Genomic DNA, 144,179 nt, shown 5'->3' on the forward strand with positions numbered 1-144,179 from the left:
TGGGACCCGTTGGACCAATTTTTCCTAAAGTGGATATAAACCCTCACATATCCCAGGGAAGCCTGACAAACCCAGAGAACGGCCAAATGTGGCCCAAAAATAGCCGAGAGCGGCCGAAAATACCTGAAAGCCTCAGAGAGAGGCAGAAAAGGTTAGGGAGGGTGGGGGATCAGCGCATAACACGCACCCCCTGATTTTAGGGGGGACAAAGTGCGTGTTATATGCTGATAAATACGGTATCTTGCGAACCTGGCCTGTTAGTGGGCCCTGAGGACAGGAGTTGATGAACACTGACCCATCTCCCTGTGGAATACGGCTTACCAAAATCATCGCCACGAGACTCTCTAAGGTGGTGACCAAACGAGTACATCCGGACCAATCCGGCTTTATACCAAACAGGTCCACGGCAAATAACCTCCGACGCCTCTACCTTAAAGAGGAAGTAAACCCTGATGGGTTCACTTCCTCTTTGTCTCCCTGCAAAGGTAAAGCATAATGGACTACTATGCATCGCATAGTAGTCCATTATGTGTCACTTACCTGACACAGGAGCCAGCGGAGTCACTGCTGTCCCCTTGTCTACGGAGCCTCCATCTTCTCGGTGGGTCTCGCTGCTCCGGCGCTGTCATTTGACGAAGCCGCGATGACGTCACTCCCGCGCATGCGCATGGGAGCCGCCACTCGCGGCATATCGCCGTTGACAGCGTTGCGTTGTGTTTTGCCAAATATCTCCAAAACCGTGTAGGTTTAGGAGATATTTCTTGGACCTACAGGTAAGCCTAAATCTAGGCTTACCTGTAGGTCAAAGTAGTTGGTAAGGGTTTACAACAACTTTAACATGCAAACCCCCACTGATAACCAGGGACCGAGAGCTATCCTATCGCTACACGCCGCCAATAGCGTTTGATAGTGTTGAGTGGGCGTACCTATGGCGAGTGCTAGAAAAGTTTAACCCAGGAGACGATATCATTTCCTGGATCAAATTACTGTACAAGGCTCCTAAAGCATACATTAGAATAAACAGCTTATCTCCTTCCTTTGACCCACACAGGGGCACTAGGCAAGGTTGCCCCTTATCGCCATTGCTCTTTGGCTCTCTTGGCCATAGAACCCTGGCTGCTGCCATAAGAACCCCTGGCTGCTGTCCTTGGGTCCCTCCTATTCTCGCTCTATACCTCTTCCCTGGGCCAGTTGATAACCTCCCATGGTTTCCAATACCACCTCCAAGCCGATGACACCCAGATCTATCTCTCCACTCCTCAACTCACCTCCTCGATCTCCTTTACAGATCTCCAACTTACTGAATGACATATCGGTATGGATGTCACACCACTTCCGCAAACTCAATCTTTCTAAAACTGAGCTTGTTATATTTCCTTCTTCACGATCCCCCCCTGTGACTTCACCATTAATATCAACAGCACAACCATTGGTCCCTCCACACATGTCAGGGTCCTGGGTGTAATCCTTGACTCTGACCTCTCCTTCAGCCCCCACATCCAATCACTGGCTAAATCCTGCCGCCTTAAACTCCGCAATATCTCCAGAATTCGACCTTTCCTGACTGACACCACAAAGCAACTTATTCACTCCTTGATTATTTCCAACCTTGACTACTGCAACTCTCTCCTTAATGGCCTACCCTTAAGCAGGGCCATCCCCCCTTCAGTCTTATGAATGCTGCTGCTAGACTAATACACCTCACTAATCGTTCCGTGACTGCTGCCCCTCTCTGCCAATCCATTCACTGGCTTCCCCTACCCCACCGTGTAAAATTCTAAATGCGAACCATAACATACAAAGCCATCCACAACATCGCCCCCATCTACATCACCAACCTCACCTGCAGATATCGCCCAAATCATCCCCTCCGCTCCTCCCAGGACCTCCTGCTCTCTAGCTCCCTTGTTTACCACCTCTCATGCTCACCTTCAAGACTTCTCCAGAGCCTCTCCCATCCTCTGGAACTCCCTGCCCCAGTCTGTCCGATCAGCCCCCTACCCTGTCCACCTTTTAACCCTAATATTAACCCCAATCCTAAACCCGAATTCCAATATTAAACGTTAAAGCGGAATATGAGTGTCCTCAATCCCAGGAGTCAATGGACATCTCGCTTTGTCAACAAAAAAAACAAAACACTGGGACTCCGTTTTAACCCTAATCCTTGTCAGGTCACCTTGAGGCGAGGTGACAGATGCACACCGTAGGGATCAGGAGTGCACCGCAAGGTTGTGGACCCTACGGCTGACTGCTGCGGACGGAGACAGATCCCACCGAGGTTAGAGCGTAAGATTCCCTGGGGCGCGGTGTCTAAGAGCCAGCAGGTGTTCACTAGAGCCTCTAGTGGTGAGGATGGACTTGGCTGCAACTGGCTCCAGGTCACGACCCCCCAGGGTCCCCCAGCTCGCACCCACAGTAGGCAACAGGAGGATAGGGATAGTGAGGGATAAAGCCAAGGTCGGGGCCACAAGCAGACAGGAATAGTCAGGGACATGCCAATAGGTCAGGATCACGGGCAAACAGGGATAGTCAAGGACACGCCAAAGTCGGTAACGGAACAACAGAAGATCGCACGGCAGGTAACAGGAAGCTAAACACACAAAGGAATACACAAAGGTTGATCAGCAGGGTTGGCCTGCAGTGCAGAGGTTAATATAGAGTTCTCTGATAGGAGCTAGGGTGGAGCCATGCCAGAGGATGGATTACAAAAGCAGTCAGGTGAGGGTCGGCTGGTCTCTAGAGATGAACACATGGAAACAGGTAAGCAGACAAACTCTATTGCATAACCATGACAATCCTAGACCCTAAAAAATAAATAACTAAGAAGGAAATAAATAAAAAATAAATAAATTGATCCCTAACCCCTTCCAAAAAAAAAAAATTTAATAAATAAAAGCGGATGAAAACGCTGAAAAACATAGTAACAGATAATAAAATAAGATCACTTGCCTAGTCTTCCCACAATAAACTGAAAAAAGTTGCAAAGAAAACAAAAAAAGAGAAAGAAAGAAAAAATAGATTTGAAAGAAATACTTGATTTTAGTCAGTGATTTGCCTTTTCTGTGGAGAATTTTGGGGCTTAGTCTGTCGCGGTCGGGCATATGGACTCTATATCTCAGGACAATTACGATTCATCAACTTGCAATGATTCAGGAAAAGATTTTGTTTGTTCTCTAATCCATATCATGATATCACTGCATGTCAGCTCATGTTTTTCCTTTTTTTTTTTTTTTTTTTTTGAGCAGTACGGGGATTCGGACAGTGGCGACGACTCCGACAAGCGTTCCTGCGAGGAGAGCTGGCGCCTCATCTCCTCCCTCCGGGAGAAAGTCCCCCCGGGCAAAGTGCAGAGCATCGTACGCCGCTGTGGGCTCCCAAGCAGCGGCAAGAGACGGGAACCCATCAGGGTGTACCAGATCCCTCAACGCCGGCGTCTGGGCAAAGACCCGCGATTCCTGACCCTGGCGGACCTGAAGATGCAGGCGGTGAAAGAGATCTGCTATGAGGTGGCACTGAACGACTTCAAGCACAGCAAACAGGAGATCGAGGCCATGGCCATCATCAAGATGAAGGAGCTGTACAGGACGTACGGCCAAAGGGACGTCGGCGACAAGGAGGGCTGGAAAGCCGTGGCCAGGGATGTCTGGGATACCGTCGGGGTGGGAGAGGAGGATTCTGGGAGCAAAGGCGGGGTCCAGGACCTGAAGGCTCACATCGACAAACTGACAGATATCTTGCAGGAGGTGAAAATGCAGAATAATATGAAGGATGAAGAAATCCGGGCTCTGCGGGACCGCATGGTGAAGATGGAGAGGGTCATACCAGTGACACAGGTAGGTGATTAGAGAATTTCCGTGTATGTTGGCATTGTTTTATTTTATCTTTGTACTTCTGTTTCACTTTGGTTCAAGGTACAAATGTATACAATATCTATCTAAAATATTGAAATATTATCCATTGCTATTTTTTTTTTTATTTACTTTATTTTTGTGGGTTTTTTTGTTAATTCTTATCTAATTACTTTTATTATTTTTTATTTCATTATTTTTAGTTATACTTTTTTATTTATTTTTTTATTATTTTTACATTTTATTTTATATTTATACTTTTATTATTTTTTTTACATTTATTTTATTTTAGACCCCCGATCCCTCCATAAAGAGTACCTGTCACCACCTATTACTGTCACAAGGGATGTTTACATTTCTTGTAACAGCAATAAAAGTGATCAAAATGAAAAAAAAAAAAAAAAAAACAATTTATTAATTTTAAAATAAAATAAGAAAAAAAACATTTTTTTTTAAAGTGTTGCCGCGAGCTCACGCAGCAAAGAAAAACGCATACGGAAGTCGCGCCCACATATGTTAACAGTGTTCAAATCACACATGTGAGGTGTCGCCGCAATCGTCAGAGCGAGAGCAATAATTCTAGCACTAGACCTCTTCTGTAACTCTAACCTGGTAACCGTAAAAAAAAAAAAAAATGAAAGCGTCGCCTATGGAAATTTGTAGGTACCGTAGTTTGTCGCCATTTCACAAGTGCGTGCAATTATAAAGCGTGACGTGTTAGGTATCTATTTACTCAGCGTAACATCATCTTTCACATTAAACAAAAAAAAATATGTGGCTAAGGGCCGGTTCACACAGGGGGCGATGCGAGGCGAGGCGAGGCGACACGACTTGCCTCGCTGCGACCTGCCGCGACCTCAGCGGCGACTTGCAAATGACTTCTGTATAGAAGTCAATGCAAGTCTCCCCGAGGTCGCCCAAAAGTAGTACAGGAACCTTTTTTCTGAGTCGGAGCGACTCGAGTCGCTCCTCTTAGAACGGTTCCATTGTACAGAACGGGGGCGACTTGTCAGGTCGCGGCACGGCAAGTCGTGTCGACTCGTGTCGCCCCCCTGTGTGAACCGGCCCTAACTTTACTGTTTCGTTTTTTTTTTTTTTTTTTTTTTTTAATTCATGAAAGTGTCCCTTTTCCCAAAAAAGTTGCATTTAAGACACCGCTGCATAAATACCGTGTGACATAAAATATTGCGGCAGATGGGTGGCACAGTAGTGTAGTGGTTAGCACTCTCGCCTAGCAGTAAAAAGGGTTGCTGGTTCGTATCCCAACCACGACACTACCTGCCTGGAGTTTGCATGTTCTCCCTGTGCCTGCGTGGGTTTCCTCCGGGTACTCCGGTTTCCTCCCACAATCCAAAGACATGCAGGTAGGTAAATTGGCCCTAGTATATGAATGGGGACCTTGGATTGTGGGATTCTTGAGGGTAGGGACCGATGTGAACGTGCAATGTACAGGGATAGGGACAATTGTAGACACTCACTCAGGTTAAACTGGATGGACTGGTGTCCTTATTCAACCTTACTAACTATGTAACCAGTGGTGCCTATCAGTGTAACCAATCGGTGCCCATCAGTGCCACCTCATCAGCATACTTCAATTAAGGAGAAAAATTACCTGTTTGCAAAAGACTGGTGTCTTTATTCAACCTTACTAACTATGCAACTATTACAACAATCGCCATTTCATTCTCTAGATTCTCTGCTAAAAAAAATATATATAATGTTTGGGGGTTCTAGCAAAAAATACAGATTTTAACTTGTAAACACCAAATTTCAAAAACAGGCTAAGTCATGAAAGGGTTAATAATAAAAATGTAAATATAACTGTAAATAAAAATATAATAAAAGTAATATATAGATGAAAATAACAGTATAAATAAAATGGGAAATATTTTATTTCTATTTTTATACGGTTATTATATTTTGTTTTATACTGTAATTTTTTCATTTAGAATTCTTATGATTATTAATATTATTATTTTAGTTACAGTACACTGTCAGTCAAGTCAAAAGACATTGTTACTTTGTTCATTTGGGTAAAGTTTTATACTGAGCCAACCCCAGAGGATGGGGATTGGATGTCCATCACGCTTGTATAAGTGTAATGGTTGTCCATAAACTGTTGCCTATATACAGTGCATCTGGAAAGTATTCACAGCGCTTCACTTTTTCCTTACTACTACTACTACTACTACTACTACTACTACTAGTAGTAGTAGTAGTAGTAGTAGTAGTAGTAGTAGTAGTAGTAGTAGTAGTAATTTATTATATTATCCAGATGTCTCTAAAATATAAATGGTACATAACGAAAGCTCAGTAGGACTTCTCCATAACGTTTGTCCTCTGTACATGGTGTATGTATGAACTCATCCTCTACTCTTCTGTCTTCAGGATGATCCGGGAGAAGAGTACTTAGAAGACCAGCCTTTCTGGTGCTCCAGCGAATCTACCGAGAGTCTTCAGAATTCCCCCAGCAACTCTCCCAAGGCTGTCCACGTTACAAACCTTATGGAAGATGATCCAACCTTCAAGCGGGGGAGGATGAGGTGGCTGAAGCAGGAGCAAAGCCGCTTCCAAAACCTGCAGCAGCAGCAGATCACGCGGGCCCTCCGCCGCCCACCCGGCACAGGAAAATTTATCCCACCCCTGGACTGCAAACTTCGCTTCCCCTTTAAGAGCAACCCTCAGCACCGCTTCTCCTGGGCACCAGGCACGACCTACGTGGTGGAAGATCTAAACAGCCCCTGGTCAGGAGAGAAACGAGGCGGGGAAGGCGACGAAGAGAGGCGTAGCGAGCGCCCGCAGAGGCGCCAAGAAGACGGCGACCATCCGAGACAGAGACGAAACTCCCTGGACGGAGGGTCGAACAGGGGAAGGAGGCCCAACTATCCCAACAATCGCCAGGGCGGCGACGACGGTCAGCAGTTCACGAGAAGACCGCAGAGCAGGGAGGGCGATGGAGGGGGGCAGCAAAAACGCCACCACCCCCCATCGCCGCAGGAGCGCCCTTACAAGTACCACCCCTACACCGCCCCACCCAGGATGCGACGCCAGAACTCCGCCCCCAATTTGTGTGACATGGAAAGCCCCGTCTGAGTTAAAAAAAGGGTTCATGAGATGGTCGCGGTGAACCGGCTTCGCGGAGTTGAGCGGAGGACGCGGTAGAAAAGAACAAGTTATGTCGGGAACGGACGAGAAGGTTGAGAAGAGAAAGACGAACGGAAGTTATTTTTTAATTTTTGAATTTTGCGCACATCGGATTAGGAAGGTCAGAGGATGAAGGCTCGAAGTTTTATTCTGAACTTTTTGAAGTGTTGGTTTTAAGTTTTAATTGTTTTTTATTCTTTATGTGGATTTTTTTTTTTTTGTGACTGAGAGGGCGGATGTCTTTGGCCTGCAGCAGCTGCTAAGTAAGGAACACAACACTACGAGGGGGACTGTTGGCACTATAAGATCGCCATGGCTCATTGGGTGGGGGATACAGTGCCGGGCAGTGACCCCACTGGTCCCTGAAGCCATACTTGTTACCCCCGCCAGGCCAGGGTCTCCCCCCCCGCCCCTCCGCCGCAATATACTGTAACAAGAGACTGTTAGAACTCATTCTGCACTGAGTGAAGATTAATGATTCTCCATGTGTGTGTGTATATCCATCTATCATTGTGTGTGTGTGTGTATATATGTGTATTTATAAATACAAAGAGCTTCAGGCAAGTATCTACGCTTGTAGTTTGCATTGCCCATGGGATGCCTGGCTGTGTTTTCTGGCAGGGGTTTATCCATCGCCCCCCCCCCCCCCCAGGCTGCTGAAATTTAAGGTGTGTCTAACACAATTGGGCAACTTTTTTTTTTTTTTTTATTTCACTTCAAAGGATATGTGCACTCCTCCTTTAAGCCATTTTCTGCATATGTTCCAATGCACACTTTAGGCCTGTCACAGGAGTTCCCAAAAACATAACATTCTCCACAGAGTGTAAGATCGTAAAACTATATTCCACACTTCATAAAATTGCAATGCTATTTTAAAATCCCCTTGCGTTGTATGCGTTTTGCCGGAACACATACAAAAAAAAACTCCGCCCTGCGTGTTTCGTCATATACGTTGACGTCATCCAGGGGAACAGGCGGCGAGCTGACTCACCGCTTTATACACTGCAAGTTGGCCAAGCCTCGATCAGAGCCTTGGCCAGCCTTATCAGACAATTAAGTAGAACAAAACTAAAACAAAACCTTGCTTTGATTTTCAAACACTGAGGTCAGTATTAAATGCAAAGCCTGAGTAGTTCTAAAAAATCTCTGTTGCGCAGTTACCTTTCCAAAAGGGTATATAATCCCAAACAGGATGCATTCTTCACTCCGGTGAGAGCTACAACATCCCTCTATCCTAATGTACTTATAATTTAATTAAAATAAAATTATTGAAGGGGGTCACCATCCTCTTTGAGACCCCTAATGTCACCTCTGCCCGCTACAATGGCTAATAAAGCACAGATCATACTTAACTGGCCATTGGTTGCTTAACTTCTTCTCTGTAGCACATAGGGAAGTGATAGGCAACATTATTCAGTCGCTGCTCGCTGTGGTCGGGAGGACCTGGGCACCTCGGACTCCTGGACTGTCTTGCCCATTAACCTCTTCCCGCCCGTGCAATAGCCAAAAGATGGCTACAGTGTGGGCTTCCAATTCAGGGAGGGCGTCCATGGATGTCCTCCCAGAACCTCGCCTCCTGTGTGCCCCCTGGAGTGCGCATCCAGCATGCTCTGGGAGCGCTTGGGAAGCACAGATCATGGTAAAGGGCCAATCGCAGCGGCCCTTTACCATTTGACCAGCTGTGCCCAATCACAACTGATCACATGTAAACAGACTTGCCAGTTATAGGCAGTCCTTTCCTCGCAAGCTGTGTCTCTGTGAGGAAAGGATAGCCGTTAACTGGCAAGCCTGTCGGCACATTTTTTACACGGATTATCAGTGCAGCCTCGTCAGTGCAGCCTTGTAAGCGCACATTAGTGCAGCCTCGTCAGTGCAGCCTTGTAAGCGCACATTAGTGCAGCCTCTTCCACTTACGTTAGTGCACATTAGTGCAGCCTCATCAGCATAGCCTTGTAAGCGCATTAGTGCAGCCTCGTCGGCGCACATTTGTGCAGCCTCATCAGTGTAGTCTCATCAGTGGAAATCAATGCAGCCTCATCAGTGCAGCCTTGTAAGCACACATTAGTGCAGTCTCATCAGTGCAGCCTCGTCCGCTTTCATTAGTGTAGTCTCATCAGCGCACATTAGTGCAGCCTCGTCTTTGCAACCTTGTAAGCGTACATTAGTGCAGCCTCGTGAGCGCACATCAGTGCAGCCTCATTAGTGCAGCCTCTTCCGCTTACGTTAGTGCAGCCTCATCAGCACAGCCTTGTAAGCGCATTAGTGCAGCCTCGTCGACGCACACTTGTACAGCCTCATCAGTGTAGTCTCATCAGCGCACATTAGTGTAGTCTCATCAGTGGAAATCAATGCAGCCTCTTCAGTGCAGCCTTGTAAGCGCACATTAGTTCAGTCTCATCAGTGCAGCCTCGTCCGCATACATTAGTGCAGCCTCGTCAGCGCACATTTGTGCAGCCTCATTAGTGCAGCCTCGTCAGCGCACATTAGCGCAGCCTTGTCAGTGTATTTTAGTGCAGCCTCATTAACGCAGCCTTGTAAGCGCACATTAGTGCAGTCTCATCAGTGCAGCCTCGTCCGCTTACATTAGTGCAGCCTCGTCCGCTTACATTAGTGCAGCCTCGTCCGCTTACATTAGGGCAGCCTCGTCCGCTTACATTAGGGCAGCCTCGTCCGCTTACATTAGGGCAGCCTCGTCCGCTTACATTAGGGCAGCCCGTCCGCTTACATTAGTGCAGCCTCGTCAGCGCACATTTGTGTGGCCTCATTAGTGTAGTCTCGTCAGCGCACATCAGTGCAGCCTCGTCAGCGCACATCAGTGCAGCCTCGTCAGTATATTTTAGTGCAGCCTCATCAGCGCAGTCTTGTAAGCGCACATTAGTGCAGTCTCATCAGTGCAGCCTCTTCCACTTGCGTTGGTGCACATTGGTGCAGCCTCGTCGGCGCACATTTGTGCAACTTCATTAGTGTACTCTCATCCACGCATGTTCGTGTACTCTCATCAGTGCATATTAGGGCAGTCTCATCAGTGCATATTACTGCAGTGTTTGCAACCTTGTAAGTGCACATTAGTGCAGCCTCATCAGCGCAGCCTTGTAAGTGCACATTAGTGCAGCCTCATCAGCGCAGCCTTGTAAGTGCACATTAGTGCAGCCCCATCAGCGCAGCCTTGTAAGTGCACATTAGTGCAGCCTCATCAGCACACATCAGTGAAGAGAATTTTATATATTTTTTTATAATGGATCTGATCTGTGAATGGCTCACTTGGGATCCGCCTGCCCACATTCACACCCATTGACCGCTACAATTCACATTGCTTTGTGTTAATTGTGTTCTTACCAGTAGCACCGCCCAGTGTTAGGTAGTGACATTAGCGATTCCTTGATACCTCCTCTAGGCACTTGGGCATAGCTTTGCTTTCTCTTTGCAAGCAATAATGTCACCAGACTTACAAAAGTAATTTACTGAGGAGCTGCAAAATGAATGTCAGCCGGTGGGTTTAGTGAGTCTAAGGGTGGAGCGTGTGACCCCATCATTTGACTTTGGTATAGTTCTGGCACTTGGCTGGAACTATTATAACGAGTGCAGTGCTAAAAAATTTTTTTTTAAAAATCTCTGTCTCAGAATGCAAGAGCATTCATCTAAAACTCGAATCCGCCAGACCCGCTCATTGGCTCCCCTGCTGGCCAATCGGTGCGCACGAGCGCCCACAGAAAGCCGCGTACGAGCCCGGCATACACCTACGCCGATTTGCGCAGCCAAGCATAACTGCGGCGGCTGGCCAGAAAGCGGTTAAGAAAGTAAAACACTCGTATAAGCAAAGATAAAACGGGCATAATATCAATATGCTTGACATTTCCAACCAACAAAACGGCCGATGCGTCCTGATGCGTGATGTAGTCACGCCGTGACTCCATCCTACGCGTTTCGTCACGAATGACGTGGTCGGAGGGGGTGGGCCTTGACTGGAACTGGTAGTTCGGGTCCAGTGGTCTCTATCACAACCCAGGTCAAGACTTCCGATAATCAACCGAACAGCAGCCAAAAAGAGCTATTATGTGGGGACAGCTTTAACCTGTAAAACTTGTTATGATTTTTTTTTTTTTTTTTTTTTTTATTATTATTATTCTTTAATTAAAACCCCATCATCCCATGGGCAATGACTGAAATTTCAAACCAGGCTGGAGGAAGTGATACAAGTGGGAGACAAGTCAGTCGAGCAGGGGGATGTGATGTACAATTCTCTCTCTGGGGGGGGGGGGGGGGCTGTTCACTATATTTCTGATACTGGGGATGGGGATGGGGTTGGGGTTGGGGTGCTGCTTTAACAGTTTAGAGGGTTCAGGCATGTGTTTTGGGTGGTGGTGATAGGGTCAGAAAATAGTCGCACAATATAAGTTAGAGAGGCCATGTAGGGAAAAGAGCCAAAGATAGGTGTGTTATGGGTATGCCTAGGGATGTAGGAAGGAAAAAAGAAAGTTTCTGAATCGATCGTACTGTACAGATATATGTATATACACACACAGGTATATATAGTCCAGTGGTATATATATATCTATAGATATATACACGGATGTATATGTACATGTGATTCTGGCTTGAGAAAATATTTGTTGCACTGTCACAATGATGATGAAGTTTAAATGACTCGCCAGCTCTTTACTGCCCCCCTGCTGGCGGCTTGTCCTTGGCGCACTCTGATTTTTTTTATTTTTATTTTTGGGCCTACACTGCCATGATATAATGAATTGATATTATCTCCGACACTAATCTTAGCTAGCAGCCATGATATCTATTACTGTAACTATGAAGAGTACAAATTCACCCTGTGGCCCTTAGGGGGCCCCCCTCTCCCACGCCAGCGTCTCCACCATCTGTATTGGTGGGAACAAAAAGTAATGAAACTTTAAATCTTGGCTTTTTGAAGTTTTCTCCAATGAGCAGCGATCCCAGAATCCTTCGCTTTATTACTGATGGCATTATGTGACACAGCAGTAGATTTGCACTGTCTGACGTGAGTTACTTGTGTATAACCTATTTATCTTTTTGTGTTTTCCTCGGGGGTGGGGTTTGGGCTCCTGTTTTTAGTTGCCATTGGTCAGTACAAAATTAGGAGGTTTCTGACCCTCCCCGGACCCGTCGAATATGTTACTGATACACTACACTATGGAAAGGGGATTTCAGAGTTTTGTGTATATGGATCGGAAGGCAGTGTGTGCCCTGCTGTATATTGTGTTCTGAGTGCAATGATCAGCCAAGACTGTCTTCCTGAACTGTATGGAAATAAATCACCCATTGCTGAGCTGTGTGCTGGTCTCTCTTTATTGATAGGAGTCTGTTCTCCTCCTGCAGGGTGACACATATAGAAGGGGATAGGAGTCTGTTCTCCTCCTGCAGGGTGACACATATAGAAGGGGATATGAGTCTGTTATCCTTCTGCAGGGTGACACATATAGAAGGGGATATGAGTATATTCTCCTCCTACAGGGTGACACATATAGAAGTGGATATGAGTCTGTTCTCCTCCTGCAGGGGGACACACATAGAAGCGTATAGGAGTCTGTCCTCCTCCTGCAGGGGGACACATATAGAAGGAGATATGAGGTCTGCCCTCCATCCTGCAGGGTGTCGCATATAGAAGGGGATAGGAGTCTGTTCTCCTACAGGGTGACGCATATAGAAGGAGATGCGAGTCTGTTGTCCTCCTGCAGGGTGACACATATAGAAGGGGATAGGAGTCTGTTCTCCTACAGGGTGACGCATATAGAAGGAGATGCGAGTCTGTTGTCCTCCTGCAGGGTGACACATATAGAAGGAGATGTGAGACTGTTGTCCTCCTGCAGGGTGACACATATAGAAGGAGATGTGAGACTGTTGTCCTCCTGCAGGGGGACACATATAGAAGGAGATATGAGGTCTGCCCTCCATCCTGCAGGGTGACACATATAGAAGGGGATATGAGTCTATTCTCCTCCTGCATGGTGACACATATAGAAGGGGACAGGAGTCTGTTCTCCTCCTGCAGGGTGACACATATAGAAGGGGATAGGAGTCTGTTCTCCTCCTGCAGGGTGACACATATAGAAGGGGATAGGAGTCTGTTCTCCTCCTGCATGGTGACACATATAGAAGGGGACAGGAGTCTGTTCTCCTCCTGCAGGGTGACACATATAGAAGGAGATATGAGGTCTGCCCTCCATCCTGCAGGGTTACACATATAGAAGGGGATATGAGTCTATTCTCCTCCTGCAGGGTGACACATATAGAAGGGGATAGGAGTCTGTTCTCCTCCTGCATGGTGACACATATAGAAGGGGACAGGAGTCTGTTCTCCTCCTGCAGGGTGACACATATAGAAGGAGATATGAGGTCTGCCCTCCATCCTGCAGGGTTACACATATAGAAGGGGATATGAGTCTATTCTCCTCCTGCAGGGTGACACATATAGAAGGGGATAGGAGTCTGTTCTCCTACAGGGTGACGCATATAGAAGGAGATGCGAGTCTGTTGTCCTCCTGCAGGGTGACACATATAGAAGGAGATGTGAGACTGTTGTCCTCCTGCAGGGTGACACATATAGAAGGAGATGTGAGACTGTTGTCCTCCTGCAGGGTGACACATATAGAAGGGGATAGGAGTCTGTTCTCCTCCTGCAGGGGGACACATAGAAGGAGATATGAGGTCTGTCCTCCATCCTGCAGGGTGTCGCATATAGAAGGGGATAGGAGTCTGTTCTCCTCCTGCAGGGGGACACATATAGAAGGGGATATGAGTCTGTTCTCCTCCTGCAGGGTGACACATATAAAAGGGGATATGAGTCTGTTCTCCTCCTGCAGGGTGACACATATAGAAGGGGATAGGAGTCTGTTCTCCTCCTGCAGGGTGACACATATAGAAGGAGATGTGAGTCTGTTGTCCTCCTGCAGGGTGACACACAGAGAGGGGGGAGGGCTAGAAGTTTCTTCACCTGTGGGGTGACACAGACAAGGAGGGGTTAATGCGTCTGTTGTCTTCCTGTGGGGTGACACAGAAGGGGGCTATAAATCTGTCCTTCCTCCTGTAGGGTGAGTAGATATTTGCCAGCACACCAAGGATCATCACATGCCTGATGAAGGGGTCCTGCGTGGCTCCGAAACATTGCACTACACCACTGTGTGATGTGATCTTTCTTGAATCAAAACCGTTTGGACGAAATTGATGATCCCTGGGGGTGCTGGCGAATATCTACTTATTGTACAGGTTCCAGTATCCAGCTGACGGTGGCTACGGGATCCAGTAGCCTAAAGAGTTTATTCCAGGAACATGTGCCATGGGAATATGGACGGTGCCCTCCTGTAGGGTGACACAGACAAGTGGAAAAGGAGAAAGCTGTGAAGGATTAGGAAGACTCTGTAGACTAGTCCTCCCAGAAGGAGTCTCAGGGCCCCGGCCTGTGGGGCACACTTGAAGCCCGGTACAAAGAGAGAAGAGTCCTATAAAGCCGCACAGCACTACCAAACCCTGTGCATGAAAAGTGAAAATGGCCTCAGCTCGGCTTCCATCTAGGCCATCCCCATGATTAAGCCCAGTGGGCAGGGCAAAACATGTTGGGGATGGCGTCCCGAGCTAGGGTTCTTTTCACATTCCATATACAGGTTTTTGGAATGATGTGTGGCTTATAGGACTCTTCTCTTTGTATCAGTATCTAAAAAGCTGGAAAGAGCTCTGTCCTTGCCTGCACTCCCAGAGCTTGATAAAAGAAGAGAACTCGTTGGAGCCTTAAGAAGCACGCGTTGAATATGCCACTTTTCGAATCCTTTTCTCCCAAAAGTCTTGGCAGCACCTAAATCATCTAAAATCCTTTCCGGTGCAACCTTATGCCGCGTACACACGGGCGGACTGTATGGCGTACTTAGTCCGTCGAAACACATTTCAGCGGACAGTCCACTCCTGTGTGGGCTTCAGCTGACTTTTTCAGCGTGCAGTCTGGCGTACTAAGTATTTCGGATTTTTCGAAATTCTGTCCGTCGTACTTTGGTTTCAGCGGACAATCCGCTCGGCAGTAGGCTAGTTCGATGGACTAAGAATGGCGCATGCCCAGAAAGGATTTACACGGCGGAAGGGTGCTTTGCTGTGTATTGGACTTCCTATTTCTAGTCCCGTCGTACGTCCTGTACACGTCATCGCGCAAGCTTTCGACGGACTGTTTGGGTATCCGTGTGTGGTCAAGTCCGTTCAGTGGAAAGTATGACGGACTGTCCGTCGGATTGTACGACGGACTAAGTACGCCATACAGTCCGCCCGTGTGTACGCAGCATTATTTGCAGGAAGTGTTTTATGCCAATTGCACCTGGAGAAGGCATTTTCACCTCCGAAGTGTTTTGCTCAGAAGTACCCCATGGAGGAGCAATTCTACAAAAAATTAGGTTCTGCAACTAATGGTCCCAGCCTTCAAGGATACTACAGATCAGAGATTATAGAAGCCCTCTTCCCTCTGGCAGGGGTGGCTCTGTAGCCCACGGTGGGTGTTTGGGCCAAGTATATGCTCCTTTCCAGGAAATCAGACCTTGGGTATACTGCCATCTGGAAGTTCCTGGAAGATTTTTTTTTGAGAGCCTTGGAAGACTCTATAAGCCTAGGTTGACATCATGTCTGTCCAAACGAGGAAGTTCCTATGGGTCAAGTGTTGGTCGGCAGAACTTCTCTACAAGAAGGGCTGCTCTTTGAGGTTGAACACTTTACCCATTCTTGGACATTTTCATCCAGAAGATGACACGGGGTAAAAGGATGCTCTTAACCCTAAAGAAGAAGGTGAAGCTGACAGGTCAGAAACCTTTGATGGCTTCGGAATCCAAGAAAAGCTCCTTTTCTATACAGCAAGCCTTGGAATTTAAAGCATAACACCACTTTTGTTGAGAAAAAAAAAAAATTATTCCCCTCTGGGTGATCTACAGTATCTCATAAAAGTCAGTACATCCCTTACATTTTTGTAAATATTTTATGATATCTTTTTCATGTGACAACACTGAATAAATGACACTTTGCTACAATGTATAAGGCTCCATGCACACTGAAGCTCATAAACGTCCTTTTTTGGGAGTTTGAGTGCTTTTTTTTTTTTTTTTTTTTAACAGCCCATAAACTCCCCTCTATGCTATCCTATGAGTCCATACATGGATGTTTTTGGACGTTTATCACCAGTGGAGTTTATGGGCTGTTGTCTGAACTAGGGGTACACCGAATGGGTTTTTTGTTGCTGAAACCGATACCGAAAATGAAAAATACACTAGGCCGAAACCGATACCGAAACAACATATTTAAAAAAAAATATTTTTATTAAAGAGATGGTCAGAGACTGGGGAGATGGTCAGAAACAGAGGACATGGTACAGGAGATGGTCAAAGACAGGGGAGATGGTCAGAGACAGAGGACATGGTACAGGAAATGGTCAAAGACAGGGGAGATGGTCAGAGACAGAGGACATGATACAGGAAATGGTCAGAGACAGGGGAGATGGTCAGAGACAGAGGACATGGTACAGGAGATGGTCAGAGACAGGGGAGATGGTCAGAGACAGAGGACATGGTACAGGAGATGGTCAGAGGACATGGTACAGGAAATGGTCAGAGACAGGGGAGATGGTCAGAGACAGAGGACATGGTACAGGAGATGGTCAGAGGACATGGTACAGGAAATGGTCAGAGACAGGGGAGATGGTCAGAGACAGAGGACATGGTACAGGAGATGGTCAGAGGACATGGTACAGGAAATGGTCAGAGACAGGGGAGATGGTCAGAGACAGAGGACATGGTACAGGAGATGGTCAGAGGACATGGTACAGGAAATGGTCAGAGACAGGGGAGATGGTCAGAGACAGAGGACATGGTACAGGAGATGGTCAGAGGACATGGTACAGGAAATGGTCAGAGACAGGGGAGATGGTCAGAGACAGAGGACATGGTACAGGAGATGGTCAGAGGACATGGTACAGGAAATGGTCAGAGACAGGGGAGATGGTCAGAGACAGAGGACATGGTACAGGAAATGGTCAGAGACAGGGGAGATGGTCAGAGACAGAGGACATGGTACAGGAGATGGTCAGAGGACAGAGGATATGGTACAGGAGATGGACAGAGGACATTATACAAGAGATCCATGCAGCCTCACCAGTGCCCGTCAGATGCAGCCAGCCAGCATGTCCCCCATTGCAGCCAGCGTGTCCCCTATTGCAGCCAGCCTGTGAAGGGAAGAGAGTAGAGCCACCTCCGCCGCCTGTTTGATCACAGCGCCGGGAACATCACAGCTTTCATTTCAATAGCTGTGTGTTCCCGGCCGCGCGCCGTCACATACAGCCCCTCCCCCTTGTCTGGGCACTTTGATAGACAGATCATCCATCCAATCCTGGGACGGGTGATCTGTCTATCAAAGTGCCCGGACAAGGGGGGAGGGGCTGTATGTGATGGCGCGTGGCCGGGAGCACACAGCTATTGAAATGAAAGCTGTGATGTTCCCGGCGCTGTGCTCAAACAGGCGGCGGAGGTGGCTCTCCTGCACTATAGGACACCCCCATGATGGGCGGCACCAGGGGCGGGGGATGGAGCCCCGCCCTCCACCCAGGCCCCGCCCCATTTTCGGCTCCATTATCGGACGTTTTTCTCTTTCGGCAAATTGCCCGAAAAGGGCATTTTCGCCGGATATGTTTCGGCGGCCGAAATTTCGGTGCATCCCTAGTCTGAAAGCCCTAAAATTGCGTTCAGGAGCTGTTTTTCTGACCACAAAAAACACTTAAAAACATTAAATGCTGATAAACGTCGATAAACGCTCAAAAATATGGCTCACCAGCGTTTAAGGTTTTTGATCCATTGAAACAAAAAAAAAAAAAACGATAATAAATGCTATTGCAAACATGTTAAAGAAGTTGAAAGACTCACTCCAAAGCTACTGGTGTTTTTATAACATTATTTTAACGTCCAGTGTGCATGGAGCCTAACAGTGTAAATTTGTTGTCCCTTCAAAATAACTCAACACACAGCCATTCATGTCTAAACTGCTGGCAACAAAAGTGAGTACACCCCTAAGTGAAAATGTCCAAATTGGGCCCAAAGTGTCAATATTTTGTGTGGCCACCATTATTTACCATCAATGCCTTAACCCTCTTGGGCATGGAGTTCACCAGAGCTTCACAGGTTGGCACTGGAGTCCTCTTCCCCTCCTCCATGATGACATCACAGAGCTGGTGGATGTTAGAGACCTTGCGCTCCTGCACCTTCCGTTTAGGATGCCCCACAGATGCTCAATAGGGTTTAGGTCCGGAGCTTCTTTAGCAAGGCAGTGGTCATCTTGGAGGTGTGTTTGGGAGGGGATCATGCTCTGTCACAGTACATGTTGGCATTCATGGTTCCCTCAATGAACTGTAGCTCTCCAGTGCTGGCAGCACTCATGCAGCTCCAGACCATGACACTCCCACCACCATGCTTGACTGTAGGCCAGACATACTTGTCTTTGTACTCCTCACCTGGTTGCCGTCACACACGCTTGGCACCATCTGAACCAAATAAGTTTATCTTGGTCTCATCAGACCACAGTTCCAGTAATCCATGTTCTTAGTCTGTTTGTCTTCAGCAAACTGTTTGTAGGCTTTCTTGTGCATCATCTTTAGAAGAGGCTTCCTTCTGGGACGACAGCCATGCAGACTAATTTGATGCAGTGTGTGGCGTATGGTCTGAGCACTGACAGGCTGACCTCCCACCCCTTCAACCTTTGCAGCAATGCTGGCTGCACTCATACATCTATTTCCCAAAGACAACCTCTGGATATGTCTCTGAGCCAGTGCACTCAACTTCTTTGCTCATCCATGACGAGGCCTGTTCTGAGTGGAACCTGTCCTGTTAAACCGCTGTATGTTCTTGGCAACCATGCTGCAGCTCAATTTCAGGGCCTTGAAAATCTAGGCCGAGGGTAGGCAACCTTCGGCCCTCCAGCTGTGGTGAAACTACAAATCCCATAATGGCGCTGCCTCCAGGAGTCATGCCTGTGATCGTCAGGGTCTTGCAATGTCTCATGGGACTTGTAATTTCAAAACAGCTGGAGGGTCTATCTCTGGCCTAAGCCATCTTTATGTTGAGCAATAATTTTATTTTTTTCAGATCCTCCGAGTTCTTTGCCATGAGGTTGAACTTCCAGTGACCAGTATGAGAGAGTGAGAGCGATAACACCAAATTTAACACACCTGCGCCCCATTCACACCTGAGACCTTGTAACACTAATGAGTCACATGACACTGGGGAGGAAAATTGGCTAATTGGGTCCAATTTGGACATTTTCACTTAGGGGTGTACTCACTTTTGTTGCCAGCGGTTTAGACATTAATGGCTGAGACAGCAAATTGACACTGTTCTACAAGCTGTACACTCACTACTTTACATTGTAGCAAAGTGTCATTTCTTCAGTGTTGTCACATGAAAAGATAAAATAAAATATTTATAAAAAAATGTGAGGGGTGTACTTACTTTTGTGAGATACTGTATATAGTGGGTAAAGTAAGTATTGAACATGTCACCATTTTTCTGGGTAAATCAATTTCCAAATGTGCTATTGACATGAAATTTTCACCACATATCGGTAATAACCCATGCAATCCATACATACAAAGAAACCAAAACAAATATGTTCATAAATGAAGTTATATGTAATAAAAATGAAATGACACCAGGAAAAAGTATTGAACATGCTAAATGAATTATTAATAATTCTAATAATAATAATAATTATTATTATTTAATAATTGGTACAAAATCCTTTGGTAATGACAGCTCAGAGACGCCTCCTGTATGGAGAAACGAGTCGCATGCGTTGCTCAGGTGTGATTTTGGCCCATTCTTCCACACAACCGGTCTTCAAATCTTAAAGGGTTCTGTGTTCTGAGTTCTCTGAACTCTGATCTTTCGTTTTTTTTTTGTTCCATAGATTTTCTTTTGGATTCAAATCAGGTTATTAGTTGGGCCATTCTATCAGCTTCATTTTCTTTCTTTGAAACCAGTTGAGAGTTTCCTTGGCTTTGTGTTTGGGATCATTGTCTTGCTGAAATGTCCACCATCGTTTCATCTTCATCATCCTGGTAGATGGCAGCAGATTTTTTATCAAGAATGTCTTGGTACATTTTTCCATTCATCCTTCCTTCAATGATATGAAGTTTGCCGGTATGCTGAAAAACCCACCCACGCCACGATGTTCCCACCTCCAAAACCTCACTGTTGGTATGGGGGGTGTTTTTGGGGTGATGTGCCATGTGACCTCCAAATATGGTGTGTATTATTGCATCCAAAGAGTTCAATTTTGGTCTCATCTTGAGCAGACAATATTCTACTAAAGAAAACGAAAAAAGAAAATCTGGGAACCTGATAAGTAATTGATAGGGGGTGCCAGCCATAAGTACGGGCAGGGTGTGTTGACACAGCAAAATACCATCAAAAACAAAAATGTGCACACCCAAAGGCTACCTCCTTAGTTTACTAAGCATATTCCAGACTATATTCTCCCAGTATTTCACAGGCTTGTCTAAATGTTGTGCAGCAAACTTGTTTCAACATGCTTTTTCTTCAGTAAAGTCTTGCGTGGTGAGCGTGCATACGGGCCATGGCGGTTGAGTGCATTACTTAATGTTTTCTTTGAAACAATTGTACCTGCTAATTCCAGGTCTTTCTGAAGCTCTCCACAAGTGGTTCTTGGGTCTTGGACAACTCTTCTGATAATTATTTACACTTCTCTGTCAGAAATCTTGCCAGGAGCACCTGGTTGTGGCCGGTTTATGGTGAAATTATGTTCTTTCTACTTCCGAATTATGGCCCCAACAGTGCTCACTGGAACATTCAGAAGAATCAGAAGTTTAGAAATCTTTCTGTAACCAATGCCATCAGTATGTTTTGCAACCATAAGGCTGTGAAGGTCTTGAGAGAGCGCTTTGCTTTTACCCATCATAAGATGTGACACCTTGGTAATGAGACACCTTTTTATGGGCCATCAGTTGAGACTGAACCAGCTGATATTGATTTGCACTGACAAGGGACGGGATTGCTTTCTAATTACTGATAGATTTCAGCTGGTGTCTTGACTTTCCATGCCTTTTTTGCACCTCCTTTTCTTCATGTGTTCAATACTTTTTTCTCTGTGTCATTAAATTTTATGAACGTATCTGTTTTGGGGTCTTTGTATGTATGGGTTGTTACTGACATGTGATGAAAGTTTCATGTCAATAGCACCTTTAGAAATATAGTTACCAAGGAAAATTGTGACGTGTTCAGTACTTATTTTACCCACTGTGTGTTTGTGTGTGTGTGTGTGTGTGTGTGTATATATATATATATATATAATGTGTAGCGCCGGTACTCCTAATGAGTACATGCTATGTGTTTAAATTTAGTTTTTGCTCAAAACTGTAGTGAGTTTTGGGGTTAATTGTGCTAAATTTTACTTTGGCATCAGTTTGGCTGGGCTGTACAGAAGTTCTTCCTGGTCATAGATGGGGTTGTACACCTGTGGGAGGCTTTAGAATGCAGTCTGGTTGGACGCATTGCGTACCAATCTTATCTCGGAGCCAATCAGTGGGCGCGTTTGTCTCACTGCGTAATCCGGGAGAGGGTGCTTAAGGTGCCGAAGTCACGTGGTTCTGGCTTCCGGTCAAGAAGTTGTTGCTGACTCCGTGGTCCTGGTCCTCCTGACCAGCCCCCAGGGGCCCTCATGGTCTGGGGTGCGGATCCATCCGTTTGCGAGTCTCGGAACTGGCTAGCCCAAGGCGCAGTAACTGGAAGGAGGATTCTAAGGTGTTCCGGTGCCGTCTCGGGTTTGGAGAGGCCCAGCAACTCTACCCGCGACGAGGGGAGGACTCTTCAGTAAGAGAACCATGCACAAGGCTGGCTGCTCGGTAAGAGCCTGGAAGCTGAGCTGCCATGGACAATGACTGAATCCACAATTCTTAGAGTATCGCCGGACTGGCTGAAAGATTCTGGTACAGTACTTCTATCCTTCCAGTTATAACTAAGTTTCCAACCAAGTCTGTGAGAGATTTTGAAAAGCTAGAATTACCTGTTGGCTGCTAAACCCAAAACTTAAGGATTTATCCAACAGTTAAAGAATCCAGTTGCGAGCGCTGTTCCCTGGATTGTGTACAGATAGAGAGACTTTTATTGAAGTCAGTAGTTCCAAGAACCTAACTTTACCCTGATAACCTCTATTCCCAACTTAGAGACTGAGTTTGTTTAATCGTTTTATGCAAAATAAAAATCCTGACAAGGAATTCAAGTGTCGGTCTCTACAGTTACTGGGTCATCAACCCTGGGAACCCCTAGACAAGGACAACGAGTACGAGCTGGAGGAGGCAATCGGTAAGCCCAGAAAAATTCAGCAGCTCCTTCAGGGGTTAGTGCTATATACAGTGCCTTGCGAAAGTATTCGGCCCCCTTGAACTTTTCAACCTTTTGCCACATTTCAGGCTTCAAACATAAAGATATACAATTTTTATTTTTTGGGAAGAATCACCAACAAGTGGGACACAATTGTGAAGTGGAACGAAATCTATTGGATATTTTAAACTTTTTTAGCAAATAAAAAACTGAAAAATGGTGCGTGCAAAATTATTCGGCCCCTTTACTTTCAGTGCAGCAAACTCACTCCAGAAGTTCAGCGAGGATCTCTGAATGATCCAATGTTGTCCTAAATGACTGATGGTGATAAATAGAATCCACCTGTGTGTAATCAAGTCTCTGTATAAATGCAACTGCTCTGTGATAGTCTCAGGGTTCTGTTGAAAGCGCAGAGAGCATCATGAAGACCAAGGAACACACCAGGCAGGTCCGTAATACTGTTGTGGAGAAGTTTAAAGCCGGATTTGGATACAAAAAGATTTCCCAAACATCCCAAGGAGCACTGTGCAAGAGATCATTTTGAAATGGAAGGAGTATCAGACCACTGCAAATCTACCAAGACCTGGCCGTCCCTCTAAACTTTCAGCTCAGACAAGGAGAAGACTGATCAGAGATGCAGCCAAGAGGCCCATGATCACTCTGGATGAACTGCAGAGAACTACAGCTGAGGTGGGAGAGTCTGTCCATAGGACAACAATCAGTGGTACACTGCACAAATCTGGCCTTTATGGAAGAGTGGCAAGAAGAAAGCCATTTCTCAAAGATATCCATAAAAAGTCTTGTCTAAAGTTTGCCACAAGCCACCTGGGAGACACACCAAACATGTGGAAGAAGGTGCTCTGGTCAGATGAAACCAAAATCGAACTTTTTTGCCCACAATGCAAAACGATATGTTTGGCGTAAAAGCAACACAGCTCATCACCCTCAACACACCATCCCCACTGTCACACATGGTGGTGGCAGCATCATGGTTTGGGCCTGCTTTTCTTCAGCAGGGACAGGGAAGATGGTTAAAATTGAGGGGAAGATGGATGCAGCCAAATACAGGACCATTCTGGATGAAAACCTGTTGGAGTCTGCAAAAGACCTGAAACTGGGAAGGAGATTTATCTTCCAACAAGACAATGATCCCAAACATACAGCAAAATCTACAAAGGAATGGTTCACAAATAAACGTATCCAGGTGTTAGAATGGCCAAGTCAAAGTCCAGACCTGAATCCAATCGAGAATCTGTGGAAAGAGCTGAAAACTGCTGTTCACAAACGCTCTCCATCCAACCTCACTGAGCTTGAGCTGTTTTGCAAGGAAGAATGGGCAAGAATTTCAGTCTCTCGATGTGCAAAACTGATAGAGACATACCCCAAGCGACTTGCAGCTGTAATCGCAGCAAAAGGTGGCTCTACAAAGTATTAACGCAAGGGGGCCGAATAATTTTGCACGCCCCACTTTTCATTTTTTTATTAGTTAAAAAAGTTTCAAAAATCCAATAGATTTCATTCCACTTCACAATTGTGTCCCACTTGTTGGTGATTCTTCACAAAAAATAAAAATTTTATATCTTTATGTTTGAAGCCTGAAATGTGGCAAAAGTTTGAAAAGTTCAAGGGGGCCAAATACTTTCGCAAGGCACTGTGTATGTGTGTGTGTATATATATATATATATATATATATATATATATATTTATTTATATTTATTTATTTATATTAGGGCTGTGAAAATTAAAGATTAATTCCTCGATTAATCGTAAAAATTTTTTGATCAATCAAAATTCTTTTGACCGGTACTCACCTCTCCGCCGCCTTCCCGGGTCTTCAGGGAGTTCCGCCGGAGATCCGGTGATGTCGCCGGACTACTCCCCCCTTCCCCATGTGCCTCTGTCTGCTAACGAAGGGAAGGGGGGAGGAGTCCGATGACGTTGAAGTTTCTGATTGAACGTAACATGTACGGGGGAGGAGCTACGCATGACGCCACCCGCTGCTGCCCTACAGAACTAACACAATTGTCGGCTTTACATGCTGTGTTTTTATCATCTTTATGTGAGTAGTTTGTGTTTCAACACAAAAATTAAATCTTATACTTAAAGCGGGAGTCCGCCGGGACTCCGCGTTTTTTTTTTTTTTTTTTAAAAGCCAGCAGCTACAAATACTGCAGCTGCTGACTTTTAAAATAGTGACACTTACCTGTCCAGCGCGCCCGCGATGTCGGCACCCGAAGCCGATCTCTAGATCGTCTCTCGGGTCCTGCCGCCGCCATCTTGGGTATGGGAATCAGGAAATGGAGCCTTTCGGCATCATTTCCTGGTTCCCTACTGCGCATGCGCGAGTTGCGCTGCGCAATAAGGACGGTGCCCTCTGCCTCTGGGATCTGTGTGTTTCCCAGCAGGCAGCGGGGCACTTGCGGAAAGGGGCGGGCACTTGCAGAAAGGGGCATAATCTACGCCCCTTTCCGCAGAGAGCTATCCCGGAAGTGGGTTCAGATACCTGTACTGTACAGGTATATTTCGTCTTCCTTCCCGTCTCTGTAACAATGGTCCCCAGGACAGAGTGGATGAATCTCCTCAACTATGACACAGACAGCAGTAGGGGCCTATTCAGATCTGTTTGTCTTTAAATTTCTAAACGCAGCACATTCAGTTTGAAGGGGCTGCCAACGCTCAAGAAGAGACCAAAAAATGGGCATGCATTGATGCAGAGCACCCAAACGGCTGGTATTGCCACACTGTGTTTTGGGGTGCACTGCATGTGTGATAGAACTGCATTTCCTTAGAGCTCTACAGAATCAATGGCACCACAACCTGATGAAAAAAAGTAACATGCGTATTCTCGCAACTCATCACATTGCAGGGCTATGTTTTGGCCCTGAAAACTTGAAGAATGTTATAATTGTTTTCTATCTTATTTAAAACTTGGGGGGGGGGGGGAGATGATTTCCTTGTAGATGCACTCTCAGGGCCCATGTCAGTGGTTTTAGCATCCCCATAGAAGTCTATGGAAATGCAAAACCTGCTTGAAGCAGGTTCAGTGCCGGTGCACAACTGTCTTTATTCTGAATTATCTCAGAGGTGTCTCAAACCGAACTGATGTCATAAATACAAGCCCAAAGTCCACCAACACAGACCTTAATAGTGTTTGTATCACTGTTAGAGCGATCCCCCCTCACTTCCTTCTCCTCAAACTGCTGAACTGAAACTACCAAACCCATTGTTCATCTCTGAGATCGCTCCACAACCACCCATGGTTCTTTCATGGATGAGAAGTCTATCTTCACCACATGTGCCATGACAGAGCACTGACCACGTTACCGCTAACCGTTGGAAGGTGGCCCTGGAAGTGCAGAGGAAGAACTTGGAGATGTCTGTGGTTCCAGTGCTCAATAAAAGATCAGGCAACAAGTATCATGACAGACATGCTACTCAGGTACTCAGATGGGCTGACAGGTTCTCAGGTACTCAGATGGGCTGACAGGTTCTCGGGTACTCAGGTACTCAGATGGGCTGACAGGTTCTCAGGTACTCAGATGGGCTGACAGGTTCTCGGGTACTCAGGTACTCAGATGGGCTGACAGGTTCTCAGGTACTCAGATGGGCTGACAGGTTCTCGGGTACTCAGATGGGCTGACAGGTTCTCAGGTACTCGGGTACTCAGATGGGCTGACAGGTTCTCGGGTACTCAGATGGGCTGACAGGTTCTCGGGTACTCAGATGGGCTGACAGGTTCTCGGGTACTCAGATGGGCTGACAGGTTCTCGGGTACTCAGATGGGCTGACAGGTTCTCAGGTACTCAGATGGGCTGACAGGTTCTCGGGTACTCAGATGGGCTGACAGGTTCTCAGGTACTCGGGTACTCAGATGGGCTGACAGGTTCTCAGGTACTCAGATGGGCTGACAGGTTCTCAGGTACTCGGGTACTCAGATGGGCTGACAGGTTCTCGGGTACTCGGGTACTCAGATGGGCTGACGGGTACTCGGGTACTCAGATGGGCTGACAGGTTCTCGGGTACTCAGGTACTCAGATGGGCTGACAGGTTCTCAGGTACTCAGGTACTCAGATGGGCTGACAGGTTCTCGGGTACTCAGATGGGCTGACAGGTTCTCAGGTACTCAGATGGGCTGACAGGTTCTCAGGTACTCAGATGGGCTGACAGGTTCTCGGGTACTCAGATGGGCTGACAGGTTCTCGGGTACTCAGATGGGCTGACAGGTTCTCGGGTACTCAGATGGGCTGACAGGTTCTCGGGTACTCAGATGGGCTGACAGGTTCTCAGGTACTCAGATGGGCTGACAGGTTCTCAGGTACTCAGATGGGCTGACAGGTTCTCGGGTACTCAGATGGGCTGACAGGTTCTCAGGTACTCGGGTACTCAGATGGGCTGACAGGTTCTCAGGTACTCAGATGGGCTGACAGGTTCTCAGGTACTCGGGTACTCAGATGGGCTGACAGGTTCTCGGGTACTCGGGTACTCAGATGGGCTGACGGGTACTCGGGTACTCAGATGGGCTGACAGGTTCTCGGGTACTCAGGTACTCAGATGGGCTGACAGGTTCTCAGGTACTCAGGTACTCAGATGGGCTGACAGGTTCTCGGGTACTCAGATGGGCTGACAGGTTCTCAGGTACTCAGATGGGCTGACAGGTTCTCAGGTACTCAGATGGGCTGACAGGTTCTCGGGTACTCAGATGGGCTGACAGGTTCTCGGGTACTCAGATGGGCTGACAGGTTCTCGGGTACTCAGATGGGCTGACAGGTTCTCAGGTACTCGGGTACTCAGATGGGCTGACAGGTTCTTGGGTACTCAGATGGGCTGACAGGTTCTCAGGTACTCAGATGGGCTGACAGGTTCTCAGGTACTCGGGTACTCAGATGGGCTGACAGGTTCTCGGGTACTCAGATGGGCTGACAGGTTCTCGGGTACTCGGGTACTCAGATGGGCAGAAAGGTACTCGGGTACTCAGATGGGCTGACAGGTTCTCAGGTACTCGGGTACTCAGATGGGCTGACAGGTTCTCGGGTACTCGGGTACTCAGATGGGCTGACAGGTTCTCGGGTACTCGGGTACTCAGATGGGCTGACAGGTTCTCGGGTACTCGGGTACTCAGATGGGCAGAAAGGTACTCAGGTACTCAGATGGGCTGTGATGGGTGATGACAGGTACTTTGGGTGGTGACAGGTCCTCTTTATTGGAGGGGGGGTAATCAGTGTGGTTGGTGTACACTAGGCAGTAATGAGATGTTACCACAATCTCCTCCTCACACACGATCGGTGTGTGAGGAGGAGAACCCGGTAACATCTCGTTACCGCGGTTTATTTACATTTCTGTGACCAGCTGTGATTGGACACAGCCGGTCACGTGGTAAATATTGGCTCTTTACTGCGATCGGGGTTGGGCTGTGTCAGGGTGACAAGCCGCATCCCTGATCACCGCTCTGCACACGCCCTAGGTGCTGTGAATGCACAGTACATGTGACCAGCTGTGATTGGACACGGCCGGTCACGTGTATCGGGGGGGGGGGGGTGGATGGGGATGAAAATCCCACAGATCAGGGATGGGCTGTGTCCGAGGGACACACTTCATCCACAATCACCACGATGCGTGCCCCCGGGGGGCCCGCAGGAGCAGCGAAATACCGAGGCCGTCATATGAGGGAGATCCCATCTGTGGGCGTCATTTGAATATGGCCCGGTATTGAAGTGGTTAATGGAACTGGCTTTGTACACAGGGGTACAGGCGTGCTGGAACAGAAAATGGCTTCCCCAAACTGTTACCACAGGGTTGGAAGAGCATAACTGTCTACAATGTCTTTGCATGATTGAGTATTACCAGGACCCATAACTGGATCATTTGCAGGGGGGCCCCTCACACTTTTGTCCATTTGGTGGGTGTCTACATGACCTGTTGTCCATATAGTGGAGGAGATTTGCTAAAAATGGGAGGGTGCAGAGTGTGGTGCAGCTGTGCACGGTAGCCGATCAGCTTCTAACTTCAACTTGTTCAATGAACCAACTAATCTCCGGAAGATTTACCCGCCTTTCGTGATAAGGCCATTTTTTGCTATTCAGCACTGTGTTACTTTAACTGACAATTGTGCAGTCATGCAACGCTGTACACAATTTAAGTTTGTATAATACTTTTCCCACAAATAGAACTTTCATTTGGTGGCATTTGAACACCACTGGGTTTTTTATTTTTATCATGCTAACTTCATACATTTAGGCCCAATAAGCGTACAGTGGAACCTTGAATTACGAGCATAATCTATTCCAGGAGAATGCTTGTAATCCAAAGCACTCGCATATCAAAATGAGTCTCCCCATAGAAGTTAATGGAAACGAAGGTAATTCGTTCCGCATTGACTTCTATTACATGCAATACCGCATGTGGCCAGAGCTGGGGGCGCCGGAGAGCCTCGGAAATACTCGGGGACGGCTCGGCTGAACTCGGAAAGCCTCAGAAAGGCTCGAAAATACTTGGGAACGGAGTGTTTCTGAGTATTTCCGAATGGCTCCGAACCTGTTCTGAGCATGACCGGCTCCCCCGCACCTCTGGCCAAATGTGGTAATGCACACCCATTCACTTGAATTCTGCTCATTTTGTGAGACAACACTCTCAAGCCAAGTCAGAATAAAAAAAAAAAAAGTTGCTAGTTTCAAAACGCTCGTTAACCGCGTTACTCATAAAACTAAGGGTCCACTGTATATTGAACCTTATATCATACACAAATGATGACATATATACTGGAATTTACATTTTTTTATACTTCTAGCAGGACTGTGATAGTAGGGTGGGCAATGTGACACTAACTGACACTTTGTGGGAACCAGTGACACTAATACAGTGATCAGTGCTAAAAATATGCACTGTCACTGTACTAATAACAAAGAAAGATTCCCCACAGTGTGCTTTTTAGCAGCAAGAATAGACAAATATCTATTGTAAAAAATGTATTACTTTATTTAGTAGAAAAAATTCAATTGTGCAAAGAGTTTAAAATATAAGCTCTGGTCAATACACATAATGCAGAGGTCCTGGATCACTTGAATACAACCGTTTTCAAGTCTCTGGTTATTTGAGGTCCACTACTTGAGGGGTAAATATACCACCATAGATATAAAGCAATGTATATTTTATACATGATAATATAAATAAAGTAGTCTTCTACTCTTGCTGTAAATGTCAAAATGTAAAAATGGTAAAAACCTTTCTTTGATGTATCTTCTAGAATGCTAACATCCCCCCGAAGAAGACCATGAATGTAGGGGTCGAGATGCGTCGGGGTAGTCTCATGCATCCTATGGTGTAACGTAACTTGTAACACATTGTCCATACGATGTATAATGTCACCATCAATGTTGGCTATGTGTATTGACCAGAGCTCATATTTTAAACTCTTTGTACAATTACATTTTTCTACTAAATAAAATAATCAATTTTTTTACAGCAGATTTTTGTCTATTCTTACTGCTAAAAAGCCCCATGGGGAATTTTTCCATGTATTTAGTCTTTTGGTATGTGCAGCTCCCCTGGCTCTCGCATATGTGTTATTCCATGATATGTCACTGTACTAATGACACTGACTGGGAAGGGGTTAAACAGCTAAGGCGATCAAAGGGTTACCTGCATGCCTAACAATGCTTGGTGCATTCACCGTGTTCTGCATTTACCAAGGGAGGCGCCAGTTTCTATTCGGGAAACAAAAACCGGCAGATCCTCACTGACGGGGCAGAGCTTTGTATTGTTTACATTCACAGAGCTATGTCCTGTCATCCTCCTTGCCGATCAGCGGGTGCCAGCGGTCAATCATTAGCCAGCACCCGCTGATTGGCTTGTGCTGTGACTAATCACAACACACCAGCGGTGGATCGGGGGGGCAACGGGGCAATTGCCCCCTCCGAGAATATGGCCATCGGGTGCCAGCGTGGCCGGTTCCGCGTGTGCCAGCGCGGCCGGTTCCGCCAGTGCGGCCGGTTCCGCGGGTGACTGCGCTGAGTGGACAGGTGAGGGTGGGCAGCTGGGCGGCTTAGGAGGGCTGCTGGCCAATCAGGAAGCCAGCGGGCAAGGGAGCAGAGAGATGACATCATCTCTCACTGCCCTGCATCCCTCCAGTAACAATCCGCATTTGATGACAAGTGACGTGGCAAGTGACAATCCGCGTTTGGTGGCAGCCGACATGGCGAAAGACACCCTCAGGGCTCCCATTGATTCTGTATTATGGTGAGTTGAACCATTTAATTTTATATTACAATGTATTAATAGAAATAATGCGCTTCAATCATCCTGACACCATAACAACCACGGTGCCATAATGATTGAAGTGCCAATACCAGCCATTTCCCATATAAATTTCCCCCAAAAAACATATTTTATAGAAGTGCCCCTCCCGAGACTAGACTCTGGATCCGCCCCTGCAACACACCTGTATCTACCCTTTATTGCTGGAGTTCTCTAATACAGCCATCTGCAGGAGTTAGTGGGTGTTGTGTGCCTCCAGCACAGCACAATATAAACCTGTATTTACCCTTTATTGCTGGTGTTCTATAATAAAGGCATCTGCAGGAGTTAGTGGGTGTTGTGTGCCTCCAGCACAATATACACTACCCAGTTGCTGGTTTTCCCATCTCCCTGCAGGCCATTACCATGTCTGGAAGGCCAACAAGGAGAGGCAAACAGGCACGAGCCAATAAAAGAGGGCAAGCAGGCTCTGTGTCTAGAGAAAACAGTGCTGGTCGTGGACACGGTGCATCGTCATCAGGATGTGGCCATGGGACACACTTGTCCTTATTTTCGGCAGCTGGACGTGTTGAGTGGACTTGGTAGAGTGGATGACCAAGCCCTCTTCATCCTCCTCATCCTCTCTCACCCAGGCTCAGGGTACTAGCAAAGCAGCTGCCAACGTGTCCTCTTCCCTCGTCTCAATGTCATCATCAGTCACTCCTTCCCTAGACCCACCACGTCCTCCTGAGGAGTCCCCCAAACTGTTTGAGCACAGTGTTGGGTACATGCTCCAGGAGGATGCCCAGCGTTTTGAAGGCTCTGATGATGATACCCAGCTGGAGGAAGGCAGTAGCGTGAGCGCAGAGACGGGGGATGCTCAAGAAGGACAGCAATCTGGCAGTCATGTTCCACCAGCTGCAGCATACTGCCAGGTTTGCTCCAGCGATGAAGAGGGAGGGGATGATGAGGTCACTGACTCCACGTGGGTGCCTGATAGGAGAGAGGAGGAGGAGGAGGAGGCACATCTCCAATGAGGCAGGATGCCCTCCGGGGCCAGCTTAGGGGCAGCACACCGACTGAATCACACCGCAGAGCTCCGCCTGTGCAGGGCGCTGCCTCTGCGCGTTATTCCAAAAGTTCTTTGGTGTGGGTCTTTTTTGAGACGAGTGCATCAGATCGCACTGCTGCTATTTGCAACATATGTCTCAAGCGTATCTTGCGTGGCCAAAACATCAGCCGCTTGGGCACCACATGCTTAACCAGACATATGTTGACCTGCCATGAAGCTCGTTGGCAAGCTTACCTCAAAGACCCACACCAAAGAACAAAGCGGACCTCTCCTTGCTCCTCATCAGCTGGGATCTCCAACCCCACTAGACCTTCAGTCCTCTCTGAAACCTGCTCTGAGAGGAATGAAGGTGTAAAATTAGGTGTGTCACAGCCAAGTGCTTCCGGGCACTCTGCTAGCAGTACACCCACGTCCGATTATAGCAGGCAAATTTCCCTGCCCCAGCTGCTGGACCATAGAAAGAAGTTCACTCCCAGCCATCCACATGCCCAGCGGTTGAATGCTAGCTTGGCTAAATTGCTAGCACTTCAACTTCTGCCTTTTCAGTTGGTAGACTTGGCCCCCTTCCGTGAGTTTCTGCAATGTGCGGTTCCTCAGTGGCAGGTCCCCAAATGCCACTTTTTCTCATGGAAGGCGATTCCGGCTCTCTACTGGCATGTGGAAGGCAATGTCCTTTCCTCGGTAGACAGGGCAGTCAGCGGTAAGGTGCATATTACCGCTGACTCATGGTCCAGCAGGCATGGACAGGGACGTTACCTGTCTTTCACGGCCCATTGGGTTACTCTTCTGGCAGCTGGGAAGGATGCAGGACAAGGTGCAGTAGTGTTGGAGGTTGTTCCTCCACCACGCCTCCAAAATGCTACTACTGGTTGCTTCACACCTCTCTCCTCCACCCCCTCCTCTTCTTCTTCCTCCATGGCCTCTTCCAGTGCTCTTTCCTCAGAATCAGCGGTGCTCCGTAGGCATTCAAGGGGCTACGCAAGTACACAGGCAAAAAGATGCCATGCCGTGCTGGTGCTGGTTTGTTTGGGGAACAGGAGTCACACTGGGGCAGATATTTTGTCAGCTCTGCAGGGGCAGGCCAAGAGGTGGTTGACGCCACGCCAGCTTAAGCCAGGAATGGTGGTTTGCGACAATGGCACCAACCTCCTCTCCGCCCTCTGACAGGGACAACTGATCCATGTGCCCTGTGTGGCTCACATCCTTAACCTGGTGGTGCAGCGGTTCTTGGGCAGGTACCTGGGCTTACAGGATGTCCTGAAGCAGGCCAGGAAAGTCTGCGTGCATTTCCGCCAATCATTTAATGCCAGTGCTCGGCTGGCTGAGCTCCAAAAGGAGTTGAACCTGCCCAAGAACCGCCTTATATGTGACATGCCCACCAGGTGGAACTTAAAGTTGGCCATGCTGCAGCGGCTGCACACGCAGCAGAGGGCCATCAATGAGTACCTGTGCGACTACGGCACCAGGACAGGGTAAGGGGAGCTCGTTTTTTTTCTCACCACGCCAGTGGGGCATGATCAGGGATGCATGCACTGTCCTGTCACCGTTTGAGGAGGCCACAAGGATGGTGAGCAGTGACAGTGCATGCATCAGTGACACTGTACCTCTTGTCCACCTGTTGAAGCATACGCTGCGTGGAATAATGGACAGGGCACTTGAGGCAGAACAGAGGCAGAAAGAGGAGGACTTCCTTGCCTCTCAAGGCCCCCTTTATCCAGACAGTGTTCCTGCTGTCCCACCCATCACACAGGAAGAGGACAAAGAGGAGGAAGATTGTGATTGTGTCAGCATGGAGGTGGAGCCTGGCACTCAGCATCAGCAGTCTTGTAGGTATGATTTACAGTCCCAAGAAACCCGTGGACTTCTACGTGGCTGGGAGGAGGTGGCTGCGGATCATGTTGTTCTTAGTGACCCAGACCGAATGCCTCAGCTAACCTATGCTGCATGGCCTCCCTGATCCTGCAAAGCCTGCGGAAGGATCCTCGTATTCTTCAGATCAAGGAGAGGGACCATTACTGGCTGGCCACTCTCCTTGATCCACGGTACAAGGGTAAGGTTGCAGACCTTATCTTGCCATCGCAGAGGGAGCAGAGGATGAGACATCTCCGGGAGGCCTTGCAGAAAGGTCTGTGCAACACGTTCCCAGAGACTGGGAGGTTACAAACTCCTGGTCCTGGACAACGTGTTGCTGAGACTTCGGTCAGAAGGAGCAGTGGAGAAGGTGGCCGTCTGACCGATGCGTTCAGACAATCTTTTAGTCCGCAGCCCCAAGGTATGATCGGTTCCAGCAACCATCGCCAGCGTCTGATTTACATGGTGCAGGAATACCTAGGGGCAAGGTCAGACTTGGACACCTTTCCCACCAAAATCCTCTGGCTTACTGGGTCTTGAGGATGGATCACTGGCCAGAGCTTGCACAGTATGCAATTGGGCTATTGGCCTGTCCTGCATCCAGCGTTCTTTCGGAACACACCTTCAGTGCTGCTGGTGGCTTTGTAACCGATCACAGGGTTCGCCTGTCCACCGACTCGGTTGATCAACTGACCTTCATAAAGATGAATCAGTCTTGGATCACCACCAGCTACCAAGCACCTGAAGCTGATGTAACCGAATAATCTTTTTTTGAAATATCACATCCCTTCAAGACTGCCTATGCTGATGCTAAGTGACTGTCCTGTTATGTTGACTGTCTATCCTCTTCCTCCTCCGCTGATATCTTGGAAGAACATTTTTGGTTCTGGGTGTTGCCACCAGCCCAATTTTTCAGCCCCTGTTTAACAGGGGCGTGTAATTACAATTTTTGATGCAATGCTTTGCATCAGGGCTCATTCCTGCACTCCAAATAGAGTATATGGGAGAGATTGCAGTGTTGTGGCACCAGTGCCTAAGGCCCAATTTTTCAGCCCGTTTAACAGGAGCGTGTAATTACAATTTTTGATGCAATGCTTTGCAGCAGGGCTCATTCCTGCACTCCAAATAGAGTAAATGGGAGAGGTTACAATTTTGTCGCACCAGTGCCTAAGGCCCAAATTTCCAGCCCCTGTTTAACAGGGCGTGTAATTACAATTTTTGATGCAATGCTTTGCAGCAGGGCTCATTCCTGCACTCCAACTAGAGTATCTGGGAGAGGTTGCAGTGTCGTGGCACCAGCAAGCAGTGCCTAAGGCCCAATTTTTCAGCCCCTGTTTAACAGGGGCATTTAATTACAATTCTTGATATAATATTTAACAGCAGGGCCTGTTCCTGTGCCCAATAGAGAGTAACTGTGAGGACTTATAGTGTTGTGGCACCAGCACCACCATCACCACAACCACCAAAGGCCCAATTTTTCTACCACTGTTCAACAATGGCATGTAATTACATTTCTTGATATAATCGTTCACAGCAGGGTGCTCCAGTGCCTACCAAGAGTCACTTTGAGGGCTTACAGTGTTGTGGCAACACCAACACCTTAGGCCCCCATTTCTGCAGAGCATATAGGGCAGGCCCCTACTTTCATATATCGAACTTACAAACGTCTCCTACTTGCAAACGGAAGGAGACAACAGGAAGTGAGATGAAAAAAGACGGACGGCAAAAAAAATTATACAGGGGGGATAACCCTTCCCTATATTTTCCTAAAAGCTTAAAAATAGTTTTTTTTAATGGAGCTACACTTTAAAAATGTACCAGTTGAAAATTACAAACAGATTCTACTTAACACAACAAACCTACACAGTCCCTGTCTTGTTTGCACCGCCTGTATACTACTGTTCTGAGTATATAGGGCCTGGGGGCCACACGCATTTCCTTTTTTTAATATGGGTACGGGGTTCCCCTTAATATCCGTACAAGACCCAAAGGGGCTGGTAATGGGCAAGGGGGGCTACCCATGCCATTTTTCTCAATGATTTTCATCCATATTGCAGGAACCAGATATAACATTAAAACTGCAAGCAGTTTTAAATGACTTTTTTTCCGTTAAATGTCATTTTGTGAAGGGACTGTTCTAAACACGGGAAACACGTGGCACTTCACAGGCATACCACAGACACCCCCCAGGCACGATATTTAAAGGAATATTTCACTTTTTTTTCACTTTAATCATCATTAACCACTTGCCGCCTGCCATATAGCAAAATGACAGTGGCAAAGTGGTTGTAATATCCTGACCGGACGTCATATGACGTGATCAGGATATTAAGCCGCTGCGCGCCCCCGGGGCCGCGCATCGCGGCGATCGTTGTTGCGGGGTGTCAGTCTGACACCCTGCAACTATGATCTTGGTAAAGAGTCTCTGACAGAGACTCTTTAACATGTGATCAGCCGTGTCCAATCACGGCTGATCACAGTGTAAATAGGAAGAGCCGGGGATTGGCTATTCCTCACTCGTGTCTGTCAGACGCGAGTAGAGGAGAGCCGATCGGCTGCTCCTCTGAGAGGGGGGTCTGTGCTGATCGATTATCAGCACAGCCCCCTGAGGATGCCCTCACTGGACCACCAGGGACGCCACCAGACCACCAGGGATGCCCAGCAACAGGTGTGCCCCCCTAGACCAACAGGGATGCCAGTCAGTGCCCACAATGGATGCCAAACAATGCCCATAATGGATGCCAATCAGGGCCCACAATGGGCATCACTGATTGGCATGCATTATTGTTTGGCACTGGCATACATCCCTATACAGTACTGTACACTACAATGCCCATCCGTGCTGCCTATCAGTGCCCATCTATGCCGCCTATCAGTGCCCATCCATGCCGCCTATCAGTGCCCATCCATGCCGCCTATCAATGCCCATCCGTGCCGCCTATCCATGCCAATCCGTGCCACCTATTCATGACAATCCGTGCCACCTATCAGTGTCTATCTGTGTTGCATATCAGTGCCATCTATCAGTGCCGCCTATCAGTGCCGCCTATCAGTGCCACTTCATTGATGCCACATCATTGGTGCCCATCAGTGCCGCCTTATCAGTGCCAGTCACTGCGGCCCCGCCAGTGCCCATCAGTGAAGGAGAAAACTTACTTATTTACAAAGTTTTGTAACCGAAACAAAAAAAATTTTTTTTTTTACATTTTCTGCCTTTTGTTATTTGTTTAGCAGAAAATAAAAATTCCAGAGGTGATCAAATACCACCAAAAGAAAGCTCTATTTGTGGGAACAAAATGATAAAAATTTAGCTTGGGTACAGTGTAGCATGACCGCGCAATTGTCATTCAAAGTGCGACAGCGCTGAAAGCTCAAAATTCGTCTGGGCAGGAAGGTGTATAAGTGCCCGCTATTGAAGTGGTTAAAATCAGTGCTCCAGAAAAAACGGCCGTTTTTAAAAACATTTTAGGCATTGACCCATGTCCCCTGGGGCAGGAGCCAGGTCCCCTTTTTAGAACAGTGTCTTGCATATTAGCCATTAAAATTATCACTTTTTATTTTGAACGTTCGAGTCCCATAGACTTCAATGGGGGTTCTAAAGTTTGCACGAGTTTTCGGTCCGTTCGAAAGTTCTGGTGCGAACCGAACCAGCGGGGGGTGTTCGGCTCATCCCTACTACCTGCTATGCAGGAAGACAGATCTGTGTGTTGTCCCTGGCAGCCCACCCCCCCCCCATACAGTTAGAAACACAGCGAGGGACACATTTAACCCCCTTTGATCTCCCCTGGTGTTAACCCCTTCCCTGTCAGTGTCATTAGTACAATGTCAGTGCATATTTTGAGCACTGATCACTGTAATAATGTCACTGGCTCCCAAAAGAGTGTCAAAAATGTCAGCTAGGTGTCCGATCTGTCCTCCTCAATGTCGAAGCCCCATTAAAAATCACTGATTACCTCCATTATTAGTAAAAAAAAAAATTTTTGAAACAAGCCATAAATCTTTTCCTTATTTTGTAGACTGTCCGATCTGTCCTCTGCAATGTCGCAGCCCCGCTAAAAATCACTGATTACCGCCATTAGTAGTAAAAAAAAAAAAAAAAAATGCCACAATTCTTTCCCCTATTTTGTATACGCACACCAATCAATATACGCTTATTGCGTTTTTTTTGTTGTTTTTTTTTTTTACCAAAAATATGTAGCAGAATACAATATTGCCCTAAATTTATGAAGAATTTCAGATTTTTTTAAATTTTATTTTGTATGTTTTATAGCAGAAAGTAAAAAATATTGTTTTGTTTTTTCCCCCAAAAATATCTTCTTTTGTTTATAGCGCAAAAAATAAAAAACGCAGAGGTGATTAAATACCACCAAAAGATAATTCTATTTGTGCGAAGAAAAGGAAATTTTTTCGCACAAAGGACCGCGCAACTGTCAGTTAAAGTAACGCAGTGCCGTATCGCAGAAAAATGGCCTGGTCAAGAAGGGGGGTAAATCCTTTCTGGGGGCTGAACTGGTTAAGCTTTGACAAAAAGAAAAAAAAAAAAACCTGGAAGCTGATTGGTTTCTAAGCAGAGCTGCACCAGAGTTTGCGCTCTCTGGTTTTAGTAAATCAACCCCAACTGTTTCTTCCAATGCTATTTAATCAGCTGTCTCCACTTATCCACGATTAGCTCATTCTCTACCGCTCCTCCCCACCTCACTATCAGCTTTCACCTTGCCCACAAATGCCCCGTGAGATGACACACACCACCAAATATTTGTCCAGGTTAAATATTTTCTGATTGCAAAATAGTCCAGAGGCCAAAAAAACATTTGGATTAAATTAACCCATTCATGCGTGAGCACACATCTGCTACTATGATAAAATAGAAAATAAATGAAAAGCCAGCTGAGAAAGGAGGACACCTTAAACAGACCTGGGAGTGACAAGACTCACGACTACTCCGGGGATTTAGGAAGCCAGGTAAGTTGTTACACATATATAGTAGCCCCCCCCCCCCCCAGGTTTATACGCACCTGTCGCCTTTTTTATTTTTTTATTTGTGGTGGCACGCAAAAATGAAAAAACCCGTAAGTGTACAAAGAAAGTGCACCTAAGTGCGTGTCTCTTGTCCACCCCCTGAAGAAGTAGGACTTTACCCTGAACCTCCAAAGCACAAGGCTCCTGACAGGGACATGGTTTGAATCTGGTCCACCTGGCCAAAAGGCCTGGCGGACCCCTCTCCTTGTGGTCAACCGATGCCAACCAATGAGTACTAGGTGATGGTCTCTTGTCCACCCCCTGAAGAAGTAGGACTTTACCCTGAACCTCCAAAGCACAAGGCTCCTGACAGGGACATGGTTTGAATCTGGTCCACCTGGCCAAAAGGCCTGGCGGACCCCTCTCCTTGTGGTCAACCGATGCCAACCAATGAGTACTAGGTGATGGTCTCTTGTCCACCCCCTGAAGAAGTAGGACTTTACCCTGAACCTCCAAAGCACAAGGCTACTGACAGGGACATGGTTTGAATCTGGTCCATCTGGCCAAAAGGCCTGGCGGACCCCTCTCCTTGTGGTCAACCGATGCCAACCAATGAGTACTAGGTGATGGTCTCTTGTCCACCCCCTGAAGAAGTAGGACTTTACCCTGAACCTCCAAAGCACAAGGCTCCTGACAGGGACATGGTTTGAATCTGGTCCACCTGGCCAAAAGGCCTGGCGGACCCCTCTCCTTGTGGTCAACCGATGCCAACCAATGAGTACTAGGTGATGGTCTCTTGTCCACCCCCTGAAGAAGTAGGACTTTACCCTGAACCTCCAAAGCACAAGGCTCCTGACAGGGACATGGTTTGAATCTGGTTCACCTGGCCAAAAGGCCTGGCGGACCCCTCTCCTTGTGGTCAACCGATGCCAACCAATGAGTACTAGGTGATGGTCTCTTGTCCACCCCCTGAAGAAGTAGGACTTTACCCTGAACCTCCAAAGCACAAGGCTCCTGACAGGGACATGGTTTGAATCTGGTTCACCTGGCCAAAAGGCCTGGCGGACCCCTCTCCTTGTGGTCAACCGATGCCAACCAATGAGTACTAGGTGATGGGCTCTCCCGAAGCAGTGACGCCGTGGTTCAGGGAAGGAAGGAACTTAGGCCTGAGGACCCACACCCTTCATCCAGCGAAAGCTCCTGCGAGATATCACCATAAGGATCAACATCTGCGTTTTGAAAGGTTCCAAGCTGGGCCCACTCGTACTCTGCACTCCCATTCAACCATGTGGAAAGCTGCTTCAGAGTATGAGCTCCAATGGAAAGAATGAGTGTTGACTGTACTGGTCCAAGCAGTGGGCTGGCTCTTGGTGGGACTAATGCAAATATGACAATGTCTTTATTAGGGGTGCAACGGATCAAAAAACTCACGGATCGGATCGTTCCTCGGATCCCGGATCGGATCATTTTTCCGATCAGCAAATAATAATTGAATTTGCAAAAACCTATGAAAATTCCACCAACATATAGTCCCCACTGTAATATCCACAATCTCCCCACTGTAATTTACATCTCCCCCACTGTAATATTGGCTGAGCATGATGGCTGGGTACGGCTGGGTATCGCCGAGTATGGCTGAGTATAACCGGGTATGGCAGGGTATTGCATTGCAGAGTATTGGCAGGGTATTGCATTGCAGAGTATTGGCAGGGTATCCCAACTACGACACTACCTGCCTGCATGTTCTCCTTGTGCCTGCGCTGGTTTCCTCCGGGTACTCTGGTTTCCTCCCACCCTCCAAAGAGATGCTGGTAGATTAATTGGCTTCTGTCCAAAATTGGCCCTAGTATGTGAATGTGAGTTGGGGACATTGGATTGTGGGCTCGAGGGTAGGGATCGATGTGAGTGTGCGATGTATGGGTGGAGCGCTGCGCAAATTGACGGCACTATATGGGTACCTTAACCTCCCTGGCTGTATGATTATTTTAGATTTTAGGTGCTGAAAGCGGTACCATTATCTTGCATGGAAATTTGGCGTTTTATATTGTAGGCCTGTAATTCTTAGAAATAATTCACTTAAATCCGTTCAAACAAGAGTCTAATAGACATCCCGGGTATGATAAAATTTGAAATACGATAAATTATAATATAATATATAAAATAACTAACTAAAAATAATTGTAACAAATAATAATAAAAATTATTCAATAATGTAATCAAATCAAAAACACTGAAATATGCTGAGTTGCAGAATTGTCGCTGTCATTACTTTTCACTTAGGTTTGATGACGGATCTCCCCACAAATCACTATCACTCAATTATGCGAGTGATTCTAATTTATTATCGCTGTTTTCTAGCTGGTCTATAACCACTTTTGATGTAAACGGACACTTTGGTTGCTATGGACACTTTGGTTGCTATGGACAATCTCCATTTTCCTGGCATAAAGAACAGTATTTATAATATAAAACTGCATGCAGGACACTGGACAAACCACTAGGGACAAAACGGGATGTGTAATTATTTGTTACAGTACTGTAATCTGTAAGATTACATTATACTGTATCTATACTGTTTTTTTTACTTTTTGAATTTTGGCGCCGAACTCCGCCCCCGTGCTTTGCAACGCTCGCAGGGAACGGAGCTCTGGTGTGAATTCAGCCAAAAATTTGGTGCTGAAGTCGGACCTGAAACGGTGAACCAGGATGCACCGGGCCCCTGCTGGGAGCCGCATGCGGCGATGGTGTGAACCGAGCCTCAAGGAGAGGAGCCTGCACAACTGTGCAAGACTGAAGGGAAGGGTGGAGGTCAGATTTAGAACTTTGGAAGATTCCCTTCTTCTTGTCCTATACATACAACAGGAAGTGAGTGGAAATGTCCCCCAAAATGGGTAAAAATCCCTAGTCCCTAGTAACAATGATGCCCCAGCCCCCCCCCCCCCCCCCAACCATTAAAGTATTAGTTTTACTAGTACATTAAACTTCCATTGGACTATATTTGGTTGTAAAGATGGGCAACTCAAAAACCAAACCTCTTGCTCACATTAAATTTATGTCAAATAATCATTATTCCTACACCTAACCTTGACAATAATCCCGAACGTCAACTTTTACAAAGAAGCATGTGTTTCCTCCTGTAGAAGACCCTCATTATCTTCATTACACAGAAACAATCGTCTCACCTTTAGAAGACTGCAGGATCTTCATTATATACAACTCAAATTCCCAAAAAAGTCGGGATGCTGTGTACAATCTACATAAAAACTCCAAGTCTTATAAACCCAGATTTTATTCACAATAGATACCATTAAAATGTTTTAACGCTTGCCGACCAGCCTCCGCAGTTTTACTGCGGCAGAATGGCACGGCTGGGCGAAACAATGTTACCTTGCTTTTGGTTCGCTTTTCGCCCACTAGGGGCGCGTGCCCACAGTGTATGCCCGACCCCGATGCGAGTGCTCGGTGGGCGGGATGACCGTGACCTGAGATTTGGGTGTGTAAACACACAAATCCCGGTTCTTTCAGGGGAGAGGAGACAGATTGTGTGTTCATACCAAGTATGAACACCGATCTCTCTCTCCTCCTAGACAATCCCAACCCCCCACAGTTAGAAACACACACACACACAGGGAACACAGTTAACCCCTTGATTGCCCCCTAGGGTTAACCCTTTCACTGCCAGTGACATTTACACAGTAATCAGTGCATTTTTTTGGCGCTGATCGCTGTATAATTGACAATGGTTTCAGAAATGTGTCAAAAGTGTCCGATCTGTCCACCATAATATCGCAGTCCTGATAGATTGCCGCTATTACTAGTAAAAAAAAATAATAATAATAAAAATGCCATAAATCTATCCCCTATTTTGTAGACGCTATAGCTTTTGCGCAAACCAATCAATATATACGCTTATTGCGATTTTTTTACCAAAAATATGTAGAATACATATCGGCCTAAACTAAGAAAAGAAATTATTTATTTTTTTTGATAAAAAATGTGGGATTGTTATTATAGCAAAAAGTAAAAGATATTGTGTTTTTTTTCAAAAATTGTTGCTCTTCTCTTGTTTTGTTTATAGCGCAAAAAATAAAAACCGCAGAGGCGATCAAATACCACCAAAAGAAAGCTCTATTTGTGGGGAAAAAAGGATGTCAATTTTGTTTGGGTACACAGTCGTACGGCCGCGCAATTGTCAGTTAAAACGACACAGTGCCGAATCGCAAAAAGAATGGCCTGGTCATTCAGCAGCCAAATCTTCCGGGGCTGAAGCGGTTAAAGAAATAGATGCTCTGTTTAGCTTCTGTTTGCATTATTGTTCATTGATTGTATTTTATAAGACATTATCTTGTTGCTTTCATGATAAAAAATATTGAAAGTTAATAAAAATAAATAAATAGGTCATTTTAAAATTCATGGCAGCAACATGTCTCAAAAAGTTGGGACAGGGCAACAAAGGCTGGCAATGTAAGCGGTACTAACGAGGAAGAGATGGAAGATTTGGCAACTAATTTGGGTAATTGTATTTTTTTTTCAATGTCTTTGGTATTTATGATATTTATGCGATGATAATGTGAAAAAGATTTTCCTTCTTGTAGGTATTCATGTTTTTTTTATTTTATTTTTTTATCATTATTCCTTGTGTATGGTCCTTTCCTCTACTTGCTTGTGTTTCCTCTCCTGAAGAAGCGGGCAACCGCGAAACATGTTGAGATAGGGAAACCCCCAAGAGTTGTATGGACATACAGATTTCACTATCTCAACATGTTTCGCGGTTGCCCGCTTCTTCAGGAGAGGAAACACAAGCAAGTAGAGGAAAGGACCATACACAAGGAATAATGATAAAAAAATAAAATAAAAAAAACATGAACACCTACAAGAAGGAAAATCTTTTTCACATTATCATCGCATAAATATCATAAATACCAAAGACATTGAAAAAAAATACAATACAATGAAATCTGTATGTCCATACAACTCTTGGGGGTTTCCCTAAGATGAGTGAGGTCAGTAAACATGATTGGGTAAAAAAAATGCATCTTAGAGAGTCAGAGCGTCTCAGAAGTAAAGATGGGTGGAAGTTCACCAATCTGTGAAAAGCTGTGTCTAAAAATTGTCGAATAATTTCAGAATAACGTTCCCTAATGTAAAATTGCAAAGACTAATGATATCATCAACTACAGTCCATAATATTATCAAAGGAATCAGAGAATCTCGAGAAATCTCTGTTAAGGGGCAAGGCTGGGACGCCATATCGGATGCCTGTGCTCGTCAGGCCCTCATTAAAAAATTATTTTTTTTTTGGTTGAACTAGATGGACTTGTGTCTATTTTCAACCTGACTATGTAACTATGTAATTCGTTTCGTCCCAAATTCGTTTTTTAACGAATTTAGACAAATTCATTAATTTGGAAATATCCAAATGAACGAAAACCCGTTTTTCCGAATATTCAAAAATTTGGAAAATTCAAAAAACGAAAATCCGAAGATAAGAAAGAAAATCCAAAAATAAGAATGAAAATCAGAAATAATAACTAACTAATAATAACAAACTATTACTAAACTATTAAATTCTAGGTATTGGAATTTCCTTTCAAATGTGGCTGTTAGTGAACGTAACGAATACGAATTTATCCAAGGTTACGAATTATGGGTAATAACGAATGCCGCATCTAAACGAATGGAACGTAACAAATTGCTTTTTATTATTATTATTATTAATTTGTCCCGTTCCATTTGTTTAGATGCAGAATTCGTCATTTCGGATAATTCGTATTTGTTACGGTCACTAACAGCCAAATTTGAAAGGAAATTTCAATGCCTAGAATTTAATAGTTTAGTAATAGTTGTTATTATTAATTAGTTATTATTTCTGATTTTGATTCTTATTTTTGGATTTTCTTTCTTATCTTCGGATTTTCGTTTTTGAATTTCCGAATTTTGAATTTTCCAAATTTTCGAATTTGAAAGGAAATTACAATACCTATAATTTTAATAGTTAGTTATTATTAGTTAGTTATCATTTCAAATTTTCTTTATTTTCAGATTTCCGAATTCTGTATTTTCTAATTTCCAGATTTTCGTATTTTCTCATTTCCAAATTTATGAAAAAAAAAATGAAACGCATGAATTTGTTCGGCAGTGCACATGCCTATTAAAAACAGGCATGATTCTGTAATTGAAATCACTGAGTGGGCTCAGGAATACTTCCAGAAATCACTGTGTTTCACTGTGCCACACAAAATTGCTAGGTAAAGCTCTATCATGCAAAGAAAAAGCCGTATCTGAACATGATCCAGAAATGCTGCCGTCTTCTCTGGGCCAAAGCTCATTTAAAATGGTCTGTAGCAAAGTTGGGAAACTCTGTGCTCTCTGGACCAAAAACTAGAGGGACCTTCTGACTTTTTATCAAGACTCGGTTCAAAATCCAGCATCTCTGTTGGTATGGGGGTGCATTGGTGCGCATGGAATGGACTGCCTGCACACCTGGAAAGGCACCATCAATGCTGGAAGATATAGTATATTCAGGTTTTAGAGCAGAATATGCTCCCATCCAGGCCTTCCCATTCAGTTAAGGCCTTGCATATTTCAGCAGGACAATGCTAAACCACATACCCTAACTATGACATCAGCATGGCTTATGGCTTCGTAGTTGAAGAGTTTGGGTGCTTAACTAGCCTGTCTGCAGTCCAGACCTTTCACCAACTGAAATTATTTCGTGCAACATGACAAAGAAGACCCAGGACTGTTTAGCAGTTAGAATCCTATACAGGGCAAGAATGGGACAACATTCCTCTCGAAACTCCAGCAACTGGTCTCCTCAGTTCCCAGACGTTTGTTGTTAAGAGGAGATGCTACACCGTGCTTAAACAAGGCCCTGTCCCAACTTTTTTGAGATGTGTTGCTGCCATCAATTTCTGACCTTATTCTTTCTTAACATGGTCCATTTTTTCAATTTAAAAATGTGATGTTTTCTTTTGTCTATTGTGAATAAGATGCGGGTTTATGGGATTTGCAAATCATTGCATTCTGTTTTTATGTAGATTTTTCACCGCGTTCTAACCTTTTTTAGAATTGAGGTTGTAGAAAGCAAGTATCCCCATTTTAGAAGACCTTCCTAATCTCATTACATAGAAAGCAAATGCTCCCCCCCCCCTTTAGAAGGCCACTTGACCCTCATTACATTGAAAATAAGCATTCTCCCTTTAGAACAGTGGCCTCCAAACTGCAGCCCCGCAGGCTAAATGCGGCCCTTTGCTTACCTTTATCTGGCCCACAGGGGAACTATTTCTTCCACTGATACAAGGTACTTTTCCTACCACTGACACCAATGATTGGGCACTATTCCTCCCACTGTCACTAATGATGGAACACTATTGCTCCTACTGACACCCATGATTGGGCACCATTCCTCCCACTGACTAAAATCATGGGACCTTCCACTGACAGGACACTATTCCTTCTACTGACACCCATGATTGGGCACAATTCCTCCCACTGACACCAATAATGGGGCACTATTCCTCCCACTGACACCAATGATGGAACACTATTCTTCCCACTGACACCAATAATGGGGCTAACATTCCTCCCACGGACTCCAATGATGGGACACTATTCCTCCCACTGCCACCAATGATGGGACACTATTCCTCCCACTGATACCAATGATGAAGCACTATTCCTCCCACTGACACCAATAATGGGGCACTATTTCTCTCACTGATACCAATGATGAAGCACTATTCCTCCCACTGACAGCAATAATGGGGCACTATTCCTCCCATTTACACCAATGATGGAGCACTATTCCTCCCACTGACACCAATGATGGGACACTATTCTTCCCACTGACACCAATGATGGGACACAATTCCTCCCACTGACACCAATGATGGGACACTATTCCTCCCACTGATACCAATGATGGGACACAATTCCTCCCACTGACACCAATGATGGGACACAATTCCTCCCACTGACACCAATAATGGGGCACTATTCCTCCCACTGACACCAATGATGGGACACTATTCCTCCAACTGACATCGATGGGTCATTATTCCTTTCACAAACACCAATGATGGAGCACTATGCCTCCCACTGACACCAATGATGGGGCACTATGTCTCCTACTGACACCAATGATTGGGCACTATTCCTCCCACTGATTACAATCATGGGGCATTATACCTTCCACTGACATCAATGATGGGACACTGTTCCTCCCACCGACACCAATTATGGGGCACTATTCCTTCCATTGACACCAATGGAACACAATTCCTTCTACCAATACAAATGATGGGGCACTATTCCTCATATATACAGATCCAGCACATAATACCTAGCAACAATGAAGGTGGAAGATTAGGCATTGCAATGATATAACCATGCGATATACTGCCGTTTACGGCCTGGAATGTTAGCATCGTTTACCATAACCTGCATATATCCTTCACATAAAATCCACCCGGAAAATGTTGACATCACCCACGTTTATGGCGGTAACGGTGACATATATACAGCAAATGTACATATAGACAATTTACATGGATGAATTGACAGAAGATGGGAATGATTTAGCACAGACTATGTTATCCCAAAAGACCCCCAACATACACCAGATCCGGCGTCTCATTATTTGGGTTACATGGCTCTGAGATGTTCATTTATAGCGATGACACCATGGTATATTGAGGTGAGATAATACATTCACACATGTATGTACATGTTGTTATAAAGTCTTGTTGATAATACACATGAACACACATGTAGGAAGCGTGCTCCCTGGAATTTGTGAACAACTTTCTGAGGCTGGTCCCCGTTTCATCTGGATCTCTGGTCCTCCATCTTGTCAGCTCTGTAGGAACACCATGGTGAGGAGACCTGAGGAGGGTATACAAGAAATCAGAGGTGGGAAGGAGCATCTGCAGAAACAGGATCAAGGAGAGGAGTCTCTGGAGCAGGGGTCTCCAAACTTTCTACACAAAGGGCCAGTTTACTGTACTTCAGACTTTAGGGGGGACTGGACTAGGGCCAGTGGGAGTAGAAAATGTCATGGAGTCTAGTGGGAGTAAACAATGCCCAATTGTTGGCGTCAATGGGAGGAATTCTGCCCCATTGTTGGTGTCAATGGGAGGAATTCTGCCCCATTGTTGGTGTCAATGGGAGGAATTCTGAGGAATTCTGCCCCATCGTTGGTGTCAATGGGAGAAATTCTGCCCCATCGTTGGTGTCAATGGGAGGAATTCTGCCCCATTGTCGGTGTCAATGGGAGGAATTCTGCCCCATTGTCGGTGTCAATGGGAGGAATTCTGCCCCATCGTTGGTATCAATAAGAGGAATTCTGCCCCGTCGTTGGTGTCAATGGGAGGAATTCTGCCCCATCGTTGGTATCAATGGGAGGAATTCTGCCCCATCGTTGGTGTCAATGGGAGGAATTCTGCCCCATCGTTGGTGTCAATGGGAGGAATTCTGCCACATCGTTGGTGTCAATGGGAGGAATTCTGCCCCATCGTTGATGTCAATGGGAGGAATTCTGCCCCATTGTTGGTGTCAATGGGAGGAATTCTGCCCTGTCGTTGGTATCAATGGGAGGAATTCTGCCCCATCGTTGGTATCAATGGGAGGAATTCTGCCCCATCGTTGGTGTCAATGGGAGGAATTCTGCACCATTGTTGGTGTCAATGGGAGGAATTCTGCCCTGTCGTTGGTATCAATGGGAGGAATTCTGCCCCATCGTTGGTATCAATGGGAGGAATTCTGCCCCATCGTTGGTGTCAATGGGAGGAATTCTGCACCATTGTTTGTATCAATGGGAGGAATTCTGCCAAATTGTCGGTGTCAATGAGAGAAATTCTGCCCCATCATTAGTGTCAATGAGAGAAATTCTGCCCCATTGTTGGTGTCAATGGAAGAAATAGTGCCCCACTGTTGGTGTCAACGTAAGGAACTCTGCCCCAATGTTGGTATTGATGGAAGGAATTCCATCAATACCTTGTTGGTATCAGTGACAGGAATTATGCCCCATTGTTGGTATCAGTGACAGGAATTATGCCCCATTGTTGGTATCAGTGGCAGGAATTATGCCCCATTGTTGACGTCAGTGGGTAGAATAGTGCCCCAAGGGCTGCACCCGGCCCCGGGTTACAGTTTGGAGAGTGCTATTCTGAAGGAATGGCTCATAAGTAGAAGGTTCTGGAGAAGTCATAAAGAGGAAGCTCATGGGAGATGGGATTGCAGAGACCAGGCTCTGGAGAGAACCATAGAGAGGGAGAGATGGGGCTTTGGGGAAGGGAATCTTAGAGATGGGGCTTTGGGGATGAGATCATAGAGAGGAAGCTCTGGAGAGACAAGAACATAGAGAAGAGGTTATTCTCTGGAGACAAAGGAAACATAGAGAGGATGCTTTGGAGAGATGGGATCATAGAGAGGAGGCTCTTTTAGAGAGATTGGCTTATGTAGAGGGGAATCTACAGAGACAGGATCGTAGACAGAGAAGACTGAGTAGAGACTGAATTATTAGGTTCGTACCTAACACGTAAGCAGCGACAAGTTTCTGGATGACTGACACGTGGAGGTTCTCATGGAGGAAGCTCCGGGGGTCACCATGTAATGGAAGCATCAGGACCACCAGAGATACCAATCCCACCAGAATGTACAGCCCAAACAGGCCAGGGGACAGCGGGCGTGGGACTCCTGTGGAGAGAAATATACAGGGTTATAACCCGAGCTCCCTCTTCTTTAGTCCAACCATACAAATGTATTTCTCCTACCATGGCGCACTGAGAAGACGTGGGAAGGTGGGTGCCACTTGGGCGATTCACTGCTTCCTCTCTCTCTGGACTGGGGTCTGGTCAGATGTAGTGTGGCAGGAATGTCCTTCCTCCCTCCCACTCCTCGTCCTCCACCCTCTTCCCATATCTCCACCCGGAACTTGTCTGCGCTCCCGTAATGCCGAGCCCGGATATCACGGTGCCGGGTGACTCTGAAAGAAGAAGAAGAAAGATGACATCAAAGGATTTGTATATTCTATCTGTGTTCTCTAAACCTATAAAAATGTATGAAAATAGTGTGTGACTGTGGGGGGGGGGACATTAGAGTGTAAGCTCCTCTGGTTCAGAGACTGATATGACTGGTTCAGTGTTCTCTGTACAGCACTGCGGTATATGTCAGAGCTTTATAAATGTATAATAATAATAGTGTGTGACTGTGGAGGGACATTAGAGTGTAAGCTCCTCTGGTACAGAGACTGATATGACTGGCTCAGTGTTCTCTGTACAGCACTGCGGTATATGTCAGCGCTATATAAATGTATAATGCCTTGTACACACGGTCAGAAATTCTGACGGAAAAGGTCCGATTGGATTATATTGTTGGAAAATCCGATCGTGTGTGGGCTCTATCGGACTTTTTCCGTCTGAAAAAATTTGAGAGCAGGATCTCAAATTTTCCGTCAAAAAAAATCCGATCTGACTTTTTCTGATCGTTTGTAGAGAATTCCCGATCGGACAAAGTGCCACGCATGTTCAGATCAAATTACGAGACCAAAGCTATTGGCTACTAGCCTCAGCGTAGTCCCGTCGTAACGAACAAACGTCATCACGTTCCGAACGATCGGATTTTCCGACAACTTTGTCCAACCGTGTGTATGCAACACCAGTTTAAGACAAAATCCGTCTGAAAAAAATCCAACAGATTTTGTTGTCGGAATGTCCGACCGTGTACAAGGCATTATAATAATAGTGTGTGACTGTGGGGGGGACATTAGAGTGTAAGCTCCTCTGGTGCAGAGACTGATGTGACCGGCTCAGTGTTCTCTGTACAGCACTGCGGTATATGTCAGAGCCATATAAATGTATAATAATAGTGTGTGACTGTGGGGGGGAGGGCATTAGAGTGTAAGCTCCTCTGGTGCAGAGACTGATGTGACTGGTTCAGTGTTCTCTGTACAGCACTGCTGTATATGTCAGAGCTATGTAAAACTGGAAACCAATGACTGATCGGAAGTGGAATGTAATTGGGTGATTTGCTCTCACATGTCAATGCAGGAGTTCGGCTTGACCAGTCCTTCAGCATCCACCACTGTGTACCGTAGGGGGGCCGTCGAGAGAACTGCCAGAGACAAGAGAAGAGCATTATGGGAGGATGGAGAACACACACACACACACACACACACACACACACACACACACACACACACACACACACACACACACACACACACACACACACACACACACACACACACACACACACACACACACACTTCCTTAAAGGAGAACTGATTGATTGCTACAAGGCCCATTTTTTTTTTACTCTGTAGTATATCTATGCACCCTGCTGTGATTGCTCCGGTAGGGACCTAGTGTCAGTCTGGTCTGTTTGCAGAACCCGGTCGCAGATTATTATCGCAATCTGTCACAATGTTGCAGATGTTACTGCAGATCAAATGCCCTGATCTGAGAATTTTTCAGTAATAAGAGGCGTGGCCTATCGTGCCATGGATTTGATCCGGGAGCTGTAAAACTGGGAGCCACTGTATTTGGCCAATCAGAATGTGTTTCGGAAGCAGGGCCACGCCTCCTTCATCCACGACTAACTCAAAGGAGTTCACCACCCCCCCCCCCCCCAGAACATTTTATCAAGATTCACTCTTTTCCATTATATATTCCTCTTATGGCTTTTTTTATATTACTGACAAGAGTGATGATTATCTGTAAACTATTGTTGCAACTATTAGGTTTTTAGCGCGGAGTTCCATGCTATCTTTGTGTATGTTTTTTTATCTTTACGCCACATCGAAAACCCTGTAGTTGCATTGTAACACTCGGTCCATCCAATAGGGGTACATGGCTGCTAGTCCTAAAGTACTTAAAGCGTAGTTCCACCAAAAACTGGAAGCTCCGCTTATCTGACCCCCCCCTCCCCCTCTGGTGCCAAATTTGGCACCTTTCGGTGGGGAGGGGGAAGCGGGTGCAGTTCAGCCACCCTCCTCCTTCCCTCGCCGCCGGGCCATTGAGAAAGCACAGCATGCTTTGTGCATGCGCAGTAGGGAAACGGCTGTGAAGCTGCAAGATTTCACTGCCAGTTTCCCTTACAGACAATGGCAGCGGCAGCACCCGAGAGCTGATGGAAACATCGGCTGAGGTGCCGATATCGCTGGACTCCAAGACACGCAAATATTAAAAGTCAGCAGCTACAGTATTGTGTAGCTGCTGACTTTTAAGTTTTTCCTGTGGGAATGCTGCTTTAAAGCCCAACTCTGGGCAAAGAAAACATTTCCCATGCACTGAGGCTGTGGCCGCACTGCACGGGTCAACTGCTCATTTTGTTTAGGGGTGAGTTGAAAACGTATACTCCTTCAAACTTTCAGAAAATGGCGCTCCCCCACAGCCCAGCAGTGGACTGTTCCTAGTCCATGGAGTGTGCTCTGGCCGTGATGACGTCTGGAACAGTCCACTGTTCAAGACTGCTAGAGGGGGGGGGGGGGGGCCAGACTGGTTTTGGAGGATTAGGTAAGTATATCTCTGCTCTCCTCCCCTCTAGAGAGAAAAAAAAAAAACAAGCAGTTAACTCGTACAATGTGGGCCCAGCCCCACTGCATAGCTGAGCTATGGAATTGTTTTTGGCTTACAAAAAAAATTAGCTTGGAGCTCAGCTTGGGACTCCATGCCCCAGGGGCAGAGCCATGACACCCTGCACTCACCGGCTTCCAAACGGAAGTGGCACTGGGTGTTGTTTCCACCTGGAAGACTGAGGACATCTTGTGGCCAAGAAGAGGTACTGGGGGTTTATGTGTGTCATCAGCCATATGACATTACCCAAAAAAAAGTGTTAAAGCGGAGCTCCACCCTAAAGTGGAACTTCCACTCATCGGAACCCTCCCCCCCCCTCCGGTGCCACAATTGCCACCTTTCAGGGGGGCGGGGGGTGCAGATACAGGTATTTGCACCCATTTCCAGGCATAGATAGCCGAAGAATCTGCGGGTATTTACGCCACATCCTGTCCCTTCCCCACTGTCTGCTGGGAAACACATGGGCAAGGCTTCACTTCCTGATTCCCATAGCGAAGATGGCGGCGGCAGCACCCGAGAGCCGAGCGACAGACATCGCGGGCACGCTGGACAGGTGAGTGTTCATATTTTAAAAGACAGCAGCTTCAGTATTTGTAGCTGCTGACTTAAAAAAAAAAAAAAACGGCGGCATTCCGCTTTAAGAAACAACATCTTCCTGGAGAGCACGTATTCTTCCCAGGATTCATCTGTGAATGCTACGTCACCAGTGCCTCACTATACCAGGGAACGTGTAAAAAAGTAATATTTAAAGAAAAACTCCAAGTTTTTTATTTTCTAAATAGGTTCCTTTAAGCTAGTGTATTGTTGGTTCACTTACCTTTTCCTTCGATTCCCCTTCTAAATGTTTTTTTTTCTTTGTCTGAATTTCTCACTTCCTGTTTCTCCTCAGTAAACTTCACACCATCATCTGAGCGGTGTTTAGTCACCCAGAACAGCTTACTGAACAGCTTACTGAGGAGGAACAGGAAGTGAGAAATTCAGACAAAGAAAAAAAACATTTAGAAGGGAAATCTCGCCATAATTTTCTCTAAGGCTACCGCTACATACATGTGTATTTATAAAAAAAAACAGCTTTCCGTTCATCAAAACTACATGTTATCTTATTCTGTGCAAATGCAAAATTTTATATTCTCAGGCTATATTCCCTATGGTGTGAAGGTGTGAATGTGTGAATGGGGGGGAAAGGGCATTAAGGCCACTAGATGGCGCTATCATACAAAATAAGTATGCTCCTCAGCTTCCTCTACTGGCCATAATGCAGTATTTTCCCCATTTAATATTTTTTATTTCTTCAATAAATAACATTCGACCGGCAGAGAATAAAACCAGATAACATTATATTTTGCCCCATTCACACTCAATTACTTTGCACGCAGTTTCGATTGACCTACAGCTATTCTAATTTTTTTTTTTTTAAATATACGCCAGTTGAGTGTTCTTGTAAGTGCCACCGACCAGCTCCCATATTAATTGAGGCTGATATTACTCGACAAAGGCCAGTGACCCAAAAAATTATGTCTGTGATGGATATGGGGGATTGCACAGACCTGACAGTCTCATGTTTCAAGCGGTGGGGGAGGGGTGTACCTGCCACAGAGTTCAGGCGTGTGTCAGGTGCAGAGGCTGCGATAAATAACCAGGGAGACGCGTTACGGAGAAAGAACCTTACGGGCATGGGAGGACACAAAATAAAGAAACCCCGGCACTGCAAGCAGCGGTAATGCGGAGTCTCACCTTTGTAGCGGAGCACCCGGGGGAAGGGGTTGTACAGGGTCAGCACCTGTTTGTGGCTGGCCTGGTCATCGGCATAGAAATCCAGAGAGGGCGGGAAGATGAAGACGGGGAGGGGGGAGCGGCTGCCGGAAGGCAAAGAGGCCTCGGGGGTCGTCCTCCTTTCATCTTCTTCCCCTCGGGCGGGAACCCTGTGCATGGCCGGCTACATACGCTGCACATTGGTCACATCACATCCCCGCAACCAGAGAGAGACGGGATGGGGGGTTTGCAGACAGGACACTGTACAGGAGAGAGAGAGGGGTCAATCGTTTAGTCATTGTACCAGAGGAGCTTACACTCTAATGTCCCCCCACAGTCACACACTATTATTATTATACCTTTTGAATCGGCTGCCTTAATCGTGACGCAGTGGGAACAGCACAAAAAAATGCATGTGAGCCATCGCGCCCCCATAGGCGCGACAGGGGCCTAAAACACACGGTTGCTAATTGGGAAAAAAAAAAAAGTGACCTCTGACCCACGTCAACCCCCGATCTTGCTACTTTAATCTAATTTATTATTATCAGATATATTATTATTTATTATTATTACTATTAATTAATATTTATATATACTATTAATTTATATATATATCTCTATATATCTATCTTATATATATATATATATATCTCTATCTATCTATATATAGTAGAGATGCGACCCCATGTCACAGGTGCATATGAGCAGTGTATGCCTGATTTTGGCAGGAATACTAATCACACACCTGTGGGCTGGGTTCATAAGCATCCCAGGTATAGAAGTCGGGGGGCTCAGACTTGGAGACAGCTCCGCCTGGCAGACAGGAAGTCTGGCCCAGGAGGTCGGGAGAGTCCCAGTAGGAGACGGCTACAGGAGAAAGAGACAGGAGGTCTCGGAGTCTAAGCCCCCGTACACACGTTTGGACATTCAAAATCCGTCGGAAAAAATCTTTTTCTGACGGATTTTGTCCGAAACTGGTGTTGCATACACACGGTCGGACAAAGTTGTCGGAAAATCCGATTGTTCGGAACGTGATGACGTTCGTTAGTTACGACGGGAATACGTTCAGGCTAGTAGCCAATAGCTTTGGTCTAGGAATTTGATCTGAGCATGTGTGGCACTTTGTCCGATCGGAATTCTCTACAAACGATCGGATCATGTTGTCGGAAAATTTTTATATCCAGCTCTCAAACTTTGTTGGTCGGACATTCCGACGGAAAAAGTCCAATGGATCCCACACACGATCGGATTATCCGACAACACGGTTCCGATCGGACATTTTCCGTTGGATTTTCCAACCGTGCGTACAAGGGCTAAGACCGCAGGTGGCAGCCTGTGTGTATGTCTGTAGCAGGCAGATGTGGCCTGTGACCAAAACAGCACGAAGCTGATAGTAAGCCAGGAGGCTATAGTTTGTTTATACAGTGATGGTGGAACCCCCTGCGAGGGAAGATTATTGTTTGTTTGTATATATAATATTAATAATTATTATTATTATAAGACACAATTTATATAGCGCCAACAGTTTATGCAGTGCTTTACAATGTATAGGGGGGACAAAACAATTACAGTACAGTTCAATACAAAGGGTACAGGAGGGCCCGGTTCATAGAGCTTACATTCTAAAGTGAGGGGAAGGTAAAAAAAAAGGTAATAGCTGCAGAGAATGATTTGATTAATAATATCTAATATTATTTATTATTAGATATAATATTATTATTATTAATATATATATATATATATATATATATATATATATATATATATATATATATATATATATATTTATTATGATTTATTATTATTAATATACATTTTATTTATTATTAGATATAATAGAATTATATATATATATAATTATGTATTAGATATATTAATAGTGTTTTTATATATATATTAATAAATATATATCATTTGTTATTATTACATATGTTACTACTATTAACTGCTTCGCGCCCGCCCTATAGCCGAAATACGGCTACAGAGCGGACGCTAACTGCCGGGAGGCCGTTCCTGAACGGCCTCCTGTTTACTTACGCAATGCGCGCTCCCGCAAGCGCGCATCGGGGAAGTTCTGTGCTGGCTGTGTCCATTGGACACAGCCAGTCACAGATCACTGTAAACGGCCAATCACAGCGGCCGTTTACAGCGCGATCGGCGTGTCCAATGTGAGATGATCTCATATGTAAACATGAGATCATCTCTCAGCGCCGCTCTCCCTCCTCACACAGACAGCGTGTGAGAAGGGACAGATGAACGGCTGCAGCGGCCGTAAGTTAAAAAAAAAGAAAAAAAAAGGAAAAAAGTGCCACCCTCTCCCAGTGCCATCCTCCCCAGAGCCACCTGCCCCCAGTGCCACCTGTTATTGCTATCTGTCCCCAGTGCCACCTGTTGTCAGTGCCACCTGTTGTCAGTGCCATCTGTCATCAGTGCCATCTGTCATCAGTGCCACGTGTCATCAGTGCCACATAGTGCCATCTGTCATCAGTGCTACATATTAGTGCCATTTGTCATCAGTGCCACCTGTCAGTGTCACGTGCCATCTGTTGTCAGTGTCACGTGTCATCAATGCCACTTATCGGTGCCATCTGTCATCAGTGTCACACGTCATTGGTGCCACGTATTAGTGCCATCTGTCATCGGTGCCACGTATTAGTGCCATCTGTCATCAGTGCCACGTATAAGTGCCATCTGTCATTAGTGCCACGTATAAGTGCCATCTGTCATCAGTGCCATCTGTCATCAGTGTCACGTGTCATCAGTGATACGTATCAGTGTCATTGTCCTGGTGCTCCAGGGCCTTCAAAAGAGTAATAAATAGTCAACAAGTTAGATGTGTAATTTATGCTCCTAGAACACGTGATGGCGCTCCCTGCATGTTGGGTCTCTCTATGTGGCCAGGCTGTGAAAAAGTCCCACACATGTGGTATTGTAATACTCAGGAGGAGTAGCAGAAGTTTTTGGGGGGTGTCATTTGTGGTATACACATGCCATGTGAGAGAAATAACCTATTACAATGACAATTTTGTGGAAAAAAAAAATCTTAATTTTGCAAAGAATTGTGGGAAAAAATGACAACATCAAAAACCTCACCATGCCTCTTACTAAATACCTTGGAATGTCTACTTTCCAAAAAGGGGTCATTTGGGGGGTATTTGTACTTTCCTGACTTGTTCGGGTCACAAGAAGCGAGATAGGCCACCAGTACATCAGATGTGATCAATTTTGTGCGATTCGCACCACACCTTGTAGACTCTCTAACTTTCACAAAGACCAAATAATATCCACTAATTTGGGTTATTTTTACCAAAGATATGTAGCAGTATAAATTGTGGCCAAAATGTATGAAGAAAAATTAATAATTTGCATAATTTTGTCACAGAAACAAAGAAATATGCGTTTTTTTCAAAATTTTCTGTCTTTTTTCATTTATAGCGCAAAAAATAAAAACCCCAGAGGTGATCAAAGGAAGGGGGTATAAGTGCCCAGTAGGCAAGTGGTTAATATGTGTGTGTATGTATGTATGTGTATATATATATACACACATTAACATATATTATTATTTATATATTATGATTGGAGCAGACCTTTAAGCTCCGCCCACACCCCAGCGTTTGGCCCCGCCCCTCCCATGTGAGAGGGAGGCGACAGGAGGTGGTATTTGTAGGTGGAGGTCCCCTTTAAGTGATGCTGGGTGAGAAGCCTCTGCTGGAAGCTGCCTGCTCTCTGCTGTGATGGGTACAGGTGGAGAGGGGCGCCCTCTGCTGGCGGGGAGTCCGGCTTAGTGAGACTCCCCGGGTTGTGGGCGGAGCTGGGAACACAAACACAATAACAACCCCTCCAGGCCCCGCCCACAGGTGGTAGACCATCAGGAAGGTCTCTCTACACATGCCGCGATATGGGGTGACGTCACCGAGCTGACTCCCAGCATGCCCCAGGGCTATCGCCCCCCTCCCTAGGGGAAGGTGTCGGGGGTCCCCGCACTGTTACCTGCACCCTCCGCCGCCTCTTCCTGCTCTTCCTGAACTGTTTGCTGATTGGACACAGCGCTTGTCCGTCAGCGGCGGCACGGCAGGGGGCGGGGAGGAATACGAACATCTGATTGGAACAGGCCTCTCCTATCAGAGAGCGAAAAGCTACGCCCCTGTCGTGTCATGTGATCGGTCCTGGCTCGGTGGAAGACTTTTTTTCTTTTCTCCCGGAGACCGAAATGTAGAGGGCGAAGTGTGATTGTCTCCAACAAAATGGAGGACAGTGTAGATACATTCTTTTCTCATAGAGATGAGATCAGAGCGGGCTACATGATGTAATAACCCCCCTCATAGCTAGTCAGTGTCTCCCCCTCCCCCATAAGAGAACAGAGGAATGTCATACAATGGTGTGACCACAGCATGTCATTCATGTAACTTTCCCCTATATTTGTAACATGTCAGTAAAATAATGTGCCTGTATCCTCACCCAACACCTCTGCATGTAATGTCAGTAAATCGTGGGACCTTCCTCCATGTTTTCAGACTATCAGTAAATCACGGGATCCTTCTCGGTGTTTTCAGTATGTCAGTAAATCATTTTACCGTCTTCCCTTTTTTTGCATGTCAGTAAATCATAGCACCCGCCTTCATCTTTTCATGATGTCAGTAGGTCTGGGGACCAGCACACATTTTTTAGCGTGTCAGTAAATCTTGTGACCTTCCTCCAGGTTTTTAGCATGTCGCCAAACCTTGTGACCATCCTCAATGTTTTTACTATGTCAGTAAATCATGGGGCCCTCTCCCTATATTTTCAACATGTCAAAACCATGGGATCATTCTCCATGTTTTAAGCATGTCAGTAACTCATGGGACCCTCCTCCATGCCTTACACTTGTCAGTAAATCATGAGATCATCCTTGATCTTTTCAGCATGTCAGTAAAGCATCTGATCGTCCCTCCATATTTTCAGCATGCCAGCAAACATGGGATCCTTCTCATGTTTTCAGTATGTCAGTAAATCATGGGATCCTCCCCCCATATCTTCAGCATGTCATCAAACCATGGGACCCTCCCCTAATATTTTCAGTATGTCAGTAAATCATGTGACACCTCCTCCATGGTTTCAGCATGCCATTAAATCTTGGGATCCTTCTCATGTTTTCAGCATGTCAGTAAATCACCTGATCTGCCTACATGTTTTCACTGGCAGTAAATCATGGTACCCTCCCTCTATATTTTCAGCATGTCAGCAAACATGGGATCCTCCTCCATGTTTTCAGTATGTCAATAAATCATGTGACCCTCCCCCATATTTTCAGCATGTCAGGAAACCATGGAGTTCTTCACCATGTTTTCATTATGTCAATAAATCTTGGAACTCTCCCTCATATTTTCAGAAAGTTAGTAAATCATGGGATCCTCCTCAATGTTTTCAGCATGTCAGCAAATCATGTGACCCTCCTTCATATTTTCAACATGTCAGTAAGTCATGGGATCCTACGCTATGTTTTCAGTATGCCAGAAAATCACGGGACCCTCTCCCCATATTTTCAGCATGTCAAATCCATAGGCTCCTTCTCCATGTTTTAATTTTGTTAATAAATCATGAGAGTGTCAGTAAATCATGGGACCCGTCTCCAAGTTTTCATCATGTCAGTAAACCATGCGATCCTCCTCCATATTTTCTGTATGTCAGTAAATACTGGGACCACCTAAAACAAATTCAGCATGTCAGTAAATCATGGGATCATCATTCATTTTTTAAGCATGTTAGTAAATCATGGGATCATCCTTCATGTTTTTAGCATGTCAGTAAATCTTGTGACCTTCCTTCATGTTTTCAAGAAATCACGGGACCCTCCCCCCATATCTTCAGCATGTCAAAAAACCATGGGATCCTCCCTTAATATTTTCAGCATATCAGTAAATCGTGTGACACCTCCTTCATGTTTTCAGCATACCATTAAATCTTGGGATCCTCCTCCATGTTTTCAGGATGTCAGTAAATCTTGTGACCCTCCTCCATATTATCAGTATCAGCAAACCATGGAATCCTTCATCATGTATTCATTATGTCAATAAATCTGGGAACTCTCCCTCATGATTTCAGCATGTCAGTAAATAATGGGACCCTCCCCCATATTTTCAGCATGTCAAATCCATAGGCTCCTTCTCCATGTTTTCATTTTGTCAATAAACCATGGGACCCTCCCCCCATATTTTCAGCATTTCAGCAAACCATGGGATCCTTCTCCATGTTTTTATCATGTCAATAAATCTTGGAACTTTCCCTCATGTTTTCAACAGTATATCATGGTATCCTCCTCTATGTTTTCAGCATGTCAGTAAATCATGGGACCCGTCTCCATGTTTCCATCATGTCAGTACATCATGCGATCCTCCTCCATATTTTCAGTAAATCTTAGAACCGTCCTTCATGTTTTCAACATGCCAGTAAATCATGGGACCCTCCCCCATATTTCAGTATGTCAGTAAATCATGGGACAATCTCCATATCCATGTTTCAGCATGTCAGTAAATCATGTGACCCTCCTTCATGTTTTCAGCATGTCAGTAACTTTTGGGGATTCTCCTCCATATTTCCAGCTTGTCAGTAAATCATGGGACCCCCATATTTTCAGCATGTCAGCAATTATTCTCCATGCTTTCAGCATGTCAGTAAATCATGTAACCTTTCTCCATGCTTTCGGCATGTCAGTAAATCATGTAAGCCTCCTTCATGTTTTCAGCATGTTAGTAAATCATGGGATCCTCTCATGTTTTTAACATGTCAGTAAATCATGGCATCCGCCCCCATATATTTCATATGTCAGTAAATCATAGGACCATCCCCCCTGTTTTCAGCATGTTAGTAAATCATGTGACCCTCCTTCGTGTTTTCAGCATGTTAGTAAATCATGGGATCCTCCTCTAAATTTTCAGTATGTCAGTAAATCATGGGACCCCTCCCCTTCATATTTTCAAAATGTCGTTAAATCATGGGATCCTCCTCCAAATTTTCAGCTTGTCAGTAAATCATGTCACCCCCTCCATGTTTTCAGTATGTCAGCAAGTCATGTGACCGTTTTCATGTTTTCAGCATGTCAGTAAATCATGTGACCTTCCTCCATGTTTTCAGTATGTCAGTAAATCATGGGACCTTCCTCCATGTTTTCAGTATGTCAGTAAAACAAGTAAGCCCCATATTCTCAGCGTGGCAATATATCATGGGACCCGCCTCTGTGTTTTTTTTTGCATGTCAGTAAATCATGTGACCAAATGTTTCCAGTATGTCAGTAAATCATGGGACCATCATCCATGTTTGCAGAATGTCAGTAAATCATGTGACCCTACACACTGTTTTCAGCATGTCAGTAAATAATGTGACCTGTCTCCATGTTTTCAGCATGTCAGAAAATCATGGGATCTTTCTCTGTATTTTCACCATGGCAGTTTATCATGGGACCTTCCTCCATGTTTTCAGTATGTCAGTTAATTATGAGACCCTCACCCATGTTTTCAGCATGTCAGTAAATCACGGGATCCTCCAGCATGTTTTCAGAATGTCAGTAAATCATGTGAATCCCATATTTTCAACATGGTCATATATCATAGGACCCTCCTCCATGTTTTAAGCATGTCAGTAAATCATCTGCCCCTCCTCCATGTTTATAAACCAGCCCCCCTACAATTTGTCAATAAACAATGAGATCCGAATCTTCATATCCTGTTCTTTTGGGTTTTTAACAGTGAATATGATGTCACTTCCCCTTCCTGACAGGTGAGTGAAGGAAAGATGAGTATGGGCGGCTGGTGGGGCCCCATTAAAGGGGAAACCTTTGAAAAGCTTCACTTTGTAAAGAATATCCACTCAGGTGCACATAAAATAAAATAATACAGCATTTGTGCTTGCACGTGATTGGATGATGGAAGTCATCAGAGCTTCCCCTCATTTACTAAGCTCTGTAAGCAAAGTACAGTCTGTTTTCCTTTAGAAAATTCACTCCATAGAGGTGTATTCAAAAATCCCCATAATGTGTCTAATATGTTTATTTCCCAAGATCCTCAGCTCCATCTACCATAGTGGTAATAATGTGGTATTTCTCAGACTGAGGTGTTTCAGGAAAATACCGCACTATGACCACCAGATGGCGCTGATGATCATAGGAACTACACATATTAGGCACATTGTGGGGATTATTCACAACGGCTGTGCAAATCTGTTTGCCCAGTGAGTCTCGGATTTTATTCTGGTGACTTTATGTCTGAATTATGAAATCCTTCATTCATAAATTCAGCCCTCCACATTAATTTCTACCTAAAGGCAAAACTTTTTTTGTTTATTTTGGGTAGAGTGAAGAGGGATTAGAACCCCCGTTAGGTTTTTCTTGCTGTCTGTGTCCCCTGTTAAGTTGGGTCACCCTCTCTATTTGTCCTATTTACCGTCATCACTCAGAGTGACACCAGAACAGTCATAGAGGGGAAATCTTCCAATGGAGACACTAGCTCTGCTGACAAAAGTGGGATTCCCTCACTGAGGATGGATTTCCTCTCACTTCCTGTTTTGTTTATGGGACAAGATTTACTCTCACTTCCTGTTTCATTTATGGGACAGGATTTCCTCTCACTTCCTGTTTTGTTTATGGGACAGGATTTCCTCTCACTTCCTGTTTTGTTTATGGGACAGGATTTCCTCTCACTTCCTGTTTTGTTTATGGGACAGGATTTCCTCTCACTTCCTGTTTCATTTCTGGGACAGGATTTCCTCTCACTTCCTGTTTTGTTTATGGGACAGGATTTCCTCTCACTTCCTGTTTCGTTTCTGGGACAGGATTTCCTCTTACTTCTTGTTTCATTTATGGGAAAGGATTTCCTCTCACTTCATGTTTTGTTTATGGGACAGGATTTCCTCTCATTTCCTGTTTTGTTTATGGGACAGGATTTCCTCTCACTTCCTGTTTTGTTTATGGGACAGGATTTCCTCTCATTTCCTGTTTCATTTATGGGACAAGATTTCCTCTCACTTCCTGTTTTGTTTATGGGACAGGATTTCCTCTCACTTCCTGTTTCATTTATGGTGTAGTGTCACATTTTGCTGCCTATCACAGGATGGTGCGGAAGTGACGTTGTTGCGTACTGCGCATGCACGATGCGTTCCAAACACTCGCGCCGTGCGTTCCAACATAGTTTCGGCAATACAGTTCAGCGAAACCATCACATAATGTTACGGAAGTGAAGTTACACACAACACAAACACTGGGCCGTTCGTTAGAAAAACTAATACTTCCCTTCTTACCTAGTAGGTTTTGCATTGCTGGGACTTGTAGTGCCTATCCTGAGCTACATGCTTCAATGTTCAGTGTCCTCATCCCTATCCCCATGCTTCAATGTTCAGTGTCCTCATCCCTATCCCCGAGCTTCAATGTTCAGTGTCCATCCTTATCCCCGTGCTTCAATGTTCAGTGTCCTCATCCCTATCCTCGAGCTTCAATGTTCAGTGTCCTCATCCCTATCCCCCTGCTTCAATGTTCAGTGTCCTCATCCTTATCCCTGAGCTTCAATGTTCAGTGTCCTCATCCCTATCCCCATGCTTCAATGTTCAGTGTCCTCATCCTTATCCCCGAGCTTCAATGTTCAGTGTCCATCCTTATCCCCGTGCTTCAATGTTCAGTGTCCTCATCCCTATCCGCAAGCTTCAATGTTCAGTGTCCTCATCCCTATCCCCCTGCTTCAATGTTCAGTGTCCTCATCCTTATCCCCGAGCTTCAATGTTCAGTGTCCTCATCCCTATCCCCATGCTTCAATGTTCAGTGTCCTCATCCTTATCCCCGAGCTTCAATGTTCAGTGTCCATCCTTATCCCCGTGCTTCAATGTTCAGTGTCCTCATCCCTATCCGCGAGCTTCAATGTTCAGTGTCCTCATCCTTATCCCTGTGCTTCAATGTTCAGTGTCCTCATCCTTATCCCCGATCTTCAATGTTCAGTGTCCTCATCCTTATCCCCGTGCTTCAATGTTCAGTGTCCTCATCCTTATCCCCATGCTTCGATGTTCAGTGTCCTCATCGAAGCAGGGGGATAAGGATGAGGACACTGAACATTGAAGCTTGCGGATAGGGATGAGGACACTGAACATTGAAGCTCGGGGATAAGGATGAGGACACTGAACATTGAAGCACAGGGATAAGGATGAGGACACTGAACATTGAAGCTCGGGGATAAGCATGAGGACACTGAACATTGAAGCTCGGGGATAAGGATGAGGACACTGAACATTGAAGCTCGGGGATAGGGATGAGGACACTGAACATTGAAGCTTGCGGATAGGGATGAGGACACTGAACATTGAAGCTCGGGGATAAGCATGAGGACACTGAACATTGAAGCTCGGGGATAAGGATGAGGACACTGAACATTGAAGCTCGGGGATAGGGATGAGGACACTGAACATTGAAGCTTGCGGATAGGGATGAGGACACTGAACATTGAAGCTCGGGGATAAGGATGAGGACACTGAACATTGAAGCTCGGGGATAGGGATGAGGACACTGAACATTGAAGCTTGCGGATAGGGATGAGGACACTGAACACTGAAGCTCGGGGATAAGCATGAGGACACTGAACATTGAAGCACAGGGATAAGGATGAGGACACTGAACATTGAAGCTCGGGGATAAGGATGAGGACACTGAACATTGAAGCTCGGGGATAAGGATGAGGACACTGAACATTGAAGCACAGGGATAAGGATGAGGACACTGAACATTGAAGCTTGCGGATAGGGATGAGGACACTGAACATTGAAGCATGGGGATAGGGATGAGGACACTGAACATTGAAGCACAGGGATAAGGATGAGGACACTGAACATTGAAGCATGGGGATAGGGATGAGGACACTGAACATTGAAGTTCGGGGATAAGGATGAGGACACTGAACATTGAAGCAGGGGGATAGGGATGAGGACACTGAACATTGAAGCTCGCGGATAGGGATGAGGACACTGAACATTGAAGCACGGGGATAAGGATGGACACTGAACATTGAAGCTGGGGGATAAGGATGGACATTGAAGCTCGGGGATAAGGATGAGGACACTGAACATTGAAGCATGTAGCTCAGGATAGGCACTACAAGTCCCAGCAATGCAAAACCTACTAGGTAAGAAGGGAAGTATTAGTGTTGTAACGAACGGCCCAGTGTTTGTGTTGTGTGTAACATCACTTCCGTAACATTATGTGATGGTTTCGCTGAACTGTATTGCCGAAACTATGTTGGAACGCACGGCGCGAGTGTTTGGAACGCATCGCGCATGCGCAGTACGCAACAACGTCACTTCCGCAGCATCCTGTGATAGGCAGCAAACTGTGACACTACACCGGGACAGGATTTCCTCTCACTACCTGTTTCATTTATGGGACAGTATTTCCTCTCACTTACTGTGTCTTTTATGGGACAGGATTTCCTCTCACTCCCTGTTTCATTTATGGGACAAGATTTCCTCTCACTTCCTGTTTCATTTATGGGACAGGATTTCCTCTCACTTCCTGTTTCATTTATGGGACAGGATTTCCTCTCACTTCCTGTTTCCTCTCACTTCCTGTTTCATTTATGGGACAGGATTTCCTCTCACTTTCTGTTTAATTTTTGGGACAGGATTTCCTCTCACTTCCTGTTTCATTTCTGGAACAGGATTTCCTCTCACTTCCTGTTTCCTCTCACTTCCTGTTTCCTCTCACTTCCTGTTTCCTCTCACTTCCTGTTTCATTTATGGGACGGGATTTCCTCTCACTTTCTGTTTCAGTTTTGGGACAGGATTTCCTCTCACTTCCTGTTTTAATTATGGAATAAGATTTCCTCTCACTTCCTGTTTCATTTATGGAACAAGATTTCCTCTCACTTCCTGTTTCATTTATGGGACAGGAAGTGACGGAAAATCTCCCCGGTGGGGTACAAAACCTGACAGGGCTTATAACCCTTCATTATTTGATTAAAAAAATGAAAAATTTTTTGCTTGTAGTTCTACTTTGTGTTGTTATATCACTCCCACAGGTTGGCGTTTGTTGCGTTCTTTAAACATGGCGGCCTGGATAGCGGTTTCGGTACGCACGCTCCACCAATAACCACACAGAAGCCGGGGACACCAATACTCTGTTTATTGACATAACAGGATACAGGTTGGTGGGTTGGGGGAGGGAAGGCCCACACGGGCCGCCATCTTGGGTCGGGTGCCATCTTGTTGGTGGGGTATATTGGCAGTAAATGATATCTATAGATTTGGTTATAATTTCTCAGTGGGAGGAATTAGTTTCATGATATAAAATAAAATGAGAGAATAATCGGACGGAAATGTAGAATGAATGAAGGAAAAGCAGGACAACCACTAAGCAATCAACAAAAGAAACGGTCACTACGACGATAGGAATGCCAATACAGTGACCTGGCAGCCAGAACTGGGGATGTTGCTATAGCAACTAAGGCTCCATGGTGGCGTTCTGTTATTGCTATGGGCATCACATAAAAGCCGTTACTAGAGAGGTCACCATGGCAACCACTGCAATTGCATTGACTCAGCATTCATCATTCAGTGTGTTGCCATAGCAATGCGGCAGCCATCACTAGAAACGTTGGCGTCTTCTAAAGGTGGCTACCATGGTGAGGGGGCAGCAGCTCAGGAGCAAGGCTTCTTGGAGATGTTGGTGAGGATCTGGTGCTGCGGGGCTCTGTACGCAATGACGAAACTGTCACCCACAATTCTGCCGCGTCCTTCGCCGTCCACCAATCCCATGAAAAGATAACTGGCACCTGCCAACGCATAAAACGCACCCGTTATTACCGGACATTGTAATCAGACTGCAGAGCATTGCTCCGTCCCAAGAACATCTCCCCCCTGCAGATCCATATTGACATATTCTGCAGAACATTGCTCCATCCCATCTCCCTCTGACATATCCCTATTGATATATTCTGCAGATCATTGCTCCATCCCATCCTCCTCCTGACATATCCCTATTGATATATTCTGCAGATCATTGCTTCATCCCATCCTCCTCCTGACATATCCCTATTGATATATTCTGCAGAACATTGCTCCATCCCATCTCCCTCTGACATATCCATATTGATATATTCTGCAGAACATTGCTTCATCCCATCCTCCTCCTGACATATCCTTATTGATATATTCTGCAGATCATTGCTCCATCCTATCTCCCTCTGACATATCCATATTGATATATTCTGCAGAATATTGCTTCATCCCATCCTCCTCCTGACAGATCCATATTGATATATTCTGCAGAACATTGCTCCATCCCATCTCCCTCTGACATATCCATATTGATATATTCTGCAGATCATTGCTCCATCCTATCTCCCTCTGACATATCCATATTGATATATTCTGCAGAACATTGCTTCATCCCATCCTCCTCCTGACAGATCCATATTGATATATTCTGCAGAACATTGCTCCATCGCATCTCCCACCTGACATATCCCTATTGATATATTCTGCAGAACATTGCTCCATCCCATCTCCCTCCTGACATATCCATAGTGATATATTCTGCAGAACATTGCTCTGTCCCATCTCCCCCTGACATATATACATACCGATATATTCTGCAGAACATTGCTCCATCCCATCTCCCTCTGACATATCCATATTGATATATTCTGCAGAACATTGCTCCATCCCATCTCCCCCTGACATATATACATACTGATATATTCTGCAGAACATTGCTCCATCCCATCTCCCTCTGACATATCCATATTGATATATTCTGCAGAACATTGCTCCGTCCCATCTCCCTCCTGACATATCCATAGTGATATATTCTGCAGAACATTGATCCGTCCCATCTCCCCCTGACATATATACATACCGATATATTCTGCAGAACATTGCTCTGTCCCATCTCCCTCCTAACATATCCCTATTGATATATTCTGCAGAACATTGCTCCATCCCATCTCCTCCTGACATATCCCTGTTGATATATTCTGCAGAACATTGCTCCATCCCATCTCCCTCCTGACATATCCCTGTTGATATATTCTGCAGAACATTGCTCCGTCCCATTTCCCCCTGACATATATACATGCCGATATATTCTGCAGAACATTGCTCCGTCCCATCTCCCTCTGACATATCCATATTGATATATTCTGCAGAACATTGCTTCATCCCATCTCCCTCCTGACAGATCCATATTGATATATTCTGCAGAACATTGCTCCATCGCATCTCCCACCTGACATATCCCTATTGATATATTCTGCAGAACATTGCTCCATCCCATCTCCCTCCTGACATATCCATAGTGATATATTCTGCAGAACATTGCTCTGTCCCATCTCCCCCTGACATATATACATACCGATATATTTTGCAGAACATTGCTCCATCCCATCTCCCTCCTGACATATCCATAGTGATGAATTCTGCAGAACATTGCTCCATCCCATCTACCTCCTGACCTATCCATATTGATATATTATGCAGAACATTGCTCCGTCCCGTCTCCCCCCGACATATATACATACTGATATATGCTGCAGAAGATTGCACCATCTCATCTCCACCCTGATAGAGCCATATTGATATATTCTGCAGAACATTGCTACATCCCATCTACCTCCTGACATCCATAATAATATATTCTGCAGATCATTGCTCCATTCCATCTCCCCCTGACAAATCCATATATATATATATATATACACAGTGGGGATGGAAACTATTCAGACCCCCTTAAATGTTTCACTCTTTGTTATATTGCAGCCATCTGCTGAAATCATTTAAAGCGGAGGTCCGCCCTAAAGTGGACCTTCCGCTCCTCGGAACCCTCCCCCCCTCCGGCGCCACAATTGGCACCTTTCAGGGGGGAGGGGGGTGCAGGTACCTGTACAGTACAGGTATCTGCACCCACTTCCGGGATAGCTCTCTGCGGAAAGGGGCGTAGATTACGCCCCTTTCCGCAAGTGCCCGCCCCTTTCCGCAAGTGCCCCGCTGCCTGCTGGGAAACACACAGATCCCAGAGGCAGCGGGGACCGTCCTTATTGCGCAGCGCGACTCGCGCATGCGCAGTAGGGAACCGGGAAATGAAGCCGAAAGGCTCCACTTCCTGATTCCCATACCCAAGATGGCGGCGGCAGCACCCGAGAGATGATCTAGAGATCGGCTTTGGGTGCCGACATCGCGGGCGCGCTGGACAGGTAAGTGTCACTATTTTAAAAGTCAGCAGCTGCAGTATTTGTAGCTCCTGGCTTTTAAAAAAAAAAAAAAACGCAGAGTCCCGGCGGACTCCCGCTTTAAGTTCATTATTTTTCCTCATTATTGTACACACAGCACCCCATATTGACAGAAAAACACAGAATTGTTGACATTTTTGCAGATTTATTAAAAAAGAAAAACCTGAAATATCGCATGGTCCTCGGTATTCAGCCCCTTTGCTGCGACACTCATATATATAACTCAGGTGCTGTCCATTTCTTCTGATCATCCTTGAGATGGTTCTACACCTTCATTTGAGTCCAGCTGTGTTTGATTATACTGATTGGACTTGATTAGGAAAGCCACACACCTGTCTATATCAGACCTTACAGCTCACAGTGCATGTCAGAGCAAATGAGAATCATGAGGTCAAAGGAACTGCCTGAAGAGCCCAGAGACAGAATTGTGGCAAGGCACAGATCTGGCCAAGGTTACAAAAAAATTTCTGCTGCACCTAAGGTTCCTAAGAGCCCAGTGACCTCCATAATCCTTAAATGGAAGATGTTTGGGACGACCAGAACCCTTCCTAGAGCTGGCCATCCGACCAAACTGAGCTATCGGGGGAGAAGAGCCTTGGTGAGAGAGGTAAAGAAGAACCCAAAGATCACTGTGGTTGAGCTCCAGAGATGCAGTTGGGAGATTGGAGAAAGTTTTTGAAAGTCAACCATCACTGCAGCCCTTCACCAGTCGGGACTTTATGACAGAGTGGCCCAATGGAAGCTTCTCTTCAATGCAAGACACATGAAAGCCCACATTGAGTTTGCTAAAAAAAAAAACACCTGAAGGACTCCAAGATGGTAAGAAATAAGACTCCCTGGTCTGATGAGACCAAGATAGAACTTTTTAGTCTAAATTCTAAGTGGTATATGTGGAGAAAACCAGGCACTGCTCACCACCTGTCCAATACAGTCCCAACAGTGAAGCATGGTGGTGGCAGCAGCATCATGCTGTGGGGGTGTTTTTCAGCTGCAGGGACAGGACGACTGGTTGCAATCGAGGGAAATATGAATGCGGCCAAGTACAGGGATATCCTGGGTTAAAACCTTCTCCAGAGTGCTCAGGACCTCAGACTGGGCCGAAGGTTTACCTTCCAACAAGACAATGACCCTCAGCACACAGCTAAAATAACGAAGGAGTGGCTTCGCAACAACTCCGTGACTGTTCTTGAATGGCCCAGCCAAAGCCCTGACTTAAACCCAATTGAGCATCTCTGGAGAGACCTAAAAATGGCCGCCCACCAACGTTTACCATCCTACCTGACAGAACTGGAGAGGATCTGCAAGGAGGAATGGCAGAGGATCCCCAAATCCAGATGTGAAAAACTTGTTGCATCTTTCCCAAAAAGACTCATGGCTGTATTAGATCAAAAGGGGGCTTCTACTAAATACTGAGCAAAGGGTCTGAATACTTAGGACCATGTGATATTTCAGTTTTTTTCTTTTCTTAATAAATCTGCAAAAATGTCAACAATTCTGTGTTTTTCTGTCGATATGGGGTGCTGTGTGTATATTAATGAGGAAAAAATGAACTTAAATGATTTTAGCCAATGGCTGCAATATAACAAAAAGTGAAACATTTAAGGGGGTCTGAATACTTCCTGTCCCCACTGTGTGTATGTGTATAATGCAGAACATTGCTCCACCCCATTGCCCCCCTGACAGATCCATATTTATATATTCTGCAGAACATTGCTCCATCCCATTGCCCCCCCCCCCCCCCCCCCGACAGATCCATATTAATATATTATGCAGATATTTCTGGCCTCTCTGAAAATCTGCAGAACATTGCTCTCCATTTTCCCTAAATGATAAGTTCCTCAGTGTCCCCATATATTACCTTTCTTCAGTATGGGGCATCGGGGGCACTCGTTGACTATCTGGACGCTCGTGGTTTTGTCGGCCTCTTGAATGGTCAGACCTTCCGTCTTGTAGGTTTGGATGATATTGATGCTGGCAAGCAGAGTACCCGCCACCTCTCCTTTAGTCAGAGTCTTCACTGTCCCAGTCAGCACTAGGGGTTGGAGGACAGGTAATGGTCACCTTCATGGGTTAAGAATATATGTGCTTTTCTAGTGGCCATAAAGTGGCGTTTTCTCCTGATTGAGGTATTTCAAGAACATACCCCATTATGGCCACTAGATGGAGCTGATGAAAATGATAGATTGTATGGCCTACACATGCTCCCACCTGTACAACCCCCAATATAAATCCAATAGAGCACCTTAAACATAAGGTGGAAAGAAGAGATCAGAAAATCACTAGGTAACTGGAGAACCTGGAATTGTATCTAAAGCCAGATCTTAGCACCCCTGTCAGGTACTTTTGTGTACTTTAGGGGAGATTTCCATTCACTTCCTGTCTAAGAGACCCAACAGAATGTGAGAGGAAATCTTTTCAAACAGGTAATTCTCCTGTTGAATAGCTGTGCCCCCATTGGAAGATTGCTCCTTTCCTCTTGTTCTGGTGACACCAGGACCTATAATCAACTGACCATACCTGAGTGTATCCACAGGATACTATACGTTGGGGGAAGGGGATGCTCTTTTGAGTGTTGAAGGACAGAATACCCTGATGATAATCACTCTATAGTGATAGATGACAGAGATTGAACCTATAGGTTAAAAATTTAATTCTCCCAGTTTCCTCCTACTCTTTTATCACTTTCTTTGCCACTACATTTTCTTTGATAGCCATGACCATCCTGGAGAAGAGTCAACCAGAACCATCAAGATGACCACCCTTGGATTGTCTCCCATAGTTCCCCTATGCACAACTGAGGATGGACATCTTTGTCCTGGAAAAGGATCCTTCCACCCATTCCATTCACCTTCCTGAATGAGATTACACTGATACTGGAGATTTTGTCCATGGACAAGGAACCTTTATAAATAAGATTGTGCTGAGGATGGGCATCTTGGCACTAGACAAGGAACCTTCTACCCACCACCTTCCTGAATGAGATTGTGCTGAAGGTGGACATCTTGGCCCTAGACCAGTGAACTTCTACTTATCCACTTTCTTAAATTAGTTTGTGCTGATGGACATCTTAGCTCTGAACAAGGAACCTTCTACCTATCAACCTTCTTAAATGAGATGAAATGAACTAAGGATGAACATCTTCATGCTGGACAAAGAACCTTCTACCCACTCACTTTCTTAAATGAGATTGTGCTGAGGATTGACATCTTGATCCTGAACAAGGAACCTTCTACCCACCCCACCTTCCTCAATGAGATTGTGCTGAGGATAGACATATTGGCCGCAGACAAAGAACCTTCTATCCATCCACTTTCTTAAATGAGATTCTGCTGAGGATTGACATCTTGATCTTGGACAAGGAACCTTCTACCCACCCCACCTTCCTCAATGAGATTGCGCTGGGGTGGACATTTTGTCCATGGATACAGAACCTTCTACCCAACCATCTTCCTCAATGAGATCAGATTGCGCTGGGGAGGACATTTTGTCCATGGACAAGGCACCTTTTGATTGAGCTGGGGTGGACATCTTTTCCCTGGACAAGGAACTTTCTACCCACCCACCTTACTAAATGCAGTCACATTGAGAATGAACAACTTGCCCTGGCTGGAAAACTTCTACCCATCCCACCTTCCTCAACGAGATTGTGCTGAGGATAGACATACTGGCCACAGACAAGGAATCTTCTGCCCATCCACTTTCTTAAATGAGATTGTGCTGAGGACTGACATCTAGATCCTGGACAAGGAACCTTCTACCCACCCCACCTTCCTCAATGAGATTGCACTGGGGTGGACATTTTGTCCATAGACAAAGAACCTTCTACCCACCCATCTTCCTCATTGAGATTGCACGGGGGTGGACATTTTGTCCATGGACAAAGAACCTTCTACCCACCCATCTTCCTCATTGAGATTGCGCTGGGGTGGACATTTTGTCCATGGACAAAGAACCTTCTACCCACCCATCTTCCTCATTGAGATTGCGCTGGGGTGGACACTTTGTCCATGGACAAAGAACCTTCTACCCACCCATCTTCCTCATTGAGATTGCGCTGGGGTGGAAATTTTGTCCATGGACAAAGAACCTTCTACCCACCCATCTTCCTCATTGAGATTGCGCTGGGGTGGACATTTTGTCCGTGGACAGGGCACCTTCTGATTGCACTGGGGTGAACATCTTTTCCCTGGACAAGGAACCTTCTACCCACCCACCTTACTAAATGCATAGCTCCCAACTGTCCCTGATTTCGAGGGACTGTCCCTGATTTGGAGCAATGTCCCTCTGTCCCTCTTTCCCCCTCATTTGTCCCTCATTTTGGTCTGATCTATATAGTTGTATATAAAATGTACTTTTTATCTTTCAAAAAATGTTTCCCAGTGCTAAACCCTTTATCCAAATTCTAAATTGCTGCATTTGTAAATTTTAAAAGCCAATATAAAGGAATAGTAGTGGTAAAAAAAGCACTTGTGGGTTTAACCAATCTTGTTTTTTTTGTACAGTTCTCCTTTAAGGGGGTGTGGAAGGGGTCATGTCCTATGGCCTATGCCTACATACATTTGATAGTAGATGTCCCTCATTCCCATCTCAAAATGTTGGGAGGTATGTAAATGCAGTCACTTTGAGAATGAACATCTTTCCCTGGAAACGAAACCTTCTAACCACCCACCTTCCTGAATGAGATCGCACTGAGGATAGTCCTCTTGGCCCTGGACAAAATACCTACCACCCACCTTCCTAAATACAATTAATGCTGAGGGTGTATATATCTTGGCACTGGACAAGAAACCTACTACCCACCCACCTTCCTGAACAGGATTTGGGGACCAGTACACATTTTCAGGTGAATGAAAACCAGAAAACCACCCTCCTGACATTCCTTACCGAACTGGTTGGCGCAGTAGTGGGCTCCCAACGTTCCCGTCTTCCGGCACTTCTCTGGACACTTGGCAGGTGAACCTACAATTATCCAAAAGATTAACAAAACGGTATAGTAAGGCGAACAATATCTGGACAGGTCTTAGATTTCAGTGATAGATTAGAGGCTTGTCCCTCGTTCATCCACCCAAATCTTTTATTTTATTATGTAGAAAGTTTAAAACCCGGACAGTCTCTTGGGGACTCTATTGGTGAGATCTCTGGGTCTGCACACCAGCCGTATCCATTATAAGGATTTCCCACCATCCCTATCTGTGTTTCAGAGCCTGTACATTTGTTGTGCCCATTAGAAAGAATTCTCACCATCCCTGTGCTGAGTTCCCAGGTCTGTACACCTGCTGTTCTCATTGTAAGCGTGTAGGTGGTGTCCAGCGTGCGCGGCAGCAATAATACACAAAGATGGGTGCAATGTAATTCTTGTATTGAGGTAATGCAGTAACAGATCACAACAAACCCAGTGGGAAAATTACCCAACCGGGCACACTCATAGTTTCCAACAACGTAAAGGAACGGATTCCAGCTGGACTGACAGCGTCTGTTGAGAGGTGGCAGAATGCAGCCTGGCCGCCTTGTGCCCAATCGGGAAGGTGTCTAGAAGAGCTGCGAACCTATGCTTCCCTCCTCATCAGGAACCTTTCTCTAGAGCTAGTACTGTCCCTCACAGGTAAAGAACCTGTCCGTACTCTAACAAAACTGTGCCAAGCCTGGGAGTCAAAGCCTTAAAAAGGCTCTTCTTGACCCAAGATGGTTGCCAGAGTCATATGGGATGGCGGCATCCAAACGGATCGCTTTCCCAGTGACCAAGGAAACCGTAGAGGAACCACGTTCCTCCTGACTTCTTCTCCATCTGCAGTGCGGCTTTGGATAGCGCCACCTGTAGTGGAGGAAGTAGACTGCGCCTGCCTACAAGCGTGCCTAACATTTGTTTAAATGTTATATATCAGTGATGGCGAACCTTGGCACCCCAGATGTTTTGGAACTACATTTCCCATGATGCTCTAGCACTCTGCAGTGTAGTGGAGCATCATGGGAAATGTAGTTCCAAAACATCTGGGGTGCCAAGGTTCGCCATCACTGTTATATATGGAGAACATAACAGAGCAAGCTGGAGCTACACTGAATACCTACCAGGTGGAGGAACAAGAACACCCCAAGGTGCAGGAACACCAAATCTCTGGAGTACTGAAAATACCCCAAGGTGGGTGAAAACAACAACAGGTGTCACAGCAGAAACACCCCAAGGAACATAAACGCCATAAGAGATCCCCAAGAGGAAAAGCAAGAAAAACCCAAGATAGGTAGGAACACCTTAACCTTCCAGATGAAGTATCGGGAACACCTCAAAATAGGCAGGAACACCCACAATACCTAGATGAAGGACTAGGATTACCACGCGGTGAGCAGAAACGCTCCAAGGTGAGTGGTAACACATAAAACTCACAAGTGGAGCAGCAGGAACATCCCAAGATCCTCAAGGGCATAGCCATTAAAAATTAATGTGGAGATCTTACTGTAGAAGTCCTCAAAAGATCAAATTGGATAACTATTTTACCAGCCTCCACTTGCAATTGAATTTCTGCCTTGGGTGGATGGAAACATTAATCTTAAAGTTCAGCCCAGAAATTTTAACTTTTTAGTCACCTGCAGGAGCTGGCAGATTGTCACGTTTAGGTTTTGCCTCCTTGGTGGGTCTGGGTTTTAAGGTGGGCTTAGCTGTTGCCGGCTTTGAGCTGGGCTTGGGTGTGGTTGGTTTTGGGGTGGGCTTAGCTGTGGCCGGCTTTGGGCTTGGCTTGGGTGTGGTTGGCTTTGGAGTGGGCTTGAGTGCAGCTTTGGGGGTCGGTTTGGGTTTAGCTGGTGGTTTAATCCCATCTGGGCGGCTCACTGTGCCCACACTGGTTGCTTTGGTTTTTGATTCGGGGTCCACCTTCGGGACTTCCGATGCATCCTTCATTCTGTAGGTGACATCAAATCCCCCCGCCGTCACACTGAGGTCAGATATGAACTGCACCAGCATCTCATTGCCTTCGGAGTAGACCGTCCTGAAAGAAACAAAAATAGCATGAAACCCTCTGAAAGGGCCAGTCCTCCAAAAACTGATTCTTCACTTCTGGCTGGAGAGTAGACTCACCAACTGGGACCTAAGATCTCCTGAGGACAAAAGTATGGACGTCTCTGCATAAATATATAGCAATAATAGTGTTTGGCTGTGCTGGCACAACAGAGTATAAGTTTCTCTGGTAGAGACTGGTGTGACTGGCTCAGTGATCTCTGTACATCATTGCGGCATATGTCAGAGCTATATAAATGTATAGTAATATTAGTGTGTGACTGTGAGGGGGGGAACATTAGAGTGTAAGCTCCTCTGGTACAGAGTCTGATGTGACTGGCTCAGTGTTCTCTGTACAGCACTGCGGTATATGTCAGAGCTATATAAATGTATAATAATAATAGTGTGTGACTGTGTGTGTGTGTGTGTGTGTGTGGGGGGGCATTAGAGTGTAAGCTCCTCTGGTGCAGAAACTGATGTGTCAGTGTTCTCTATACAGTACTGTCAGAGCTATATAGCTTGTGATGGGTACATTGGAGTATCAGCTCCTTGATATCTAATCACTGCCCTCACTTTGGTGGGGTGTCTCCACAGTATTTTCCGATTTGATGGTTGTTGTCCATCTGTCCTCCATTGAACACGGCCAGGTAATCGTAGCGGCAATAACTGTCCTCTTCGATGTCAAACTTTCCAAATACTAGCTCAATCACCTGACAAATAGAAGATATTGGGATGTTTTTATAAAAAAAAAAAAAAAAAAAAGAAAAAGCTATTCGTGCAGTGAAAGAGTACCTTTGTTCTGTGCTAGTTTAATGCTTTTCATTATGTTAAAAAGGAAAATACTGCATTTGGCCACTAGAGGGAGCTAAGTATTATAGAAATTTCATAGTATACTTGGTGTGTCATCTAGTGGCCAAATGTGGTATTTACAACGGAAAATACCACATTTGGCCACTAGATGGAGCTAAGTACTATAGGGATTTCATATAATATTTAGTGGCATCTAGTGGCCAAATGTGACATTTTCAATTTTAAATCAATGAAATACATATTTGACACAGAAGAAATGTATATTTAATTTTATTGGGTGAATTGCTATGTTTTATACATTTTTTTTTTTAAATATAATTTTTTTCCCTTTTGATACAGACGAATGTACATTTATCTTCATTGGGTGAACTGCTATGTTATACGTTTAAAAAAAAATACACCCCTATGTGTAACGGTAGTAACTGTCCTCTTCGACGTCAAACTTTCCAAATCAATCACGTGAAAATTAAGAAGATATTGGGATGTATTTTTTAAAAAAGCAATTTGTCCGTCCAGTGAAAGTGTATCTTTGTTCTGTGCTAGTTTAATGCTTTTCATTGCATTAAAAAAGAAAATACAGCATTTGGCCACTAGAGGGAGCTAAGTATCATAGAAATGTCATAGTATACTTGGTGTCGTCTAGTGGCCAATTGTGGTATTTAAAACTGAAAATATCACATTTGGCCACTAGATGGAGCTAAGTACTATAGGGATTTCATATAATATTTGGTGCCATCTAGTGGCCAAATGTGACATTTTCAATTTTAAATGGGCGGCACAGTGGTATAGTGGTTAGCACTCTTGCCTAGCAGTAAGAAGGGTCGCTGGTTAAAATCCCAACTACGACTCTACCTGCCTGGAGTTTGCATGTTCTCCCTGTGCCTGCGTGGGTTTCCTCCGGGTACTCCGGTTTCCTCCCACACTCCAAAGACATGCAGGTAGGTTAATTGGCTTCTGTCCGAAATTGGCCCTAGTATACGAATGGGGACCTTGGATTGTGGGCTCCTTGAGGGTAGGGACCGATGTGAGTGTGTAATGTACAGGGATAGGGAACAATTGTAGACACTCAGGTTGAACTGGATGGACTGGTGTCTTTATTCAACCTTACTAACTATAACTATGAAATCAATGAAATATGAATTAGCAGGTAGGTTTTTTTGCCTTTTGACACAGAAGGAATGCACATTTAAATTTAATTGGGTGAATTGCTATGTTTTATATGTTAAAAAAAATAAATTACACCCCTATGTGTCAGTACAGATTATTATTATACAGGATTTATATATCGCCGACAGTTTACGCAGCACTTTACAACATGAGGGCAGACAGCACAATTACAATAGAATTCAATACAGGGGGGAATCAGAGAGATATTACAAGTATGGGGTCACAGACAATCACTTACCTGGTCTTTTGGGGCGACGATATGCCAGGAGCAGCTGATTCCACTGGGGTAATTCGTTTTGGGCCAGTTTGGGCTTGTTATACTTCCCTGAGGCTTCTCCATCTTCCCTCCACAGAAGAGATTCTCTAACCCGACAAAGAGAGTTATCACCATTGTACACAAACCAGAGTAATAAATGTGACAGTATATGTAATATGTGCGTGTCACGCAGCAGGAAGAGGTGAGCAATTGCTACACCGGTGTCACCGTCTCACCGTTAAGCGCTGGTGCTCCTGCTGAGTACCAGGCTATGAAGCCGCGCCCCCCGGTCTCCTCGTCCGATCCCATCTCCAGCATCATCTGAGGTCCGGTAGACATAATGGTGCCGGGTCGGAAGGTTCCGCAGACTCGCGCCAGCCTCTGGGATTTCTCGCTGTGCCCGTTGTAGATGTTGAGGTAATCATACCGACAGCCGGGGTCTGCCTCCATATCCAGAAGTCGGAATGACAGGACCACGATGTTACCCTCTGGAACCTGACGTGAGCAAAAAAAGGCAGCGCTTAAAGGGTGACTCCTCTCTGATTAGAAACCAACAACCGCTAATGTGCTAATCCCGTGTCCAGCTATGCATCTGCATCCGTCCTCTTTACTAAGGGGGGGGGGGGGGGTCTATTTATAAAACATTCACTGTGCGATTGTCTCGTTTCCTACAACCGTCATGAATCATCCCCATTATGTGTCTAATACGTTTTCTTCTTAGACTGTCAGCTCCATCTAGTGGCCATAAGGCAGTATTGGCCTGAAACATTAGCTTATGGCCCCTAGAGGGCTCTGAGATTGTCAGCTCCATCTAGTGGCCATAAGGCAGTATTTGCCTGAAACTTTAGCTTATGGCCACTAGAGGGCTCTGAGATTGCCAGCTCCATCTAGTGGCCATAAGACAGTATTTGCCTGAAACATTAGCTTATGGCCACTAGAGGGCTCTGAGGCCATAAGGTAGTATTTGCCTGAAACGTTAGCTTATGGCCACTAGAGGGCTCTGAGATTGCTAGCTCCATCTAGTGGCCATAAGGCAGTATTTGCCTGAAACTTTAGCTTATGGCCACTAGAGGGCTCTGAGATTGCCAGCTCCATGTAGTGGCCATAAGTCAGTATTTGCCTGAAACATTTGCTTATGGCCACTAGAGGGCTCTGAGATTGCTAGCTCCATCTAGTGGCCATAAGGCAGTATTTGCCTGAAACTTTAGCTTATGGCCACTTGAGGGCTCTGAGATTGCCAGCTCCATCTAGTGGCCATAATGCAGTATTTGCCTGATACATTAGCTTATGGCCACTAGAGGGCACTGAGATTGTCAGCTCCATCTAGTGGCCATAATGCAGTATTTGCCTGAAACATTAGCTTATGGCCACTAGAGGGCTCTGAAGGCAGTATTTGCCAGAAATATTAGATTATGGCCACTAGAGGGCTCTGAGATTGTCACAACTCCATCTAGTAGCCACAAGGCAGTATTTGCCTGAAACATTAGCCTGTGGCCACTAGATGGTGCTGAGATTGCCAGCTCCATCTAGTGGGCATAAGGCAGTATTTGCCTGAAACATTAGCTTATGGCCACTAGAGGCCTCTGAGATGGTCAGCTTCATCTAGTGGCCAAGGCACTATTTGCCTGAAACATTAGATTATGGCAAGTAGAGGGCTCTGAAGGCAGTATTTACCTGAAATATTAGATTATGGCCACTAGTGGGTGCTGAGATTGTCAGCTCCATCTAGTGGCAATAAGGCAGTATTTTCCTGCAGCATTAGATTATTGCCACTAGGGGGCTCTGAGATGGTCAGCCTCCATCTAGTGGCCATAAGGCAGTATTTGCCTGAAACATTAGCTTATGGCCACTAGAGGGCTCTGAGATGGCCAGCTTTATCTAGTGGCCAAGGCAGTATTTGCCTGAAACATTAGATTATGGCCACTAGAGGGCTCTGAAGGCAGTATTTACCTGCGATATTAGATTATGGCCACTAGAGGGTGCTGAGATTGTCAGCTCCATCTAGTGGCCATAAGGCAGTATTTGCCTGCAACATTAGCTTATGGCCACTAGAGGGCTCTGAGATTGTCAGCTCCATCTAGTGGCCATAAGACAGTATTTGCCTGCAACATTATTTTTTTATTTTTTATAAGATAGACCCCATCATCACGCTGTTTGACATTACAGCTCATGCAGGAGCAGAGTAGGGAAATCTCAATTTCTCTGTCGCCCTACACAGCAGTCAGATTTTTGGGACTCCTCCCCAAATAGGGTCATATGATGGGTGGAGCTTAGCTGGATCATGGCATAAACTTAAAGCTGAACTCCAGGCAGATATGAAAGGAAATTTATTGCAGCTTTGAATAAATAATTAATGGAGTCTATGTATAAAACTTTCGCTGTGTGAATATGACAAAAATCTGCACAATTAGACAGAGAATTGCCGCATTATCTCTCCTATGTGTAGTTCCTATATCATCAGCGCCATCTAGTGGCTATAATGCTTCCCCCCCCCAGAAATTCTTCAATCAGTAAAAAAAAATAAAAAACAAGTCGTGGCCACTAGATGGCGCTGGTAATACAGGAAACACATATAATAGGGGAAGCACAGAAATTTTCATCCTGTTTGTCACATTTGCTCAAGGAACATTTCATACAGAGACCCCATGATCTTTTTATATAATGCAAACAGTGTACATATCTGCATTTTACCTTTTGCAGACACTGTACAGCTAAGCTGAGAGAGGGAGAAGCAGCACAAGGAGCCAATCAGTTGTGCTCACGTGTTAACAAGGAGCATGCCGATAGAAGGAGAGAGCAGAGTGACAGACAGATGAGCCCATCAGTTTTGCCACTTCTCCTTTCTCTTTCAAATCACAAGCTGGGGAGGGGGGGGGGGACATGAAAAAAAATCTGTACTCCTGCCCTACCAAGGCAGGGCTGCGCTGTGTGGCAGGGCTGTGTAAATCTCAGGACTGGATGGACAGGGATAAAAAAAAAAAATCCTTTAGCAGATAAAGCAGGATCTGGATAAAGAGGAGCACAAGCATCGTCCTTACCGTGATCTTCCAGGTGCACTTCTTATTGTGTGGGTAGTAATTCGGGAACCCCTCGCTGGCCACATACCCAGAATCCCCTGTGAGTTCTCCTCCGCACAGGAACACGGGCCTGGGGGTGGGAGGAGGGAAGGGAAAGGTTATCAAATCTCGATGAGTGAAAGTGAGAATTCATTTTTTGGAGGAAAATGAAGACATTTTGGAGAAATCTGATCGTTCTGTTCAAGAGATTGGAGTCGGTGGGCACAATGGGGGCATCAAGGTGGGCAACGGGCCGCCTACTGCAGAATGCCTCAATGAATGAAAATATGTGCATGGCATGTGATGTGAATGGGTCCTTAGTATTAGTGTTAGCAGTAAGGCGAGTGATAGCAAAAAGGTTAGTGTTAGGGGTGATGGATAGTGTTAGCATTAGTGTTAGGGCTGGCAATAGGACTAGTGTTAGGCAAGGCATAGTGTTAGCATAAGGGTATTAGGTGTAAGGGTTAGTGTTAGGATTAGTGTTAGAGATAGGTTTAGCATCAGGGTTAGTGTTAGGGATAATATTAAGGATAGTGTTAGGGTTACCAATAGGGATAGTGTTATGGTTACCAATAGGGATAGTGTTAGGGTTACCAATAGGGATAGTGTTAGGGTTACCAATAGGGATAGTGTTAGGGTTACCATTAACGTTAGTGTTAATATTAGGGATAGTGTTAGGGTTACCATTGGAGATAGAGTTAGGGTTAATATTAGAAATAGTGTTAGGTTTACCATTAGGTATAGTGTTAGGTTAATATTAGGGATAATGCTAGGGTTATCAATAAGGACAGTATTAGGGATACCACTAGGTATAGTGTTAGGGTTACCATTAGGGATAGTCTTAGGTTTACTATTAGGAATAGTGTTAGGGTTAATATTAGGAATGGTACTAGGATTATTAAGGTTAGTGTTAGTAAGTTATTGTTAGGGATAGAGTTAGTGTTAGCATTGGGGTTAGGGTTAGCACTAGGGGAGAATAAGCATTAGGGTAAGTATGAGAGATATGGTTAGCCCTAGGGGTAGTGTTAGGGATTGGGGGGGGGGATTAGTGCTAAGGTTTGCACTAGGGTTAGGCTTAGTGTTGGGGTTAGCTTTAAAGAAAAATGTTAGAGGTATGGTTAGCTCTAGGGGTAGTGTTAGGGTTAGGGTAAGCCTTATGGTTATAGGTAATGTTAGGGTTGGCTTTGTTTATAGTGTTAGGGTAAGAGAATTAGGGCTAACATTAGAGTTAGAGTTCATGTTAGGGTTAGTTGTAGGGGTAGTGCAAGGGTAAGAGAATTAGTGTTAGGGTTATCGGGGGATTGGAGATTCGCTGTCCAAGGGCCTCGGCTATGGAATGCTCTACCAATCAACATCCGTCTGGAAGAAAATCACCTGGCTTTTAGGAAAAAACTCAAGACCTTCCTCTTTTAGCAGATGATCAAAGCTCACCACAGCGCCTAGAGGCAATTCAGTTCGCATTGTGCGCTATACAGGTATTTCATTCATTCATTCATTCTTCATTAGGGTTACAGTTATTGTTAGCTCTAGGGAGAGAGTTAAGGGTAGCATCAGATTTATTGTTAAGATTAGCGTTACTGTTATACTTAGGTGATACTGGGGTGAGAGGATGCTTATGCAAAAATTCATATTTGTTTCCTTTATCGCCCTGTGCTGATATGTAGTGTGTCAGGGGTCCAACAATAAGTGGAGGGTGGAAAACCTTTCACTGCAGCGCCACCTCTCACACCAGAGGGGGTTAAATACACAGACAAATTCTTTCTTTCCTTTCCTTTTTTCCCTTCCATCCTCCCTTCCTCCTTTCCTTCCATCTATCCTTCCTTCCTCCTTTCCTTCCATCTATCCTTCCTTCTTCCTTTTCTTCCATCTGTCCTTCCTTCTTCCTTTCCTTCCATCTGTCCTTCCTTTCCTTCCATCTGTCCTTCCTTCTTCCTTTCCTTCCATCTGTCCTTCCTTCTTCCTTTCCTCCCTTCCTTGTTCCTTGTCTTCCTTTCTTCTTTACTACTTTTCTTATTTCCCTCCTTCTTTCTTTACTCCTTTCTATTCCTTTCCTTCCGTCTTTCCTTTCCTTCCTTTCTTCTTTACTCATTTCTTTACTTCCTACCTTTTATCTTCTCCTCCTTCCTCCTTTCCTTTCATCTTTCATTCTTCCCTTCCTCCTTTTCCTGCTTCTGTCTTTCCTTCCTCCTGTCATCTGCCCCTTCTTCCTCCTTTCCTTCCTTCTGTCATCTGCCCCTTCTTCCTCCTTTCCTTCCTTCTGTCATCTGCCCCTTCTTCCTCCTTTCCTTCCTTTCTCCTTTCATTCCTTTCTTATTTACTCCTCTCTTCTTCCCTTCCTTCCTTTCATCTGCCCCTCCTTCCTCCTTTCCTTTCATCTTTCATTCTTCCCTTCCTCCTTTTCCTGCTTCTGTCTTTCCTTCCTCCTGTCATCTGCCCCTTCTTCCTCCTTTCCTTCCTTCTGTCATCTGCCCCTTCTTCCTCCTTTCCTTCCTTTCTCCTTTCATTCCTTTCTTCTTTACTCCTCTCTTCTTCCCTTCCTTCCTTTCATCTGCCCCTCCTTCCTCCTTTCCCTCCTTCTGTCTTTCCTTCCTCCTGTACTTCCTTCTGTCCTTCATTCTTCCTTTCCTTCCTTCCTTCCTTCCTTCCTTGCTTCTTATATTCCTTTTTCATTTCCTTTCCTTTCTCTCTTCCTTCTTTTCTTCTTCCCTTTCTCATTTCCTTCCTTTCTTCTTTCCTTTCTTCTTTCTTTCCTTTCTCCTTTCCTTTCTCCTTCTCCTTTCCTTTTTCTTTCTCCTTTCCTTTTTCTTTCCTTTCTCCGTTCCTTCTTTTCTCCTTTCTCATTTTCTTACTCTCTTCTTTACTATGTTCCTTCTTTCCCTCCTTCCTTTTTTAATCATTTTTTCCCTTCCTTGCACTGGGGTGGTGGGATGAGGACATAAGAGACCCCCCAATAGTTACTCTTCATACAGGACAGTGGGCGGGGCTGGGAACAAGGTCTCCGGTTCAGAAAGGATGATGTTCCCAGGACACCAGATGATGAAGTTATAATCGGAGAGTTAAAGACCAGCTCCAGCCAATAAGATAATTACACATGTGAGAATAATGATACACTTGTGACCCCCTGCCTGGGACTGTAAAGAATTAACAAGGGGGACACCATCTTTCAGATGCTGGAATTGTGTCACTGCCCCGCCCCCTTCCAGCTCTTAGAATAACTAGAGAAAATGACCAAACTGGCCACACCCACCCAACTCCCTCCCCTCATCTATTCACCGACATTCCCCCTCTTCCGACATAGCTTACAGAGAAGACACGCTCACTGCAAGCCTGATTTTATCTGTCAGCTAGTGTGTGAAATGAAAAGCGATCTGTAACTTTGGAAGGAATACACAAGAGATCTAGCGGCTGATCTGTGGTCACCGAGCCCGGGATGTTTGTGGAGGGAAGATGGAGAGATGAGATGAGAGATTAGCAGAGCTGACATCTGGTAACACTTCATGATGGGAATTCCAAACATTGCTGGTTTTACTTCAACCTGTCATTTCCAGACTCTGCTATCTAAATTTATATATCACATTGTGAAATAGAGGTGGGGGGCGGGGGGTACACTTATAGATTATAGAACTTGTTTTCATAGCTCTGACATATACCGCAGTGCTGTACAGAGAACCCTGAGCCAGTCACATCAGTCTCAGTACCTTAGGAGCTTACACTCTAATGTCCCCCCTACCCCACAGTCACACACTATTATTATTATACAAACAGCATCATGAAGGCCAAGGAACACACCAGACAGGTCAGGGATAGAGTTGTGTAGAAGTATAAAGCAGGGTTAGGTTATAAAAACATATCCCAAGCTTTGAACATCTCACGGAGCTCTGTTCAATCCATCATCCAAAAATGGAAAGAGTATGGCACAACTGCAAACCTACCAAGACATGGCCGTCCACCTAAACTGACCAGCCGGGCAAGGAGAGCATTCATCAGAGAAGAGCCAAGAGGCCCATGGTAACTCTGGAGGAGCTGCAGAGATCCACAGCTCAGGTGGGAGAATCTATCCACAGGACAACTATTAAGCCGCGTACAAACGGTACGATTGTTGGACAACTGAGCGTCTGATTTTTGTCAAAAGGGCGTGTGCCCTGATCTTGTTTTGCATACTAACGTTTTAAACAAATTGTTGTGCCTCAAACATAGTGACGTACTACGAGGAATTTTAGCTCTTGAGCACCACCCTTTGGGCCCCTTCTGCTAATTTCGTGTTTGGTGAGCATTGGTTCCGAGTGTGTGTGTTTGTACTTTCGACTTTTGTGTGACGGATTTATGTACCGACCATCCGAAAATCTGACTCTGACTTTGTTGGCCGAAAATTGGGAAACAATTGTTGAAAGGAGCGTACTAATGGTAAGAACTTTGGACAACAGCCTATCAAACCACAATCCCCTTCTGATTTTCGTACCGTGTGTACGACGAGGCTTTAGCCGTGCTCTCCACAAATCTGGCCTTTATGGAAGAGTGACAAGAAGAAAGCAATTGGTGAAATAAAGCCATAAGAAGTCCTGTTTGCAGTTTGTGAGAAGCCATGTGGAGGACACAGCAAACATGTGGAAGAAGGTGCTCTGGTCAGATGAGACCAAAATGTAACTTTTTGGCCTAAAAGTAAAACGCTATGTGTGGCGGAAAATTAACACTGCACATCACCCTGAACACACCATCCATGCAGTGCATACTAGCTCATTATGCCTTTTGACTTACAGGTTTTAAAAAATTTATATATACAGGTATACAACAGATTTAAGTATGGTCCTCAGCTCCATTTAGTGTTCAAATCATTGAGTATAAATAGAAAATATCGCATTTGGCCACTAGATGGTGTTGAGTATCATAGAGAATAAGTATGTTCCTCAGCTCTATCTAGTGGACATAAGGTCGTAATCCATTGATCTAAATGATCTTAAATGGAAAATACCACATTTGGCCACTAGATGGTGCAGAGTATCACAGATATTAAGTATGCTCTTCGGCACCATCGAGTGGCCATAAGGCTGCAAAGTATTGGTTTTACATGTAAAATACTGCATTTGTCCACTAGATGGCGCTGAGTATAATAGAGAATAAGTATGTTCCTCAGCTCTATCTAGTGGCCATAAGGTTGTAAAACATTGATTTTAAATGGAAAATACTGCATTTGGACACTAGATAGCGCTGGGTATCACAAATCTTAACACCTTTCTGGTGGCCACGCGCATATTTGTGGCCTATCCGCAGGCGGGCATTGATGTCGACTGGGCGCATATATGCATATATGTATATATATATATATATATATATATATATATATATATATATATATACATACATGTATGTAAACAGTTGACTGTGCTGAGAGCGTGCTCCCTGCATGATTCCAACACATTAGGTAAACTGTCACGGAAAACTTGCGATCAGGAGCTTTCGATCATGTCATGATAGCCAGTCACATGATTTGAATGCCCGCCTCTGGGGGCAGCAGTCAGAAGGGGGTTAAGTGTGCTCCTCAGCTCCATCTAGTGGCCATAAGGCTTCAAACTATTGATTTTCAATGGAAAAATACCGCATTTGACCACTAGATGGCACTGAGTATCACATATATTAAGAATGCTGCTCAGCTCCATCTAGTGGCCATAAAGCTTTAAACTATTGCTTTTCAATGGAAAAATACCACATTTGGCCACTAGATGGTACTGCAGGGTTTCTCAACTTGGGTTCCTCTAGAGGTTGCTAGGGGTTCCCTGAGCAATGGCCAATTTCTGCCTCTCAGGTAAGTTCTCAAGGACACCATTGATCTTTTTAGTTATCTGTAAGGGGGGTAATTCTTCCCAATCACCACAAGTGCATGAAGCATTCTTCTCATTGTCCATCACACTAATGTATGATGAGTTGTAGAATTTTAATTTTTAGCAGAGGTTCCCCAAGACCGGAGAATTATTTCCAGGGTTCCTCTGTGTTGAAATGGTTGAAAAAGGCTGTGGCACTGAGTATCACAGATATTAAGTGTGCTCCTCAGCTCCATCTAGTGGCCATAAGGCTTTAAACTATTGATTTTCAATGGAATAAAACCGCATTTGGCCACTAGATGGTACTGAGTATCACAGATATTAAGAATGCTCTTCAGCTCCATCTAGTGGCCATAAGGCTTTAAACTAATGCTTTTCAATGGAAAAATACCACATTTGGCCACTAGATGGTACTGAGTATCACAGATATTAAGTGTGCTCCTCAGCTCCATCTAGTGGCCATAATGCTTTAAACGATTGATTTTTCAATGGAATAATACCACATTTGGCCACTAGATTGTACTGAATATCACGGATATTTTGTATGCTCCTCAGCTCCATCTAGTGGCCATAAGGTGGTAAATCCCCAATTTTACATGGAAAATACCACATTTGGCCACTAGATGGAGCTGAGTATCATATGTATTGCTACTCATCAGCTCCATCTAGTGACCATAAGGCTTTAAACCATAAGGTCTTCAAACTACGGCCCTTCAGTTGTTCAGGAACTACAATTACCATCATGCCTAGTCATGTCAGAGTTTTACAATGCCTCATGGGACGTGTAGTTCCGTAGCAGCTGACGGACCGTAGTTTAGAGATCCCTGCTTTAAACCATCAATTCTCAATGGAAAATACCACATTTGGCCCCTAGATGACATTGACTATCATAGAAAATAGGTATGTTCCTTGGCTCTGGCTAGTGGCCTTAAAGAGGTTGTAAAGGTTTTTTTATTTTCTAAATAGGTTTCTTTAAGCTAGTGCATTGTTGGTTCACTTAACTCTTCCTTCGGTTTCCCTTCTAAATGTTTTTTTTTTCTTTGTTTTCTTTGTCTGAATTTCTCACTTCCTGTTCCTCCTCAGTAAGCTGTTCAGTAAGCTGTTCTGGCTGACTAAACACCGCTCGGATGATGGTGTGAAGTTTACTGAGGAGAAACAGGAAGTGAGAAACTCAGACAAAGAAAAAAAACATTTAGAAAGGAAATCAAAAGGAAAAGGTAAGTGAACCAAAAATGCACTAGCTTAAAGGAACCTATTCAGAAAGTAAAAAAACTAACCTTTACAACCCCTTTAAGGCTGTAAACCATTGAATTCAAATGTAAAATACTGCATCAGGCCACTAGATGGCGCCGCGTATCCCAGATAATAGGCATGCTCCTCATCTCCATCTAGTAACTATAAGGTTCATAAATCATTGATTTCAAATGGCAAATACCACATTTGGCCACTAGATGGAGGTAAGCATTCTAGGCAGTTCCATCTAGTGGCCAGATATGGCTTTTTCTGTTTAACGCTTACCTCCATCTAGTGGCCAAATGTGGTATTTCCCATTTAAAATATCAATGATTGACATTTGAATAGCCCAGGATATAGCCTAATAACGTTCGCACAGGACAAACGTACATTCACTTTCACTGGGGCGAATGACTGAGCAATTTTTTATTTATTTTTTATCAATCTTTAAGTGTTTAATAAAATCAGCTTTCTTTGGAACATTGGACTGGATGTGCTCAAATGTTTGTAACATTGTAACAAGTCCTACGGAATAATTATTTCCTCTACAGGGTCACTTCAGACATCGAATACATTTCTTATTTTTCGCCAGACGTCTCATTTGTTTGAAAAAAAAAAAAATGAAATAAATGAAAGGAAAAAAAAAAAAAAGCTTCCACTGGAAGTTTCTGGAAATCCATTGTGCCTGCCAGCATCACGGCGAGCGCTGCTGGGGAGAAGATTTGGCGGCCGTGCGCAGTCTGGATGCCTGCCACTCGCTCAGAGGTTAGGAGGGCAGCGCCTGAGAGGCCGATTGTAATCCTTCCAGTAAGCGTTTGTTAATCGACGACTTGGCTCCAGCGCACGAGGGAGCCGAATACGGTCGAGGGAGATGACGCCAATCCACCGCCCCCCCTCTGTATCTGCAGCTACTGACCCTCCCAGGGACAATCTGTGGGGCTATAAAAAAAAAAAAACAATTGGAATGTTCTCATCGATCCATCGGAACCACCAATTTGATAGGCCGGGTTCACACCATACAAGTGCCACGGAACGTGTGCTCGTGCCCATGCATCGCGTGTAGGGCAGGCCATTCATTTCAAATGGGCTGCCTTACGCTCAATTTAATGCGCAAAAGAAGTCCCTGCCCGCGCCATGTGGGCGCTGCGGCACACTCCGGTTTGGTGCACGCATTAGCCGATGTGCATGTCTGCCAAACTGCAACGCGTTTCTGTGTGTGCGTCGGGGAAAGTTCACAATCATAAGCCGTGGCCCTAACCTAATTCGATCACAAATTGCAGGTCGGTTAGTCCTCGGTACGCATACGCCAGTCCGAGGGCTGTGTTTGCCCCTACAGGGACACACAGGCGCTCCACGCATCCCATTCATTTCAATGGGGGATGCAGCGGCTGCTCCCTATTTGACACAGGAGAAGAAAAGGTTTTCTATGGGAGCAATTCCTTTTGCTTCAGCGGTACGCTATGGGGGTCTAGCTATAAAAAAAAAATATGCCGTTCGAATGTCTCAGCATTTTCACAACCATTGCTAATAATCCTTGTAATTTGTCTAGTATGTTCGTCATCTCCATCTAGTGGCTATAATGTGGTAATTTCCTGAAATATGGAATTATGGCCACTTGATGGAGCTGACAATCATAAGAAATGCATAATAATATGTAATACTGTACAGCAGGGATATGCAATTAGTGGACCTCCAGCTGTTGCAGAACTACAAGTCCCATGAGGCATAGCAAGACTCTGATAGCCACAAGCATGACACCCAGAGGCAGAGGCATGATGGGACTTGTAGTTTTGCAACAGCCGGAGGTGCACTAATTGCATATCCCTGCTGTACAATCCCTGCTGACAATTGTCAGTCAAAATGGCGCAGTCATTGAGCAGCCAAATCTTCCGGGGCCGAAGTGGTTAAACGGGTTTTCGTTCATTCGGATATTAATTTGTCAAAATTAATTTAACCATTTTCCGCCCGCGCTATAGCCAAAAGATGGCTACAGTGTGGATGCTAATTGCCGGGTGGACGTCCTCCGGATTACTTCCCCTCTGCGCACCGCTGCGGGCGCGCATCGGGGAAGTTCTGTGTTGGCTGTGTCCCTTGGACACAGCCAGTCACAGATCGTGCTAAATGGCCAATCACAGCGGCCATTTAGCACTTGATTGGCGTGTCCAATGAGAGGTGATCTCATATGTAAACATATGAGTTCATCTCTCATCACCGGCTCTCCCTCCTCACACAGAGACCTCATGTGAGGAGGGAGAGCTTCCGTGCTGCAGCTGCAGCGTCAGTGAACAGTGAGTTAACACTAACAGTGAAACACAACACACATGCCCACCTGTCCCCAGAGCCACCTATCAGTGCCATCTGTCCCCACTGCCATCTGTCAGTGCCATCTGTCCCCAGTGCCACCTATCAGTGCCATCTGTCCCCAGTGCCACCTATCAGTGCCATCTGTCCTCAGTGCCACCTGTCAGTGCCATCTGTCTCCAGTGCCACCTATCAGTGCCATCTTTCCCCAGTGCCACCTATCAGTGCCACCTGTCCCCAGTGCTACCTGTCAGTGTTAAGTCACGTGTCATCAGTGCCACGTATCAGTGCCATCTGTTATCAGTGCCATCTGTCATCAGTGCCACCTGTCAGTGTCACGTGCCATCTGTTATCAGTGTCACGTGTCATCAGTGCCACATATTAGTGCCATCTGTCATCAGTGCCATGTATTAGTATCATCTGTCATCAGTGCCATGTATTAGTGCCATCTGTCATCAGTGCCACATATTAGTGCCATATGTCATCAGTGTCACGTGTCATCAGTGCCATCTGCCATAATGCCACGTTGGTGTCACGTGTCATTGTTCTGGTGCTCTAGGGCCTTCAAAAGTGTAATAGGTACTGAAGAAGTTAGATGTGTAATTTATACTCCTAGAACACCTGACGGCGCTCCCTGCATGTTGCGCTTCTCTATGTGGCCAGGCTGTGGAAAAGTCCCACACATGTGGTATCGCCATACTTAGGAGGAGTAGCAGAATATTTTGGGGTGTCATTTGTGGTATACACATGTCATGTGAGAGAAATAACCTATTACAATGACAATTTTGTGGGAAAAAAATAAAAAAATCTTAATTTTGCAAAGAATTGTGGGAAAAAATTACAACATCAAAAACCTCACCATGCCTCTTACTAAATACCTTGGAATGTCTACTTTCAAAAAAGGGGTCATTTGGGGGGTATTTGTACTTTCCTGGCATGTTTGGGTCGCAAGAAATGAGATCGGCCACCAGTACATCAGATGTGATCAATTTTTTATGATTTGTACCACAGCTTGTGGACTCTCTAACTTTCACAAAGACCAAATAATATCCACTAATTTGGGTTATTTTTTTATAAATAAATTCTCCTGAAGAAGGCAATTACCAAGGCGAAACATGTAGAGATGAAATCAGTCTGCACCTGTATCAGTACTATGCAACCTTAAGGGGTTGATTTATAAATAACTTGCATAGCAGAAGAAATATTTTGCTTATCCTCTCATACAAATACTGCACCGCATCCCTTAATAAATATATTGAAATTTGTAAGGTGTATTTGGGATTTTCCTTATGACTCTGGAGCCTCAATTTACATACAAAATCAATATGACCAATTGTGATTCTGGTGCTATGCATTTTGCCAACTCATGAATGTTTTCAAAATTTTAATTTTTGTTATATTTCTGTGATTGTTCATTGTTCTATTTTTCATCATTGAATGTTAGGCTATTCGTTAAAAAAAAAAAGAAAAGTGTGAAAGTGGAAATTACCACATTATGGCCACTAGATGGAGCTGAGGAGCATACTTATTCCCTGTGATACACAGCACCATCTAGTGGCCATATTGCTGTATTTTCCACATTCAAACTTTGTTTTTCAGAGCAAAACATTTGATCTGCAGAGGATAGATCCCGAGAACATTTGGTTTGCCTCATTTGCACGAACCAATACACATGCGGTTTCAATAGATGAACAGCTATTCAACCCTAAGGGGTGGATTTATAAATAACTTGCATAGCAATTTGTCCTGTGTAACTGCATGTACATTCCTTCTGTGTGAATGGGGGGGCATCATTGAATGTTAGGCTATTCATAAAAATAAAAAAAAGTGTGAAAGTGGAAATTACCACATTATGGCGACTAGATGGAGCTGAGGAGCATACGTATTCCCTGTGATACACAGCACCATCTAGTGGCCATATTGGGATTGATTTATTTAGGGGCTGATTTATAAATAACTTTCATAGTAATTTGTCCTGTGTAACTGCATGTACATTCCTTCTGTGCGAATGGGGTGGGCATCATTGAATGTTAGGCTATTCATTAAAAAACAAAACACATTATGGCCACTAGATGGAGCTGAGCAGCATACTTATTCCCTGTGATGCACAGCACCATCTAGTGGCCATATTGGGATTGTTTTATTAAAGGGATTGTAAAGGTATTTTTTTATTTTTAAAAAATAACAAACATGTTATACTTACCTCCACTGTGCAGCTCGTTTTGCACAGAGTGGCCCCGAACCTGCTCTTCTGGGGTCCCTCGGAGGCTGTCTATGCTTCCTCCCTCAGGTACTTCTCACGTTAATGCGAGCTCCCTCGCATGGTGAGAAGCACCTGCGGGCGCGCTCCCGTAATACAGCCAGCAGCTATAGCCGCTCGCTGTATCACACGGCCCTGCCCCCGGCACGCAGTGTCATTGGATGTGATTGACAGCAGCGCGAGCCAATGACTGCGCTGCTTTCAATCCATCCACTCCAGCCAATCAGCGGCCAGGCTGAGTGGCGAAAAGGACGTCGGGGACGAGCGTGGGACTTTTGAGGGGTCAGGTAAGTAAAACGGAGGGACTCGGGGCGCCAGCACTGTCAGATATTTTTTCACCTTAATATATAGAATGCATTAAGGTGAAAAAATATTTACCTTTACAACCCCTTTAAGGGGTTGATTTATGAAGAATTTGCATAGTAATTTGTCCCGTGTAACTGCATGTACATTCATTCGGTGTGAATGAGGGCAAAATTGAATGTTAGGTGATTTTCCCTCCAGGTCAAATGTTGTTCATAAGAGTGGTGTGGAAAAAATACCTCATTATGGCCAGTAGATGGAGCAGGTGATCATAATAAATAAGCATTTATTTCCTCACAGCTATCTCTACTTGGCCATAATTCGGTATTATCCACATTCACTGTACTGTGTATAAATACACCCCTCTGTGTTTTAGCTTTGTGAATGGGGCATCATACATGGCAGTTCCATGCCAAGGAGGTCTATTAGAGGAAACGTGGAGGCGGCTGTGATTTTGGAGACACGGTAGGGTGATATCTCTGCCAGGGGCTGGAGCGCAGCACGGTGTGTGACGTCCGCAGTGGGTGAATGAGAGTTTATGAGGGTTCCTATATAAACACATAGCCATGCATCGCTGTGTTTGCTCTCCTGCACTGTATACAGGGAGAGGTTTGTATACAGAGGGATAAGTGTGGACACACACAGAGGGCTTTTATACCAGAACACCGAGCGCATTCACTGCCCACCCCCCCAACTCTGTCCCTTCAAAGACCTTTCATTAGGTGTATGGAGGGAAAGCTGGTGTTACTATAACTACATCCGGAGAGAAACCGCACTAGATACTGTATGCACCGGAGTTTGTGTTTGTTCCTTACAGTACACAAGTGTTTATATGTTTATTTATATATATATATATATATATATATATATATATATATATATATGTACATACTTTCCAATATATATATATATATATATATATATACACACACAGTATCTCACAAAAGTGAGTACACCCCTCGCATTTTTGTAAATATTTTCTTCTATCTTTTCATGTGACAACACTGAAGAAATGACACTTCTCTACAATGTAAAGTAGTGAGTGTACAGCTTGTATAACAGTGCAAATTTGCTGTCCCCTCAAAATAGCTCAACACACAGCCATTAATGTCTAAACCGCTGGCAGCAAAAGTGAGTACACCCCTAAGTGAAAATGTCCATATTGGTCCCAATTAGCAATTTTCCCCTCCCCGGTGTCATGTGACTCGTTAGTGTTACAAGGTCTCAGGTGTGAATGGGGAGCAGGTGTGTTAAATTTGGTGTCATCACTCTCACTCTCTCATACTGGTCACTGAAAGTTCAACATGGCACCTCATGGCAAAGAACTCTCTGAGGATCTGAAAAAAAAGAATTGTTGCTCTACATGAAGATGGCCTAGGCTATAAGAAGATTGCCAAGACCCTGAAACTGATCTGCAGCATGGTGGCCAAGACCATAAAAAAATTTAACAGGACAGGTTCCACCCAGAACAGGCCTCACCATGGTCCACCAAAGAAGTTGAGTGCAGGTGCTCAGCGTCATATCCAGAGGTTGTCTTTGGGAAATAGATGTATGAGTGCTGCCAGCATTGCTGCAGAGGATGAAGGGATGGGGGTCAGCCTGTCAGTGCTCAGACCATACGCCGCACACTGCATCAAATTGGTCTGCATGGCTGTCATCCCAGAAGGAAGCCTCTTCTAAAGACGATGCACAAGAAAGCCTGCAAACAGTTTGCTGAAGACAAGCAGACTAAGGACAGGGATTACTGGAACCATGTCCTGTGGTCTGATGAGACCAAGATAAACTTATTTGGTGTCAGATGGTGTCAGGCGTGTGTGGCGGCAACCAGGTGAGGAGGACAAAGACAAGTGTGTCTTGCCTACAGTGAAGCATGGTGGTGGGAGTGTCATGGTCTGGTGCTGCATAAGTGCAGCCGGCACTGGGGAGCTACAGATCATTGAGGGAACCATGAATGCCAACATGTACTGTGACATACTGAAGCAGAGTATGATCCCCTCCCTTCAGAGACTGGGCCGCAGGGCAGTATTCCAACATGATAACGACCCCAAACACACCTCCAAGACGACCACTGCCTTGCTAAAGAAGCTGAGGGTAAAGGTGATGGACTGGCCAAGCATGTCTCCAGACCTAAACCCTATTGATCATCTGTGGGACATCCTCAAATGGAAGGTGGAGGAGCGCAAGGTCTCCGACATCCACCAGCTCTGTGATGTCATCATGGAGGAGGGGAAGAGGATTTCAGTGGGGACCTGTGAAGCTCTGGTGACCTCCATGCTCAAGAGGGTTAAGGCAGTGCTGGAAAATAATGGTGGCCACACAAAATATTGACACTTTGGGCCCAATTTGGACATTTTCACTTAGGGGTGTACTCACTTTTGTTGCTAGCGGTGTAGACATTAATGGCTGTGTGTTGAGTTATTTTGAGGGGACAGCAAATTTACACTGTTATACAAGCTGTACACTCACTACTTTGTTGTCACATGAAAAGATAGAATAAAATATTTACAGAAATGTGAGGGATGTACTCACTTTTGTGAGATACTGTATATATATTATTTATTATTAGAAATATTATTATTGTTATCATTATTTATATATATATATATATATATATATATATATAAATATAAAATGTATATATTATTATTATTAGATAGATTATTAATACATATTTTTATTTATTATTATATATACATTGTAGCAAAGTGTCATTTCTTGTGTTGTCACATGAAAAGATAGAATAAAGTATTTACAGAAATGTGAGGGGTATACTCACCTTTGTGAGATACTGTATATATTGTATATACTGAATATGTGGGCTAATTACATTGCATCCCCCAATCACTGCATTGAATGCCCTATTATGTTACTACACATGCTTAATAATTCAAATAAGGTTGGCACAGGCATTCCGGGACATAGCCCCTGGACACAGCGTCATTGGGACCAGAGTCTAAGATCCGGGACGGTTGATACGAATGTTCATATTATCATAGAGCCTTATATTATATGTATGTGAATGTGCAGCACAGCAGCTTGGCAGTTAACAGATAATGACTGTTTTTGTGCTCTATATCCCCCCTCCCCCCACTCCATAGTAGTATACGCAGCACTGCTACATCTGTGATGATCTGCATACTATATGCGCTCCCGAAACCTCAGCGCTGCACAAGCCAGACCACTTGGAAGTCATCAGTCACAACTCATGGAAAATCCTCACAGAAAATGAAAAGGATTATGCAATAAAGAAAAACTTCCTCGCACGCACAGAACGGTGGCTAATCCCCCTACGGTTCCAGGGATCTGGGTTAAATTCCTATGATGGGTGCCATTTTCATGGAGTAGAGAAATTGGCCCCATAGAAACTTTAAAGAGCAGAGATGTGCTTGCCCCGGGCCCAGTTCAGCACCATATCTAGTGCTATGCCGCACTGGGGCTGGCATTGTGTTGGACAGGGAGGGAAAACATCTGCAGATGTCATGGCAGGTCCCTTTAAAGGGTATATAAACCACACAAAAGATGTGTAAATGGCCCTAACCAGAGTTACCACCTGTCCGGGATTCACTCGGATAGTCCGGGTTTTAAATCCTGTGTCCAGGTTTCAGCCCACCTGAAACCCGGACAACATGGCGGCAGCCACACAGCACCAGTCCTCCTGACCGCCCTCTCCAGTTCTGTCAGTTTCCAGTGCTTTTAAGAATATTGGTAGGGGGAACGCGTTGACTGGGGTACAGACTGACATGGGGGGATTATACTGGAGGACAGACTGACCTGGGGAGATTATATTGGGGACAGACTGACCTGGGGGAATATACTGGGGACAGACTGATGCTGGAGGATTATACTGTGGGGCAGACTGACCTGGGAGGAATGTACTGGGACAGACTGACCTGGGGGGATTATACTGGGGACAGACTGATGTTGGAGGATTATACTGGGGGGCAGACTGACCGGGGGGAGAGACTGACCTGGGGAGATTATATACCATGGACAGACTGATTTGGGGGATTATACCGGGGGAGAGACTGACCCGGAGGGATTATACTAGGGACAGACTGACCTGGGGAGTTATCCTGGGGGACAGACTGACCTGGGGGGATTATACTGGGGGACAGACTGACCTGAGGGGATTATACTGGGGGACAGACTGACCTGGGAGGATTATACTAGGGGACAGACAGACCTGGGAGGATTATACTGGGGACAGACTGACCTGGGGGGATTATACTGGGGGACAGACTGACCTGGGAGGATTATATTGGGGACAGACTGACCTGGGGGAGAGACTGACATGGGGAGATTATATTAGGGACAGACTGACATGGGAGGAGGATTATGCTGGGGGGCAGACTGACCTGGGGGGATGTACTGGGGACAAACTGACCAGAGAGGGATTATACTGGAGTACAGACTGACCGGGGGGGGGGGGGTTTACACTTGGGGACAGACTGACCTGGGGTGATTATACTGGGGGACAGACTGACCTGCGGGAATTATACTGGGGGACAGACTGACCTGCGGGAATTATACTGGGGGACAGACTGACCTGCGGGGATTATACTGGGGGACAGACTGACCTGGGGGGATTGCAATGGGAGGCAGACTGACCTTATATGATTTAACTACGCTCCTTAAGCTTCTCCCATTATTATCATAATTTGGCCACACCCACTGTTCGTCACGAGATGTTACATCAAAGGTGTCATAGATCGTTTACAATCCTGTAATGCATACTGCAACAAAAAAAATTGCAGTACGCCACTAAAGTGTTAGGATTTGGCTTGATGAAAAGGTGCCAACCCTAGCCTAGGCTCATAACAATGATCTCCTCTTATTTATTCCCTTAAACATAGAGTTAACATCGACACAGGCGTGACCAAGCACACATGTTTCTGTGCATCATGGCTTGACAAAGAGGCTGGGTGGCCTTGAAATGCGTAGCCACAACATCTCATGCCCCCTGGAGTGTGACATCACTCAGTGCTGTTTCTCACGCTGTCAAGGACTCTATACATCCCTGGCAGACCTGGCCGATGGCAGTACTTTCTTCCTGGTCTAGACTACTATTGCACGACCTGGGATGAAAGCTGCTTATTATCTATAAATATGTGAGTTGCCATTTGTCTTTTTAGTAATACATGTGTAGTACTGACCCCCGAAGGAGCTGCTGGTTTTATTGGGCTTACCGTTACCTTCTTGAGTGCTTCTCCATCGAAGGTTTCCCGTGGTAGATGGCCCAAAGAAATGTGGAAACTGACACTGAATCTTCTTTTGGGTTATTTATTTGAAGTGGAAACAGAGTCTCTCAGTTTTGGCTAGAGGGTTAGGAATAAGTTCAGGTACTTTGGACTGCAAAAATAGAAAGTCTCTTATAGAAAAAAATCCAGAGAATAGCAACCGTTTCACAGCTGGATTTTACAACCCCCGGATAGACCTTCTCTCACTAGGCCTAGCAGCCGGCAGGATGCTAAGGAAAAGTCTCTGCCACAGACTTGAGTGTAACTGAGGGACGTAGACAAATTTAAAGAGTTATCATACGGTACCAGTATCTCTCAGCCGATCCAACAATACTGTATGAGTGCAGATCCATGAATTGTCCTTCAACTAAGCCTCCAGGCTCCTTCAGAGAAGCCAGCCTTGTGCTCGGCCTTCTCCTGAAGAGTCCCTCCCTGAGGTTTCTCCAGTTGCTGGGCCTCTCCCTTAGATGAGACGGCACTGGACCACCTTTGAATCCATAGGCCCGAGATCCATTCAGGCCTGTCCTTGCAGTTGCGTTGCCTCGGGCTAGACAGCCCTGAGACTTGGAAATGCATGGTTCCACACCCCAGGCCAGGAGGGCCATGGGGCTGGTCAGCAGGACCAGAACCAAACAGACAGAAAATATTCTCCGGAACAGAACACAGAACCACGTGATGTCAGTACCACCTCCCAGAACGCACAGCAGGAGAACACTCCCACTGGGCTGGTTCCGAAAGAAATGTGACATTCAATCCACCCAGCTAGACTGCGTTCCTACTCTTGCCGGCGGTGACAGCGACACCTGCAGCCAAGGAGAACCCAGTGCAACCCAGCTGGGCTGGCACTGAAACCATACATTTAGTAAATTAGACCCAAAACCAAACTGTGGTTTTTAGGAAAGTTAACTTTGAAAAGTCAAAACTCGTCAGGAGCCAGCGCTACACATGTATTTTTATTGCTATGCTTAGAGTGTGCCCTTTGGTGTTCTCTTTTCTAATTGTTGGTCCGGAGATTTTCTTCATTCCCTATGAGGAGCTGGCACAAGTGTATTGGATCCAAAATGGAGTTAACCCTTGGTGTACTGAACAAGTCTTGAACCAACTGTGCCTTAGTCTGTAATTGTGAAATACACATTACACTTTTCCTGTGCCGTTTTTTTTTTGTTATTTGGTACAAGGGCCTGATTTATTGTATACAAATTGAATGGATAGTGTTTAGGTAGGTTCTCATATCACATGGTTTTGGTAAACCTAAATGAGATGTACAAAGATAGAACATATTTTATAATGAGCTTTATGCATGCATACAAACTGGCTGCATGAGACAGTGATTGGATAAAGCAGAGGTCCCAACCCCCGGGACACGGACTGGTACCAGTCTGTAGGTTGTTAGGAACTGGGCCACACAACAGACATGATCTGTATTAGTGAAGTCACATGGGCATACCTCCCACTCTTTTGAACCTGAGAATGAGGGACATTTCAGGGAGATGGTGACCTAAAAAGTAGGTGTGACCAAACATGATAGCGGGAGGGGCTTAAGGGCAGAAGATAAACAAAAAGGCTTCCTTGTACGTATAACATGTGGTTTGATTGCTGTGCCACACATTGGAGTCTCCAATGTGAACCAACCCTTAGGGAGAGGGCTTGGAGAGAGGGAAGGATCACTATGGTATATGGAAGAAAGGATGAAGGGATTACTATGGTACATGGAAGGCAGGAAGAAAGGATCACTATGGCATATGGAAGGCAGGAAGGTTCACTATGGCACATGGAAGTCAGGAAGGATCATTATGGCACATGGAAGGCAGGAAGGATCACTAGGGCACATGGAAGGCAGAAAGGAAGGATCATTATGGCACATGGAAAAAAAGGAGAGATAACTATGGTGCATGGAAGGGAGGAAGGATCACTGTGACACATGGAAGGCAGGAAGGGTCACTATGGCACATGGAAGGCAGGAAGGGTCACTATGGCACATGGAAGACAGGAAGGATTACTATGGCACATGGAATGCAAGAAGGAAGGATCATTATGGCATATGGAAGAAAAGGAGGGATCACTATGGTACATGGAAGGCAGGAAGGATCACTATGACACATGGAAGGCAGGAAGGATCACTATGGCACATTGAAAGCAGAAAGGATCACTATGGCACATGGAAGGCAGGATGAAAGGATCACTATGGCACATGGAAAGCAGGAAGGATAACTATGGCACATGGAAGGCAGGATCATTAAGGTACATGGAAGGCAGGAAGGATCACTATGGCACATGAAAGGCAGGGAGGATCACTATGGCACATGGAAGGCAGGGTCATTAAGGTACATGGAAGGCAGGAAGGATCACTATGGCACATGAAAGGCAGGAAGGATCACTATGGCAGGTGGAAGGCAGGACAGTCAACTATGGCAGATGGAAGGCGGGAAGGAAGGATCATTATGGCACATGGAAAGCAGGAAGGAAGGATCACTATGGCACATGGAAGGCAGGAAGGAAGGATCACTATGGCACATAGAAGGCAGGAAGGAGGGATCATTATGCCACATGAAAAGCAGGAAGGAAGGATCACTATGGCACATGGAAGGCAGGAAGGAGGGATCATTATGGCACATGGAAAGCAGGAAGGAAGGATCACTATGGCACATGGACGGCAGGAAGGATCACTATCGTACATGGAAGGCAAGAAGGAAGGAAGGATCATTATGGACATGGAAGGCATTTAGGAGTTCACTCACCCAAGCCTGGCTGTTCTCCAGCAGCTCAGGCAGTGACATTGTGTGCACTACTTCAACATTTCTGCCCACACAACCCCTTCGCAGACACAGGCTGGGCTTTGTATGTGGACACAGGGGGACATGGGGAGGAAGTGGATCAGATCTAGCCTCCCCTCCTCTTCAATTCTGTAGAGCGGGTGGGCAATTTGGCAAGGTGGGTGAGCGGGCTGGGGAAGCAGAGAGTCTATGCTGGATGGGCACTGAGCTAGTCTCAATTGCAGCATGGCATACACTAACCAGTGGAGACAAGTGCCGGAACTTGTTGGGCTCCGCTGTGGGATTCAGCCCAGATTTGCTTGAAATCCCGGGAGGGTCCTGGCAAATTCTGGATCGGTTGGGACGTATGCTTGGGAACGGAGGGCAGTAAAGCACTCTATCAGCTGTCTGTTCTTCATTGGGGTAAGGGGGGGGCGTGATGTGCAATTCAATGCATCACAAATTTTATTTGAAGTGTACAAAACATACACTTCTTTCATGGCAATGAATAGATGTACAGTACCATGTGATTTGGCACTCTCTGCATTTTATCCCAGGCTGCGTTGCAGTTTGAATGGGATACATCGGAAATATTTGTTTCCTGTGCGTCCTTCTGGTGACAGACGTTTCATGAAGCAGTAAAACGTCTGTCACCACACTCTGTGCGAATTAGCCCTTACAGCCGCGTGCCTTTACCGCCTCAGCTCCGCCTCCTGTCCGATCAGCGGGGGTATTCGTTTCTCACAGGAGCAAGCACCTTACTGTAAACTGCTCATGTCAAGGATCTAGGTTGTGCGCTCCTTATGAGAATCCGATGCCTGATAATCTGAGGGGGAGCTGAGGGTGGTGATGTTAGCTCTGGGCAGGGCTTTTTTAATGCATGGGTACTCCTGGGCATTGCCCAGGGGCCCCGGGTGCATGGGGGGCCCCATGACAATCTTGCATTGCATCATGCTTGCCAACTGTCCTGGATTTTCCAGGACAGTTACAATTTTTACTAAGCTGTCCCGGGTTGGCATCCTGGAATGTGTACTGTGCCCTCCTCATCCCGGTATTGTGCCCTCCTGACCCCCCACCTGTGGTGCACCCTTTGTGTTGATTAGGCTTTGATTTATGGCATTTTTTTATTGTTTAAAATCTATTTTTATTGAAAGTACTATATACATACTGTCATACCTCCCAACTGTCCCTGATTTAGAGCAATGTCCCTCTGTGCCTCATACCTCCTCATTTGTCCCTCATTTTGGTCTGCTCTATATAGATGTATATAAAATGCACTTTTTTTTTTATCTATCTTAAAGTGTTTCCCAGCGCTAAACCTTTCATCTGATTTCTAAATTGCTGCATTTGTAAATTCCAAAAGCCAATATGAAAGGAATAATAGTGGTAAAAAAAAGCACTTCTGGGGTTAACCAATCTTGTTTTTCTGTACAATTCTCCTTTAAGGGGGCGTGGCAAGGGGCGTGTCCTATGCTTGCATACTTTTGCTGATAGGCGTCCCTCATTCCCATCTCAAAAAGTTGGGAGGTCTGATACTGCATGTTTAATTCTACCAACTATACTTGAATTCTAAAGAGTAGGTGTGTGATTTGGGACAGGCTGGTAGGGGCCCCAGCAGGGGCGGACTGACCATTGGGCCACTCGGGCACTGCCCGAGGGCCCCAAGCCACTAGGGGGCCTCATCAGGGTTTCCAGCCTCAGTAAAACCAGGGACAGTATGTAAAAATCTGTGTGTGTATACTGTGTGATTGTATACTGTGTGTGTATACTGTGTGGCCCCATAATCTCCTATTGCCTTGGGGCCCCATGAGTTGTCAGTCCACCCCTGGGCCCCAGTGCATGACTTGGCCCTGGGGGTCCATGATGCTATTAAGACGGCCCTGGTTCTGGGGAGTGGCTGCAAATACAGATCATTAGCACAGAGACTGCTATGAAATCCCTATCAGTGAGTGGCAAGCGACTGCATGTGGTGGCCGACTTTACTACCCGAAACTGATCTCTGGTGCCAAAAAAACTGGGGAGCCCCGCAATAAAGCAGATTGGGTTTTATTAGATATATTGCTCCCAAAGCTCACCGGGGGGGTATTTATTAAACAATTTGCATAGCTGTTTGTCCCTTTAAACAGGATGTAAATTAATTAAATTAATTGGATCCTGTCTAAATTGGCCCTAGTATATGTATGAATGTGAGTTAGGGACCTTACGTTTTAAGCCCATTGAGGGTAGGGACTGATGTGAATGCACAATGTATATGTAAAGCGCTGCGTAAATTGACGGCGCTATACAAGTACCTGAAATAAAATAATAATAAATAATTCAATGGGACAAAATCGAATGTGCTCAGGATCTATTCTCTGCAGATCGAATGTGTACATGGGGAAAAAAATACCACGTTATGGCCACTAGATGGTGCTGAGGAGCAGACACGTTTGTTGTTGTTCATATGATAGTCAGCGCCATCTAGTGGTCATACCACATTATGAAACAGTGTGAATGGAACTTAAAGCGGATTTCCACCCATTTAAAAGTCAGCAGCTACAAAAAGTGTAGCTGCTGACTTTTAATAATCAGACGCTCCCCTGTCCCACGGTCCAGCAATGCGGGCGGAGGAAGCCTCCCTCCTCTCCGCCGCACAAGCATTCTAACTGTGGGTGGATTCACAGCCGGGCGCACACTGCGCATGAGCGTGCCGCGCTGCGCGCTGTGAATGGCCGGGCAATCTTTTGGGACCTGTGATGTGTCCCAGGAGATTGCAGGGAGGGAGGGAGGGGGGGAGAGGTGATCTTCCTTCTGGTGCTGCGGAGCCATGGAAGGAAGTGGGAGCTGGAAACCTCTAAAAACAGGGTACCCGCCCCCCCCCCCAAAAAAAATGGCATGTCAGGGGGTCATCAACACTTAAAGCGGAAGTTCAATTTTTGGGTGGAACTCCGCTTTAACATGTTGCTGCTTTTCGCAGCAAAACCCGTGGTAATGTGCATGTTACAGAAATGCATAATGTGAAATGGGTCTTTATTGAAAGCACCAACTGCCAGATATTACCTTGTAAAAGGAGCGGTGACATCATCACTGTGCTGTACATAGACTGTGCAGAACAGAGCCGTGGGAGGGACCCAGAAGGCCCCACCCACTACAGGCTGCCTGCAGAAAGTTACAGGAGGGGGCGGAGACAAGAGCCTAAGCGTTGCCTGTTCAGAGAACAGAGTTGTGGTGGGAGGTGAACCAAGAGGCCACACCCACTACAGGCTGCCCACAGAAAGTTATAGGAGGGGGCGGAGACAAGAGCCTGTGTGTTGTCTATTTAGAGAACAGAGTCGTGGTGGGAGGGGACCCAGCAGGCTCCACCCACTACTGGCTGCCTGCAGAAAGTGATAGGAGGGGGCAGAGACAAGAGCATGTGCTTTGCCTGTTCAGAGAACAGTTGTGGTGGGAGGGGACCCATCAGGCTCCACCCACTACTGTCTGCCTGCAGAAAGTTATAGGAGGGGGCGGAAACAAGACCTTGTGCGTTGCCAGTTTAGAGAACAGAGTTGTGGTGGGAGGGGACCCATCAGGCCCCACCCACTACAGGCTGCCTGCAGAGAGTTACAGGAGGGGGCGGAGACAAGAGCCTGTGTGTTGCCTATTTAGAGAACAGTTGTGGTGGGAGGGGACCCATCAAGCCCCACCCACTACAGGCTGCCTGCAGAAAGTTATAGGAGGGGCAGAGACAAGACCAGTCACCCCACACAAGGCAAGAGAGCAGCAGTGAGCGGTCTTTATTGGTGATGCTGGCCGCCCACAGTCTATTACAATATGATTGGACAATATGGTGAAGACCAGTCGGCCTTTCTTTATGACACCCCAAAAAAGAATTGCACACACAGAGTAATACCGGCTGGCACTTTATCAAGCGTTTTACAGTGACACAATATACGATAGCACGATATAAAGCCTTAGCATTGCACGCAATAGTGACACCTGCTGGCACCTTGCTGTGCACTTTAACAGCGCCACGGTCTATGACGGCGCTATATGAAGCCCTAATAATTAAAAGCATTGCACACAGGGCAATACCGGCTGGCACTTTATCATGCATTTTACAGCGCCACGGTATATGACAGCGCCATATGGAGCATTAAAAGTGAAAAGCAATGCACACTGAGTGAAACCCACTGGGTCCATTTTTGTGCACTTTTACAGCGCCATGGCATACAATGGCGCTATACAAAGCATTAATAGTAAAAATCAAGGTGCTGTCCTTACCTGGTATTACTGGGGGTTGGCGGAATCGATTCTTGACCCCAGGAGACCCCCAGACAGAGAGTGAGAGCGAGGAAAAGAGCGAGGAGCATCTTGCTGTGTTAGAGGGATTAGAGTGCGGGAAGTGTGTAGGGAGGAGGGGGGGTCAATGGCTGGATTTCAATAGAGGAGGAGAGCAAAGTCTGTGTGGGGGAACAAGTGGCTGGAGTCCAGTCCCTGTGCACACGGCAAGGGGGGGGGGGGTCAGTGTTCAAAGTCTATGATTGGGGGAGGTGGTCAGTGAATGGTATTTGCGTCCAGGCTAGGCGATCACAGTGTCTTGTCCCAGGGGAGGTAGTCAGTATTTAGTCCCTGTGCCCAGGCTAGGGGCCACAGTGACTGCTGCTAAGGGGAGGTGGTCAGTATTTAGTCTCTGCGTCCAGGTTAGGGACCACAGCACCTGGTCCTAGGGTAGGTGTTCAGTATTTAGTCTCCGAGTTCTAGGGGACACAGCGCTTGGTTCTAGAGAAGGCGGTCAGTGTGCAGTCTTTATGTCCAGGCTAGGGGCCACAGCACCCGGGTCCTAAGGGAAGGTAGCCAGTATGTGGTCTTTGTGTCCAAGCAAGGGGCTACAGCACCAGGTCCTAGAGGAGGTGGTTAGTATGTGGTCTTTGTGTCCAAGCAAGGGGCTACAGCACCAGGTCCTAGAGGAGGTGGTTAGTATGTGGTCTTTGTGTCCAAGCAAGGGGCTACAGCACCAGGTCCTAGAGGAGGTGGTTAGTATGTGGTCTTAGCATCCAGGTTAGGGACCAAAGTTCCTGGTCCTAGGGAAGGCAGTCAGTATTTAGTCTCTGCGTCTAGGCAGGGAGCCACAACGCCTTGTCCTGGGGGAGGTGGTCCGTATGGGGTCTTTGTGTCCAGGCTAAGGGACACAATGCCCGGTCCTAAGGGAGGTGGTCAATGATTGGTCTCTACGTCCAAGTTAGGGGCCAAAGTGCCTGCTCGTATGGAGGGTGGACAGGATGTAGTCTTTGTCTTTCCCGGTTAGGAGACACGGTGGCCGCTTCTAAGGAAGGTGGTCAATGTTTGGTCTCTACGTCTAGGATAGGATCCAGTTGGGTGGCCAGTTTGCGGTTCTCTTTATCCGTCGCTGAGGGATGCAGATGTGAATGAGTGTGCTGGAATGGTCTATTGGCGTCTGAGCCTCCCCGTCCAGCGAGTACAGATGAGGGATACAGATGTCAGTGAGTGCTTTGGAGAAGAGTCAGGACTGGTAGTCAGAGGGGGGGAGGAGGAGGAATCTATGAAATAGAATCCAGATGTTGCACACTCAGCAAACACGCAGAGCCCCCCCCCCCCTCTTCCCACCCTATCCCCTTCCTTCACATTGTCAGAAGACGTCAGCACACACTGACTCCTTTAAAGTCATGGCACACCTGGCCGCCAAGTGTCCCGGCATGGCCTCATGATCATCCCACCTCCACGCCATCCAGATACTTTGTCGCATTCGATTGGAAAAGCCACGTCGAATGGCTGGCCCACCATAATCCTGCCAATGCAAAAACTCTGCTGTGACAATTCCCATGGATGTGATCTATACATCGTCCAGGAACATGGAGAGTCTTGGGGTCACATTTACAGTGTATCTATTGCCAGGGGCGTAACTACAGATCATGGGGCCCCCATAGTGATGTTTTGATGGCCGCCCCCCATGGTGAACTCCCTGCTGTCACTAATTAAGTATGTCTAATCCAAGGACAGGTAGCAGGAGAGCTGTCACCACACTCATTAGTAGGGAGCAGAGCTGTGGATAGAAGTTGTGAGGGGAGCGAAAGGGAAAAACTGCATGGAATAAACTTTAAGCATTTGTTGTACAGCCAACCATTCCGTCCCCAGAAGCTCCCCAGACTTTTCCATCATCTCAGATCTCAGAGCCTCACTGTAAATCCTAAGTCCTTCCAACCCTTCCATTGCCACAAGCGAGAGCTGAAAGAGGTGGTGTAGTAGTCAGTAAAAAGGAAAAAACAAACAAAAAAAAAAAACTTTGTGGTAGCAGTAACTCTTCTTTTGCAGGTTAATAATGGATTAGAAGCAGAAGCAACACACCATCGATGAGTTCTTGATGAAGGAGGGGTGTAGACTGTAGACTGTCGACTGAAGTCAACTGTAGAAGGCTACAGAATGTTTACTGAGATGACACCATTGACAAGAGCAATGTGCCCAGATGGGTGAAAAATCTTACGTTTATGTTGTTTAGTAAGTAGAGTAACTCATCCTCTAGACCTGGGGTCTCCAAACTTTCTAAGCAAAGGGCCAATTTACTGTCCTTCAGACTTTAGGGGGCCTGGACTGTAGCCAGTGAGAGCAGAAAATGCCCCAGCATCAGTGGGAGTAGACCATGTCTCAGGCTTGGTGGTCAATGGGAGTAAGAATTACATAGCACCTTTGGCCAATAGGAGAAAGAATACTGCCCCATCATTGGTATTAATGGGGGGAATTATGACTCGTCATTGGTGTCAGTGGAAGGAATACTGCCCAATCATTGGTGTCCATGGAAGAAATAGTGCCCCAATGTTGGCGTCAATTGGAGGAAAGGTGCCTCATTGTTGATGATAGTGGAAGTATTAGTGCCTCTGAAGCCCCATACACACTATCAGTTTTTCTGCTGAGTTTTTCCTTCAGATTTACCAAAACCATATAATATGAGGTCAAACCTTAGGAGTTTCAATGTGTATGCAATCAGGCAGGCCCTTGCACTACATGGTTTTGGTAAACCTGATGGAAAAACTCAGCAGAAAAAATAATAGTGTGTATGGGGCTTTATCAGTGAGAGGAACAGTGCCCCAAGGGCCAGATAAAGGTAAGTTAAGGCCATATCCGGCCTGCGGGCCGCAGTTTGGAGACCACTGTTCTATACAAAGGTTCTACCCAATATATTTTCAACCACAGGTGATGCATTTGCGCCATCATTGAACCCAACTTTTGAATCCACTTTGAAAAAATTCAAGTGTGCACTCTTGTACCCACTTCTTTAGAGCCACTTTCACCTCATCAGTGTCATCAAATCATTGTCTATAAAACGCTGTCCTTCATTGGATCGAACAAGTGGAAGTCAGAGGGTGCAAAATCTGGGCTGTATGGTGGATGGGGGACCACTAACCAGCCAAACTTGGAGACCGCCCGATTTGTTTCCATAGTCGTATGTCACACATAGTCACGTCAAATGCGGATCGTTCTCTGATTCTTGTTCGGTCTCTTCCTCCTGTAGCACCCTCCTAGCGTAGGATACTAGTTACATTCCGTTTTTGCCTCCTTTTTTTAAAATTAAGGGAGCAGTGATCGTTTCTCCTGGTCTGGTTCAGGGTTTCACAGGCTGGGAGTTTGATTGCTCCCCCCTGCTTCTGGAAGAAGCTTCCAGAGCTTAGGGAGGGAGATACAAATAACCAGGCTGAATATTTATCATGCTCCAGCCAATCCCTGGAGAGGAGTGTCTAGTAGGAGGATGAAAGGGTGATAAATAGTCTGAAGCACTGCAGGGCTGGGTTCTCCCTCCACAGGAGGGTTCCAGAGCCTGAGGGGCTGCTGCATTTAGTAAGCCCATGGACTATGCTGCTGTTTAGAGGCCTCAGTGGTATCAGGGCTCACAGTCTGGATGGACCTTGTTAGAAGCTTGTAGGTAGAGTGCAGTGGTAAGAATTCACAGAGTCAGGCGCAATGGAAAAATTCAAATAGTACAGCAACAGTTCACAACAAATCCTACGGGATGGCTGCCCAACTGGGCGCACTCACCGTTTCCAGTAATGTGAGGAGATCGGGTATCAGCCGCATTGACAGTGTCTGTAAAGAGAGCCTGGTCATCTCGTGCCTAACTAGGATGATGTCCAAAGTATTTGGGACCCTACGCTTTCCTTCCTCGTCAGGAAAAGAAAACATTCTACCAGAATAAAATGGTCCATTCATAACAAGGACATTTGGATACACCCACAAATTGCATAACTATTTGTCCATGAAAGCTACATGTAAAATTGTTCTGTGCAAAAGGGACAAAACCAAATGTCCTCGGGCTACATTCTTTGCAGATCTAATGCTATACATTAAAAAAACAAAAAAAACAAACAGCGGTGTGAGCAGAGAAAATGCAGCATAATGGCCACTAGATGGTGCTGGCTATCATAGAAAGTAAGCATGCTCCTCAGCACCAACTAGTGGCCATAATGAGGTATTTTCAACATTCTCTTTGAACTGCAGAGACTATAGCCTGAGAGAACATAACATTTTGCCCCAGTCTCATAGAATGAATTTACATGCAGTTTCCATGAAAGAACAGCTATGTGATTTTTATTTTATTATTTTTTAATAAATAAACCCTTTACTATTCTTATTAACATATTAATAATGCATTCCCTCTTCTCCTGCATGAGACCAGACCAGGCAGGCCGGTATCCCCAGATCTAAGTCCCTGCTATCTGATTACACAGATATTTACTATCTCTGCCCCCAGCATGAATGATTCACACAATACAGCATCCCGGGACATTATGTGTGATTCACCAACATTCCAATGCTCCGTCGTCATTGGTTATTTAAAATGTATGTCCTGCCAAAAAAAAAAAAATAATAATTCTGCTTTTGGCATAAGCAGGGGAAGCAATAAAAGCTTATTTATAGACATTTCCCCTCACTTCCTGTCCTGGTGACTACACTTTCATCAGACAGGAAGTGAGAGGAATTTTTCAAGACGGTCATAGACAGCAGTAAAGGTCTGAAAGGGGTTCCAGCCTTTCCTTTACTACGCTAAGTGGAAATCTATCTGAAGGAGACCCGGATAGTGATAAAATCCCAACGAGGTTGCTAAACTTTGCTCAGTCTGTCCAAAAATGAAATACATTTTTCGGGTGGACATACACTTTAATTACTTCCTGCGTTAGGAAACATTGTAACAATCCTGGAAGCCCATGTGGGAACGCAATGTGTTTGGGCACTTTACATTTTTTTGCCCGCCAATATGCAGTCCTGCGCTGATGCCAGCGAGCATCGACCCCCGCTCATCAAATCAATGATGTCTACTGACCCTGAAACAAAAAAAAAAGAAAAAAAAAACAATACAAAAGAAGATAAAAAAAATAAATAAAAAAAAGATGTCTACCGACAAATGACGGTCATTTGGTGCAGGACACAGGCATACAAGTTGTCATTTTATTTTTATTTTATTTGTCTTTTTTTTTTTAACAAGAAATATTTTATAAGTCTAACCTGTAGGTACGGTGAATAAAACATTCTATAAAGTTTACTGTCGCTATAATAATCCCCACTGTTGTGCGTTTTTATTTGTACTGCTGTAGGTGACATTTGCCACCTTGAATCCACAGCAAAGAAACTTGACAGCGCTTTTATTTTATTACTTTTTTTTTTATTTGTGCGTTGCTGCCATCTAGTGGTGAACAAGTAATACTGCAATATCCCCCCCCCAACCCCCCCAATCGGCCACTTTATTAGGTACTGTACTCGTGTTCAATTGCTTGGTAACACAAATTGGTGAAGACGACTTGCTGAAGTTCAAAATGACCTTCAGAATGGGTAAGAAAGGGGATTTAAAGCGTAATTTTGTTGAGAAAAAAAACAAAAAACTCTTCTCTGGGTGATTGATGCACACTGCAAGGAGTATAATAACCTTTGTTGCAGCTTCCTACCCAGTTGCGTCGGTAGGGGGTGGCTTTTGGGGCTATAGACCCAAATCTGGGGCCCATAGCCCCGAGTCTCTGCAGGGGTCCCCAAGGGGAGGGGAGGCTCTCTGGGGACCAAGATGTAAGTGTGAGTCTCTCTGGGGACCCTAATGCAAGGGGGAGGCTCTCTGGGGACCCTGATGTAAGTGGGAGGCTCTCTGGGGACCCTCATGTAAGTGGGGGGCTCTCTGGGGACCCTGATGTGAGTGGGGGGCTCTCTGGGGACCTTGATGTAAGTGGGGGGCTCTCTGGGGACCCTAGGGTTGCCACCTGTACGGGAATGACCCGGACAGTCCGGGTTTTGACAGCTGTGCCCGGGCTTCTCTCCTAGGGTTGCCACCTGTACGGGAATGACCCGGACAGTCCGGGTTTTGACAGCTGTGCCCGGGCTTCTCTCCTCTTGAAACCCGGACACAGCAGCATAGGCTCCAGCCAGTGTGGGAGGTGAGAGTTTATTATACCTCCAGCCCACCAACAGCATAGCCCCCCCGCTCCTGTAGCTGAGACTGCGCTCCACCCTGTGTCCCTCCAGCAGCGTGACCCCCGTCACTGGATAGCACCTGCCCCCCTGACGGCTCCTGTCCTGTGGGGCTTCAGTGGTGACTGGTGAGTGTTCTCCTCCGCCCACCTCAGGCACCTTTCCCCCGTAAAAGTGTGGCTGTGCCGATCGGCAAATGCAGCCTGCTCTGAATGCGCTCTCTCTCCTGCAAGCAGCGCGCTCCCCCGGGCCCCCCTCCTTCCCCTGCTCCAGCAAGGCTAATGATTTTTGGCAGTCTCACTGCCAATGGTGAATGGCGACAGTGGTGAGTCAGTCCCGGTCCGGTCCACTCGCCCCTGTCAATGCAGCGCTAGGCTAATGAATCCTATATGCTGCAGCTCACAGTGGCTCTCTTCTCCCAGCACCATGCCAGCCCCCCTCCTCTGTCAGTCCCCTCTCCTCTGTCAGCCCCCCCTGTCAGCCCCTCCTCTGTCAGTCCCCTCTCCTCTGTAAGCCCCCGTCAGTCCCCTCTCCCCTGTCAGCCCCCCCCTCTGTCAGCCCCCCCTCTGTCAGCCCCCTCCTCTGTCAGCCCCCTCTCCTCTGTTAGCCCCCCCATCAGTCCCCTCTCCTCTGTAAGCCCCCCCATCAGTCCCCTCTCCTCTGTCAGCCCCCCCCCTCTGTCAGCCCCCTCCTCTGTCAGCCCCCTCCTCTGTCAGCCCCCTTTCCTCTGTAAACCCCCCCATCAGTCCCCTCTCCTCTGTCAGCCCCCTCCTCTGTCAGCCCCCTTTCCTCTGTAAACCCCCCCATCAGTCCCCTCTCCTCTGTCAGCCCTCTCCTCTGTCAGCCCCCTCCTCTGTCAGCCCCCTCCTCTGTCAGCCCCCCTCTCCTTTGTAACCCCCCCTCTGTCAGTCCCCTCTCCTCTGTCAGCACCCCCTGTCAGCCCCCATCTCTGTCAGTCCCCCCTTTATCAGTCCCCTCTCCTCTGTCAGCCCCCCCTTTGTCAGCGTCCCCATGTCAGCCCCCCTCTTTCAGCCCCCCCTCCTCTGTCAGCCCCCCTTCCTCTGTCAGTCCCCTCTCCTCTGTCAGTCACCCCCCCTCTGTCAGTCACCCCCCCTCTGTCAGTCACCCCCCCCTCTGTCAGTCACCCCCCCCTCTGTCATTCACCCCCCCTCTGTCAGTCACCCCTCCTCTGTCAGCCCCCCTTCTCTGTCAGTCCCCTCTCCTCTGTCAGTCCCCTCTCCTCTGTCAGTCCCCTCTCCTCTGTCAGTCCCCTCTCCTCTGTCAGCCCCCCTCTGTCATTCCCCTCTCCTCTCTCAGCCCCCCTCCTCTGTCAGCCCCCTCTGTCAGCCCCCTCTGTCAGCCCTCCTCTCTGTCAGTCCCCCTCCTCTCTGTCAGCCCCCCTCCTCTCTGTCAGTTCCCCTCCTCTGTCAGCCCCCCTCGTCTCTGTCAGCCCCCTCCTCTGTCAGCCTCCTCCTCTCTGTTAGCCCCCTTCCTCTCTGTCAGCACCCTCTCCTCTGTCAGCTCCCCTCCTCTGTCAGCTCCCCTCCTCTCTCAGCCTCCCTCCTCTGTCAGCTCCCCTCCTCTCGTCAGCTCCCCTCCTCTCGTCAGCTCCCCTCCTCCCTGTCAGCCCCCTTCCTCTCTGTCAGCCCCCCTCCTCTCTGTCAGCCCCCCTCCTCCTCTGTCAGCCCCCCTCCTCCTCTGTCAGCCCCCTTCCTCCTCTGTTGGCCCCCTTCCTCCTCTGTCGGCCCCCTTCCTCTCTGTCGGCCCCCTTCCTCTCTGTCGGCCCCCTTCCTCTCTGTCGGTCCCCTTCCTCTCTGTCGGCCCCCTCCTCTCTGTCGGCCCCCTCCTCTCTGTCGGTCCCCCTCCTCTCTGTCGGCCCCTTCTCTGTCAGCCCCCCTCTGTCAGTCCCCTCTCCTCTGTAAGGCCCCCCCCTCTGTCAGTCCCCTCCTCTGTCAGCCCCCTCTGTCAGTCCCCTCTCCTCTGTCAGCCCTCTCCTCTGTCAGCCCCCCCTCTGTCAGCCCCCCCTCTGTCAGTCCCCTCTCCTCTATAACCCCCCTCTGTCAGTCCTCTCTCCTCTGTCAGCCCCCCCTGTCAGCCCCCTCCTCTGTCAGTCCCCCCTTTATCAGTCCCCTCTCCTCTGTCAGCCCCCCCTTTGTCAGTGCCCCCCTGTCAGCCCCCTCCTCTGTCAGCCCCCTCCTCTGTCAGCCCCCTCCTCTGTCAGACCCCCTCTCCTCTGTCAACCCCCCTCTTCTGTCAGTCCCCTCTCCTCTGTCAACCCCCCTCTTCTGTCAGTCCCCTCTCCTCTGTCAACCCCCCTCTTCTGTCAGTCCCCTCTCCTCTGTCAGCCCCCCTCCTCTGTCAGCCCCCCCTGTCAGTCCCCTCTCCTCTGTCAGTCCCTTCTCCTCTGTCAGCCCCCCTCTGTCAGTCCCCTCTCCTCTGTAAGCCCCCGTCAGTCCCCTCTCCTCTGTCAGCCCCCCCTCTGTCAGCCCCCCTCTGTCAGTCCCCTCCTCTGTCAGCCCCCTTTCCTCTGTAAACCCCCCCATCAATCCCCTCTCCTCTGTCAGCCCCCTCCTCTGTCAGCCCCCCTCTCCTCTGTAACCCCCCCTCTGTCAGTCCCCTCTCCTCTGTCAGCCCCCCCTGTCAGCCCCCTCCTCTGTCAGTCCCTCCTTTATCAGTCCCCTCTCCTCTGTCAGCCCCTCCCTTTGTCAGTCCCCTCTCCTCTGTCAGTCCCCTCTCCTCTGTCAGTCCCCCCTCTTCTGTCAGTCCCCTCTCCTCTGTCAGCCCCCCTCCTCTGTCAGCCCCCCCTCCTCTGTCAGCCCCCTCTCCTGTCAGTCACCCCCCCTCTGTCAGTCACCCACCCTCTGTCAGCCCCCACCCTCTGTCAGCCCCCCTTCTCTGTCAGTCCCCTCTCCTCTGTCAGTCCCCTCTCCTCTGTCAGTCCCCTCTCCTCTGTCAGTCCCCTCTCCTCTGTCAGCCCCCCTCTGTCATTCCCCTCTCCTCTGTCAGCCCCCCTCCTCTGTCAGCCCCCCTCCTCTCTGTCAGCTCCCCTCCTCTGTCAGCCCCCCTCCTCTCTGTCAGTTCCCCTCCTCTGTCAGCCCCCCTCGTCTCTGTCAGCCCCCTTCCTCTCTGTCAGCCCCCTTCCTCTCTGTCAGCACCCTCTCCTCTGTCAGCTCCCTCTCCTCTGTCAGCTCCCCTCCTCTCTCAGCCTCCCTCCTCCGTCAGCTCCCCTCCTCCCTGTCAGCTCCCCTCCTCCCTGTCAGCTCCCCTCCTCTGTCAGCTCCCTCCTCTGTCAGCCCCCCTCCTCTCTGTCAGCCCCCCTCCTCCCTGTCAGCCCCCCTCCTCCCTGTCAGCCCCCCTCCTCTCTGTCAGCCCCCCTCCTCTCTGTCAGCCCCCCTCCACTGTCGGCCCCCTTCCTCTCTGTCGGCCCCCTTCCTCTCTGTCGGCCCCCCTCCTCTCTGTCGGCCCCTCCTCTGTCAGCCCCCCTCTGTCAGTCCCCTCTCCCCTGTAAGCCCCCCTGTAAGGCCCCCCCCCTCTGTCAGTCCCCTCCTCTGTCAGCCCCCCCTCTATCAGTCCCCTCTCCTCTGTCAGCCCTCTCCTCTGTCAGCCCCCCCTCTGTCAGCCCCCCTCTGTCAGCCCCCTCCTCTGTCAGCCCCCCTCCTCTGTCAGCCCCCCTCCTCTGTCAGTCCCCTCTCCTCTGTCAGTCCCCTCTCCTCTGTCAGTCCCCTCTCCTCTATAACCCCCCTCTGTCAGTCCTCTCTCCTCTGTCAGCCCCCCTCCTCTGTCAGCCCCCTCCTCTGTCAGTCCGACCCTTTATCAGTCCCCTCTCCTCTGTCAGCCCCCCCTTTGTCAGTGCCCCCCTGTCAGCCCCCTCCTCTGTCAGACCCCCTCTCCTCTGTCAACCCCCCTCTTCTGTCAGTCCCCTCTTCTCTGTCAGCCCCCCTCTTCTGTCAGCCCCCCCCCTCTGTCAGTCCCCTCTCCTCTGTCAGTCCCCTCTCCTCTGTCAGCCCCCCTCTGTCAGTCCCGTCTCCTCTGTCAGCCCCCCTCTCCTCTGTCAGCCCCCCTCCTCTGTCAGTCCCCTCCCCTCTGTCAGTCCCCTCTCCTCTGTCAGCCCCCCTCTGTCAGTCCCGTCTCCTCTGTCAGCCCCCTCTCCTCTGTCAGCTCCCTTCCTCTCTGTCAGCCCCCCTCCTCTCAGTCAGCCCCCCTCCTCTCAGTCAGCCCCCCTCCTCTCAGTCAGCCCCCTCCTCTGTCAGTCCCCTTCCTCTCTTTCAGCCCCCTTCCTCTCTGTCAGCTTCCTTCCTCTCTGTCAGCTCCCCTCCTCTCTGTCAGCTTCCCTCCTCTCTGGCAGCTCCCCTCCTCTCTGGCAGCCCCCTCCTCTCTGGCAGCCCCCTCCTCCTCTGTCAGCTCCCCTCCTCCTCTGTCAGCCCCCCATCCTCTCTGTCAGCCCCCCTCCTCTCTGTCAGCCCCCCTCCTCTCTGTCAGCTCCCCTCCTCTGTTGGCCCCCTCCCTCTCTGTCGGCCCCCTTCCTCTCAGCCCCCTTCCTCTCTGTCAGCCCCCTTCCTCTCTGTCGGCCCCCCTCCTCTCTGTCGGCCCCCTCCTCTCTTTCAGCCCCCCTTCTCTCTGTCGACCCCCCTGCTCCTCTGTCAGCTACCCCCAAACAGCACGCACCTCCTCCCTTCTTCCCTTGCTCCAGTGGGGCTAATGTCCTACAGCCGGGTCACACTGCACTGTCCGTGCACTCTCTTTCTCCCACCCAGCCGCCAGCACTGATGCCGCCAGAGACAGTGAATGAAGGGCCACTGGACTGGTGTCCTAGCAACCAGGGACTCTTTTGCAGGAGAAAGCATGGCATTACAGACTCCGCCCCCTAACAGGTTCACACACAGACACATCTTTGCAGCGGCTCCTGGAAGGTAAGGGTTTTTTTTTGTCTCGCTGTAATGGAGGTCTCTATTGGGGGGGCACAGGCACTGTCTGATATATAATCTGTTACTTTCCACGGCCCTACTGACACCGTCCACTGCCCTTCTGACACCATTCACTTCCCTACTGACACCGTCCACTGCCCTACTGACACCGTCCACTGCCCTACTGACACCGTCCACTGTCCTTCTGACACCGTCCACTGTCCTTCTGACACTGTCCACTGTCCTTCTGACACCGTTCTCTGCCTCACTGACACCGTTCTCTGCCCTACTGACACCATCCACTGCCCTACTAACACCGTCCTCTGCTCTACTGACACCGTCCTCTGCTCTACTGACACCGTCCACTGCCCTACCGACACCGTCCACTGCCCTACCGACACCGTCCACTGCCCTACCGACACCGTCCTCTGCTCTACTGATACCATCCACTGTCCTACTGGCTGACAGTGTCCAATTTTAAGGTAGGCTAGTTTCATATTTTAACTGACATTTCTTTTATTAATCAAATCATATTTTTTGGGTACACAAATGCTTTTGTTTAACCATGCCCCTTTAAGTCCCCCCCACCCTCCCCCCGTTAATGCAATTTGGCCACAGCCACTGTTCACCATAGAACAGCTCATTACTACTCTCTTTGGGTAACCAAAAAGGTGTCCCAGGTATTTTACAATCCTATAGAGTGTAATACAAAAAAATTGCCATACGTCGTGAAAGTGTTCGGGTTTGGCTTGAAGAAAAGGTGGCAACCCTAGGGGACCCTGATGTAAGTGGGGAGCTCTCTGGGGACCCTTATGTAAATGGGAGCTCTCTGGGGACCCTGATATAAGTGGGGGGGCTCTCTGGGGACCCTGATGTAAGCTGGGAGCTCTCTGGGGACCCTGATGTAAGTGGAGGGCTCTCTGGGGACCCTGATGTAAATGGGGAGCTCTCTGGGGACCCTGATGTAAATGGGGAGCTCTCTGGGGACCCTGATGTAAGGTGGGAGCTCTCTGGGGACCCTGATGTAAGTGGAGGGCTCTCTGGGGACCCTGATGTAAATGGGGAGCTCTCTGGGGACCCTGATGTAAATGGGGAGCTCTCTGGAGACCCTGATGTAAGTGGGGAGCTCTCTGGGGACCCTGATGTAAGTGGGGAGCTCTCTGGGGACCCTGGTGTAAGTAGGGGGGCTCTCTGGGGAGCCTGATGTAAGTGGGGAGCTCTCTGGGGACCCTGGTGTAAGTAGGGGAGCTCTCTGGGGACCCTGATGTAAGTGGGGGGGCTCTCTGGCCAGCTCAGAAAAGGAAGGGCTAAGCCCAGCCCTGACAATATGTTTACTCTTTGAGCCTTTAATGTCCCATCATATAGGGGGAAACCTCTTTTTCCAAGCTGATGAGCCTCGATTTCAGCTGCGACATTCAGATGGTAGGGTCAAAATTTGGCGTAAACATGAAAACATGGATCCATCCTGCTGTGTATCAATATATTTAGAAAAAATGTTTGTATAAAAAATTATTTTCTTTTAAAACAAAAAGGCGGGATGGGGTGGATATCCCCCAAAATGACCCCTTTCTTTTTAAAGTAGAGACCCACAGGTGATCTTAACCACTTAAGGACTGAGCCTCTTTCTGAGATTTGTTGTTTACAAGTTAAAAACCGTTTTTTTTTGCTAGAAAATTACTTAGAACCCCCCAAACATTTAACTTTTTTTTTCTAACACCCTAGAGAATAAAATGGCAGTTGTTGCAATACTTTCTCTCACACTGTATCTGCGCAGCGGTCTTACAAGCGCACTTTTTTTGGAAAAAAAATACACTTTTTTGAATTAAAAAATAAGAAAACAGTAAAGTTAGCCCAAATTTTTTTTATATTGTGGAAGATAATGTTGCGTCAAGTAAATTGATACCCAACATGTCACGATCGTGAAATGGCAACACATTTTTACCCTTACAAATCTCCATAGGTGACGTTTTAAAAAAATTCTACAGGTTGCATGTTTTAAGATACAGAGGAGATCTAGGGCTAGGATTATTGATCTCGCTCTACCGATCGTGGCGATACCTCACATGTGTGGTTTGACCACCGTTTTCATTTGCGGGCGCTACTCGCGTATGCGTTTGCTTCTGCGCGCAAGCTCGGCAGAAAGGGGTGTGTTTAAAAGCATTTTTTTACTTTTTTTATTTTACCTTTTATTTTTTATTTTTACACTGTTCTTTTAAAAGAAAAAAAGTGTCACTTTTAGTCCTATTACAAGGAATGTAAACATCCCGTAATAGAAAAAAAAGCATGACAGGTCCTCTTATGCCGCGTACACACAACCGGACTTTCCGGCAGACTAGGTCTAAAGGGATTAGTCCGTCGGACAATCCGGTCGTGTGTGGGCTAGTCCGATCGTTTTTCGAAAAATATATCTGACGGACCTAGAAATAGAACATGTTTCAAATCTATCCGACGGACTCAACTCCGACGGACTAAAATCGGGAAAAGCGTTCGTCCGATGGACCAAATATGATGCAAGGGAAGCTATTGGCTACTGAACTTCCTTGTTTAGTTCAGTCTTACGTCATCACGTTAAAAACGAATGGACTTAGTCCGTTCGTGTGTGGCCAAGTCTGTTAGTTCAGAAAATCCTTCAGAATTCTCCCGAAAGTCCGTCTGGAAGACCTTCGGACCTAGTCTGCCGGAAAGGCCGGTCGTGTGTACGTGGCATAACATATGAGATCTTGGGTCAAAAAGATCTCAGATCTCATATTTATACTAAAATGCAGTGTGACGGAACCGATCCCACAGTCCGATTGAGTGCTTCCGTCAGTATACCGCTTCCTAAGTCTGAATATAGATATCAGATATTCCAACCGCTCACAAGCACAAAACAATACGACACTTGCTTAGCTGCTCAACATGGACTGATTTATTAGAACCAAAATGCCAAGTATTTATAATACAGTAGAAGACTAAAACCTAACCTAATTAGCATGAGCTAATTATCTAAATTAACACTCAGACTAGTTGACTGAGGGATAAGACTTTTCGGCTCCTAGCTCACTAACAATTCAACAAACATTACCATGAACATCAACACAGGGTTAATTAGCCCAAACAACAATGTGTGGAATACTATTACAAGCCAGACTAAATTTATTTACATTATACAAGCCAACAGACAGGTGGCTGGAGTTCATGACATTAGCATCTGGCAGTGTGTGTCCCAACAGCATGAGACAACACACATTATATATACATATATACAGCATTGAATCTGACTAGCACAGATTATAGTGGGGTTCTCATTCACCCTGTGCCCCTTAAAATCCAGGGCCCATAATCCGTCTGCAAGAGGCTTGCATTCAGTCCTCTCAAAAAGCCTGTGTCCCGGCTAGGTCTGTCACATGCAGTAAAAAGAAAAAAAAAAATGGCCCTTTAAGAGCTATGGGTGGAAGTGACGTTTTGACGTCACTTCTGCCCTGCAATGATATGGAGATCACTTGTCTCCATGTCACACAAGGGACAACATCCGATTGCCTCTGCTGACGGCTCCGGTAAGCGGTGGAGGGCACCGGAACGCAGCGGGAGGTGGGGCCCCTCTCCCGTCACTGATAAAAGTGATCTTGCTGTGATTCCACTGCAGGGACCACTATTATCGGAAACCGGACTGCCGGCTGAAGAAGAGGATACCAGGGTTATGGCAGCTAGCTGCTGCCATAACAACGATATTGCTCTTCAAGGTTAGGACGTATATCGGTGTGCAGTGGTCCGGAAGTGGTTAATGGCATCCCAGTGTTGGTCCGTAGGGTTCAATATTGAGTTGGCTCACCCTTTGCAGCTATAACAGCTTCAACTCTTCTGGGAAGGCTGTCCACAAGGTTTAGGAGTGTGTCTATGGGAATGTTTGACCATTGTTCCAGAAGAGCATCTGTGAGGTCAGGCACGGATGTTGGACGAGAAGACCTGGCTCGCAGTCTCCGCTCTGATTCATCCAAAAAGTGTTCTATCGGTTCTGGTGATAGACACTTCATAGAAAATAATTGTCCTGTCCAATCAGAGATTTCCATGACAGCCAGAAATGATTTATTTCAAGTTCTTCACATTGGTCTTCAAGGAATAGACATTGACACAAACAAAACACGGTGTAAAATGAATATCTTTACTGTTTTAAAGAAAGAAAATACAGGATGCCTATTACATTATAAACAAGGTAAAAAAAATAAAAAAACTATACAGAAAAGAAAGTGATCTATACACACCCACACAATCACCACTTATATACACAATGTTTTACACTTCCAATGAAGTAATAACCCATTCAATGAAGCATAAAAGCATAACAAAATCTAGATGTATATTACCCTCCTAGCATAGGATGTTAGGAAAATGTAGTGCTTGGCTCTTCTGTAGTCATTGGAGTAGCTATTGATTTCTTTAGGCTGTTCTGGATTTCACAAGCTGCTGGTTTGACTGTTTCCACCTGCACTCTGGAGGCTTCCAGGACATAGGTTGGGAAAGGCAAAACGGGCAACCTGAATACTTATGGTTCCCTCAGCCAATCCCTGGGGAGGCGTGCCCAGTAGGTGGTTGGAGTGGGACATAAACAGTGTGAGGACTGGAGCCGTCCTGCTCTGGAGCTGCTGGAGGAGTCCCTAGCCTTAGGGGCTGCTGCCCCTTTTTGGGGCAGGGCAGTCCCGATAGAGTCGGCTGACAGTCATCAAGGTCTCAGCTGTGGCAGAGATAGGATGGCCTATTCCTAAATTTATCTGGAGATGAAAATTCGGTCTGGATAACTCTCGGAGGAATGGCTGGTGGAAGCTTGCTCCAATGACATGCAGGTAGGTTAATTGGCTCCTGTCCAAAATTGGCCCTAGTATACGAATGGGGACCTTGGATTGTGGGCTCCTTGAGGGTAGGGACTGATGTGAGTGTGCAATCTACAGGGATAGGGACAACTGTAGACACTCAGGTTGAACTGGATGGACTGGTGTCGTTATTCAACCTTACTAACTATGTAACTATGTGCAGCTGCCCAGGATATTGTGAGTACTGACCCAAGCTCCAAGTTTAGTGATCGTGTCCTTCTGGGGTATCACCTGTTTCCGTTGAGTCTCCATTCTGGTCTTCCCCATTGCTCCCCATGGCTTAACCACTTGCCTACCGGGCACTTTCGCCCTCCTCCTGCCCAGCCCAGTTTTCAGCTTTCAGCACTGTCGCACTTTGACTGACAATTGCGCGGTCATGCAACACTGGACCCATATGACATTTTTATAATTTTTTTTCACACAAATAGAGCTTTCTTCTGGTGGTATTTAACCACTTACGGACCACCGTCAATATACAGTGGCTGTTTGAAAAGGGATATAGTTGTGCTGCCAGCAGCTAGCTGCCATAACCCCGGTAAAAAATGTTGGCTAACTTTACTGTTGTCTTATTTCTTAATTAAAAAAAGTAAATTTTTTCCAAAAAAAGTCTGCTTCTAAGACCGTTGCGCAAATACGGTGTGACAGAAAGTATTGCAACTACCGCCATTTTATTCTCTAAGGTGTTACAAAAAATATATATATAATGTTCAGGGGTTCTAAGTAATTTTCGAGCAAAAAAAAAAAGATTTTAACTGGTAAACAACAAGTTTTGAAAACTAGGCCTGTTCCTTAAGTGGTTAATCACCACTGGGGTTTTTCCATTTTTGCTAAACAAACGGAAAAAGAAGAGTTTTCTTAGTTTCTGTTATAAAATTTTTCAAATAAATAATTTTTCTCCTTCACTGATGTGCGCTGATAGGTTGCAATTGATGGGCGCTGATGAGGTGGCCCTGATGGACACTGATAGGTTGCAAATGATGGGCACTGTGGTTACACACCACATTCGGCTACCCATCACATTTTGCTACCCCCTGGAGTGCGCATGCGCGATGCTGCCATATGCATTCCAACAGAGGACCCCTTGCGGGCTCGCTCCGCTTGCCACGCTTCGGGCATGGCCTCGCTTCGCTTGGCAGAAATATAATAAGGCTCTGTCTCCACTTGGATGGTGGAGCTTTAATTTAGACTCAGGGGTGGAACGCGTACGGTGGCGTCACACAATGCGCAGTCCAGCGGGTTGCCAACTATGATGGGTCGCCATAGTTTAACGAAACAGAGGCACTGATGGGCACTAATGAGGATGCAGTGATTTGCGGCACTGACAGATGGCACTGATAAGTACTGATAGGTTACAATTGATGGGCACTGATGAGTGCTAATGAGGAAGCACTGATGTGTATTGATAGGTGGCACTGATGGGTACTGATAGGTGGTACTGATGGGCATTAATAGGTGGCACTAATAGGTGGCATTGATGAGGAGGCACAGATAGGTGGCACTGATGGGTACTAATAGGTGGCAGTGATGGGCACTCATATGCGGCACTGATAGGCAGCACTGATGGGCACTGATTGCCACTGTTGGCGCTGCACTGATAGTCAAGACACCCTGACTCCTCCCCTGTTGCAAAAAAACTACAAGCAAATAAGATTTTAAAAATGACATCCCCTAGACCAGGGGTCTCAAACTGGTGGCCCTCTAGCTGTTGCGAAACTACAAGTCCCATGAGACATTGCAAGGCTGACAGTTACAAGCATGACTCCCACAGGCAGAGGCATGATGGGATTTGTAGTTCCGCAACACCTGGAGGGCCCCCAGTTTGAGACCCCTGCCCTAGACTGTTTAATGGAGCTGGAGCGAATGGACTGTTGCCTGTGCGATTGGTGATCTCTGCACTGTTTGGGGAAGAACCAGGTAACAATTAACGGCTCCTACGGGGGCAGTGCTACATTAAGATAAACTCATGGCCGATATACAAAACACATATTAAGGTGAATCTGTATTCATTATTATATCATTAAAGAAGAAGTCCAGGTATGGATATTTTTATGTAGTTACATTGTTCCAGCATGTAACTATGTATATAACATATATAAAGATACAGTGGAACCTTGGATTACTAGCATAATCCGTTCCAGGAGAATGCTTGTAATCCAAAGCACTCGCATATCAAAGCGAATTTCCCCATAGAAGTCAATGGAAACAAAGATAATTCATTCCGCATTGACTTATATTACATGCAATACCACATGTGGCCAGAGGTGAGGGGGGCGCCGGAGAGCCTTGGAAATACTCGGGGACAGCTCGGCTGAACTCAGAAAGCCTCTGAAAGGCTCAGAAACAGAGTATTTCTGAGTGTTTCCGAGTATTTCCGAATGATTTTGAGTATTTCCGAACGCCTCCGAACTGTTCCGAGTGTCCCCGGTGCCCCCGCACCTCTGGCCAAATGCGGTACTGCACACCCCATTAGCTTGAATTCTGCTTGTTTTGCGAGACAACACTCGCAAACCGAGTCAGAATAATAAAAAAAAAAGTTGCTTGTCTTTCAAAACGCTCGTTAACCGCGTTACTCGTAAACCAAAGTTCCACTGTATAGTTTTTTTGTGCTTTCACTTTAAGAGAACTGTCAATGTTAAACAGTAAAACCAAAATTCAGTAGTAAATGATTAATATGAACAATAATATAGTGAGGAAAACATGTAACAAGACTAGTCCATATAAGATGAATGTGCCGAGTAGACACTGTATGCACACTTGGCCACTTCAGTGCTTCCACCACCATAGAAATAAAAGTGTCCAACTGGCAATATAACAAATAAGCCATGGAAATGGTGAGGATAGAACTCATACTGTGAACCTGTATGGATAATGGTTTATTAAGCAAAAAAAATGAAGGGCACACACAAAACAGAAGAGAAGTATTCAGCATGTAAACTCAGAGATGCCGCCCGCTGGCATGCGTGATGACGTCAGCCTGCTAACATATTTCATCAAGTGGGGATGACGTCAAAGGTCAGTGCATGACAGTAGTGCCAACAGACATGCAATGGCCTTTGATGATGTCCCCTTGCTATAAAAAGGTTGGTGGAACTTAGCAGGCTGACGTCATCACACATGGCGGCGAGTTTACATGCTGTATGCTTCTCTTCTGTTTTGTGAATACAGTTACTAAAACAGCCATTCCCAACCAAAGTTTCATGGTTTCTCCAGAAGTTGCTAGTGATTCCTTGAGCTGTGGTTGATTGACCATGCATTTGATGGTGCCTACATAGTTTGGGGGCCAACGCCACTTGGCAGAGCCATTTGCATGAAGCCAATGATCTTTTTAGACATGTGCACTGACAAAAAATGTGTTCATTTTCGTTTTTGTTTCATTTGTTTGTTTGATTTTTTCAGAAATTTGGAATTCGGAAATTTCGAGAATTTTCACATTTCGATTTTTCGGATTTCAGAATTTTTTGATTTTCAGAATTTACAAATTTCGAATGTTCGGATTTCCAAATTTCGAATTTTCGGATTTCCAAATTTCCGATTTTTCCAATTTTCGGATTTTGAATTTTCGGATTTCCGAATTTCCGAATTTTTGAATTTCCGAATTTTTGATTCTACGAATTTACGAATTTCGGATTTACGAATATTTTCGAATTTCGGATTTTCGGAGCTCCGAATTTTCGGAATTCAGGAATTCAAAGATTTGAAAGTCTAAAAAATTAGAAAAATCTGTAAAAAGAAAGAAAATCAGTTTAATTAATAACTAACTATTAAATTAATGAGTACGCATTTATCTGAAGTTACGAATTATCTGAAATAACAAATGGAAGGGAACAAAATTAATAATAAATAATTAATAAATAATTAATAATAATAAAAAGGTTTTATTATTATTAGATTGTTACGTTCCATTTGTTTAGATGTGGCATTCGTTATTTCAGATAATTCGTAACTTCGGATAAATTCATACTCGTTACGTTCACTAACAGACAAATTTGAAAGGGAATTCCAATACCTATAATTTAATAGTTAGTTATTATTTAGAATTAAACAGATTTTCTATCTTTTTTTCTGATTTTCGAATTTACGAATTTCCGAAAATTCGCAATTCAGAAAATCCGAAATTCGGAAATCGGAAATCCGAAAAACCGAAATTCTGAAATCCGAAATTCGGAAATTCCAAAATCCGAAATTCGGAAATCCGAAAATTTGAAATTCGGAAATTCAAAAATTCGGAAATCCGAAAATTCGAAATCCGAAAATTTGAAATTCGGAAATTTCACAAATTCGTAATTTAGAAAATTTCGAAATTTTGAAATTTCAGAAATTGAAATATTTGGAAACTCGGAAATTTGGAATTAACGAATTCATCTAAATTAGTTAAAAAAATGAATTTGGAACTAAACGAATTGCACATGTCTAGATCTTTTTAGCTTTCTACAGGGGTTGCATTTTGACCACCACAGGTAAGTGTTGCACTCTTTCCACTGACCATCAATTTACAAAGTATATAGAGTGGAAATGGTACAACTTGCAGGGTTAGGATTTTTTGATTTTGGACCTGATATAAAGTAAGATCTCACTTTCAAAAAAAAAAACGAAAGGGTCATTGGCTAAACATTTAAATTTTCGTTGGGCGGGGGTTGATGACAGTGGTTGTTCGGTGGCAATGTTGGTTAGTGTTCTGATATTGTGAATGCCTTCATGTGCCAAATTTTGAGAATGGTAGGCTTGTAGATTGAGGAAGATTAGGATTCTGCTTGAGTGAAAGAAAGAGTAAGGTATGACTTTTTTCGAAATATATAGAGTGTGGATTTTATCCCAGACAAGCCAGTTAGTACACAGGAGAGGATTCAGGTGCATCTCTGGAGGAAAAAGCTGTTTATAAAGATGCACACATTAAGGTGGCGTGAGGTAGCATACTTTGGTCAAGGCATGTATCGGTATACACTATATAGTCAAAAGTTTTGTGACGTCTGCCTTTACATGCACATGAAATTTAATGGCATCCCAGTCTTAGTCCGTAGGGTTCAGTATTGAGTTGGCCCACCCTTTGCAGCTATAACAACTTCAACTCTTCTGGGAAGGCCGTCCGCAAGGTTTAGGAGTGTGTCTATGGGAATGTTTGACCATTCTTCCAGAAGAGCATTTGTGAGGTCAGGCACTGAGGTTGGACAAGAAGGCCTGGCTCGCAGTCTCCACTCTAATTCATCCCAAACGTGTTCTATCAGGTTGAGGGCAAGACTCTGTGAAGGCCAGTCCCTCCACCCCAAATTCGTTCATCCACGTCTTTATGGACCTTGTTTTGGGCACTGGTGTGCAGTCATGTTGGAACAGGAAGGGGCAATCCCCAAACTGTTCCCACAAAGGTGGGAGCATGAAATTGTTCAAAATGTCTTGGTATGCTGACGCCTTAAGGATTCCCTTCACTGGAACTAAGGGGCCAACCCCTGAAAAACAACACCCACACCATAATCCCCCCTCCACCAAATTATTTTTGACCATTGCACAAAAGCAAGGTCCATAAAGACATGGATAAGCGGGTTTGGGGTGGAGGAACTTGACTGGCCTACACAAAGTCCTGACCTCAACCCGATAGAACACCTTTGGGATGAATTAGAGCGGAGACTGCGAACCAGGCCTTCTCTTCCAACTTCAGTGCCTGACCCCACAAATGCGCTTCTGGAAGAATGGTCAAACATTCCCATAGACACACTTCTAAACCTTGTGGACGGCCTTCCCAGAAGAGTTGAAGCTGTTACAGCTGCAAAGGGTGGGCCAACTCAATATTGAACCCTCCAGACTAAGCCCTTGTACACACGGTCGGACATTCTGCCAACCAAATCCGTTGGATTTTGTCCGACGGATTTTGTCCGACGGATTGTGTCTGAAACTGTTGCATACACACGGTCGGACCAAGTTGTTGGAAAATCTGATCTGAGCATGCGTGACACTTTGTCCGATCGGAATTCTCTACACATGATCGGAGTATGTCCGATCGGACCAGTTTGTCGGAAAATATTTCCAACAAGTTGGAAAATTGGGTCTGACGGATATTCCGACGGAATCAGTCCGATGCAGACCACACACAGTCGGATTATCCGACAACACGGTCCGATAGGACACATTCCGATGGATTCTCCGACCGTGTGTACAAGGGCTAAGACTGGGATGCCATTAAAGTTCATGTACGTGTAAAGGCAGGTGTCCCAATACTTTTCACAATATACAGGCATACCCCGCTTTTAATTACACAATGGCGTTTATTTACGAAAACTGGAAAGTGCAAAATCAGGCTCACTTCTGCATAGAAACCAATGAGTTTCCAGGTTTTATTACCAAAGCTTAATTGAACAAGCTGGGGTTAGAAGCTCTTGGTTTCTATGCAGAAGTGGGCCTGATTTTGCACTTTCCAGCTTTAGTAAATAAACCCCATTGTGTAATTAAAAGTGGGGTATGCCTGTAGTGTATGTTGAAGTGCTATGAATCCAATCCCTTTTACAGTATATCTAGTATGGGAAGCTAAATTAAACAAGCCAATATCAGGCATATTAAACTCAACAACCAGAAATTGAGTATATTGCTGGTTCTTGGTGTGGTGATAGGATAGCCTATCTATCAGTTAGATCTTGAGCTAATCACATCCCAAATTGAGAACCAGAATGTTGCCATGAGTTTCTCTCTATGGTGCTGGCGCGGTTGGTCTATGCAAAGATTGTCATAAAAGTCACTAAGCATATCTTCATTTTTGTTCCATTAGGACAGGGATCCTCAAACTACGGCCCTCCAGCTATTGTGAAACTACACATCCCATGAGGCATTGTAAAACTCTGACATTCACAGACATGACTAGGCATGATGGGAATTGTAGTTCCTGAACAACTGGAGGGCCATAGTTTGAAGACCCATGCATTAGGAGACCATTAAAAAAACTTTATTTGATAAAGATTTATTTTATTTTTTATTAACTCTATAGTATTTCCCACTATGTTTGACATACAGTCCAAAGCAGTGGACATTTATGTCGAATTACAAACCAGCACTGGATGTGCCTCACCCCCCCACTCTTGTGCCACATCCGTTGGGTGTTCTCCTGAATTCCAGAAGCTGAGTAGATTGAGGGTTATGAGGACGTGCCCTGCCTTTTTCATATTGTTTGTTATGACAGTGCTGAAAACACAGACGAACCCTACTACGTATTTATATTATATTGCACATACTTTCAGGATAACAATGGCATACCCTTAGTCCTTCTGTTCTTGGCTTTGTTCATCCGACAAAGCAAACTGTAGACATATGTCATTATAAGATATATAACTTATTTTTTATTTTTATGTTCTCCTCCATAGCGTGTCTCTCCATGTTTCACATACTTGTCACCGAACAGTCACTACTTTAATGTCTAAGTAGAAGCCAGTGCTGGATGTGCCTCATATCTCACTCTTGTGCCACCTCCGTTGGGTGCAATCTTGAGTTCCTGAAACTGAGCAGATTGAGGGTTCAGTGCCCTGCCGTCTCATACGTATTTCTATTTATTATATCGCACATAGTTTCAGGATAACATTGACCTTCTTCTGTTCCTGCCTTTTTTCCTCCAACACAGCAAACTGTAGACATATGTCTGATATTGGAGAGATGCGTAATAGTAGATAATAGGATTAAGACAACACCTGATGTTGCTCATACTGGCCGAAAGGATGTAGGTGAAGTTCAGAGAGCCATCGCCGTTTTTAAACATCCTCAAGCAGTAAGTGAAAAAGATGACGTTGGTTGGGCCAAAGGAAAGGGCGAATACAAAAAGTACAACGGCGGTCAGGTAGACGGCTCGGGATCTCCAATATGCGCGGTCAACGTTGGCCAGACAGAGACTGCAGATGATCCCGACGTAACACCACGTTATAATGAACAAAGGTAGGACAAAGAAAACTAAGCGGTAAGTAATGAAATAGTAAAAATTAAAGCCTTCAAAAACGTTAGAGTCCTGCACATCAAAACAAGTTGTGATATTTAGTGCAGTAAGGGGGAAGGTAAGTGTGTGTGTGAGAAGAGGCATGGTGCCAGCCAATGAGATGACCCAGATGACACCACACGCCAGCCAGGCTCGAGTTTCTGTGCGCAAAGAAAGAGACCGTACTGGATAGACTACCGACAAGAAGCGGTCCACGCTGATACTTGTCATGAACAGTATGGAGCAGTACTTGTTGCAGTAAAATGATGCCGTGACAAAGCGACACATCCCTTCCCCCATGAGCCAATCGTTTCCCATGAATCGATAGACAATACGGAAAGGCAGGATGCAGACGAAGAGGACATCTGCTATGGCGAGGTTAAGCATGTAGACCACTGCTGGCTTCTTGACCTTCATCTTCACCAGGAACATGACGATCGCCATGAGATCGAGGGGAAGAGCCACGAGGAACACAACAGTATGGACCATCGGCACGAACCTGGTCAGCCACCAACTTCTGAGAGAAATGTCGTCATTTTTTGAAAATAATTTGTTTTCCCCATAAGATGAGTTCTGAAAATTCATGGTCCATATAGGATGCACGCCTGAAAAATGAAAAACAAAATATTAGTATAAATAACAGAATAAAATGAAATTATTCTCAGTCCTTACATGATTAAAAGTGAAATTTCACAGAAGTTCTGGAGAGAAGGGTTTTGAAAAACAAGGATTGGAAATATTTGTCCCTTAACCACTGAAAGGGCTTTGAGAACATCACTTAAATAACAGAGACGGTCTCATGTTGCATCATGGGAAAAAGACCCGGGGCTTCAGCCCGAAGTCTGAGCCCGAAGTCCGAGCCCGAAGTCTGAGCCCGAAGCCTAAGCCTGACACCGGGGGGAGGGGGGGTGTTGTTGGCAGGTTGCTGCCTGGCTTACCAGTAGCGTCAATGATGACCACTAAAAACTGACCTACCTGACCCACACTGACCTATCTGACCATTACACTGACCTACCTGACCCACACTGTTCTACCTGACCATTTCACTGACCTACCTGAATCACACTGACCTACCTGACCCAGACTGACCTACCTGACACACACTGACCTATGCTGACCTGCCTGACACACATTGACCATTACACTAACCCGCACTAAAGTACCTGACATACACTGACCTACCTGACGCATACCAACCATTACACTGACTGACCTACCTGACGCACACTGACCTACCTGACATCATACACTGACCTACCTGACATACACTGACCATTACACTGACCCAGACCCACACTGACCTACCTGACCCACAGTAACCTACCTGACACACAGTGACATGCACGGACCTACCTGACCATTACACGTGACGTCAGACTTCAGGTGACCGTGACCTCCAGCTCCTCCTGCAGCTCAGCTGTAGTGTGCAGCGCCGGCGTGCCCATCCCAGGAGACAGCAGGCAGCCAGAGAAGGAGAGGACAGGAGAGGAGAGCCATTCGCCCGAGCGCCGAGTGGGGATCTTCTCATAGTGACGCATTGCAATTCCTACCTTCTGGAGGGGGGGGGGGGTGTTGTTGGCAGGGGGGGTAAGCTCACCTACTGGTTTCTGCCTGGCTTACCAGTGGCGTCAATGCTGACCTCTAAAAACTGACCTACCTGACCCACACTGACCTACCTAAACATTTCACTGACCTACCTGAATCACACTGACCTACCTGACCCACACTAACCTACCTGACACACACTGACATACCTGACGCACACATTGACCTGCCTGACACACACTGAACATTACACTGACCTGCACTGACCTACCTGACACACACCACCCATTACACTGACTGACCTACCTGACGCACACACTGACCTACCTGACAACAAACACTGACCTACCTGACATAAACTGACCATTACACTGACCCAGACCCACACTGATCTACCTCACCCACACAGACCTACCTGACACACACTGACCTACCTGACACACACTGAAATGCATGGAACTACCTGACCATTACACGTGACGTCAGACTTCAGGTGACCGCGACCTCCAGCTCCTCCTGCAGCTCAGCCGTATTTTGCGGCATTCACCCGAGCGCCGAGTGGGGATCTTCTCATAGTGACGCATTGTAATTCCTACCTTCTGGAGCCTGCGGCACCTATGATGGATGTCACATGTCACATGGTCCCAGCATTGGACCAGTGGGATGTCCATCATAGGCGCTGCAGGCTCCAGAAGGCTGGACCTGCTATGTCACTCGGCCGCGCTCAGAGTCAGATGGGTCCACACTCGGGCTCGGGGCTAATAATACATTTGTGAATGTCCGAGACACGGGGCTTTTTAGGGGCCCACTCGGGGGGCTCCAGCCCCCCTTAGCCCCCCCCTCCCGATGCCACTGAAATAGATGCTTGACGTTTATTGGTGATCTGTAACACTCTAATTTGCACCATTTTGCTATCATGCATGCATTTATTGCGACATTGGTGGTCCCCCTTACTATTTTCTCCTCAGAAACAGCTCTTGCACCATCTGCTGTAGCCTCTAGCCAATCAGTAGTGGTGAAGGGGTTGAACATATCAAACCTAAGGCTGCCATGGCACACTGTTTGTAAAAGGGGTGGGAGAGGGTAGTGGCTGCTGCCAGTGATGCATTCGTTTTCAGTGGTAGTTCTGTCCTTGAGAGCAAAATACTAGCCCAATTCTACCTTAAACAACACCTCATGTAATGCTAACACTAAGGCCGCGTACACACGGGCGGACTGTTCGCCCAACTTTGTCCGCTGAACAGTGTTTGGGCGGACAGTCCGCTCGTGTGTGGGCTTTCAGCGGACAGTTTCAGCGGACAGTTTGACGAACAAGGTTTTACGGAATTTCCGAAAAACTGTCCGCTGAAACCTTGTTTCAGCGAACAGTCTGCTCGTGTGTAGGCTTGTTCGTCAAACTAAGTTCCGCGCATACTCAGAAAGGATTTACATGCCGAAAGTTATAATGCAGTGTATAGGACGTCGTATTTTTCGTCCCGTCGTACGTGCCGTTCACGTCATCGCGCACGGTTTCAGCAAACTGTTCGTCCGTCGTGTGTGGCCATGTCCGTCCATGCTAATTTTGAGCGGACTGTTTGCCGAAACTGTTTGACGGACAAAGTTGGGCGAACAGTCCGCGCGTGTGTACGCGGCCTAACCCTTGCAGTAACCCTAATACTAACCCTACCACTAACCTTCCCTGTAACCCTAAGTTTAACATTCTCTGTAACCCTATCACTAACCTTCCATGTAACCCTAAGGGCACATTTACAGTACACTTGCTTCAAATTGTGGCATTCAACACACTTTTTTAAAGCACTCTGTATGCCAATCAAAGCCCCGTCACTAAATAAAATGGTTACTTTACAGTACTGGTCACACTTTGTGTTTGCTTTGCTTCAAAACTGATACCCCATGTCGCTTTCTTGGTGCTTCAAAGCGTCTCCAAAGCCTCCATAGAAGTCTATGACAATGCTCGCTAGCAACGCCTGCAGCTTTTGAGAGGCTTTTATTCAGCTTTAGCTTCACTTTTGTAGCACCGGCTCCTGAAGAGCACGCACTATGTGTTTCTGAAATTTAACGTTACACCTAAACTGCAGTTTGGTTGGGGTTTAATTACTCCAAATTTCGACCTCAGCATCAGTCTGACTGGCCTATGGAGTGTTTGGCCTGGCCATAGGGGGCGCTGCCACTTCTGGCAGGCATAGAAACACAGTCTGGTTGGGTGTTTTAAGGTTACGTTCTCTCTGAGCCAGCCCAGTGGGAGTGTCACTCTTACTGTGCTTTCTGGGAGAGGGTACTTAAGATGCGGATGTCACATGGTTCGGGGGTTCCGGTCCAGAAGTATGTCCTGACTGCATGGTCCTGGTCCTCCTGACCAGCCCCCAGGACGCCTATGACCTGGGGTGCGGATCCACTCGACTTTACGTCTCGGGGCTGGCTAGCCCGAGGAGAGGAAACTAAGGAAAGGATTCGGAGGTGGTCCGGTGCCATCTCAAGTTGTGGAGAGGCCCAGCAACTTCGTAGTTATCCAGGGGAGGACTCTTCAGGAGAAGGCCATGCAAGGGTTGGCTTCTCAGCAAGAGGAAAAGCTGAAGGACTTAAGTGAATCCAATCTCCTGCGGTATCACCGGACCGGCTGCAAGATACTGGTACCACACGAGTGTTCTACAAGTTTTCAAGTTTCCTTGTTCATGTTCTGTAATAAAGTCTGTGGTAGAGACTTGTTCCTGACTCAAGCACCCTGTTGGCTGCTAGGCCTTGTGAGAGAAGGACTATCCAACTAGAGTGAAGATCCAGCTGTGAATGGCTATTCTCTGGATTTATTCATAGTAAGAGAGTTCTTTTATACTGACTTTGACACTAATGCCGCGTACACACAATCAAACAATCCGGTGGAAAATTCCGGCGGACATGAGTATCCGCCCGTGTGTAGGCTCAAAAGTCCGTTCATTTCAAAAGTACGGCGGACTGGCACATACACGGCCGTACTGTCCGCTGAAATGCGAGTCTGGCGGACAGATTGGAGTGCAAAAATACTTTCTTAGCCCGCCGGACTTTTGGGTAAAAAAAGTCCGGCGGGCTAAGAAAGTATTTTTGCACTCCAATCTGTCCGCCAGACTCGCATTTCAGCGGACAGTACGGCCGTGTATGTGCCAGTCCGGCGTACTTTTGAAATGAACGGACTTTTCCCGCCCGGAGAAAAGTCCGCTCATTTTGAGCGTGTCTCCAGGTAGCTGGGACCAGCGAAGGAGGCGCCGCTGGCCCCGTCACCTGGTATGGACTTAAAGGGGAATCCCTACGCCGAAAAATCGGCGTGGGGGTCCCCCCTAGGTCCATATCAGACCCTTATCCGAGCACGCTACCCAGCCGGCCAGGAAAGGGGGTGAGGATGAGCGAGCGCCCCCCCCCACCCCAAAGCACCTTGTCCCCATGATGATGAGTACAAGGGCCTCTTCCCGACAACCCTGGCCATTGGTTGTCGGGGTCTGCGGCCGGGGGGCTTATCAGAATCCGTGAGCCCCCTTTAATAAGGGGGCCCCGGATCCTGGCCCCCCCCACCCATTCACCTGTGAAAAAAAGTTAAAAAAAAAACACAACACACAAGGGTTAAAATAGTTTATTGCACAGCACCGGGGGTCTTCTTCCGTCTTCGGGGGTCTTCTCGTCGGACTCCTCCGCTATCTTCTGCTAGCTCTTTTACTAGCAGAGAAGCACAGCTTTCTTCTTCGTCACGGCCGCACTCTTCTTCCGACTTCGGGGGTCTTGTCCCCCTCTTTGGGGGTCTTGTCCCCCTCTTCGGTTCTTCTTGCCAGGCCACCGCGCCTTCTAGCTCTTTTACAAGCGGTGGCCCGGTCTTCTGTCGCCGTTTCCACTGTCGCTGTCTTCTGTTCTTCTGTTCTCCTCTTCTGGAGATGTTGCCTCGTCGCTGTCTCCGGTCACTATGACAGGACATGCGGTGACTTATATAGGGACATCACCGGGTGATGTCCCCGCCCATTATAATGTCACAGTTCCAGCATCCTCTGGGACTGTGACATCATAATGGGCGGGGACATCATCCGGTGATGTCCCTATATAAGTTGCCGCACGCCGCATGTCCTGTCATAGTGACCGGAGACAGCGACGAGGCAACATCTCCAGAAGAGGAGAACAGAAGAACAGAAGACGGCGGCGGCAGCAACAGAAAACCGGGCCACGGCTTGTAAAAGAGCTAGAAGAAGGCGCGGTGGCCCGGCAAGAAGAACCGAAGAGGGGGACAAGACCCCCGAAGTCGGAAGAAGAGGGCTGCGGCGAAGAAGAAAGCCAAGCTCCTCCGCTAGTAAAAGAGCTAGCAGAAGATAGCGGAGGAGTCCGGCGAGAAGACCCCCGGAGCTGTGCAATAAACTATTTGAACCCTTGTGTGTTGTGTTTTTTTTAACTTTTTTTTACAGGTGAATGGGTAGGGGTACATTGTACCCCCTACTCATTCACATAGGGTGGGGGGCCGGGATCCGGGGGCCCCCTTATTAAAGGGGGCTCACGGATTCCGATAAGCCCCCCGCTCACAGACCCCGAAACCAACGGCCAGGGTTGTCGGGAAGAGGCCCTTGTCCTCATCAACATGGGGACAAGGTGCTTTGGGGTGGGGGGGCCGCCCCCTTTCCTGGCCGGCCGGGTAGCATGCTCGGATAAGGGTCTGATATGGACCTAGGGGGGAACCCCCACGCTGATTTTTCGGCGTAGGGATTCCCCTTTAAGTCCATACCAGGTGACGGGGCCAGCGACGCCTCCTTCGCTGGCCCCGGCTACCTGGAGACGTGCTCAAAATGAGCGGACTTTCCTCCGTGTGTGTGGGCGAGTCCGTTCATTTCAAAAGTACGGCGGATAGTCCCTTTAAGCGGATCTGTCGTCAGTCTCTATAGTTTCTGGGCCATCTACCACGGGAAACCCCTAGACGCAAATCGAGGTGAAGAAGGTAACGGTAAGCCCATTAAAACCAGCCGCTCCTTCGGGGGTCAGTGCTACACTTTGTTTTGGAGGTATTGCAGGTAGGAGATCTCCCAGGATGCACTGGGAAAACCGACAAACGAACCGGAAAGACGCCATCAGCAGTCACTTCCGGTTCATGTGTATATATTGTGGAAGTGTGTAGGGCAGACATCACATCTGGGGTGCAGTGTGGAGCAGCAGGAAGGTACGTGGGGTCCTTACTGGAGTGGAGCAACTAGCAGACGGCATGTGTAGTGTGTAACATGGGCATGCTATAGCAGAAAGTGAGAGGGGATTGGAGCGAGAGGACTGAGTGGCAGAGGATCAACAGAGCTAGGGGACTGGAGCAGGAGAAACTAAATGAGCGGGGGGGGGGCTCCAGTGGCACAGGGTTTTGTGGTTGTGTGGAGGGGGGGGGGTGGTAAGCTCACTTGCTGGTTGCTGCCCACCAATGCCGACCACTAACTGACCTAGCTGACATACACACACACTGAATCACGATATTGGCCCAGGAGTGTGGCATGAAGAAGCCAGCAATGTGAATACAGATCCTCATTTTTTTTACACGCATGCGGTTGCCTCCTAACTGCAAGGTAAGTGGCCATTGCTATTAGTGTGTTTTTGCATGAAGAGGAAATCCTTACTCCTGTACTTTGCACTGTGTGGTTTTATGCACAGAAGAAGAGACTAAGTAATTGTTTGAACAATTTATCTGCACGTTGCACTTTGTTCCATTTATGGAAGAGGACTATTATTATTACTATTGTTATTATTTTCAGCACTTTGTATTATTTGGTTTACTGTCACTTTGCACTTTTAAACCAGTCACTGTATTGCTGGAAGATTTTATATATCACCGCATGTGCCAGTATTCATCCATGTGATCATCATTTACTTTGCACATATACCTTTAGCACTTTAGCAATACTGCACAGTGTTTTTCATTAGTTTGTGAAGTTTTAGTTATTTTTTAACAACTCATTATTCATCTTTGTGATTATCATTTACTTTGCACATATAACTTTAGCACTTTAGCAATATTGCACAGTGTTTTTTATTAGTTTATGAAGCTTTAGAATTTTTTAACAGCGCAGCACCAGCCATTCCTTTTATATTCTTGTGTATGGGTATGGATTGACCCACATTCGGTGTTTGCAGCAGTTGTTTGTATTTATATTCACATAATAGCGCAGGAATATATTTAGTTTTTACATACACTGACCTACCTACACTGACCTACCTACCTGACATACACTGACATCACCTGACCAGGAGACAGACTTCATGTTGTGTCTTGCAGCAGCAGCTCAGCCCTGAGTGGTGTGCGAGGCTGCATTGTAATTCCCGCCTTCTGGAGCCTGCAGCGCCTATGATGGACGTTGCACGTTCCGCGGTCCCACCCTTGGACCAGTGGGACATCCATCATAGGCACTGCAGGCTCCAGAAGGTGGGACCTGCTATGTGACTCAGCCACGCTCGGGATCGGATCGGTCCCCGCTCGCCGGTGCCTCGGGGCTAACAATTAAATTGTGCATGCCTGACACCTGTGGCTTTTCGGGGACCCATTCAGGTAGGGTGACCAGACATCCCCGGTTTCCGTGGACAGTCCCTGGATTGAGGACACTGTCCCCGAACCAAGTCTGTCCCCGGTTTTGTCCCTGAATTGCATTTGAACAGGGGCTGGGGCAATTTCAAAGACAGTCAGTGCAGAATTAGAAGGGGGGTGGGGTGTATTTTTTTTCATTATCTGTGCCCCTTTCTGATGATCATTTGCTGGTCAGAGCAGAGAGAATTTTTCTTCAGTTTCGGGTGCATGCCCGTTCCACCCCTGCACGCATGTTCTTCTGCCTTGACTCAAGTTCCGGCCAGCCACCTACCCATCTCCTTGCTTTCCCTGAGCCTCGGCTCCCCACCCAGTAGTAGCCGGGGCCCAGAGAGTAAGACTTGACAGGCTGTGAGGCGGGCGGTGGCGGTGATGGGCACAGAGTCGCTAGTTGCCGCCATTACTAGTAAAAAAAAATATGTCCCCGGATTTCATTTAAAAAATCTGGTCACCTTACATTCAGGGCTCCAGCCCCCCCCCCAGCCCCCCCTCCCGACGCCCTTGCTCACATGTACCCATTCCACCCCCAGGTCCAGTATACCTCACATGTACCCATTTCTCCCTCAGGTCCAGTATACCTCACATGTACACATTCCACCCCCAGGTCCAGTATACCTCACGTGTACACCTTCCACCCCTAGGTCCAGTATACCTCACATGTACCCATTCCATCCCCAGGTCCAGTATACCTCACATGTACACATTCCACCCCCAGGTCCAGTATACCTCACATGTACACATTCCACCCCCAGGTCCAGTATACCTCACGTGTACACCTTCCACCCCTAGGTCCAGTATACCTCACATGTACCCATTCCATCCCCAGGTCCAGTATACCTCACATGTACACATTCCACCCCCAGGTCCAGTATACCTCACATGTACACATTCCACCCCCAGGCCCAGTATACCTCACATGTACACATTCCACCCCCAGGTCCAGTATACCTCACATGTACACATTCCACCCCCAGGTCCAGTATACCTCACATGTACACATTCCACCCCCAGGTCCAGTATACCTCACATGTACACATTCCATCCCCAGGTCCAGTATACCTCACATGTACACATTCCACCCCCAGGTCCAGTATACCTCACATGTACCCATACCACCCCCAGGTCCAGTATACCTCACATGTACCCATACCACCCCCAGGTCCAGTATACCTCACATGTACACATTCCACCCCCAGGTCCAGTATACCTCACATGTACCCATTCCATCCCCAGGTCCAGTATACCTCACATGTACACATTCCACCCCCAGGTCCAGTATACCTCACATGTACCCATTCCATCCCCAGGTCCAGTATACCTCACATGTACACATTCCACCCCCAGGTCCAGTATACCTCACATGTACCCATTCCATCCCCAGGTCCAGTATACCTCACATGTACACATTCCACCCCCAGGTCCAGTATACCTCACATGTACACATTCCACCCCCAGGTCCAGTATACCTCACATGTACACATTCCACCCCCAGGTCCAGTATACCTCACATGTACCCATTCCATCCCCAGGTCCAGTATACCTCACATGTACACATTCCACCCCCAGGTCCAGTATACCTCACATGTACACATTCCACCCCCAGGTCCAGTATACCTCACATGTACCCATTCCATCCCCAGGTCCAGTATACCTCACATGTACACATTCCACCCCCAGGTCCAGTATACCTCACATGTACACATTCCACCCCCAGGTCCAGTATACCTCACATGTACACATTCCACCCCCAGGTCCAGTATACCTCACGTGTACACCTTCCACCCCTAGGTCCAGTATACCTCACATGTACCCATTCCATCCCCAGGTCCAGTATACCTCACATGTACACATTCCACCCCCAGGTCCAGTATACCTCACATGTACACATTCCACCCCCAGGCCCAGTATACCTCACATGTACACATTCCACCCCCAGGTCCAGTATACCTCACATGTACACATTCCACCCCCAGGTCCAGTATACCTCACATGTACACATTCCACCCCCAGGTCCAGTATACCTCACATGTACACATTCCATCCCCAGGTCCAGTATACCTCACATGTACACATTCCACCCCCAGGTCCAGTATACCTCACATGTACCCATACCACCCCCAGGTCCAGTATACCTCACATGTACCCATACCACCCCCAGGTCCAGTATACCTCACATGTACCCATTCCATCCCCAGGTCCAGTATATCTCACATGTACACATTCCACCCCCAGGTCCAGTATACCTCACATGTACACATTCCACCCCCAGGTCCAGTATACCTCACATGTACCCATACCACCCCCAGGTCCAGTATACCTCACATGTACACATTCCACCCCCAGGTCCAGTATACCTCACATGTACACATTCCATCCCCAGGTCCAGTATACCTCACATGTACACATTCCACCCCCAGGTCCAGTATACCTCACATGTACCCATACCACCCCCAGGTCCAGTATACCTCACATGTACCCATACCACCCCCAGGTCCAGTATACCTCACATGTACCCATTCCATCCCCAGGTCCAGTATATCTCACATGTACACATTCCACCCCCAGGTCCAGTATACCTCACATGTACACATTCCACCCCCAGGTCCAGTATACCTCACATGTACACATTCCATCCCCAGGTCCAGTATACCTCACATGTACACATTCCACCCCCAAATCCAGTATATCTCACATGTATTTTTTCATCCCCAGGACCAGGTCTAAAATCACGAAGCCTCTATGTAAAAAAACAAAAAGACTAAAATAAAAGTTTCTAAAAACTCCCCATTTCATACAGTGCAGCGTGATTTACCTTATAAAACAAAGGGAACAAGTATTCTTAAAAGGAGAGTTATACAATGGAGCCTTTTATTCTCTCACAAGAAATTCCCATTTCAATAACCAGGTGATAGGACATTCTGTTCCTCCAACGGAAATTAAATCATGTTTTTGGGTGCTGCTAAAACTAGACAAGTGAAGATGTGAGAAAGAGCCCGGGGCTGAACTTCCTGGATAGAAAGAGGTACACGTGAATCATTTCATTGTGAAATCAATTAAGATATATTGAGGAGGAAAGAAAGAAAGAAATGAAGGAAGGAAGAAAGGAAGAAATGAAGGAAATATCACAATGCTTATAGTGGCTTGCCATCTTCTCATACTGGATCCTGGTGCCACCTGGTGAACCTGGTGTCACCTTTCCCCAGCTAAGCAACTCACATCTCCGGCCATCTCTATGATGTAAAAGAAAACGTGACTCATCAGACCAGGCCAATTTCTTCCATTGCTCCGTAATCCAGTTCTGATGCTCATGTGACCATTGTAGACGTTTTTGGCCGTGGACACGAGTCAGCATGGGCACCCTGACCGCTCTGTAGCTATTCAGTACACAACAACCTGCCATGCCATTTTTTCTACTTTCAAAACATCAGCTTCAGGGACAACATGTTCACTTGCTGCCCAATTTATACCACCCATTTTCAGATGTCATTGTAATGAGATATTTAATGATCAGCGATCTTACTGTTATGGCTGATTGGTGAAATGTCAAAGAATGGCTCCTATATAAAGCTGCAGTTTCATGGTAAATGTAACTACACACCAAATTCTAGTGCAGCCTGAGTGATCAGCTCTGACCATCTGGTTAAAGCACATGATGGTTCAGAGCCCTGACCATCTGCTTACAACACATTATGGTAACAGCCCTGACCATCTGCTTACAGCACATGATGGTTCACAGCCCTGACCATTTGCTTACAACACAGGATGGTTCTATCGTGTTGAGGTCAGGACTCTGCAGGCCAGTCAAGTTCCTTTGCCCCAAACTCACTCATCCATATCTTTATGGACCTTGCTTTGTGCACCCAAAAAAAGGACTAAGCCCTGTGTAATACCCCTGGGTTATACCTCTGCACTAAGCAACTAGCAAAGGCCTCTATGTGGAAACTGTAATTGGGCAGTCTTTAGCCCTGGATCTTCAGCCGGCTAACATTGGGGCGCAGTTAAACCATTGGTGTACATGAGAACAGCCACAGTAAGGCCTACAGGCAGTAATGGACTATAGGACAGCTGTGTGATCCAGGGATGTGTTCAGTATCGCTTCCCGCAGCAAAAGACTGCACATTTCAAAGAACAGCTCTGGAAGATACTGTTTTCCCCGCCTCCCTAGTCTCAACCTCTTCTGGGAGATGTAGTCCATTGGGTAATGAGGACCCACAATAATTCTCCCTGTCTGGACTTCAATTCCCATCATCCATCATGGCCAGCTTAACAGTCCATTGGGTGCTACCAGCACTCCCACTCCCCCTGCTGATGGTAGTCAGTAGCGCATTGAAGTCCAGCTTGTCTATCTTTATGGAACATGCTTTGTGCACTGGTCCAAATCATTTTGTGTAGGGGGGATTATGGTGTGGGGTTGTTTTTCAGGGGTTGGGCTTGGCCCCTTAGTGAAGGAAATTCTTAAGGCGTCAGCATATCAGGACATTTTGGACTTCATGCTCCCAACTTCATGGGAACAGTTTGGGGATGGCCCCTTCCTGTTCCAACATGACTGCACACCGGTGCACAAAGAAAGGTCCATAAAGACATGGATGAGCGAGTTTTGGGTGGAGCAACTTGACTGACTTCAACCCGATAGAACACCTTTGGGATGAATTAGAGTTGAGACTGCGAGCCAGGCCTTCTCATCCAACATTAGTGCCTGACCTCACAAATGCCCTTCTGGAAGAATGGTCAAACATTCCCATAGACACATCTCCTAAACCTTGTGGACAGCCTTCCCAGAAGAGTTGAAGCTGCTATAGCTGCAAAGGGTGGGCCAACTTAATATTGAACCCTATGGAGTAAGACTGGGATGCCATTAAAGTTCATGTGTGTGTAAAGGCAGGTGCCCCAATACTTTTGACAATATAGTATATATATATATATATATATATATATATATATATATATATATATATATATATATATATATATATTATGGTGTGGAGCCCTCTGACCGATACGGATAAGGATGACAAACAAGGTTAACATAAACTCGCTTACTTGAAATGGACCTGAAAGTGTGCCCTGGTCTGACGTACTGTATACCAAAATAAGGGGGCATACCTTAGATAGAAAGTGGGTGATAAATGAAATGAATATGAATGGAGTGAAATGAGTACTCTCATGAGCAGTATGATGCTTGAGAAATGCCCTGAAAAAGGGGATGGGTGGGTGGGTATCGCACACCGGAACCGACGAAGAAGATAGGCGAACGGGCTGGTTATATACTCCACCGGGCTCCTCCCATAATTTCAAGCCACCATACTGGCCTTTCTATTTATGGTGTGGAGCCCTCTGACCGATACGGATAAGGATGACAAACAAGGTTAACATAAACTCGCTTACTTGAAATGGACCTGAAAGTGTGCCCTGGTCTGACGTACTGTATACCAAAATAAGGGGGCAAAAACATTCAGGTAGGGGTTGCATTTTATTGATCCAAGTTTGTTACTGGGTGAGCTCGACAAAGGCCTGGGTCATCTCCGCTTGCGGATTGGGTATGTAGCGGGCGAAACAGGTGGACCTCCATCTGCCCAACTTCTTGATAATGTGAGTAGGACAGAGGTGAAGGATACCCGGGAGTATCCTGACACGTTCCACCGGGCAGCGTTCCGAGGTTTAGTGAGAAATGGCAGAAGAGGACTAATTCCTGGTTGATCAGCCAAAAGGGTCAACAGGCGCGTGAGAAGGGCGACCGGGCACCAGCGGTTGTTGGACTTATAGAAGTGTATGTCCGAACCCGAGCCAAGCTGCTGCGTCTTGGAGACTGCTAAGTGTAAGACGAAATGGTCTTCGTATCGGACCAGGTGGTGCTCGCACAGCATGCGTGCTGTGAGGCTACAACAAGTAAACTCGCTTGGCCGTAAGAAGCCGTAGAAGGCCAGGTGTATGGCTGCTTGTAAATGACACTAATGTGGAGACCGAAAAGGTGAAGTGGCCAGGATATCTGACATATTTCTAAACGTCTGCTGTGATAGGCAGTCGTTTTGGTGCCGGCCATCGGCTGGCGCTTCTGGATACCGCGCATAACAGCCCGAACGGCGTGGTAAGAAAATAGGAAGGGTACGGTAGGGTCCTGGAGGGACGTGAAATGTTGTACACCGGTCAGGTATAGCCGGATCGTATTAAAGGATAACGCCAACTGCGAGTGGCAGCAGGAAATGAAGGCTATGACTTGCTTGACACGGGACGTCTCTGTACCGTGATACGTGATGAAGTTGGTTAAAGGCCCTCCAGGCTGATTGATAGGCCTTGAGGGTATTGCGGGAAAGGGAGTGATCAAATGAGTTGGGTAGCCGCTAGGAGGTGAGGGGCTAATCCAGGGTCAGTTGAGACCAGTCCGGGATAGCTGCTGATGTTGGTCCGGCTCCGGGTACCTGAACGAAAACGAGACAAGGTTAAAAGCGGGAGAGGGCGTCCGCTGCTTGATTGAATTTACCGGGGATAAAGGAAGAATGGATGTTGAACTGAAACAACAACAAGAGCTGGACCAGTCGACGTAGGAAGGACATAACCAACAGAGAGGACGCCTTGGCGCAGCCAGGAATTGCCAGTAACTGGGGAGGCCAGGGAGCTGCGAGCCAGAGGTGGCCAAAAAACAGCCGCAAGCCCGTGGAGGCCGCCGCGTCGGTCATCACCTGGGGAGAAAGGGAAGACACGGAGGGAATGAACAGGGAGACGTCATTCCCAGACGATAGGAATTCCTCCCGCATAGCCAGGACT

At 46.4% G+C, this 144,179-nt stretch overlaps 3 protein-coding genes and 1 pseudogene across 3 annotated transcripts in view; 1 reads left to right on the top strand and 3 right to left on the bottom strand.

Moving 5' to 3' along the window:
- Positions 1-10,562, top strand: part of KIF1C (kinesin family member 1C) — a gene marked incomplete in the record, with an annotated part of 77,393 nt that extends 66,831 nt beyond the window's left edge. The window contains 2 exon segments of the mRNA XM_077470861.1: positions 3,246-3,833; positions 6,237-10,562. Of these exon segments, the coding sequence (XP_077326987.1) occupies positions 3,246-3,833; positions 6,237-6,941 (1,293 nt within the window).
- Positions 10,563-46,955: 36,393 nt separating this feature from the next.
- LOC143961554 (motile sperm domain-containing protein 1-like) lies at positions 46,956-57,947 on the bottom strand. The gene is made up of 6 exons (XM_077470862.1): positions 57,797-57,947; positions 53,789-54,067; positions 50,516-50,591; positions 49,253-49,464; positions 49,011-49,175; positions 46,956-47,363 (listed from the first exon to the last, which is right to left on the bottom strand). Exons 2-6 carry the CDS (start codon positions 53,982-53,984, stop codon positions 47,332-47,334), a joined length of 681 nt encoding a protein of 226 aa, XP_077326988.1. The 5' UTR covers positions 53,985-54,067; positions 57,797-57,947; the 3' UTR covers positions 46,956-47,331.
- A 7,968-nt stretch (positions 57,948-65,915) lies between these two features.
- Positions 65,916-106,687, bottom strand: LOC143961555 (procollagen C-endopeptidase enhancer 2-like). The gene is made up of 9 exons (XM_077470863.1): positions 105,453-106,687; positions 81,290-81,398; positions 78,488-78,746; positions 78,234-78,358; positions 76,592-76,728; positions 75,613-76,010; positions 73,918-73,992; positions 70,892-71,065; positions 65,916-66,579 (listed from the first exon to the last, which is right to left on the bottom strand). The coding sequence occupies exons 1-9, from the start codon at positions 105,539-105,541 to the stop codon at positions 66,446-66,448; spliced, it is 1,500 nt and encodes a 499-aa protein (XP_077326989.1). The 5' UTR covers positions 105,542-106,687; the 3' UTR covers positions 65,916-66,445.
- A 21,671-nt stretch (positions 106,688-128,358) lies between these two features.
- Positions 128,359-129,916, bottom strand: LOC143964135 (proteinase-activated receptor 1 pseudogene; annotated as a pseudogene).
- Between the last annotated feature and the right edge of the window lie 14,263 nt (positions 129,917-144,179).

Source organism: Lithobates pipiens, unplaced genomic scaffold (assembly GCF_037356315.1).
Source record: "Lithobates pipiens isolate NorthernLeopardFrog02 unplaced genomic scaffold, aLitPip1_a1.2 Scaffold_8, whole genome shotgun sequence".
Classification (NCBI taxonomy): Eukaryota; Metazoa; Chordata; class Amphibia; order Anura; family Ranidae; genus Lithobates; species Lithobates pipiens.

Bases quoted from the DNA above. Each gene is read 5' to 3' on its own strand.
- LOC143961554 (XM_077470862.1), bottom strand. From the start codon at position 53,984: ATGCACAGGGTTCCCGCCCGAGGGGAAGAAGATGAAAGGAGGACGACC. The intron at 49,465-50,515 runs GTGAGAGCAAAT...TTCTTCTTTCAG, and splicing joins CCGAACTCCTGCATTGACAT to AGTCACCCGGCACCGTGATA. The intron at 47,364-49,010 runs GTACGAACCTAA...TACCCTCCTCAG, and splicing joins TGTCGCTGCTTACGTGTTAG to GTCTCCTCACCATGGTGTTC.
- LOC143961555 (XM_077470863.1), bottom strand. From the start codon at position 105,541: ATGCTCCTCGCTCTTTTCCTCGCTCTCACTCTCTGTCTGGGGGTCTCC. The intron at 78,747-81,289 runs GTAAGGACGATG...TGCTCACGTCAG, and splicing joins AGTGCACCTGGAAGATCACG to GTTCCAGAGGGTAACATCGT. The intron at 71,066-73,917 runs GTAAGGAATGTC...TCCAACCCCTAG, and splicing joins CTACTGCGCCAACCAGTTCG to TGCTGACTGGGACAGTGAAG.